At 38.6% G+C, this 121,896-nt stretch overlaps 3 protein-coding genes and 16 pseudogenes across 24 annotated transcripts in view; all 19 read left to right on the forward strand.

The window, feature by feature from the left end:
- Nucleotides 1-11,163, forward strand: part of LOC310728999 (protocadherin alpha-C2-like) — a 60,206-nt gene extending 49,043 nt beyond the window's left edge. For all 6 annotated transcript variants that reach the window (XM_083546915.1, XM_083546913.1, XM_083546918.1 and 3 more), the window contains 2 exons: nucleotides 900-985; nucleotides 8,195-11,163. In XM_083546915.1, coding sequence (XP_083403041.1) covers nucleotides 900-985; nucleotides 8,195-8,499 — 391 coding nt within the window. In that variant the 3' untranslated portion in view covers nucleotides 8,500-11,163. The remainder of the gene's footprint in view (nucleotides 1-899; nucleotides 986-8,194) is intronic.
- A 27,834-nt stretch (nucleotides 11,164-38,997) lies between these two features.
- Nucleotides 38,998-41,306, forward strand: LOC310729364 (protocadherin gamma-A7 pseudogene; annotated as a pseudogene). Its single transcript has 3 exons — nucleotides 38,998-39,068; nucleotides 40,105-40,697; nucleotides 41,296-41,306. The product of its transcript is annotated as a protocadherin gamma-A7 pseudogene (transcript).
- A 759-nt stretch (nucleotides 41,307-42,065) lies between these two features.
- On the forward strand, nucleotides 42,066-49,668 carry LOC310729365 (uncharacterized protein; the record flags this gene model as incomplete). Its single annotated transcript, XM_083547463.1, has 3 exons — nucleotides 42,066-44,645; nucleotides 47,185-49,614; nucleotides 49,663-49,668. The coding sequence occupies exons 1-3, from the start codon at nucleotides 42,264-42,266 to the stop codon at nucleotides 49,666-49,668; spliced, it is 4,818 nt and encodes a 1,605-aa protein (XP_083403589.1). The 5' UTR covers nucleotides 42,066-42,263.
- Nucleotides 49,669-51,543: 1,875 nt separating this feature from the next.
- LOC310729038 (protocadherin gamma-A3 pseudogene) lies at nucleotides 51,544-54,122 on the forward strand (annotated as a pseudogene). The gene has a single exon. The product of its transcript is annotated as a protocadherin gamma-A3 pseudogene (transcript).
- Nucleotides 54,123-54,776: 654 nt separating this feature from the next.
- Nucleotides 54,777-57,179, forward strand: LOC310729366 (protocadherin gamma-A10 pseudogene; annotated as a pseudogene). The gene has a single exon. The product of its transcript is annotated as a protocadherin gamma-A10 pseudogene (transcript).
- A 680-nt stretch (nucleotides 57,180-57,859) lies between these two features.
- On the forward strand, nucleotides 57,860-61,152 carry LOC310729042 (protocadherin gamma-A11 pseudogene; annotated as a pseudogene). Its single transcript has one exon. The product of its transcript is annotated as a protocadherin gamma-A11 pseudogene (transcript).
- A 1,101-nt stretch (nucleotides 61,153-62,253) lies between these two features.
- On the forward strand, nucleotides 62,254-64,772 carry LOC310729051 (protocadherin gamma-A11 pseudogene; annotated as a pseudogene). The gene has a single exon. The product of its transcript is annotated as a protocadherin gamma-A11 pseudogene (transcript).
- Nucleotides 64,773-66,428: 1,656 nt separating this feature from the next.
- Nucleotides 66,429-69,217, forward strand: LOC310729052 (protocadherin gamma-A11 pseudogene; annotated as a pseudogene). Its single transcript has one exon. The product of its transcript is annotated as a protocadherin gamma-A11 pseudogene (transcript).
- Nucleotides 69,218-70,188: 971 nt separating this feature from the next.
- On the forward strand, nucleotides 70,189-72,913 carry LOC310729043 (protocadherin gamma-A11 pseudogene; annotated as a pseudogene). The gene has a single exon. The product of its transcript is annotated as a protocadherin gamma-A11 pseudogene (transcript).
- A 538-nt stretch (nucleotides 72,914-73,451) lies between these two features.
- On the forward strand, nucleotides 73,452-76,087 carry LOC310729050 (protocadherin gamma-A11 pseudogene; annotated as a pseudogene). Its single transcript has one exon. The product of its transcript is annotated as a protocadherin gamma-A11 pseudogene (transcript).
- Nucleotides 76,088-78,416: 2,329 nt separating this feature from the next.
- Nucleotides 78,417-81,187, forward strand: LOC310729046 (protocadherin gamma-A11 pseudogene; annotated as a pseudogene). The gene has a single exon. The product of its transcript is annotated as a protocadherin gamma-A11 pseudogene (transcript).
- Nucleotides 81,188-81,594: 407 nt separating this feature from the next.
- LOC310729039 (protocadherin gamma-A11 pseudogene) lies at nucleotides 81,595-84,137 on the forward strand (annotated as a pseudogene). The gene has a single exon. The product of its transcript is annotated as a protocadherin gamma-A11 pseudogene (transcript).
- Nucleotides 84,138-85,866: 1,729 nt separating this feature from the next.
- Nucleotides 85,867-88,389, forward strand: LOC310729040 (protocadherin gamma-A11-like). Its single transcript, XM_083547009.1, is given in 2 exon segments — nucleotides 85,867-88,225; nucleotides 88,228-88,389. Coding segments are annotated over 2 exon segments (2,295 nt in total). The 5' UTR covers nucleotides 85,867-85,962; the 3' UTR covers nucleotides 88,260-88,389.
- A 1,595-nt stretch (nucleotides 88,390-89,984) lies between these two features.
- Nucleotides 89,985-92,467, forward strand: LOC310729367 (protocadherin gamma-A11 pseudogene; annotated as a pseudogene). The gene has a single exon. The product of its transcript is annotated as a protocadherin gamma-A11 pseudogene (transcript).
- A 3,579-nt stretch (nucleotides 92,468-96,046) lies between these two features.
- LOC310729049 (protocadherin gamma-A11 pseudogene) lies at nucleotides 96,047-98,642 on the forward strand (annotated as a pseudogene). Its single transcript has one exon. The product of its transcript is annotated as a protocadherin gamma-A11 pseudogene (transcript).
- A 534-nt stretch (nucleotides 98,643-99,176) lies between these two features.
- LOC310729045 (protocadherin gamma-A11 pseudogene) lies at nucleotides 99,177-101,686 on the forward strand (annotated as a pseudogene). Its single transcript has one exon. The product of its transcript is annotated as a protocadherin gamma-A11 pseudogene (transcript).
- A 2,220-nt stretch (nucleotides 101,687-103,906) lies between these two features.
- LOC310729048 (protocadherin gamma-A11 pseudogene) lies at nucleotides 103,907-106,564 on the forward strand (annotated as a pseudogene). Its single transcript has one exon. The product of its transcript is annotated as a protocadherin gamma-A11 pseudogene (transcript).
- A 7,224-nt stretch (nucleotides 106,565-113,788) lies between these two features.
- Nucleotides 113,789-116,504, forward strand: LOC310729047 (protocadherin gamma-A11 pseudogene; annotated as a pseudogene). The gene has a single exon. The product of its transcript is annotated as a protocadherin gamma-A11 pseudogene (transcript).
- A 373-nt stretch (nucleotides 116,505-116,877) lies between these two features.
- Nucleotides 116,878-119,715, forward strand: LOC310729044 (protocadherin gamma-A11 pseudogene; annotated as a pseudogene). The gene has a single exon. The product of its transcript is annotated as a protocadherin gamma-A11 pseudogene (transcript).
- The last annotated feature ends 2,181 nt before the right edge of the window (nucleotides 119,716-121,896 follow it).

Consider the following 121,896-nt stretch of genomic DNA (forward strand, 5'->3'; position numbering starts at 1 on the left):
TTGATATTCACAAATCTTATTATTAATAATAATAATAATAATAATAATAATAATAATAATAATAATAATAATAAAAACACAAGCAATTTTGTTTTGCACTTCTTCCTCCTAAAAGTACCGAAATTCAACCGAATCAAATCGGATCACGGGGTGTGGATGGAAAATAAATAAAAAATATAAACATTTTTCAAATTCAAATTAAAATTACGGATGACAAAAAAGGCCTAAATTCTTAGTAGCCCAAAGATAAAGGTGTGTATGCAGCTCCATCACTCATTTTGTTATGAGGATAGGATAATGCATTTAATGAAATAGGCTTATAACTGTATATCACTTAGGATATGCTGTGTTGCCTGCCATGCTTTTACACATATACCTGTGGCCTTATTTGTGCAATTATTTTAAAGTCGTTGAAAAGAAGGTTTTGAGCTCATGCTAATTTATATGATCTAGCATTTGACCAGGACCAGCATTAGACCAGCATTGGATCTAGCATTGGACCAGCTATCTAGCATTGGACCAGCATTAAATACTAGCACTAGGCAAGCACTATGTTTAAAAATATGATATTTTTTTATGGAAGTTTAAAGACAATTTGTCTTGCTTGGCTGGTGTACAGAAATAATGTGCTTAAAAATGTTGAGATTATGTTTTACAAGGGTTTCTCTACACCTGTATTCACAATTTAATTTATTCATTGGGTTCATTGTCTTATTCATCTTTAATACAATTATTCTAGTCTAATTATCCAGCTTAATTAATTTGATGCAACATTTCACATTCCTCTGTGTGTGTGTGTGTGTGTGTGTGTGTGTGTGTGTGTGTGTGTGTGTGTGTGTGTGTGTGTGTGTGTGTGTGTGTGTGTGTGTGTGTGTGTGTGTTTCTGTTTCTGTTTGCAGCTCAGTCCATATGGAGGAGTCATCTGTGATGCAGGGTGCTCAAGGTGTTCTGGTTCAGAATTGGCCTACTGTCTCCAGTGCTCCTGGTAAGACACCACACTGTCTAAATCCTGTTTTCCATAACTTTACCAGAAGGTGAACTCAGTGTGTGAAGTCATGCCGAATTTATATTTAATGATAATTTTTTCTTCTGTGACTCCAAATGCAGTGAATAAAAGAAAACAGCTTAATTGTCTGCTATGCCACTTACCTGTATCTTTATGTTCTACCTTCTTCAGAATTTTTACTTTATTACATCTGTATATCTGTTACTGTCTATCCCACAATCAATTTAGGAGCTCACATACATCATCTCTTGCCTTAAAAATGTCTAAAATTGCTTTCTCAAAATTTTCCCTGCAGTTGTCTTTTGAATTTGTGAAATAGCTCTAAATAACAGATGAAAATAATTCTAAGGCCAAGAGCCTGTAAGGTAATGTGTTTTTAATGATAGTTATTTAGAAAACTGAAATGAATACCCTGAAGTATAATGAGGCTGTATTTCGAATACAGAATGCAGAATAAATAACTGATTTATAGCAATTATAATGACATATACGATATTAGAATCTAAGCTATTACTGGCATCAGCAAACAAATGACAAACCTTCCAAATGGCACTAAACACATTTGGTATTGTTTTATTTGGAAGGTTTATCATTTGTTTGCTGATACCAGTAATAGCTTAGATTCTAATATTGTGATATGTATGTGTGTATATGTGTGTGTGTGTGTGTGTGTGTGTGTGTGTGTGTGTGTGTGTGTGTGTGTGTGTGTGTATGTGTGTGTGTGTGTGTATGTGTGTGTGTATGTGTGTGTGTGTGTGTGTATGTGTGTGTGTGTGTGTGTGTGTGTGTGTGTGTGTGTGTATATGTGTGTGTGTGTGTGTGTGTGTGTGTGTGTGTGTGTGTGTGTGTGTGTGTGTGTGTGTGTGTGTGTGTCTTATATACTATTTAATTACATCACAACAAAATGCCTTTAATACTTTTTTGATAGACATTAGTAACACAATTAAGTTATTGTATTACTCTACTACACTTTCAATAGAATTTAGCTTATAAGTTGATGTAGTGGGCCTGGCACATTACAATCATTAGTTCTTATCTGCCAAATATATAAAGACTCACACTGGCTGCTCCATTTCGAAACAAATAAAAGAGGATGCCTGTTTATCACCTAAGACAAGTTATGTCATGACCTGATGATGGTGATCGATATCTCTACAAAATGAAAAGCAATGCAGAGAATAAACAAGACAACAGACTGACAAGGACTTACAGTGTAGAGGTAATTAAGATCGACATGTTTACAGTGCTCAATATAATCTTGTTTCCCACACGCACACGCACACACACACACACACACGCACACTCAAACAGAAACAAACCTTGACTTATTCACAATCACAAATTTGTTCATTTTTGAAATAAAAACAAATGAACAAATAAACTAACAACAAATAAAATACAGGCACCAATCATGAGAACAGAAATTGACATGTATGAATGTAAATTTTGCCATTTTCTGTGGTGTTAAAGCAATGGAAAATGTCTTGTTTATAATTATTGCATTGCAATTATGAAACAATAATAATTTAATTTAACATGTTTTTTAAAAAGGGTTACAAATGTAGGTTTAGGTTGAAGTTTATCTGCATTATTTGTATATATTTAATTACATATTGTCAAAACAAGACAACTTTTAATTTGCTGCCATGTCACTCTCGGCAGGTTAAAGTGATGTGATTTGTAGATCAGTTCACAGAAATAGAGAAGAAGAGAGAGCAAGACAGGAAACAAAATTTCATCATTGAATCAGTGGAATAAAGGCTATTTAAAATTAAACATATACAATTAAATATAATACAGTTAAATAACTGTTCAAATAGAACGTAATGGAGAGGGAGGACATAATTACATAAGAGAGGCACAAGAGAGGCAAGTTAAGTGGGAAAGGGGGAGGGGAGGACAGTGCAATTATTTGGGTTATGAAAGATCAATTTATTCTATATAGAAAATGTGAATTAAGTACTGTAGGGTGAGTGATGTCAAGTTTGAGATGCAGCTGATTTATAACCCACAGAAAGTAAATGAGTCAGCATGTTTGAACATTATTCTGCACATATTGTTGGTTTACAGAAATTGGTCTAACATAACTGCATATGTAATTTGAGATTTAATAATATTAAAAAAGTATTATTACTTTAATTATCATATGTGTATATATTTCATATGTGTATATATATGTGCATCTATGTGCATTTTCCTGTTGGACCAGTTGGAGAGATCAGTCTTGGCACAGAGTAAGAGAATCACATTAAAATGTGATTCTTCTGTTTTTTTCTCCAAGTATCTCAATCATCTCCTTTCATGAATATCATGCTTTTGACTGCTTATGTATTCCATTTAGATTATTTATTGAACATAGAGAGTTCAAGATGTAACAAGAAGGTGTCTGCAATGGCTTTTGCTAATAGGGAAAAAAAGAGAATGAGAGAGAGAGAGAGAGAGAGAGAGAGAGAGAGAGAGAGAGAGAGAGAGAGAGAAAGAGAGAGAGAGAGAGCAAGAACACATAAAGAGGGCTTAAAACATTATTCTTCATCAGTGTCTTTGCCTTAGCCACTTGAAGAGACAGTTTCCACAGCAACCATTCATTCCCTCAGTCAGAGCACTATGTGTGTGTGTGTGTGTGTGTGTGTGTGTGTGTGTGTGTGTGTGTGTGTGTGTGTGTGTGTGTGTGTGTGAGAGAGAGAGAGAGAGAGAGAGAGAGAGAGAGAAGTGAGAGAGGGAGAGGGAGAGGTGTGGTGCTGAATCACCTCACAGAGGGCAGGCAGGAGGACATGATAAGGTTCATCATTTCCATCCATTAAATTTCGAACCATTAATTTCACTATACAATATGTGCATATACGCATATACGCATATCCCATATACCCCACCTTACCCAACCCCTATCATAACAGTCTCCTCTAATCTGGGAAAGCTTTACACTAGTTTACCACTGAGGTCAGGCACCGATGCTGTGCAAGAAGTCTTGGCATGCTGTCAGCATTACAGTTTGTAAAATGGCATTGGAGTCAAATCTCTGTGCAGGAGATTTGAGTTCTTCCACTGCATCCTTGGAAAGCCATGTATTAATGGATATTGCTTTACTGAAACAGGTCTCTTTAAATGCAAAGGAAAATATTATATAATGTAATATTACATGTGTCCATAGACATTTTTTCTATACCGTCTACAAGTCTACAGACTTTGAAAGGTTTATGAATAAAATTATTAGAGAAAGTCAGATGTAAAACAAAAATGTATGCAACATATAATATTAAAGAAAGAGGGCAGAGAGATAGAGAGAGAAAATGGTGAGGAAGAAGAGAGGTGAATGGCCATGACCTTTTTAGTTCTGGCAATTCAAAGTTCACTAGGTTTGCCAACCTGTGCTGTTCTATATTTCAGAACTTTTGCAATATTCTCTCACATGGCAAAGACACACAATTATCTTGTGCTTCAGAACTGCAAGAGGCTTCTCTGAGATTCACTAGATTTATATGGGAATAAGTTAAGGAACAGTGTGCAAAGCATTTTTTATTAAGTGCAAAGATCCAGAAAACAAAAGCATTTTTTACAACCATCAAATACAGTTTCTCAATATTTTGTATTTTTAACACCCCATCAGAAACTCCTTTTAAAGGTATCCAATTTACACTGAATAAAAATTACATACAAGGTTTAAAATAGAATTAATAAATGTACATATTAATTTATATTTACTCCATATACATGTATATTAACTGTTGAATCAATTAAGGTTAAGAATCAAATTGAAAAAAATATACTGCTCTAAATAAAAAATAATAAGCATTTGATGTCATTTATTTCATCCATAGTAAGACCAAACACACACACACACACACACACACACACACACACACACACACACACACACACACACACACACAATTGGTTTCTTGGCTGCATGTACACAAAACCTGGTGATTGCCATCTGCTGTTTTTCATCGGGATTCTGAGACTAGATAGACCTAGGTGTATCTTTTCATATATACATATATACAAAATCAAATCAAGCAGCATGCAGTGCAAAAGGCATTAAACCTTTAGCTTTCATGTTTAATGTTGAATCATTATATTTATTATGGAAAATAACACAAAAATATTTACATTTCGCCTATCCTGCCATTCTCATCCTTGTGCCCATACACTGTAAAGAAAACAAGAAAGAAAAAAAAATCCAGAAATACCGGAACCCAAAGTATTATATGGAAAAGTGACACACAGAGCATAAAGATCTTAGGTTTAAGTAAATAACTCTGCTGTGTGTTCGTTTCACCTTTTACCTTCAGTAATGCCTATTTTTTGCATTTTTACACTGCATTTCGCATTTTTTTTTCTAAGATGGGGAAGAAGAGCAATGGAATGTCAGAGGTCTAATGGAATGTGAGAGGTGTTCTGTACTACTGTTATATATTCTGATGTACTAAGCACATTTTGGAGAAATACATTATATCCACCAGATAAAGAACAGCTCCTGTTTGCAGACAAGGTTATTCTTACACCATTGCACACATTCTAGCAAACTAGTAGTGCATGATCAGCCTTAAATAAGAATCTTGACAAAAAAAAGAAGCACCCATGCTGTGTAAAAAAAAAGAAGTGAAAGGGAATCTAGAGGATTACAACAAAATCAGCTTTATGTTAAAATGAAATCAGGATCAGATTAATAAGAAATCTATATATCTGCAGTTTTACAGCCCAAGACATTGGAAAGATCAAATAACAGTCATCTGTCAGTGTTTTTGATTGGCTGTATTTTCCCTTGTCCATGCTACAGATTTAACACACACACACACACACACACACACACACACACACACACACACACACACACACACACACACACACAAACACACATCTATTCTATTTTAAGAATTCCAATGGCACATTTTACCTTAAAAAGTGGTTAAGTTAAGTAAACTTAGCTGTGTCCGTGTGTGTGTGTGTCCGTGTGTGTGTGTGTGTGTGTGTGTGTGTGTGTGTGTGTGTGTGTGTGTGTGTGTGTGTGTGTGTGTGTGTGTGTGTCTTTATGTGTGTGTGTGTTTATGTGTCTGTTAGTTTGCCTTTGTGTCAGTGTGTGTTTGCCTCTACTAAAATGTCAACCTTTCTTCTCTGACCTTTCTGTTTAACTGCTCTAATGGGTTGTGGGTTGAACCTGACATCTAATCCTTAGCTGCTGGATCCTGACCCATTCTGTGCCATGGCTGCCTAATATTGCATTCTTATCAGTGCCTGTGTAATACAAGACATTATTTGAATGTATATTGGTAGTAATATTATTTATATATGTACACCGTGGGGAAAATAAGTATTTGAACACCCTGCTATTTTGCAAGTTCTCCCACTTAGAAATCATGGAGGGGTCTAAAATTGTCATCGTAGGTGCATTTCCACTGTGAGAGACATAATCTAAAAAAATAAATTCCAGAAATCACAATATATGATATTTAAACTATTTATTTGTATGATACAGCTGCAAATAAGTATTTGAACACCTGTCTATCAGCTAGAATTCTGACCCTCAAAGACCTGTTAGTCTGCCTTTAAAATGTCCACCTCCACTACATTTATTATCCTAAATTAGATGCACCTGTTTGAGGTCGTTGAGGTTGTTTGAGGCTGCATAAAGACACCTGTCCACCCCATACAATCAGTAAAAATCCAACTACTAACATGGCCAAGACCAAAGAGCTGTCCAAAGACACTAGAGACAAAATTGTACACCTCCACAAGGCTGGAAAGGGCTACGGGGAAATTGCCAAACAGCTTGGTGAAAAAAGGTCCACTGTTGGAGCAATCATTAAAAAATGGAAGAAGCTAAACATGACTGTCAATCTCCCTCGGACTGGGGCTCCATGCAAGATCTCACCTCGTGGGGTCTCAATGATCCTAAGGAAGGTGAGAAATCAGCCCAGAACTACATGGGAGGAGCTGGTCAATGACCTGAAAAGAGCTGGAACCACCGTTTCCAAGGTTACTGTTGGTAATACACTAAGACGTCATGGTTTGAAATCATGCATGGCACGGAAGGTTCCCCTGCTTAAACCAGCACATGTCCAGGATGGCAACACCATCCATACTGTGAAGCATGGGGGTGGTAGCGTCATGCTTTGAGGGTGTTTTTCAGCACATGGGACAGGGCGACTCCACTGTATTAAGGGGAGGATGACCGGGGCCATGTATTGCGAGATTTTGGGGAACAACCTCCTTCCCTCAGTTAGAGCATTGGAGATGGGTCGAGGCTGGGTCTTCCAACATGACAATGACCCGAAGCACACAGCCAGGATAACCAAAGAGTGGCTCTGTAAGAAGCATATCAAGGTTCTGGCATGGCCTAGCCAGTCCAGACCTAACCCAATAGAGAATCTTTGGAGGAAACTCAAACTCAGGCTGAGGCCAGAAACCTGACTGATCTAGAGAAGATCTGTGTGGAGGAGTGGGACAAAATCCCTCCTGCAGTGTGTGCAAACCTGGTGAAAAACTACAGGAAACGTTTGACCTCTGTAATTGCAAACAAAGGCTACTGTACCAAATATTAACATTGACTTTCTCAGGTGCTCAAATACTTATTTGCAGCTGTATCATACAAATAAATAGTTTAAAAATCATACATTGTAATTTCTAGTTTTTTTTTTTTTAGATTGTCTCTCACAGTGGACATGTCTCTCACAGTGGACATGCACCTACGATGACAATTTCAGACCCCTCCATGATTTCTAAGTGGGAGAACTTGCAAAATAGCAGGGTGTTCAAATTCTTATTTTCCTCACTGTATATATATATATATATATATATATATATATATATATATATATATATATATATATATATATATATATATATATATACATATATATATACATATATATATATATATATATATATATATATATATATATATATATATATATATATATATATATATATATATATATATATATATATATATATATATATATATATATATATATATATATATATATATATATATATATTATATATATATATATATATATATATATTAATATTATATATATATATATATATATATATTGATAGTAGATAGTATTATAGAACAAAATGCAACACGTATTACATTATGTTTACATTTATTAAAAATCTATTTGTGGGTTTTTTAAACTGGAGACATTAACAATATTTTTTTCTGTCCATTTCTCTGTCTGATAGATAATGAAGGTGGCGAGGTGTCCCCTCCTGTAGGCGCTGGTGTTGACAGCAATAGTTGGCAATTTCGGTATGGTCCTGCCCCTGGAATGCCCCCTCAGCATCTGAAGCCCGGTGAGGTCCCACCTGAAGCCTTTATTATCCCTGGCTCTCCGGCTATCATCTCTATCAGACAAGGGCAGGATGGTGATGATAAGAGCGACTTCATCACTTTTGGCAAAAAAGAAGAAGCTAAGAAGAAGAAAAAGAAGAAGAAGGAAAAGGAAAAAAAAGACAAAAAGGAGAAAGGGAAAGATGATGATGATTAGAAATGCTAAGATTTTATATATAAGACAGAGATCTCAACAGGTCATGATAGAACTAATTAATATGATTATGGACTAGAAATATTGGATCTTTATTTTCATTCTAAAATAAAACAAATGTTTCATGACTTCCAACTCAACATGAAGGCTCTAATTAAGATTTGTTTTAAATTGACCATACCAAACTCCGTTCACTTTGATGACATTATTGATCAGTTGTCCTCCATAATCATAGTGCCTGACCACTACGTTTTCTCAAAAACAGTTAGAAACATTAAGATACTGTTGACACCTCTGCCTTATTATCAGTGTTGTTTCAAAATTAGACAAAAGACAAAATTTGATGTAAGAAGGTTGAAAGCAGTACACCACTTCTGATTAACAAAAGACTCTTAAAAAATGTAAAAAAAAAAAATCATAATAATAATAATTGTACACATTGTGAGGAGAAAAGGATAAGCTATGAGATCAGAAGTGGGGTGTGTGCTGGTGTAAATAAGGTGCCAACAGGCAGGTTGTGTGCCATGTTGTAAAGTAAAAATGGTTTACTCTAAATAGACAATGGTAAACTAATGCTTCTGCTTGCTCTGCTCTATGTATGGGTCTACACTATGGAGATATATCACAGATCAATTAAGAACAAACAGAAACAGTCACCTGATACCCAGCAGCAAAATGAAAAAACATTGGTGAATGGTAAAAAGCAAATTATGTTTACCAGCACTGTTTTCAACTTATTATAAGCGCATTATGTAAAAATATCAAATTTAACAATCACACACATGCTTGTCCAGGGTCACTGGTTAACACTCCTCTAATGATATCTCTCCTTTCATTGTGCCTTTTTTTTCTTTCAAAAATGTATTTTGCCTCAGAAGAGTTAAGTATGTTATTAGAACAGGGCAAAAATTGAAGCAACTGATTTCTGGCAAAAGCTGAAAACTGAAAACAGAGACTGGGTGTCTGTAGTGGTGACTGAGCTACATTAAAAACAACAAATTATTATTGAATAAAGGAAGAATGTGGGTAGTGTTGCTTAAGATAGTCATGCATTACATGTGAAAGAAAGAAAGAAAGAAAGAAAGAAAGAAAGAAAGAAAGAAAGAAAGAAAGAAAGAAAGAAAGAAAGAAAGAAAGAAAGAAAGAAAGAAGTTAGTGGTAATGTACAAAACATGCATCCATGCAGCCCTTGAGCTTGTTTTCTTCAACACTGAACTTTAACCCTGTTTTTGTGCCTGCTTTCTCATCTAATATGAGGATGTGGTGTATAGATTTTGTCCTGTACAAAATACCCATGCCTTTTTGCTGGGGAGTCAAAGACATGTTCAACTTAAGCTGATTCATGAGTGTTGTTTTACCATTTTTCTTTTTAAGATCTGTATTTATAAGCTTTAACCGATCTATATTGCATTTGTACAGCATATATTTTGCTCTCTCTGACTCTCTCTACCTTGACTTTATCCTATGTTCTGTTTTGAATGTTGAAAAGGCCAGCACTTTTCATTGTCCTGTGCCCAGTACACTGAACATCATCTCTCTCTGTGTGTAAGTGTGCTGCCAATGAACTTTATGATAACTGCTTGTCCTTGTATTTCACTGCTTATATTTGTTGAGGATAAAATGAGAAAAACAAAAGAGTGTTGAGAGTCAAGGCATGGCAAGGGGGTGGAGTTTAATCTGAACATGACCTGATTTTGGCCAAAGTACTGAATTGCCAGTTTTACCTATTTGAAATTCAGTTTTCCCTGTTGTGTTACATTGGAAATTGGACTGAGAGGGTTACTAAATAATTGCAGTACAAAGTCTCGGAATAGGCAGAGTCCACCCCAGATTCCAATCTTTGTATTGAATGCTTAATGCCTCTGTTTCGTTGGATGCCTTTCCCTGTTTGTTTACACTGTACAACCTCATGACTTAAACCAATGTCACAATAGCTCAGCTGTGACTGCTGCATGACCTAACCAGAAGGAAAGTTTTACTATATAGATATTTATGAATATAGATATAGATTGGTATAATTTTGCTATTTTTTTTGTTTATTTGTATTCATTACATGTACAAGAGATTTGCATATTTACCGTCTCTGCCAAGCCTTTGCATAATGATATTTTCCCTCATCTACTCCTTGTACATCTACTGTTACTGAGCCTTCTACTTATTTGTAACTGCTTTATAGTGTGATGCCCTAAAGCTCCTGCTCAATCCTTATTGTTTATTTTTTTTTGTTGTTTTTTGAAAAACTAAAACCAAGAAAAATAAAACACATTTGTGTATGGCTTTGACATACTGATCTAACATTTTATTATTGTAACTAAATTACTATGTATGCCACACCATCTCTTTTCCTTCGCCTTTCCATTGAAGAATGAAAAGCTTAATGAAAATGTAAAAAAACAACTTATGTAAAATACAATGTATGTAGTGTATGCTTGTACCTAGTGAGCGTTCATACCGTCATTATTTCTCAGTGTCTGCTAGTGGTCAGTAGGTTGTAAAGCACTGTCCAAATGGGCAAGGCTCATCTCTTGTATCTTTTGTACACCTGCTCATCAGACCGTGACAGTGAAGTAGTTCAATCCATTTCTCTCTTTATCTTTTTTTATTTCATTTTGATGAACTTGAAGGTGGTACTGTGTTTTGTTTAATAAATCACGGAAAAAAAAAAAAGTTTCCTTTCTTAATTGAAAACCTAGCAGCACCTCATTTTGTTCTGTGAAAAGACACCATCTAGTTTTTAATTAAGATTCTTACACATCATTGTGCACAATTTTTAACACAATCTAAATGACAAAATCTTAAAATGAACCATAAAGCTATATTAACTGTATTCAAGCTGTGATTATCTTTAACTACAATGAGGTAGTTGTGTAATTATTTTGATTTATGATTTATTCACGCATTCTATAATGTAAACTACAACTCCAATTTCCAAAATGTTGGGATGCTGTGTAACATGTAAATAAAAGCAGAATACAATTTGTAAATCTAATAAACCCATGTTTAATTCACATAACATACAAAACATAACAAATGTTGAAATGTACCATTTTATTGAAAAAATAAGGTAATTTTGACTTTGATGGCTGCAACACTTTTCAGAAAAGTTGGGATGACTGGAAAAGTTAGCAATACTGTCATATGTGAAAAAAAATTAACCAGAAATGCCATCGCCTACTCTGGGCCAAAGCTACATTTAAATGGAATGAGGCAAAGTGGATAACGGTTGTGGTCAGTGAAATCTAAATGTAAATTTTTTTGGGGGGGGAATATGGAAACCATATCTGCCAGAATAAAGTGGAGTGAGATTAATCAGGTTGTAATCAAAGCTCAGTTCAAAAGCCTGCATTTCTGATTAGTGCCTATGCAGTGGACAGCTTGCACATTTAGAAAGGCATCACCTTTTTTGCTTTTTTTAGCAAGACAGTGCTCAACTGCATATTAAGGTGTTTAGTAGCCTAGAGTACTAGAGTTTACATGCTGCCTGCCTGCTATCCAGACCTTTGGCCAACTGAAAACATTTGAGCTATTAGAATCCTGTATTAGACACAAATGTGACAATATTTCTCAGACATATAGATGTTTTTTTTTTTTTTTTTTTTAAGTGGATACTACACAGTGGTAAACATGGCACTGTCCCAACTTTTTTGAGACGTTGCAGCTTTCGAATTGTATTCACCTTATCTTTTCCTTAAAACTGTTCATTTCCTCTATTTAAACATTTGATATGTTGTCTATGTACTTTTGTCAGTAAAATACGAGTGTTTAAGATTTGCATCACTGCATTCTATTTTGTTTTTGTATTTTACACAGCATCTCAACTTTTTGGAATTGGGGTTGTATTATCAATGGTTACCCTAAAAGACTTAAATTATATACATTTTTTATATTTTTAAATAAAAAATAATATAATTCCCATGTACATATATGGGTTAATTCTGTCTTCTTCTGTTTTTCTTAACTATTTCAAAACATTTCAAAAGGTGCTTTATTCAAAAATAAATTGTCTCTTTATTTCTATGAATGTAAGAATGTGTATGCATGGCTTCCCTCAGTGGTTTGGCATCCTATCCAATGTGTATTCCCATCCTAATGGGCAGTTAATATCTGAAAGGCTCAGGCTCCAACATGATCGTGACAAGCATAAAGTAAATACTGATAATTGCCTCAGCATAAAATCTAGACTGTAAACCCTCAAGCTCTTATTACTTAATCAAGTAATCTTGGATGAACACTACTTGGAATTTTGTATTTTTTATTTAATATTTTTTACTTTTTTTTTTTTTTTTACATTACTTAATATGATAGTTTAGTTAGTTAGTTAGGAGTTCTGCCTGGCAACAAGAGAACTAATGCACTGATTATAATTACAAGTTCATTCAAGTACAAGTTCATTCAAGCTTTTCGTTGTTCGCCGTTTTAAGGTCAGTAAATAAAATTATTATGTAGGTATAAACTTAAAAAATATGATTTTAGTTGTGAAATATGTTCGTTTAAATCCTAATGGTACATTTCTATAATGAAGGACAAGCCAGCCATCATTAAATATTTTTAAAAACACATTACATTCGTGATTTTTTTTTTCCCAACATTTCCTAACATCCTAACCAAAGATCTGAGAGTGAACATGTAGATGAGTTTGATTTTTCAGTGGGAATAGATTTGGAGAAATCACTAGAATCAGAGTCCATGGTGCTGATAACTTTACAATAATCCACAAGTAATTCACACCACTCCAGTCTATCAGTTAACATCTTGTGAAGAGGAAAAATGTGTGTTTGTGAGAAACAACTCCATTACTTGTGGATTATTGTACTGTTTTTATCAGCTGTTTGGACTCTCATTCTGATCGCATCCATTCACTGCAGAAGATCCATGGATGAGCAACTGATGTAATGCTACATTTCTGGAAATTTTATCTGTTAAAAAAATTTAATTATCTGCATCTTGGATGGAATGAGGGCAAGTAAATTTGGGTTTTGGATGAACTTTAATAAATAAACATGGCTGTTTAATTCAAGACTTCAAATTAATAAACTTAATTTATATTGCTTCCTTTTTAAAAGTGTCTATGAAGTGCTTTACAGGGAGCATGTATATTTATGTAAATACACATGTATCTTCTTCTTTTTTCAGCTTCTTCCATTAGGGGTCGTCACAACGGATCATCCGTCTCCATATCCCACTGTCCTCTACATCAGTCTCTTTCAAACCAACTACCTGCATGTCTTCCCTTACCAAAACCATAAACCTCCTCCTTGGCCTTTCTCTTTTCCTCCTTCCTGGCGGCTCCATCCTCAGCATTATCCTACCGATATAACCCATGTCCCTCTTCTGCACATGTCCAAACCATCTCAAACTCGCCTCCCTCACCTTGTCTCGAAAACGTCCTACATGCGGTGTTCGTCTAACAAAACTGATTTCTAATCCTGTCCATCTTTATCACTCCCAATAAAAAACCTCAACGACTTTAGCTCTGCTACCTCCAGCGCCACCTCCTGCCTTTTAGTCAATGGTACTGTCTCTAAACCATACAACATAGCAGGTCTAACCACAGTCCTTTAAACTTTCCCTTTCACTCTTGCAGATACCCTTCTATCACAAATCACTCCTACCACTGTTCTCCACCCACTCCACCCTGCCTGCACTCTTTTCTTCACTTCTCTAACACACTCTCCATTACTATGCACTGTTGACCCAAGCTACCTGAACTCGTCCACCTTCTCCACCTCTTCTCCCTGCAAACACACCACTCCACCACCCTCCCTCTCATTCACACACATGTACTCTGTCTTACTTTAACTGATTTTTATTCCCCTTCTCTCCAGCGCATCCCTCCACCTCTACAGGCTCTTCTTAACCTGCTCCCTACTCTCACAATATCATCCACAAACATCATAGTCCATGGAGACTCCTTTCTGACCTCGTCCATCACCACTGCAAACAGGAAAGGGCTCAGAGTCGATCCTTGATGCAGCACAACCTTTACCTTAAACCAGTCTGTTGTTCCTACAAAACATTTCACTGCAGTCACACTGTCGTCATACATGTCCTGCACCACTTTACATACTTCTGACACAACTGACTTTCTCATACAGTACCACAAGCCCCTGTCTGACCTCTTTCGTGAATCTCACACCACAATCATTTCCACAATCTTATTCCTCTTTCAGTCCTCACTTTTCTCCTCTTCTTCTTCACCTCCAAAACCATCCTACAGACCAGCAGCTACACTGTCCCCTGCCAACACCTTACAGTCTCCAATCTTCTTCAGGTGCATCAGTGTGCACCTTCCTCCACTCTTATACATCACCCTATGATCCTCCTTCTTAAAATAAGTGTTCACCACTGCCATTTCCATCCTTTCAGCAAAATCACCATCTGCCCTTCCACATTCCTCTCCCTAAAGCCATACCTACCCATCACCTCCTCATCACCTCTGTTCCCTTCACCTAGAGTCAAGAAGCTTTTATTCTCATTTCAACCATATATAGCTAACACAGTACACAGTGAAATGAAACAACGTTCCTTCAGAAACCTGGTGCTACATAAAACAAAATAAAGCTACATAATAGAAAACACAGGTCGAAGGACTAGTAAGTGTCCTTGCCACATAAAGTGCACCTTATCTTAATATTATTTAAAAGCACTTCATCTAACTCACTCCAGAATCTTTCCTTCTTCCCCATCTTACAACCCACTTGTGGAGCATAAGCACTGATGACATTTATCATCACCCCTTTAACTTCCAGCTTCACGTTCATCCCCCTATCAGAAACTCTCTTCACCTCCACTACACTCTCACTTCAGAATCACCCCTACATTTCTCTTTCCATCCACACCGTGATAGAACAGTTTAAAGCCACCTCCAATGTTCCTGGCCTTACTCCTTTTTCACTTGGTCTCCTGAAAACACAACATATATACCTTTCTCCTCTACATCATATCAGCCAATTCTCTCCATTTACCAGTCAGAGTACCAACATTTAAAGTACCAACCCGAACCTCCACTCTCCTACACTTTTCCTTTTCCTGCTGTCTCTGTATGTCTTCATCCACTCCTTCTCCTCCTCTGGCCAACAGTAGCCCAATTTCCACCGGTCTTCTGTTGGCTAACAATACCTGTTAGGTAATATATAGGTAATAGAAAGTGTGATTGGTTAAGTGCACAAAATTCGAGCAGTGATGTGCACCAGTTAATGTGGGACATTGTTACTGTTGTTACCACCTGTACAGTGTTGTAGAGTGTGGCTGTGACCAAGGTCTTTTCCTTTACAGTATGTACTGTAATTTAATATTGTTTGTGCAATAAATACATTCAGTAGGCTGTTCAGTATGTTTTATTTATGATTGCATAAATCATTAAAAGTCAAAAGTTTTAAGAGCTTAGTAAATTTAATTTACAATAAATTTTCAATTTCAGTCAAATTGAATAGTTAACTGAAATATGTAAGTACCTGAACTTAATAGTTTAAGTGCTATTTATAAAACATTAGGTTAGATGAACTTAACAATGTAGGTACAGTCTACATGAGCACCAAGTTAGGTGAACTTAAATATACAAATATATAAAGTTTTGAAAAATACATTACTCAATTCAATTGAGAGAACGAGTTTACTTAATATGTTGAGTTCATTGAACTTATTTGGGTTTATACCACCAAGTTTATACCACCATAAAATACAAATATTATCTTTAATATAATAATAGTCACTCAGCAAATTGTTCAACATTTTTGCAGTCAGAGCAGCTCATTGCTGCCGCATGATGAGAGTATCTCTGAAGCTGCACACAACAATTCCGTCCTAATAAAGGTACCTGTGCTACTTTGCCCTGTAGTCTGGTCTCCTACATTCAACATCCATGGGTGCATGAACATGCGTAAGACAGAGAAGGAGGTTCAAGGACTCATATGCTAATTTTGTATGTGGAGAAAATGTAACACCCTAATGTGTGTGTGTCTGTGTGTGTGTGTGTGTGTGTGTGTGTGTGTGTGTGTGTGTGTGTGTGTGTGTGTGTGTGTGTGTGTGTGTGTGTGTGTGTGTGTGTGCATGTGTTTTTCTGGATACAGTTTCTATGGTTACTACAGGGATAGAGCAGATCTCTATAGCAACAATCTATTTGAACTGCTCAATAGGAGTGGAAGAAAAAGTGGGAGGAATGGGAGGGAAGCTGTCCAATAATATCTGACAAATACATAGATTTGAATTTTTGTCTCTTTTCTGCCCCGCCCTGCTCTCTCTCTCTTATACACACACATTGAGGTTAACATTTTACTCAAAGTGAGCAAAATGTAATCATAGACATTTGGGTTATATTAAATGCTAAATAGATACATTAAATGCTAGATAGACACATGCTTCCCGTGGGCTCACCACCTGCAGGAGGGACCGTAAGGGACGGTGCTGTGAGGATTGGGCAGCAGTCGAAGGCGGGGGCCTGCTTAGACTGCTGCCCCCGTGACCCGAATTACGGATAAGCGGGAGAAAATGAATGAATGAATGAATAGACACATGATTACTGAGATTGCAGCAAAATTACTTTTTCTTGACCCATCATGTATAATAAAAAAAAACATAACAAATCTTGGAAATAACACCTCTGTCCCCCAGACGGATAGCAAAAGAAAAAACATTCCAAAATTCGAAAATTGGCAACATGCTGCACATTGTATCCAGTTAAGTTTTAATATACTGTATAGTAAATTTTCCCTATAGAGGGCATCACATCTGATAATGCATATCAGAGCAAATACAAAGCAATGAGGTCAAATATACTGCCTCCAAAGCTCAGAGACATGATTGTTGCAAGGCACAGATCTTGGGAAGGCTACAAAAAGAATTTCTGCTGCAATAAAGATTCGCAAGAGCACAATGGCCTCCATAATTCTTAAATGGAAGAAGTGCGGCACAAGGACACTTACAAAAGATGGTTGCATGGATAAACTGAGCGATCAGGGGAGAAGATCCTTAGTGAGGGGGTGACAAAAAACCCTATGGTCACTCTCACTGAGCTTATGTGAGATGGGACAAAGATCCAGATGGACAACCATCACTGAAGCCCTCCACCAATCTGACCTTTATGGCAGAGTGGCTAGACGGAAACCTCTCCTCAGTACAAAACCCATAGGCCACATAAGTTTGCCAACAGGCACCTAAAGGACTCTCAGACTGTGTAGAGCAAGATTCTCATCTCTGATAAAGCCAAGATTAAACTGTTTATCCTTAATTATGTCTAAAGAAAATCAGGCACTGCATTCACAAAAAGTTTAGTTATTAACAAGTATACTGCATTAACAAATGAATGCAGTATTGCTGATAGGTTTGAATCAGAGGTGGCAAAAGTACACACATCCCTTACTTAAGTAGAAGTACAAATACTCATGATTTAAAATACTCGGGTAAAAGTTAAAGTACTGATTATACATTTTTACTTAAGTGAAAGTAAAGAAGTCTTGGCTCTGACATGTACTTAAGTAAAAAGTAGTTATTACTTCTACCTGTTTTAGCTGTTAACTGGACCTCACATCATATTAATATTTGATAGATAGATAGATAGATAGATAGATAGATAGATAGATAGATAGATAGATAGATAGATAGATAGATAGATAGATAGATAGACAGACAGACAGACAGACAGACAGACAGACAGACAGACAGACAGACAGACAGACAGACAGACAGACAGACAGATAGATAGATAGATAGATAGATAGATAGATAGATAGATAGATAGATAGATAGATAGATAGATAGATAGATCGATCATTGCATTGTACAGGTACACAGCAACGAAATGCATTTTGGCATCTACCAGAAGTGCAAAAAGTAGCAATCGTGCAAATAGTGCAGATAAATATGTAGCATATGTAACCCAGCCATTAGGGGGGCACAAGCCAGTGTACTCTTAGTGCCGGTCCCAAGCCCGGGTAAATGGGGAGGGTTGCGTTAGGAAGGGCATCCAGCGTAAAACATGTGCCAAATCAAATATGCGGATCACAAATGAGAATTTCATACCGGATCGGTCGAGGCCCGGGTTAACAACGACCGCCACAGGTATCGTTAGCCGACAGGGTACCGGTGGAAATTGGGCTACTGTTGGCCGAAGGAGGAGAAGGAGAGGAGGAAGGCGTCTACAGAGACGGCAGGAAAAGGAGCAGTGTAGGAGAGTAGAGGTTCGGGTTGGTACTTTAAATGTTGGTACTATGACGGGTAAAGGGAGAGAGATAGCTGATATGATGGAGAGGAGAAAGGTAGATGTGTTGTGTGTTCAGGAGACCAAGTGGAAAGGGAGTAAGGCCAGGAACATTGGAGGTGGGTTTAAACTGTTTTATCATGGTGTGGATGGGAAGAGAAATGGTGTAGGGGTGATTCTGAAGGAAGAGTACAGTAAGAGTGTAGTGGAGGTGAAGAGAGTTTCTGATAGGGTGATGATCGTGAAGGTGGAAGTTGAAGGGATGATGATAAATGTCATCAGTGCCTATGCTCCACAAGTTGGCTGTGAGATGGAGGAGAAGGAAAGATTCTGGAGTGAATTAGATGAAGTGGTAGATGGTGTACCTAGGAAAGAACGATTGGTGATTGGGGCAGACTTTAATGGGCATGTAGGTGAAGGGAACAGAGGTGATGAGGAGGTGATGGGTAGGTATGGTTTTAAGGAGAGGAATGTGGAAGGGCAGATGGTGGTAGATTTTGCTAAAAGGATGGAAATGGCAGTGGTGAACACGTATTTTAAGAAGAAGGAGGATCATAGGGTGACATATAAGAGTGGAGGAAGGTGCACACAGGTGGATTATCTTCTGTGTAGGAGATGCAACCTGAAGGAGATTGGAGACTGTAAGGTGTTGGCGGGGGACAGTGTAGCTAGACAGCATCGAATGGTGGTCTGTAGGATGGTTTTGGAGGCGAAGAAGAAGAGGAGGAAAGTAAGGTTTGAAAGAAGAATAAGATGGTGGAAACTGAAGGAGGAAGAGTGTAGTGTGAGGTTCAGGGAAGAGGTCAGACAGGGGCTTGGTGGTGGTGAAGAGGTGCCGGATGATTGGGCAACTACCGCAGGAGTGATGAGGGAGGCAGCTAGAAAAGTACTTGGTGTGACATCTGGAAATAGAAAGCAAGACAAGGAGACGTGGTGGTGGAATGAGGAAGTGCAGGAGAGCATTAGGGGAAAGAGATTGGCAAAACAGAAGTGGGATCGACAGAGTGATGAGAAAAGTAGGCAGGAGTACAAGGAGATGCGGCAGCAGGTTAAAAGGGATGTGGCGAAAGCCAAGAAAAAGGCATATGAGGAACTGTATAAGAGGTTGGACACTAAGGAAGGAGAAAAGGATTTATACCGATTGGCCAAGCAGAGGGACCGAGCTGGGAAGGATGTACTGCAAGTTAGAGCAATAAAGGATGGAGAGGAAAATGTGTTGACTAGTGAGGAGAGTGTGTTGAGAAGATGGAGGGAGTATTTTGAGCAGCTGATGAATGAGGAAAATCAGAGAGAGAGAAGGTTGGAGGATGTGGAGTTGGTGAAGCAGGATGTAGATAGGATTAGTAAGGAGGAAGTGAGAGCAGCGATTAAGAGGATGAAGAATGGAAAGTCGGTTGGACCAGATGACATACCGGTAGAAGCGTGGAGATGTTTAGGAGAGATGGCAGTGGAGTTTTTAACCAGATTGTTTAACAGGATTCTGGAAGGGGAGAGGATGCCTGAGGAATGGAGAAGGAGTGTGCTGGTACCGATCTTTAAGCATAAGGGAGATGTGCAAACCTGCAGTAACTACAGGGGAATTAAGTTGATCAGTCACACCATGAAGTTATGGGAAAGAGTAGTGGAAGCCAGGCTGAGAGAAGAGGTGACCATCTGTGAGCAACAGTATGGTTTCATGCCTAGGAAGAGCACCACAGATGCCTTATTTGCTTTGAGGATGTTGATGGAGAAGTATAGAGAAGGACAGAAGGAGCTGCATTGTGTATTTGTGGATTTAGAGAAAGCGTACGACAGGGTGCCGAGAGAGGAGTTGTGGTATTGTATGAGGAAGTCAGGTGTGTCAGAGAAGTATTTGAGGGTGGTGCAGGACATGTATGAGGACAGTGTGACGGCAGTAAAGTGTGCAGTAGGTACGACAGACTGGTTCAGGGTGAAGGTTGGACTACATCAAGGATCGGCCCTGAGCCCTTTCCTGTTTGCAGTGGTGATGGACAGGTTGACGGACAAGGTCAGACAGGAGTCTCCCTGGACTATGATGTTTGCAGATGATATTGTGATTTGTGGTGAGAGTAGAGAGCAGGTTGAGAAGAGCCTGGAGAGGTGGAGATATGCGCTGGAGAGAAGGGGAATGAAAGTCAGTAGGAGTAAGACAGAGTACATGTGTGTGAATGAGAGGGAGGGCAGTGGAGTGATGCGGTTGCAGGGTGAAGAGGTGAAGAAGGTGGAGGAGTTCAGGTACCTGGGGTCAACAGTGCAAAGTAATGGAGAGTGTGTTAGGGAAGTAAAGAAAAGAGTGCAGGCAGGGTGGAGTGGGTGGAGAAGAGTGACAGGAGTGATTTGTGATAGAAGAGTATCTGCAAGAATGAAAGGGAAAGTTTATAGGACTGTGGTGAGACCTGCGATGTTGTATGGATTAGAGACAGTGGCATTGAGTAAAAGACAGGAGGTGGAGCTGGAGGTAGCAGAGCTGAAGATGTTGAGGTTTTCGTTGGGAGTGACGAGGATGGACAAGATTAGAAATGAGTTTATTAGAGGGACAGCACATGTAGGATGTTGTGGTGACAAGGTGAGGGAGGCGAGATTGAGATGGTTTGGACATGTGCAGAGAAGGGACATGAATTATATTGGTAGAAAAATGCTGAAGATGGAGCCACCAGGTAGGAGGAAAAGAGGAAGGCCAAGGAGGAGGTTCATGGATGTGGTGAGGGAAGACATGCAGGTAGTTGGTGTAAAAGAGGCAGATATAGAGGACAGGGTGGTATGGAGACGGATGATCCGCTGTGGCGACCCCTAATGGGAGCAGAAAAAGAAGAAGAAGAAGAAATATGTAGCATATGTACAGCATGTGATATATATGTAAGCATATGTACAGTGATTAAATATAAAGGCTATACCAGTGCAGAGACGTGTGGACATCATTAAAAACCTTTGCTATGTTTCCACACGGACAGTTAATGAGGTGATACCGGAGAAAGGGCACCTCGTCAAGTCAAGAAGCTTTTATATATATATAATCATAGACATTTTACAGATTTGAATGGTGTTTTGTTTTTATCTGTACAATCAATAAAGACAGTCATTTATGTTTGTGTCGCCATTATGAGGGAAAAACCCACAAAACGCAACCCAGAGGATTAATTGTGTAAAACATGGCGGATTTGGTGTTTGATTTGAGACTTGGCGCAGAAATAAAACAAAAGTTTACTGATTCAAATAATTTTTCGGTGGAGTTTATTTATTTATTTTATATCTAAGTAAAGAAAGGACGTTGTGAATAAGTGTATGCTATGCTTGTGGTTTTAATTTCGCCTCTTTTATATTTAGTTATTTATTTATGTATTTACATTTTTTATTTTTTTTTAATAAAAATGGTAAAAACAGAAATGCGCGCTGAATTGATGGCGCGTTAATAACATTTAGTGCCGTTTAAAATAATTAGAATTTTGACAGCCAAATATATATATATATATATATATATATATATATATATATATATATATATATATATATATTGTAGCGTCTGGCACAGGTCATTTAGACTTCATGTCCCAGGCATTCCTTTTAACCTATGACATCTACATCTCAATCAAAAGGTGAAACATTTATTGGGGGTGGTATATCCTTTAAGGGTCACACTCCCCCTCCGAAGACACTAAACACGGCCCAAATCCTAAACTCTTGTTTAGTTTACCGGGACCCATTAAACAATAAAGTCATAAAACTCATGAAACAATCCAAACTCGAAACTTGATCCAGCATGGCTGCTTGTGACAAACACACACAACCGGCTCCAGAACGTTTGGATTTTACCACAAGACAGATAACCCCCCTTTTGCAGATATTCTGTTTGACCCTCACACACACACACACACACACACACACACACACACACACACACACACACACACACACACACACAATCACACAGTCACACACACACACACACACACACACACACACACACACACACACACACACACACACACACACACACACACACACACACACACACACCATCCCGAAAGCCAGATAACCCCCTGGTCTCTCTGGTTGAATTCACAGCGACCCTCAGACCATAAAACAATTCACTCTCGGAACTCGGCCCCAGTACGTCTGTTTGTGACACACACATATGCAGACACACACACACACACCAAAAGGGAGCATTCTTTTATTAATTAAATAATAAATAGAATGTCCCACTTCACATGATACAAACATACATCTTGTTTGTATTTTCTACTATATATAAAGCAAGTGGGGGTGGTATATCCTTTAAGGGTCACACTCCCCCTCCGAAGACACTAAACACGGCCCAAATCCTAAACTCTTGTTTAGTTTACCGGGACCCATTAAACAATAAAGTCATAAAACTCATGAAACAATCCAAACTCGAAACTTGATCCAGCATGGCTGCTTGTGACAAACACACACAACCGGCTCCAGAACGTTTGGATTTTACCACAAGACAGATAACCCCCCTTTTGCAGATATTCTGTTTGACCCTCACACACACACACACACACACACACACACACACACACACACACACACACACACACACACACACACACACACAATCACACAGTCACACACACACACACACACACACACACACACACACACACACACACACACACACACACACACACACACAACATCCCGAAAGCCAGATAACCCCCTGGTCTCTCTGGTTAAATTCACAGCGACCCTCAGACCATAAAACAATTCACTCTCGGAACTCGGCCCCAGTACGTCTGTTTGTGACACACACATATGCAGACACACACACACACCAAAAGGGAGCATTCTTTTATTAATTAAATAATAAATAGAATGTCCCACTTCACATGATACAAACATACATCTTGTTTGTATTTTCTACTATAAATAAAGCAAGTGGGGGTGGTATATCCTTTAAGGGTCACACTCCCCCTCCGAAGACACTAAACACGGCCCAAATCCTAAACTCTTGTTTAGTTTACCGGGACCCATTAAACAATAAAGTCATAAAACTCATGAAACAATCCAAACTCGAAACTTGATCCAGCATGGCTGCTTGTGACAAACACACACAACCGGCTCCAGAACGTTTGGATTTTACCACAAGACAGATAACCCCCCTTTTGCAGATATTCTGTTTGACCCTCACACACACACACACACACACACACACACACACACACACACACACACACACACACACACACACACACACAATCACACAGTCACACACACACAGTCTCACACACACACACACACACACACACACCATCCCGAAAGCCAGATAACCCCCTGGTCTCTCTGGTTGAATTCACAGCGACCCTCAGACCATAAAACAATTCACTCTCGGAACTCGGCCCCAGTACGTCTGTTTGTGACACACACATATGCAGACACACACACACCAAAAGGGAACATTCTTTTATTCATTAAATAATAAATAGAATGTCCCACTTCACATGATACAAACATACATCTTGTTTGTATTTTCTACTATAAATAAAGCAAGTGTTTAACTCTACATCAATAATATTTAAACCTTAAAATGTTTAGCAATATAACTCTGTGTTGAATGTTGTCTCTTCTCTTCTTAAGGCTTGATTGACTTAGAAGTATCTGTTCTTTACTTTCCTGACAAGGGTGCCTTTTATTTTTCAGAATACAACATTGTATTAACATCAGTTAATTACTGATCTCTGTAAGTTAATGTACCTCTGCCTTACACTGTCATTCCTTTTCATGTTTAGTATCCAAATGACCGCAAAATTATCTGTTTCTTTATTTTTCAAACAATGGTGCATTTTATTTGATCATGAAATGTACAATACCGTCTTAATTCACTTAAAATAAAACTTTAAAGTCCTCCAAAAGCAAGTATAGCCCCGAAACCATGCCCACAGATGCATGAACAAAGGAAGTTTTTCCCTCCAAAATTTCAGGCCATAGCATTGGCCAATCCCCCAAGGATGGGTGGGATTCAGGACCTTTAAAACATCTTGAACCCAACTAATCATTGTCCAGTCAGAGTGCAGTCAGGTCCAGTCAGAGTTCAGTCAAGAGAACAACTCGCTCACTCGGCTCGACCGGAAAGGCTCGGACCCCCGGGGCCCGAAGGCCCGGGGGCCCGATGGCCCGGAGAGTCGGACGCTTCGAACAGCTCAGCAGCGACTCTTCGGAACTAGATCTCAAATCTCTTTTGAGATCTTCCAGCAAGCTTTATCTTCAAAACACCAACTGCTCTGATCTTCAGGAGAAGCTGGGAGAACATCTGACTCCATCCTAACCGACTCGTCCAAGATTATTTTGTCTACCGCATCCGGACTCTTGTGCAACAAGTCAATGCAAGTAACCGGTTAACCAACTAATTTAGATGCGTGTTAAGTTTGAACCCCTTAATATTAAGGCGAATTTAAATTTCCGTGACGTTTCTCAGTTAGGATGTGATTAATTTGAAGTAAGCGGCCTTTCCTTTCCCATTTTAATTTTAATTTTCTTTATTTCTTTTTGTTTGTTTGTTTGTGTAGTTAGTTTTATGTTGTGTTTGTCTCATTCATTAAACGCCGTATTTTTCATAAGTGATGGTCTCTGAGTGCGTTCCATAAATGAAGTTCCTGCAACATCAGGTCTGAACTACATGCTCTATTTAATTTTATTTACTTTACGGTATAAAGTAAAAGGGGGTTACGTTTTTCTTGGCTAGGGAGATACCTCTTTTATAGAATTAATATAAAATTATACTGTCTGTTTGCCGGACAAACAGACAAATAAGTGTAATGTTAATTCCATTACCGTCAATTCAACTTAATTTAAATATTTAGGAGTAACTATAACCCGTTATAATTACTTATAAATATTTACCTTTCTTTGCAAGCTAAATTCGCTACATATAATGGTGGAGAATGCGGGCAAACTGTGCTTCCAACTATATACTTAATTTATCTGTATTATAAGTTTGTCCCTCTTATCCCCCAGTCGCTACATATAATGGTGGAGAATGCGGGCAGACTGTGCTTCCAACTATATACTCAATTTATTTGTATTATAAGTTTGTCCCTCTTATCCCCCAGTCGCTACAATATATATATATATATATATATATATTAATACAAAATGAATTCAAAATGCTTCCCGTGGGCTCACCGCCTGCAGGAGGGACCGTAAGGGATGGTGCTGTGAGGATTGGGCAGCAGTCGAAGGCAGGGGCCTGCTTAGACTGCTGCCCCCGCGACCCGAATTACGGATAAGCGGGAGAAAATGAATGAATTCAAAATGTTGTTACCTAATGAATGTATCCAGGCTGAAGATCCACATATAGAACACAAGCAGAGAAAAGATGATGATGATCATGAATGTGTCTGTTCTCAGTCATGTTTACATCACTGTCTCATCCACATTAACCCCATTAACTTCTTACTGCCTTCTGCCTGATGATTCTTCTCTTCGTAAAGAGTGAGAGTCAGGACTTTATACACCAGCGGATTGAAAAAGAGGCGCAGTAACAGGAAATCGATTGTTCGGCTGAAATCAGCGCGCAGTGAAAATAATTATTTATATTTCACCAAATCAATGAATTAAAACTAAAGTAACGAGCCGGTTTTAAAAATGTAAAAAGTAAAAAGTACAGATATTTGTGTAAAAATGTAATGAGTAAAAGTAAAAAGTTGTCTGAAAAATAAATAGTGGAGTAAAGTACTGATACCAGAAAAATCTGCTTAAGTACAGTAACGAAGTATTTGTACTCCGTTACTTCCCACCTCTGGTTTGAATACTGTGGAAAAATTTATCCAGAAATTCCAGAAAGTATAGGCTTGTGGGAAGCTTGCTGAGACCTCCAGGCCATCCACAGAAGTTTACACCTAATGAAGAGTGTTTTGTGATGAGAGAAGTTAAAGAAAATCACCATGCAAATTTAGCACAGTTATCTAAATCATTAGAAAGTCAAATTGGGGTGATTGTTTCTAGTGACACCATACAACATAAGCTGAGAGAAGTGGTAGGCCACTGCTAATGCCCATGCAGAAAAAAGCCCATCTATAATTTGCCTCATGTTGACAAAGGCAAAGATTATTTGGAACATGGCAAAAGTAATTCACTGGCCAAGTTTGATCTTAACCCAATAGAACGCTTGTAGGAATGCTTGTAATTTAACCCCAGCCAAACAGAACTGCTGGTCATCCCAGCTGATTCATCTCCAGGTCAAGATCTCCAAATAACACTTCATGATTTTCTGCTCTCCCCTTCAGCCACTGCTCGTAATCTTGGGGTAACTATGGACAATGAACTGTCCTTCTTCCCACATGTCGCTAATGTGGCTCATTCTTGTCGATTTCTTCTCTACAACATCAGAAGGTTTCGACCATTTCTGTCCATACAGGCTGCCCAGGTGCTTGTTCAGTCTCTTGCCATTTCAATTCTCGATTACTGCAACTCTCTGCTGGCAGGTCTTCCCGTGAACGCTATTCGTCCACTACAAATGATCCAAAACGCAGCTGCACGACTTGTGCTAAATCTGCCCAAGTTCTTTCACACCACCGCACTGCTGCGCTCCCTTTACTGCCTTCCAGTAGCTGCACGTATCAGATTCAAAACACTGATCCTTGCCTACAAGGCCAAAAATGGACCAGCGCCATGTTACCTCAGTGACCTCATCACATCTCGCACTGCACCACGCTGTCTGAGATCCTTCAGCACTGCTCGACTGGTACCACCTTCTATCAGAATGAAAGGTAAGTACATTTCAAGGCTCTTCTCTGTTCTGGCACCGAGGTGGTAGAATGAACTTTCCCTAGAGGTCCGTACAGCAGAGTAACTGACTATTTTCAAGCGACGACTGAAGACCTACCTCTTCCTGAAATACTTAAATTAGCACTTTCCAAGTTTGTAGAATTTAAGGGTTATATTTATATTAAGTTTGTAATCTGACGTACCAGTGTAGATTTATTCATTACTAGAGATTCAAAGCACTTTTGTACGTCGCTCTGTATAAGGGCGTCTGCTAAATGCCGCAAATGTAAATGTAAATGAAAGTTCTGAAAAGACATGTTGAGCATCATTCACCATCTTGCATTCAGGATCTAAAAGATTTAGTTATTTAAAAATGAAGAAAGATAGATGTAGCTGTATGTCCCCAGCTTGTTTATTTAATATTTAGAAGAATTCATGCTGTTTTTTAATCAAGGAAGTCATTCAAAATATTAAATGTAATTTAATTTGTTGTAGGGTGTATTTATTTGCAACACTTCATTTGAAGTAAGTGTGTTATTATTTCTTATCTTAAAGATGTTTGGTGACCACACTCTTATGTTAATTAAAATATATGTACAATAAAATCATTTTGCAAAAATGCTTGTTTGTTTGTTTATTGAACAGAACAGAACTCTTACAATTCCTCAAGGTCTTGAATTCAGTGCAGAACATGGCATTTAAATCCTTGCATATATGAAAATATCATGTTTCATGTTCTTTGATAGTCCTTCCTGAGGGGCAAGCACAGCTCTCCTGCATTTCAGCCCCAATGATTCAGCACATACTTTCTACTGAGACAGCAGAGACAGTGACAGCAAAATTATTGGTTGCAATAAATCAGGATTAGTTTACCCATGCAGCAATATTCCAGGTGCCAAAACTGAACTATGAAACCCAGAGTTAATGACGTCATGCAGACACACTTCAACCAACATGGAGAACAAATAAAACACTGGAATTGTGTTTCTTTTTTTACTCCACCTGACCACCGGTGAAAATCACCTGTAAATTTTGCTTCTTCATGTGCATACAGTATGGCAAAAACTTACACTAAAGTGTATTTTTATACAAAGATAATGTCTCTCGGTTACGCATGTAACCCTAGTTTCCTGAGGGAACGAGGCAAAAAGGGAACTCAAAAAGCAACACATCATACCATGATTTAAAAACATTCATGAGCAGATGAGATGCAAAGTTGTTAACATGTATCAGACTGGAAACGATGACAAAACTATTTTCAAGGCTTGGGACTCCAGCAAACCATGGTTAGAGCCATTATCCACAAATAGAGAAACCTTGGAACAGTGGTGAACCTTCCCAAGAGTGGCCGGCCTACCAAAATATCTCCAAGAGTTCAATGACAACTCATCTAGGAGCTCATAAAAGAACTGCAGGCTTCATTTGCCTCACTTAAGGTCAGTCTTCTTGATTCAACAATAAAAAAATGAGACTGGGTAAAATGGCAGAGAGATGAGAAAAGTAGGCAGAGTACAAAGAGATGCAAAGAGGAAAAGAGGGATGGAAAGGATAAAAAAAAAGGAAAAGGATGATCAGGTAAAGAGGGATGTGGCATATGAGGAGTTGTATGAGAAGTTGGACACTAAGAAAGGAGAAAACAATTGGTACGGATTGGTCAGGCAAATGGACCGAGCTGGGAAGGATGTGCTACAAGTTAGAGCAATAAACGATGCAGATGGAAATATGTTGATTAGTAAGGAGAGTGTGTTGAAAAGGTGGAGGGAGTATTTTGAGCAGCTGATGAATGAGGAAAATGAGAGTGAGAGAAAGATGGATGATGTGGTGGTGGTGGTGAAGCAGGAAGTGGATAGAATTAGTAAAGAGGAAGTGAGAGCAGCAATTAAGAGGATGAAGAGTGGAACGTCGGTAGGGCCAGATGACAAAATTGTTTGGGAGACATGGCAGTGGAGTTTTTTTTTTTACCAGATAGTTTAACATGATTTTGGAAGGTTAGAGGATGCCTGAGGAATGGAGAAGGAGTGTGCTGGTACCAATCTTTAAAAATAAGGGAGGTGTGCAGACCTGCAGTAACTAGAGGGGAATAAAGTTGATCAGTCACACAATGAAGTTATGGGAAAAAGTTATGGAAGCCAGGCTCATAGAACAAGTAACCATCTGTGAGCAACAGTATTGTTTTATACAGAGGAAGAGCTCCACAGATGCATTATTTACTTTGAAAAATTTAATGGGGAAATAAAGAGAATGTCAGAAGGAGTTGCATTGGGTGTTTGTGGATTTAGAGAAAGCGTATGACAGGGAGCCGAGAGAGGAGTTGTGGTCTTGTATGAGGAAGTCAGGTGTGTCAGTGAAGTATGTGAGGGTGATGCTGGACATGTATGAGGACAGTGTGACATCAGTGAAGTGTGCAGTAGGAACGACAGATTGGTTCAAGGTGGAGGATGGATTGCATCAAGGATTGGCTCTAAGCCCTTTCCTGTTTGCAGTGGCGATGGATAGGTTGATGGACGAGGTCAGACAGGAGTCTCTACGGATGTTTGCGGATGATATTGTGATTTGTGGCAAGAGAAGGGAGCAGGTTGAGAAGATCCTGGAGAGCTAGAGGTACGCTCTGGAGAGAATAAGAATGACAGTCAGTAGAAGTAAGACAGAGTACATGTGTGTGAATGAGAGGGATGACAATGAAGTGTTGCGGTTGCAGGGAGAAGAAGTGGAGAAGGGGGATGAGTTCAAGTACCTGGGGTCAACAGTGCATAGTAATGGGGAGTGTGTTAGAGAAGTAAAGAAAAGAGTGCAGGCCGGGTGGAGTGGGTGGAGAACAGCGGCAGGAGTGAGTTGTGATAGAAGGATATCTGTGGGAGTGAAAGGAAAAGTTCATAGGACTGTGGTGAGACATGCTATGTTGTATGGTTTAGAGACAGTGGCATTAACTAAAAGACAGGAGGTGGAGCTGGAGCTAGCGGTGTAAAAGATGTTGAGATTTTCTTTGGGAGTGACAGTATGGACAGTATTAGAGGCAAGTTTATTAGAGGGGCAGCGCATGTAAGACGTTTAGGGGACAAAGTGAGAGAGGCCCAATTGAGATGGTTTGGACATGTGCAGAGGAGGGATGGGGTATATTGGTAGGAGAATGCTAAGGATGGATCCACCAGAAAGAAGGAAAAATGGAAGGAGGAGGTTTATGGATGTGGTGAGGGAGGACATGCAGGTAGTTGGTTTGAAAGAGGCAGATGTAGAGGACAGAGTAGTGTGGAGAAGGATGATCCAGCATCCCTCACTTTGTCTCCAAAATGTCCTACATACGCGGTCCCTCTAAAAAACGTATGTTTAATCCTGACCATCCTCGTTTCTCCTAATGAAAATCTCAGCACCTTCAGCTCCGCTAACTCCACTTCCTGTCATTTAGTCAATGCCACTGTCTCTAAACCATACAACATAGCAGGTCTCACCACAGTCCTACAAACTTTTCATTTGTGTGTTGTGTACTTGCAGAGTCCTTTCCATCACAAATCACTCCTGCCACTCTTCTCCACTCACTCCACCCTGCCTGCACTCTTTACTTCACATCTCCAACACACTCTCCATTACTTTTCACATTACTTTTAAACTTCTCCACTTTCACCACCTCTTCTCCCTGCAAATGCACCACTCCACTGCCCTTCCCCTCATTCACACACATGTTCTTTATTTCCCTTCTCTCCAGCACATAACTCCACCTCTCCAAGCTCTTCTCAATCTGCTCCCTTCTCTTGCCACAAATCACAATATCATCCGCAAACACCATAGTCCATATAGTCTCCTTTTTGACCTCATCTGTCAGCCAGTCCATCACCACTGCAAACAGGAAAGGGCGCAGAGATGATTTTTGATGCAATCCACCTCCACCTTCAACCAGTCTGTCATTCCTACTGCACACTTCACTGCTGTCACACTGTCATGATACATGTCCTGCAACCAACCTCACATATTTATCTGCCACACATGACATAATCATACAACTCCTCCCTCTGCACCCTGTTGTACCCTTTCTCTGAATCCACCAACACACAATGCAACTCCCTCTGACATTCTCTATTCTTCTCCATCAACATCCTCAAAGCAAATATTGCATCTGTAGTGCTCTTCCTCAGCATGAAACCATACTGTTGCTCATAGACAGTCATCTCTTCTCTCAACCTGGCTTCCACTACTCTTTCCCATAACTTCATGGTGTGGCTGATCAACTTTATTCCCCTCTAGTTACTGCAGGTCTGCATATCTTCCTTATTCTTAAAAAACAGTACCAGCACACTCCTTTCTCCATTCCTCAGGCATCCTCTCTCCTTCCAGAATTTTGTTAAACAATCTTGTCAAAAACTCTACAGCCATCTCTCCTAAACATCTCCATGCTTCTACTTGTATGTCATCTGGGCCAACCAACTTTCCACTCTTAATCGCTGCTCTCACTTCCTCCTTACTAATCCTATCCACTTCCTGCTTCACCATCTCCACATCATCCACCTTTCTCTCTCTCTCATTTTCCTCATTCATCAGCTGTACAAAATACTCCCTCTATCTTCTAACCACACTCTCCTTACTAGTTAACACATTTCCATCTGCATCTTTTATTGCCTTAACTTGCAGCACATCCTTCCCAGCTCGGTCTCTCTGCCTGGCCAATCGGTACAAATTCTTTTCCCTTTCTTTAGTGTCCAACTTCTCATACAGCTGCTCATATGCATTTCCTTAGCTTTTGCCTCATCACTCTTCACCTGCTGCGGCATCTCCTTGTACTCCTGCCTACTTTTTTCGTCTCTTTGTCTTTCTTCCTATTTCCAGATGTCACACCAAGTACCTTTCTTGCTGTCTCCTTTATCACTTTTGCAGTAGTGTCCCAATCATCCAGCACCTCTTCACTACCACCGAGCCCCTGTCTGACCGCTTCCCTGAATCTCACACTACTGATTACCTCTTTCAGTTTTCACCATCTTATTCTGTTTTCAATCTTCACTCTTCTCCTTTTCTTCTTCACCTCCAAAACCATCTTATAGACCACCATCCGATGCTGTCTAGCTACACTGTCCCCTGCCAACATCGTACAGTGTCCAATCTCCTTCAGGTTGCATCTCCTGCATAGAATGTAATTCACCTGTGTGCACCTTCCTCCACTCTTATACATCACCCTATGCTCCTCTTTCTTCTTAAAATAAGTATCTACCACTGCTGTTTCCATTCTTTTAACAAAATCTACCACTATCTGCACTTCCACTTTCCTCTCTTTAAAGCCATACCTACCCATCACCTCCTCATCACCTCTGTTCTCTTCACCTAAATGCCCATTGAAATCTGCACCAATCACTAATCTTTCATTCCTAAGTACACTCCCCACCACTTCATCTAACTCACTCCAGAATTAATTTTATCAATTATTTAGTTAACCATTGTTAATTTGATAATTTAATGCATACTTTTAAACGCCTAACCACTATATAAATAGGATTTCACTGTAGTAGAGTGAGATGTTCTCTCCTTCGAACAGCCATTGAGCTGAATTAATTGTATAGGTACTCCCTCTAGTGATGTGTGCATGTGTGTGTTTGTGTCTGTGTGTGTGAGAGAGAACGAGAGAGAGTGTTCGCACTGGTCTACCATAGCCCAGCACCAACGTGCTTTTATGTCTGTGAATCCTAATCTAGCTTCTATTAAATAATTAAGATACAGATATCCTCCCCTACACACACAGACTGAATAATGCTACTAAAAATAACAGCATTAGATAGCATGTGTTTGCCTTTGACTATGCACCCATTACAGGTAAATTTTATTTTATTTAATTTATCAGTTAATATATTTATTTTCCATTATAAACACACAAGCCTATATCACATTTTAGTTATGTTGTATTCGTTAGATAAAGACATCGCTGAGACAGCTCACTTAAACTATGTAATGCTTATATGTCATATGGATTCCACACAATTTGTTTACCTTTTGCATATTATATATTATTATTTTATATTAGTTTTTACAAGAAGCTTTTTTACTGTAAGCTCTGAATTAAACACTGGAGATCTAAATATGAATCTACATATTAATTTTTATAAAACTGATTTCTAAATAAATGTCTCTAGGTAACATATGTAACACTGATTCCCTGAGAGGACGAGACGCTGCGTCGCAATGCTTTGGGAACGCTTTTGCTTTTCACTTGTGTGGAAGGTGTGGCCTCACCGACGGGGTGACGTCACGACCAGGAAGCTATAACAAGCACATGGAGTGAAGCAATGCGGCAAGAGGACGCAGCGTCTCCTTTCCTCAGGAAATTAGTGTAACATACGTAACCTGGAGATGTTCCCTTTCATGAACTCGAGCTGTGTCGCAACGCTTTGGGAACGAGAGTACAATACCACCAGACTGACCAGCAGAGGTGGCAAAAGTACATACATCCTTTACTTAAGTAGAAGTACAGAGACTCATGTTATTAAATACTCGGGTAAAAGTTGAAGTACTGATTATATTTGTATTTGTGAAGTATTGATTTATATTTTACTCAAGTAAAAGTAAAGAAGTCTTGGCTCTGACATGTACTTAAGTAAAAAGTCGTTATTACTTTTACCTGTTTTAGTGTCACACTGGTAACTGGACCTTACATCAGATAGATAGATAGATAGATAGATAGATAGATAGATAGATGGATAGATGGATAGATGGATGGATGGATGGATGGATGGATGGATGGATGGAGTCACACTGGTAACTGGACCTTACATCAGATAGAAAGTAAGTGAGTACAGAGCAACGAAATGCAGTTTGGCATCTACCAGAATTTCAAAAAGTACAAATAGTGAAGATAAATATGTAGCATATGTACAGCATGTGAATAAATATAAAGGCTACAGCAGTGCAGAGATGTGTGGACATTATTAAGAAGTACAGATAGATGTTCTAAGGCTATGGCATTGACGAGGAAATATGCAGAAGTGGAAGGTTATAATAGGGCATTTAAGAAATGTGCAAGCTATATATATATATATATATATATATATATATATATATATTTGCACACATATATATGAATGTGAAATGTTGGGAAGAATGTACAGTAAGGATATAAGGATATAAAGATACATTTAGATAAAAATTGTGCAGATGTAATGGTAAAAAAATATATCCTATGTAATATGTACATTGTATGTATAATTGTACAGAGGTTGTCAATCAAATTAAATATTTAATCGCAAATTAATCGCACATTTCTGTCTGTTCTAAATGAACCATATATTAATACTTCCTGTTTTTAGTACTTTAAGCAACATAGACATGGGGAAAATTGATGCAGTGTAATGCATAAAGACAAAAAATCCTCGTAAACGTTTTAAAGTAATAATGGTGGTTTAAATTACGTAAATCATCAGGACACCAAACGGAGTGAAACTGGAGAAACTGCACCTCTTCAAGTCAAGTCAAGAAGCTTTTATCATAACCATAGACATTTTACAGATTTGAATGATGTATTGTTTTTATCTGTACGATCAATAAAGTTCGTTTCGCCATTATGAGGGAAAAAAACACAAAACGTCACCCAGAGGATTAATTGTGTGAATCATGGCAGGTTTGGTGTTTGATTTGAGACTTGGCGCAGAAATAAAACAAATGTTTACTGATTAAAAATATTTACGGTAAAGTTTATTTATTTATTTTATATCTAAGTAAAGAAAGGACGTCGTGAATAAGTGTATGTTTTGCTGGAGGTTTTAATTTCGCCTCTTTTATATTTAGTTATTTATTTATGTATTTATATTTTTTATAACAATGGTAAAAACAGAAATGAGCGGTGATGAGCATTTAAAAGAATTGTTATTTGAAAGCCTAAAATATATAAATAACGGATTAAAAAAGTTGTTACCTGATGAATGTGTCCAGGCTGAACTTCCACATATAAAACACAAGCAGAGTAAAGATGATGATGATGATGATGATGATGATCAGGTGATCAGGAATGTCTCTGTTCTCAGTCATGTTTACATCACTGACTCCCTCTGTCTCATCCACGTTAGCATTACTTCTTGTTGCTTTCTGCCCTGCTCATTCTTAGCTTCGTAAACTAGTGTACATCTGTGGTGAGTGAGAGACAGGACTTTATACACCAGTGGATTGAAAAAGACGCACAATGACAGGGAATCAGTTGATTGGCGCAGTGAAAAAAAAAAAATATTGACATTTAACCAAATCAATGGATTAAAATTAAACGAGCTGTCTTCGAAAATGTAAGAAGTAGAAAGAACAGATATTTGTGTAAAAATGTAATGAGTAAAAGTAAAAAGTTGTCTGAAAAATAAATAGCAGTAAAGTACTGATACCAAAAAAATCTACAGTAACGTACTAAATCTACGTAAAGTACAGTAACGAAGTTACTCTGCTGACCAGTCTCTGACTAGTGTGTATGGGCACAACTATGTCGAGGGACAGAGGAGCCAGGTCAGCACGGTGGAACAGCCCACAGTGTCACAGACGTCTTGGAGGGAGACTCCAGCAGACCAAGTCTTAAAGGGCTGCCACACTCTGGGTTGAGTGTATTTTGACCCCGAATGGAGGTGACCAAAGGGGGGACCAAAGGGACTCGTAGGTGTCGATAATCCACCTGCTGAGTATCTGCTTATTAGAAGGAAGGCCTCTCCTCAGAGGGCCTTTGCAGACCAGCAGTTCTTCCGACTTACTCCAGGGACTCGTCCTATGGACGTAAGTATCCAGTGCAAGTGTGCAGTGCAGGACACAGCCAGTTCAGTTATTCCTGGTCTGTGGCCTGAAACGGAGGAGGATAAAATGCCTGGAGCCTAACAGGTCAAGCAGACCGAGGGAACCCTGGGGATGTAACCCGCTCTAGAGTGCAGGAAGGCACTGGCCATGCCTGGAGTAAACGCCAAAAAAGAGGCGGCCACAGACAGGGCCTGTAGATCATCTACTCTCCTCAGAGAGCAGATAGCCAGCAGAAACACAGTCTTGACTTTGAGATACCTTCATAAAGCCTCGACCACCGGCTCAAAGGAGGGCTGAGATAGAGCCTCCAGCACAATGGCCAGGTCCCACCCAGGCACTCCAGGTTGCACCGGAGGCCTTAGCCTATATTAGAATAATTCTTATTTGTATAGCGCTTTTAACAATGAACATGGTCTCAACGCAGCTTTACACAGATAATGTGGTAAAAAAATGAATAAGATGTTCTTTATAAGGGTAAGTTTGTCCCTGATAAACAAGCCAGTGGCGACTGTGGCACGGAAAAAACTCCCCCGAGATGGCATAAGGAAGAAACCTTGAGAGGAACCATACTCAAGAGAGAAACCATCCTCATCAGGGTTGCACCAAATGTCCGTTTATTAAAGATAAAAAATGTTGCCAGGTACAGTTATGGTGATCAGAAGCAAACTGTAGTCCTGAGTCAATGTAGCAGACTGTTGACATTAACTAAAGTCCAAATCCATCCTCAAAGCTCCCGTTCTTACTCTGGAATTTCATGGAACCACCCAAGGTGTTTAAGAGAAGTCCCAAGCTGCACAGAGTGGCCTCCAATAGAAGAGAACTATATCCAGAGGCAGGCCTGGATGAAGTGGGAAGATCTGTGGAGGGAGGAGTGGTCATTTTTAACTCAACCAAGAGAAAAAGAAAGAGAAAGAGAAGAGAGAGAGAGAGAGAGAGAGAGAGAGAGAGAGAGAGAGAGAGAGAGAGAGAGAGAGAGAGAGAGAAAGAGAGAGAGAGAGAGAGATGGGTGACAGGAAGAGAAGGATATGAATTATTATGTGTCCTTATTGTTGTATGAAAGTTAAAGACAGTGTAGTTGGGGACTCTGTCAAGACTTGATATGGCAGCATAACTAAAAGGGAGAACCAGAAGGTAACACGGACATGAGGGAATTCTGAGATAAGAGACAACCCACCACACCACCTTCAACAAACCTGAGTAAACATGTGAGAGTAAGGGGACAAGAGCATACAAATATCCCAGTTCACCGAACACTCTATATCCATGATCCTTTCAGATCTGGAAGAAAAATCTACTGATAAAGAATTTAAGTAAATGTTTTCAGCCTTGACAGGAACACTAAGACTGTGTCTACATTTGTTCTTCAATTAATAAGACAAATACTTATTAGGTTTATTGCCATGTTCATAAAATCTTTGCTTTGAAAATACTATTTTAGTGTTAGCCTGCTGTGATAACAACGAGTCTAAGGAGGCACGTATTACAAATGAACAGAAGAAGGATCATTTACATTTTTTTTTATAGAATAGGACAATCCTCTGATGTAGGCTTTACAAGTCTCCCACAACAGGGGCAAATTATTAATTGACCTTGAATTAACTGAACAAAAAATCTTGCATTCAGAACTAAGATATGAAATAAATGTAATATCTTTAAGCAATAACATGTTGAATCTCCAGTGCTTAATAGATTTTAAAGGTCTTCCCACTAACATATCCAGTATTAACATAGGATGTTTAGAAACAACAGTATTATTTATAGTACAACTGGAGATATATTGCAAAATTGCACTAGGAACAAAAAGAAAATCATTCCTAGAATATGACTTATGGGAAGGGGAGTAAAATGTAAATTCTGTTTGCAGTGGGTTAAGAGTACACCAGACATCCGTGTAGCCCAACTCTTCATATAAACCAGATAAAGTTTTAGATTGCTTAGAGGGAGGGTGTTAGATTTTTATCATGCCCAAACGAAACTTAATTCTTGGAGAGGTTTTCCATACGATCTGCGATGCCCGTAGGCCTTTCTGATCAGGGAAGAATCACACCGCACACAGCAAATGCTTCCTCTTCAGTTTATTGCAGGCGGCAGAAAGTATATATACACATACAGAGAAAAGAAACCTGACCTAGTTGTTTCCTGTTTAGACAAGAGGATATACTAGCTGGAGATGTGTGAGTCCAGATAAGACTCCCTGTTTACCTTACAGACTAACATCGTAAATATTCTATAGACACTGAGCAGACAAAGGAATGTGTGTGAAACAGTGTGAAAACCATCTTAACACTAACAGAGGGCAATTCGTAGAAGGGAGTCTATCCAATAAAGGATTCAACAAACAATTAAAATCCCCCCTATAATCACTGTGCCAGACACAATGTCCAACAGATCTAAAAAAGACTAAGATAGAAGCTCAGGCGCAAAGCCCGGTGGGTAATACACATTCAAAAGGGTTATCTCCTCTCTATTCAATAACCCTCCTAAAAACAACATAACAGCCTGGTACAGCCCGCAGTATTTTCCGGGTTGTATTGTATTTGTATGCAATGTATAATTGTGTGCAGGTGCCATCCCAAGACTCCAGTCCAGGTCTTCACTGCATTCCTGTGAACCAAAGCCACACCCTCTTCCCTTCTGATGACATCACCATGAGGCGGCCTATAAAGTCCAGGGAAAGCTGGGATTCGCGAGCTGGCGGTGCTCTTTATTCTGTCCTGTGGTGCGAGTCCCTGTGACTGACCTATGCCTGGTCTGACTCCGAGTTTGCCTGGCTCCATTTATGTACCTCACTGTCTTATAACGGTAAATCTATGTACACATATATTTTTGTTCTGTTCACCGGTAGTATGGGTGTGGCTGCCATTTTTGTGTTGGGTGTGTTTGTTCCCTGTGTTTTGGTGAGGGAGTTAGGGAAGTGGTTTGTATTTCTTTTGGGTTGTATTTGGTAGGCAGTTAGTGTTTGTCCAAAGTGTTTTTGTTTATTATTTTGGCCTTGATCCACCCTGAAGTCTTTCCCGGTGCTTAGTGTTGTACATAATTCAATATACCTTCCGTTTACGATACCCCGGTGTTTGTTTCCATTCCCCATCACACTTTTACCAAATACACTTTAATCCACCTAATAAATATACTGTGTGTGTGTGTGTGTGTGTATATATATATAATTTTACACCCTGTGCCTTTAATCACGCTGTGCACCCCAACCCTAGACTGGGACGTAACAGCCTCACTTATCTTTAACACTATTCAAAAGCTTATAATGTATATTTCTATTCACAAGGATGGCTACCCCTACTGCTAGTTGTAAAATAGGAAAAATTAATTTGACCAATCCACTTACTGTATGTCTAAGATTAGAGTGCTCCCTGTCGGTCTCCTGCAACAGGGCCAAATTTAATTATCCAATTGAAGACCTTTCAGATTTTAGGTTTACCACGCAAGCCCCTTACATTCCAGGTAGAAACTCCTAAATTGCTATTAACCATCCATACACAGTACATTCTGTTGCAATGAGGACACAAAGAAGAGACTGAAGATAAACTGAAGCCTTCTATCCATACAACCCGGCCACCGTATGTGTGTATATAGCCAATGAACATAGACATCTGTAACAGTGCTACCCAAAGCCCCACTTCAACAGCACAGAATAGTTTTTTTACTACTCACCTCACACTGCTTTGACACGTTTACAAGCTTTAGTTCCATACCGCCTTTTATGGAAAGTTTGTCTATTTTTGTCAGTTTGTAATTATTGTGCACCAGCTTACGAACGCTCGTTTGACTGACATTAAATCTTATTGCACTGTTTCAGCCCCAGTTTAAGTGGTTAGAATTTTTTTATTTAAAGTCTCTTCATCCCAACCAATACAGTAAAATCTTATTGTACGAGTAACTAATAGTACGAGCAACCTTGCTCGCAAAATTTTACCCTATTTTACGAGCAAATATCGAAGGAGCGAGCAAACCCACGCTGCCGGTTCCCCACTTTCGGCGGAGGGAAGCATCAGTCTCTCGGTTGATGAAATAGTGCCTCGTTCAGCAGATGTGGGATATCTGGTCACTAAAGTGGTGGCTGTGGATGTGGACTCGGGACAGAATGCCTGGCTCTCATATAAACTACACAAAGCGACAGACAGGGCGCTGTTTGAAGTGGGCTTACAGAATGGAGAAATCAGAACTGTGCGCCAAGTCACTGATAAAGATGCTGTGAAACAGAAGCTCACTGTTGTAGTGGAGGACAACGGACAGCCTTCTCGTTCAGCTACAGTCAATGTTAACGTGGTGGTGGCGGACAATTTCCCTGAAGTGCTCTCTGAGTTCACTGACTTTACGCATGACAAGGAATACAACGAGAACCTGACATTTTATCTATTCCTGGCCTTAGCTGAAGTTTCATTTCTCTTTATTGCTTGTTTGGTTGTTATAATTTCGATCAAAATTTATCGATGGAGGCGATCTCGCATCTTCTATCAATCCCATCTGCCTTTTATTCCATGTTACTCTCCACATTACGTAGAGACCGCGGACACAGGAACTATGCAGCACTGTAATAATTATAAACTATACGAAACTACTGAATCCAGACAAAACGACTGTAAATTCGTTAGGCCCCGCAGTCAGAGAGTAGTGATTGTGGATTCCACCTCGATGGGAACAATCGGTAAAAAAAAAAAAATCCTCGACTTCTCAGACCTCAGTGCAGAATTAAATACAATGCATTTTAATGTTTAATATTTAATTATTACTTTGTGAAACGGTGTGTAAAATAATTAATGCATAAATTGGGACAGTGCCATCTGTCTGTTGCGTGATGGCATTTAGCACGTGAAATAGGGACCGCCCACAGCAGATATAAAGAGACTGTGCTGTGGGTAAGTCGCACGTTTTTAGCAGCTGGAGAATTAAATGTAAATTGATTAAAAACACAAAATGAACTGCTTTATTGCTGATTTATCCTGCAATTAACTGTTTGTGGAACTGTTTATGTGTTTGGCGTCGAATGTGGTGTTTTATATTAAGTTATTTTTAGTTTGTGTTACAAGGCCTAATCATAATTGGTTGTGCATTGTCTTTTTTTTTTTTATGTAGAAGTTTCTTTTAATTCTCCATGCGGGTTCCTTTGTTTCCTGTTCTCCATTATGCAGGTATGCTGTAAGATGTGTTGTATTAATGTGTTTAATGTATTAGCTAATTTTTCAAATCGAACTGTGTTCGCTGCTAGGTGGGGATGTTTTACCCTCCAATCCAATTTAATTGAATTGAATTGCTAAGTTTTTCACTCACCTGTGATCAATTCATTGAAAATGTTTTATACACTATACGATCACAACGCATAAAGATTTAAAAAAGAAAGAATTGTTTTAAATACTTTCTTTTCGGCTTCTCCCGTTAGGGGTCGCCACAGCGGATCCTCCGCACGTTTGATTTGGCACATGTTTTACGCTGGATGCCCTTCCTAACGCAACCCTCCCCAATTTATCCGGGCTTGGGACCGGCACTAAGAGTGGCTGGGGATGGTTCCCTGACCGGGAATCGAACCCGGGTCGCAGCGGTGGGAGCGCTGCATCTTAACCACTAGACCACCAGGGGACCTTAAAGAATTGTTTTAAATAAAGAGCAGATATAATAAGACTGTGCTGTGGAAGTTTCTTTTAATTCTCCATGCGGGTTTCTTTATTTCCTGTTCTCCATTATGCAGCTCAGCAGAAAGGACTGCCCGGGCAAGACCGTCATACTTGCTTATTTTCACAATTGAATATTGCTGTATGCTTCAAATTTATTTCAACAATCTTCATTAACTTAAATCTTTTGTTGGTTCATCGTTTGAACTCAGTGTGCCGCTGTTGGTCAAGGAACCTTTTTGAACACTATACAGTATAAGCTTTGGGTATGGCCGCTCCCCTTTGTTAGTGTGTGGACGCGAGGAAGGTGCTCCATCACAGTTCCCAGATATTTATCATTTATTTTTTTCTCTCTTGTTGATAAAAAATTGGAGATAATTGGCAATTATATAAATTTTTTTGTTCGTTTGTTTTTTGTTTTTGTCTACTCTACGTCGCATCTTGGATTACCAACTAGATCTGCTTGGAGAGGCTAAATTAGAGGCTGCGCAATGAGGTGGCGAGTAATCCTATTTATTATGACTTTTACCTGCAGCCCGATTCACTGTCAAATTCGTTACTCTATTCCAGAGGAGCTGAAAAAAGGTTCACTTATTGGCAACATAGCACAAGATCTGGGACTCGATTTAAAAAGACTGCAGTCGGGTCGAGCCCGTATCGTGACCGGAGAGAGCATGCAGTATGTGGATCTAAAACCAGACAAAGGAACTCTAGTCGTAAAGGATAGAATAGATAGAGAACAGCTTTGTGGAGGAATCACACCCTGCAGCTTCAGTTTCGAGATCCTTCTAGAGAATCCAATTGAATTACATCAAGTTACAATTGAAGTTATTGATATAAATGACAATTCTCCTGTATTTCGCAAAAGGGAAATGAGCTTCGAAATAAGCGAGACGGCCACGCTTGGGTCACGATTCGTTTTAGCAACTGCAGAAGACCTGGATGTTGGCATTAATACTCTACAAAATTATGTATTGAGTCAAAACGACAATTTTGCTGTAAAGCAGCATTCTAATCCTGATGGCAGTAAATATGCTGAAATGGTGCTGCAAAAAGCATTAGATCGAGAGATTCAGCCTAAACTCTCTTTAAATCTGATTGCCGTCGATGGCGGAAATCCACAGAGGTCTGGTACTGTTAATATAGATGTTACAGTATTAGATGTTAATGATAACGCTCCGATATTTAATCAGACACAATACACAGCTACTGTGACCGAAAACGCTGCACCTGGCACTTACATAACGACACTAAACGCAACTGATGCAGACAATGGTTCTAATGGTGAACTATCTTACGCATTTTCCGACCTAAAAGAACATATAACGGAGATATTTCATGTTGATGGACACTCAGGCGTCATATCTGTCGCAGGAAATATTGATTTTGAAAAGGATAAACGCTACGAGATTAGAGTCGAGGTAAAGGACCAGGGCGGCCTCACAGATGCAAGTAAGGTTATTATTGAAGTTTCTGACGTGAATGATAACATACCTGTCATTAATGTTATGTCATTTTTGAATCCTATATCGGAGGATTCGCCTATAGGCACGACTATAGCCGTAATGCACGTTAAAGACGCTGATTCGGGAAGAAATGGACAGATTACTTGTACCGTAAATGAAAGGCTCCCTTTCAAGATTAAATCAACTCTGTCAAATTACTATACTTTAGTGACTGATGCATTACTGGACCGCGAAACAGTAAACGAATTTAATATTACTGTATCTGTGACGGATATTGGCTCGCCGCCGCTTTCAACCACAAAAACGTTCCATCTTCGAGTTTCTGACATTAATGACAACCCTCCAGAATTTGTTCAAAACGTGTATTATGCTACAGTGCCAGAAAATATGTCTCCTGGTGCATCTATCATTACTGTTACTGCGCGCGATCGGGACTGGAATCAAAACGCCAGAGTGTCCTATGTTCTTCAGGAGACGCACAGCGGTGATGTTTCTGTGTCCTCTTATGCATCTATTAACGCTGAGACAGGCGTCATACACGCAATTCGTCCTTTCGACTATGAACAAATTAAAGTGATTAGATTTGCAGTTAAAGCGCAAGACGGTGGTTCTCCTCCTCTATGTAACAACGCTACAGTTATCGTTTCAGTCCAGGACCAGAATGACAACGCGCCTCAGATTCTGTATCCAATACAAACTGGTGGCTCTGTGGTGGCTGAAATGGTGCCTCGTTCAGCAGATGTGGGATATCTGGTCACTAAAGTGGTGGCTGTGGATGTGGACTCTGGACAGAATTCCTGGCTCTCATATAAACTACACAAAGCGACAGACAGGGCGCTGTTTGAAGTGGGCTTACAGAATGGAGAAATCAGAACTGTGCGCCAAGTCACTGATAAAGATGCTGTGAAACAGAAGCTCACTGTTGTAGTGGAGGACAACGGACAGCCTTCTCGTTCAGCTACAGTCAATGTTAACGTGGTGGTGGCGGACACTTTCCCTGAAGTGCTCTCTGAGTTCACTGACTTTACGCACGACAAGGAATATAACGAGAACCTGACTTTATATCTAGTCCTAGCCTTGGCTGTAGTTTCATTTCTCTTCATCGTGTGCATCATAGCTATAGTGTCAGTGAAATGCTACAGATGGAGACGTGAGCGGATGTTTTATAAATCCGGTGCCAATCTGCCAGTTATACCGTATTATCCACCTCTTTACGCAGATGTAGGAGGAACAGGAACTTTACAGCATGTGTACAATTATGACGCTTACAGAACCACTGACTCTAGAAAGAGTGATTTGAAATACGCCAGACCTCCTACTGAGAGCTTCATTAGTCTGGACAGCAGTGGAACACAGACACTGATCCATTCAAAGAGGGACAATCTCATTTGTGATTCTGAGCATCAGGTGAGTGTGTGAGTGAGTCGTATTCAAGTCGTATAATAAAATTGTGATGCCACAGAATGACGCACTTGGATTATTTTACAGAAAACATTCTGGTATTTTATTTTATTGGCCAAAATGCAGGACCTCCAATCTTAATTCATTCATGCAGTTTAAAATACTGGCCAGACAGTGCCGCTGTTGGTCAGTGGGAAAATGCAAGGGAACTGGTTTCTAATGTATTAAATAGACTTAGATCCCACTGACTAGTCGGCGGAAAAAGACACGAAATTGGATGTACACTTTTGGTGTTCATGTTTTGTTTTGTTTTTTTTGCTTTTTTTTGTGGGGGTTTTTTTTGTTGTTTTTGAATTTGTGCAAAAGTGAGTTCTGATGCACATGTGGAAATTTAGAAAAGCCCTCGTCTGAACTTTGGGCTCTCTTTACTGTATTTACCTTGCTCAGAAATATTAGATTAAACTTTTTGTCGTTGCACAAGTTACGGTACAAGTTACCGAAATGCAGTTAGCATTATATACAATGAAGGAAATATTGTATACATTGTTTATGAAGGTTGCATGTGCAAAATAATTGAGTGCCAAAATAATGCTTTGATATACAGTGTGTGAAACATTTGTGGTTATGGAGCAGTCTTCAGTATTACAGTGTGCATAAGGTGTATTATGAGCAGTGCAATCTACAGTAAGGTGACGCAGTGTATATAAATCGTGTGTGTGTGTGTGTGTGTGTGTGTGTGTGTGTGTGTGTGTGTGTGTGTGTGTGTGTGTGTGTGTGTGTGTGTGTGTGTGTGTGTGTGTGTGTGTGTGAGAGAGAGACGGGGACGTGTAAGTGAGGGGTGGAGGATCTCTTCTCTAACCGTGTTTGATGTGGACAATCCCCCAAAATTGTGCAAGACAAAGACAAAAGTGGTTGTTCTTGGTGCCAATGACAGCGCTTCAGTTTTTTGTGAATATGTTTAGCCGAATATCTTTAGCCGAAAACACTGCGAAAGTTTCATTCATTTTGGGAGAGAGTGTTTAATAAGAGAAATAATTTATTAGTTTTCTCAAAGCAGTGATAGCATATTAGACCTTTTTGATATTAATTGAGAGGGACAGGGGATATTTCAGTATTTCAGTAAGAGGTTTATCAGATTGCATTTACATTTAAATAATGATCTGGATATTAACTGTACATTACAACAATAGCTACAGATGTACAGTAGGTTTGTTCCCTATGTCTAGTAATAAAACCATAATGCTTAAAATAGAGGATTTGGATGACAACGCCCCTGTTTTCCAACATCACTCATACACTGGTTATGTGATAGAAAATAATTATTTCTGCCAACAGCGTTTCTGCTTTGTCTTATATTTCTGTTAATACAGAGAGCAGGGAGATTCTTGGTATTCAACAAAAGAGTTCGGAATTTGCTCAACTAAAAAAATAATTATTCAGATAATTATGATAGACATTATATTAAAGATCGTAACGTGCTCTATATGCTTTATCATATTTCTGTGGCATTTCCAAATGGTAAATTAATTGTATTCAATGCAAGTAAAAAAAAAAAAATCATTGTTTCTCCAGCGTTTAAATGTGTGGCATTAGTGAAATTTTTGCCGTGCTGCTGTCCGTGGTACTGAAATGCAGATTGCTCTGCCTATGCGTGGAAGCGAGAACCGATTGAAATTGCATAGCATTTACCATTTTCTTTCTCTTTTGCTTAGTTTTTTCTGTCTGTATTCAGTGCGCGGTTCGTTCCACGCTCTTTAGTCGAAATGTAGTGTAACATTGTTTGATGTATATTCAATGGCATTGGCGGAGCTTGTGGATGTAGTTGCATTGTTGTCAAAACCAATAATAGGCTAATTTACGTAAATGATCACAGGGAGCGCCCAGATCGTTACAGCTTCAAGATCTAGTGAAATAGCATACAAACAGACAATACATAATTCATAATTCCGAACAGTTATTAAAGATGAGAAATTATGTCGGCGAATTAGCATTTTCTCTTGATAAACTGACAATCGTTTCAAAGTAAGTGAATAAGGTGTCTTTTATATCTGTACTGACATTTAAATGCTACAAATAGTGACGTAAGCAGGTTATTTTTAAATCTTATTATTGATTATTGTTATTATAGAAAAAGGCTACATTGGAGCATTGTGTGCTCTGAGAAATGTCACACACAAAGATAATCGTTACTTTTGACGGAAGTGGAGGCCAAACATTCAAGTATGCGCAGAGAGATCATAGTGCCACTCATAAACAAGCATAGTAGTGTCCTTGTCAGGATCATCTTCATTGAATTTTCTGTGCAATATTAATTCCGGACTCTAAGTGCCGCTCTTGGTTTAAATGCCGGGTAAATAGATCCTCCCCTGCGTTCTGGCATTTTGCAGACTGTGTTTTTAATCATTTTCGAACCGCTATGCATAGAAAACCTCGGGTAGTGTTGTGTATCAATATTTTTAGATACTTCCTTTAAAAAAATTCAGTTCTTTTTTTACAAGTCGACCTTCCTTTTGCTTCGGATAGAGTAAATGAAAAGGTTTAAAATATGGGCCTTCTTTGTTCTATCAACACCGGCAAACGCTTCTTGGCTTTGTGTCGTCGAGTGAATCCTATTTTTCTCTGTTTCTTTTTTGTGAACTTTGCGCACGGGCAGGTCCGTTATTCTATTCCCGAGGAGATGAACAAGGGATCAGTGGTGGGAAATATCGTGCAGGATCTCGGTTTGGATGTAAAGAGATTGAAATCTGGGCGAGCTCGGATTTTTACGGAAGAAAGTCGTGAGTACATCGGTCTAAATGTGGACAAAGGCACTCTGATAGTGAGAGAGAGGATAGATAGAGAGGAGCTGTGCGCTCAAGTGTCTCCATGCTCTTTACATTTTCAGATCATTCTGGATAATCCAATGGAGTTGCATAGGATTGATGTAGAAATATTGGATATAAACGATCATGCTCCGGTTTTTGCAAAGAAAGAAATCAATATCGATATAAGTGAGCTAGCCCTGCCTGGTGCTCGATTTCCATTAGACAATGCCCATGACCCCGATGTAGATTCAAATGCACTGCAGACATACACACTTAGTCCAAATGAATATTTTTCATTAAAGGACGTAACTGGGAACGATGGGATAAAATATGTCGAGATGGTTCTAAAAAGGTCTCTTGACAGAGAACAAGAAGAGATACACCGGTTAATTTTAACAGCCTTCGATGGAGGCAGCCCTCCGAAGTCTGGGACGGTCAAAATCACTGTACATGTTATGGATGCGAACGACAATGCTCCAGTATTTAGTCAGACTTTGTACAGAGCATCTTTGCCCGAAAATTCACCAAAGGGCAAATTTGTGGCAAGAGTGCATGCATCCGACAAAGACAAAGGAACAAATGGTAATGTGTCCTATTCTTTTTCCTCTAGCTCGGGAAAAGCAATAGAGTTATTTAGTGTTGATGCCTACACTGGTGATATCACAGTCAACGACGAGTTAGATTACGAGAAGACAAAGCAATTTCAATTAACAGTTGAAGCAACAGATAAAGGTGGTTTAAAGGATTCCTGCAACGTGGCTATTGAATTAATCGATGTTAACGACAATGCTCCTATTATTAGTGTCATTTCTTTCTCTAATCCGGTCGCGGAAGACTCACCTCCGGGGACAGTGATAGCAATTCTGAATATAAAAGACGCAGATTCCGGAAAAAACGGACAAATAAAATGTTCTATTTCTCCAAATATGCCTTTTAAAATTAAACCATCTACCTTAAATTTTTACAGTTTAATAACTGATCAGGTTTTAGATAGAGAAATTATACACTTTTACAATATAACAATAATAGTTAGTGATGAAGGATCTCCATCATTCTCATCAAATAAAACACTAACTCTTAAAATATCGGATGTGAACGACAACGCCCCTGTTTTCCAGCGTCACTCATACACCGCTTATGTGATGGAAAATAATTCACCTGGAGTTTCTATATTTTCAGTAACAGCTACAGACAGAGACTCTGGTAATAATGCGCGCATTTCTTATTTTTTAGAAGATCTTTCTGTCAACGGAGTTTCTGCTTCGTCTTATATTTCTGTTAACGCAGAGAGGGGGGAGATTCTTGCTATTCGATCTTTTGATTTCGAGCAAACAAAAGAGTTTAACATTCGCGTAAAAGCGCAGGACGGAGGAAACCCGCCGCTCAGTAGCAACGTGAGTGTGAAAATGATTATTCAGGACCAGAATGACAACGCGCCTCAGATTCTGTATCCAGTACAAACTGGTGGCTCTGTGGTGGCTGAAATGGTGCCTCGTTCAGCAGATGTGGGATATCTGGTCACTAAAGTGGTGGCTGTGGATGTGGACTCTGGACAGAATGCCTGGCTCTCATATAAACTACACAAAGCGACAGACAGGGCGCTGTTTGAAGTGGGCTTACAGAATGGAGAAATCAGAACTGTGCGCCAAGTCACTGATAAAGATGCTGTGAAACAGAAGCTCACTGTTGTAGTGGAGGACAACGGACAGCCTTCTCGTTCAGCTACAGTCAATGTTAACGTGGTGGTGGCGGACACTTTCCCTGAAGTGCTCTCCGAGTTCACTGACTTTACGCACGACAAGGAATATAACGAGAACCTGACTTTATATCTAGTCCTAGCCTTGGCTGTAGTTTCATTTCTCTTCATCGTGTGCATCATAGCTATAGTGTCAGTGAAATGCTACAGATGGAGACGTGAGCGGATGTTTTACAAATCCGGTGCCAATCTGCCAGTTATTCCGTATTATCCACCTCTTTACGCAGATGTAGGAGGAACAGGAACTTTACAGCATATGTACAATTATGATGCTTACAGAACCACTGACTCTAGAAAGAGTGATCTAAAATATGCCAGACCTCCTGCTGAGAGCATCATTAATCAAGACAACACTGGAACACAAAAACTTCCGCATGCGGAGAAAAAACAAAGGGCAATTGACCCTGAAGATCAGGTAAGATGCATGATAGTCTCTATAGCATTCCTCGCTATTTTGTTGTAGATTTAATCAGTGACACATTTACCATGTTTTGGATTCTTAACACATCTGCTTCATGATAAAAAATATTTCAACACAGTCTCACTGGATTTCGTGATATAGTCACAAACTTGAATCTATTAATTCGTGTTCAGGGACACGAATTTCCATTTTTTTTGTGTGTGTGTCGCTCATCACGAGTGCGTCCATACATAGCAACGTAGGCAGAGGATAATGACTAATGCTGACAGAAATTCTAAACATAAACATTTTTCTCCATTTTTATCAGAGAATAAGGCAGAAAATATACGGTTAGGGTAAGGGTTAGGGTTATACTATAATAAATGTGTGTCTAATATATGCAGTCTTCTTAATTAACATAAATAATATTTACTGTATTTTGACTGAAAGGAACCACTGAAAATGGTTTATAATAGCGAGTAGCTTACCAAATATAAAGCATTAAATAAAGGATAACATCGGAGATTAAAGATTAAAAAATCTGTACAAACAAACGAACAGAAACAATACCGTGTCTGTGGTATCCAGTGGCAGAAACAAACATTTGGTGGCGGCACCAAAAATACTTCCAATTGAAATACATTACATAGAAAGTCGTCCTCAGTGACACGATAAAAGAGGGAAATTTGTGTCTATGATCACTAATCAATAGATTACATTTCTTGACTATATCACGAAATGCCGTAAAACTGGTCTGAATATATCTTCTGATTGCTTTGTATTTTATTTCCTATGACATCGTTTTAGTGACAACATAAAAAAAATAAATATATATAAGATTAATATAATACAGCTTTGAGCGCGCCGGTGTTTAACTCCTTCAGGGTCGTTTTTTCCCACCATTGTCATAGTCTCTTAAGAGACATCATATCCTCGTCGAAAAGTAACCATCGAGATCATCCAGACTGCACAAAAAAGACAATTTCCGCAGTTGTCTACCTAAACGCTACATTGTGCTTCTACTAAACTTTCCTAACTCCCTACTACAAACACAGAACAAAAATCCCCACCCCAAAGGAAATATTGGCCACGCCCCTACTGCCAGTGAACTAAATGTATATGTAGAATGGTGTGTGTGTGTGTGTGTGTGTGTGTGTGTGTGTGTGTGTGTGTATATATATATATATATATAATGTGTATATATATATATATATATATATATATATATATATATATATATATATATATATATATATATATATATATATATATATATATATATATATATGGCAAAACCAAGTTCAGGGTCAAAATACAAGCCAAAGTCGAAAATCAGAACAAACCTATACCACTAATCCAAACAACTCTACTACAACACCACACCACTAAGTCTACTACAACAACACAACAACACAACTACAAAAGCCTTTCCCGGTTGCGTCTCTTCTTTAAATAGAGGCATCATTCATGAGTTCATCAATTGGAGGCGAGACCAAGGCAGGCTAGGGCAGGCAAGAAACTCCGGTTGGGAATAGGACCTGCACAAACACAACATACACAACAGAAAACAAGTACGGCAACAGAAGGGTTGTAACACTATTTTATTCTGTAAATATTTTGGCATTATTCTCGTAACTTCGACGTTATTCTCGTAAAGCTACAATTTTTATTATCGTACTGATACAACTTTTGTCACGTAATCTAAGAATGTTTTTGTTTTTAATATGGCATTAACACGGCCTCGTACTTTTCAATATCAACTCATTCGTGTTTTAATAAATGAACAGGTGATCAAAGGTGAATTACTTATTACATTTAAATAATAATGCGTTGAAATATATGTGAAACGGTTCTTTAAGCGCAAACTGTATATTAATGCGTTCTGGGATATTGTCGTTGTAATGTCTTTGTAGTTCTCAGAGTGACGCTGTTGGTCAGGATGTGTGCGTTGTGGTAGCTCATATAGAGGTCCACCCTTCTTTTGGGTATTACAAAGACTGCAGTTTTTTCATGTGTAGTTGTGTTTCAAACGCGTGCATAGATATCACACGACTACAAAATTTTCTCGGTTAGGAGTATTTAGCCATGAAGATGGATTGCAGCATTAAGAATATGGGTTTCTTTTGTTCTTTCTACTCCTTGAAACGTGGCTACTTCACTAGTTTTATTTTGTGGTCGATCAGGTTTTTGATTATTTTTCCCATTGTTGTGGCTATCGCGCAAGGACAGGTCCGTTATTCTATTCCCGAGGAGATGAACAAGGGATCAGTGGTGGGAAATATCATTCAAGATCTCGGTTTGGATGTGAAGAGACTGAAATCTGGTCGAGCTCGGATTTTTACGGAGGGCAGTCGTGAGTACATCGATCTGAATGTAGACAAAGGCACTCTGATAGTGAGAGAGAGAATAGATAGAGAAGAGCTGTGCGCTCAAGTGTCTCCATGCTCTTTGCATTTTCAGATTATTCTAGACAATCCAATGGAGCTTCATCAAGTTGATATAGAAATTTTGGATATTAATGACCATGCTCCGGTTTTTGCGAGAAGAGAAATCAGTTTTCAAATTAGTGAAATGGCACTTTCTGGAGCTAAATTTGCTTTAGATAGCGCACATGACCCGGATGTAGGTGTCAATTCTCTCCAGAGATACACGCTTAATCCAGCAGATTATTTTACTTTGAAAGAACTGGCTGATAATGGTGTAAAGCATGTAGAAATGCTGTTGCAGAAATCTTTGGACAGAGAGAATCAAGAAGAGCATACGTTAACTTTAACAGCATTTGATGGCGGTAGCCCACAAAAATCGAGTACTATGAAAATAATTGTTACAGTTGTTGATGCCAACGATAATGCGCCTATCTTTACTATGCCGTTATATCGAAGTATCCTGTCAGAAAATTCACCGAAAGGCACGCATGTTGTAACAGTGTCTGCTAAAGATAAAGACCAAGGAGCAAACGGTAAAGTGACTTATTCACTGTCGCAAAGCACAGGAAAGAATTTGGATTTATTTAGTATTGATTCTGAATCCGGTGATATAACTGTTATTGGGGAACTCGACTTCGAAAAAGCAAAACATTTTCAAATAAATATCGAAGCAACAGACAATGGCGGCTTGTCTGATTCATCTAAAGTGACGATTGAAATTGCCGATGTTAATGATAACGCACCAATCATAAGCGTAATATCATTCTCCAATACAATTCCTGAAGACGCCATACCCGACACAGTCATTGCAATGCTGAACGTTAAAGATTTGGATTTTGGGAAAAATGGAAATATACAGTGTAACACAGCTCAAAACGTACCATTTAAAATTAAACCGACCTCAAACAATTTCTACAGATTAGTGACTGCGCAAAATTTAGATCGTGAGAAAATATCTGAATACAATATAACGATCACAGCTACAGATGAAGGATCTCCATCTTTATCTACAAATAAAACACTGAGGCTTAAAATATCGGATGTGAACGACAACGCCCCTGTTTTCCAGCGTCACTCATACACCGCTTATGTGATGGAAAATAATTCACCTGGAGTTTCTATATTTTCAGTAACAGCTACAGACAGAGACTCTGCTAATAATGCGCGCGTTTCTTATTTTTTAGAAGATCTTTCTGTCAATGGAGTTTCGGCTTCGTCTTATATTTCTGTTAACGCAGAGAGCGGGGAGATTCTTGCTATTCGATCTTTTGATTTCGAGCAAACAAAAGAGTTCAACATTCGCGTAAAAGCGCAGGACGGAGGAAACCCGCCGCTCAGTAGCAACGTGAGTGTGAAAATGATTATTCAGGACCAGAATGACAACGCGCCTCAGATTCTGTATCCAGTACAAACTGGTGGCTCTGTGGTGGCTGAAATGGTGCCTCGTTCAGCAGATGTGGGATATCTGGTCACTAAAGTGGTGGCTGTGGATGTGGACTCTGGACAGAATGCCTGGCTCTCATATAAACTACACAAAGCGACAGACAGGGCGCTGTTTGAAGTGGGCTTACAGAATGGAGAAATCAGAACTGTGCGCCAAGTCACTGATAAAGATGCTGTGAAACAAAAGCTCACTGTTGTAGTGGAGGACAACGGACAGCCTTCTCGTTCAGCTACAGTCAATGTTAACGTGGTGGTGGCGGACACTTTCCCTGAAGTGCTCTCCGAGTTCACTGACTTTACGCACGACAAGGAATATAACGAGAACCTGACTTTATATCTAGTCCTGGCTTTGGCTGTAGTTTCATTTCTCTTCATCGTGTGCATCATAGCTATAGTGTCAGTGAAATGCTACAGATGGAGACGTGAGCGGATGTTTTACAAATCCGGTGCCAATTTGCCAGTTATTCCGTATTATCCACCTCTTTACGCAGATGTAGGAGGAACAGGAACTTTACAGCATGTGTACAATTATGACGCTTACAGAACCACTGACTCTAGAAAAAGTGATCTGAAATACACAAGACCTTCTACTGAGAGCATCATTAGTCTGGACAGCAGTGGAAATAATTCACTTGCAAATTATCAGAAAGAACAAAGAGCAAATGACCCTGCGGATCAGGTAAGATTCATGATTGTCTCAATAGTGTTCGTCATTACTTTGCTGTTAGATTTAATCGTTACAAATTTTGTATGATTTGGATTATTATCATATGTGATAAAGATGCTGTGAAACAGAAGCTCACTATTGTAGTGGAGGACAACAAACAACCTTCTCGTTCCGCTACTAGTCAGTGTTAAAGTGGCGTTGGCGGACCGGATCCCTGACGTGCTCTCCAAGTTCACTGACTTTACTCGAACCATCCAGTGAACAAAGGAGATGATAACTTCACAGTTACACCCACCCACTATTCATGCTTTTGTTACTAGTGGTAGTTTTTGGTTGATACTCTGAGTGACGCTGTTGGACAGGTTTGCAGTTCTCAACAGCTTATTATTAGATCCTCCCCTGTATAAGCAGTAAATGCAGCGTTGATTCCTGGTTACTTGAAACTGATTTTGCGTTCAAGACTCATCATCAATTTGTTGTTAGTAATTACTTTATAGCGATTGTTTCGTATTTGTTTTTTAGTCAAACCAAGTTGAAGATTTTAGTCGTTTGCATGTTACTCTGTTAATAATATGGATTTTCTTTGTTCTCTCGATGCCCGAATAAGAGGCTCTACTGTCCGCATTTCTACAAGGCTGAAAATGCTTTTGGTTGGATTTGCTTCCGTTTTGGCCGTTGCGCACGGGCAGGTCCGTTACTCTATTCCCGAGGAGATGAACAAAGGATCAGTAGTGGGAAATATCGTGCAGGATCTCGGTTTGGATGTGACAAGACTGAAATCTGGAAGAGCTCGTATCTTTACTGAGGACAGTCGTGAGTACATCGGTCTGAATGTGGACAAAGGCACTCTGATAGTGAGAGAGAGGATAGATAGAGAGGAGCTGTGCGCTCAAGTGTCTCCATGCTCTTTACGGTTTCAGATCATTCTAGATAATCCAGTTCAGATGCATCGAGTTGATGTTGAAATATTAGATATCAATGATCATGCTCCTGCTTTTGATAAAAAACACGTGAACATTGAAATAACAGAGTCGTTTGCACCAGGCGCGCGGTTTTCTTTAAGAAGTGCGCATGATCCAGATGTTGGAGTAAATACACTGCAGAGATACACCCTAAATCCATCGGATCATTTCACTCTGAAAGAATTCACTCTTACCGACGGTACCAAATATGTTGAAATGATTTTGAAAACATCTTTAGACAGAGAGGTTCAGGAAGAACATAATCTAATTTTAACAGCATTTGATGGTGGAAATCCTCAGAAATCTGGAACAGTTAAGATAACTGTCACTGTTCTTGATGCAAATGATAATTCTCCTGTGTTCAGTCAGCCAATATACCGAGTGTCTTTGTCAGAAAATTCTCCAGTAGACACTGTGGTAGTGACAGTCAGTGCGACTGACAAGGACAAAGGATCAAATAGCGAGGTCACATATTCATTTTCACAAAGCACCGGAAAAGAACTCATGGAAATGTTTAATATTGATTCAGACAGTGGAGTAATAAGAATCAAAGGTGTGTTAGATTTTGAAAGAACCAAACAGTATGAAATGAACGTCGAGGCCATAGATAAAGGTGGACAAACTGACACCTGTAAATTGTTCGTGGAAATTACAGATATCAATGACAATTTCCCTGTTATCAGTGTAATCTCATTTTCCAGTACGTTACCTGAAGATTCTGCTCTGGAGACTGTTGTTGCGATTCTGAATATTAAAGACACAGACTCAGGCAAAAACGGACAAATTAAATGCTCACTGAATTCAGATTTGCCATTGCGCATCAAAGCCACTTCAAATAACTTTTATAATTTAGTCACAGAAGGTAGTTTGGATCGTGAAATGTTTTCTGAATACAATATAACGATCACAGCTACAGATGAAGGATCTCCATCTTTATCTACAAATAAAACACTGAGGCTTAAAATATCGGATGTGAACGACAACGCCCCTGTTTTCCAGCGTCACTCATACACCGCTTATGTGATGGAAAATAATTCACCTGGAGTTTCTATATTTTCAGTAACAGCTACAGACAGAGACTCTGCTAATAATGCGCGCGTTTCTTATTTTTTAGAAGATCTTTCTGTCAACGGAGTTTCTGCTTCGTCTTATATTTCTGTTAACGCAGAGAGCGGGGAGATTCTTGCTATTCGATCTTTTGATTTCGAGCAAACAAAGGAGTTCAACATTCGCGTAAAAGCGCAGGACGGAGGAAATCCGCCGCTCAGTAGCAACGTGAGTGTGAAAATGATTATTCAGGACCAGAATGACAACGCGCCTCAGATTCTGTATCCAGTACAAACTGGTGGCTCTGTGGTGGCTGAAATGGTGCCTCGTTCAGCAGATGTGGAATATCTGGTCACTAAAGTGGTGGCTGTGGATGTGGACTCTGGACAGAATGCCTGGCTCTCATATAAACTACACAAAGCGACAGACAGGGCGCTGTTTGAAGTGGGCTTACAGAATGGAGAAATCAGAACTGTGCGCCAAGTCACTGATAAAGATGCTGTGAAACAGAAGCTCACTGTTGTAGTGGAGGACAACGGACAGCCTTCTCGTTCAGCTACAGTCAATGTTAACGTGGTGGTGGCGGACACTTTCCCTGAAGTGCTCTCTGAGTTCACTGACTTTACGCACGACAAGGAATATAACGAGAACCTGACTTTATATCTAGTCCTGGCTTTGGCTGTAGTTTCATTTCTGTTCATCGTGTCCATCATAGCTATAGTGTCAGTGAAATGCTACAGATGGAGACGTGAGCGGATGTTTTATAAATCCGATGCCAATCTGCCAGTTATTCCGTATTATCCACCTCTTTACGCAGATGTAGGAGGAACAGGAACTTTACAGCATGTGTACAATTATGACGCTTACAGAACCACTGACTCTAGAAAGAGTGACCTGAAATTCGCCAGACCTCCTACTGAGAGCTTCATTACTTTTGACGGCAACGGAACGCAGAAAATGGCGCCTGCGCAAAGTGAGAAAACTTGCACCGAATACGTTGAGGTGAGAGCTACTAATAACATTACAATTGAATAGGCAATACTTCTTGATACTTGCACTTTAAAGAGAAACTATCCTTGATATATTTCATTTGATAGACAGAAAGTATAGTTTTAATTTTGTGATTAAATGTATGTATATTTTACGTTTAACTATGTGTGTATATGTGTGTATATATATATATATATATATATATATATATATATATATATATATATATATATATATATATATATATATACACACACACACACACACACACACACACACACACACACACACATATGCGATTATAAGACGCTAACTTCAGAGCTTCATGGCTTAATGCTATAAGGCAGCGTTTTAAAAAAAAAATCAACCAATCTGCTTTGTCTGTATATAGTATACTTTATTATTATTGTGTTCACTGAGTTTGGCAATTTAAAAATGTATAGCATTATGGCGCGTTAAGCATTTTTCTTAATATTCTATGGGGGGAAACGCTTAACGCGCAATTAAACGGGTTACGTTCGTATTCTGGACTCATCTGTTTGTCTGTACATAGAATGCTTTATTTTTTACCTGTTGTTGAGTTTGGTCTTTCAAAAACGCTGTCTTCTCGCATTAAGCCACGTTAAGCGTTATTCCTGCTTCTTTGTGGTAAAACTTTGACTCAACAACAGGGTGGATTAGGATTTTATTATGGGGTGGCACAGGGGGTACAAGAACCAGTCAGGGTGGCCCATGAGAAAAGTCATGTTTCCCAACACAAATGGGATGACATAAAAATGGCACTGCACAAGTGCCTGGACAACGCATCTTTCTTTAATTAAATAAAAACCACTGAACAGTCAATAAATGGTCCCAACTGCTCTGTACTGCATCTACCTGTCTCTTTCGTCTTAAAGAAACCTTGAATGTATTGCTGCTGTGCCTGACTTTGTCCACTTTCAGTTTTTTTCCCCACAAAATCCTATCTGAAAATAAACAAACCTGTAACTTAATAATAAATACTACACAAATACTGTATTTAGTAGCTATATTTTGATTTGTTTAAATACAACCCCCCCCCCCACCACCACCACCCCTTCAAGACATGCGGTTGCTCAACAATGAGCAAATTATAGGAGTAGAAATATCGTGACTGACGGAAGATTTGTAATTGATGACGTAAGTCTTTATAGATTTCATACTAATATATAAATTCATCATATTCATCATAAAATATCAACAAGAGTTGCCTTTTCTTTTTAATAAAAGAAAAAACACTGTATTATGATACATTAATTTTCACTTGAAGGACTTTATGAAATGTTATGAAATATTTAGCTGTGCGGTAAATGGTAAAAAACTAGATTGTGTTCTGTTTTGTCCTCTCTCTCGTTTTGTGGCTTTTGGTACCAGTTGCAATTTTTATTTGATGCTCTGTGTGACGCTGTTGGTCAGGGTTAAATATTTTGAATCGCAGTTTTCGATCCTCCTATTTATAATGATTGCATTTTGCTTGGCTCTCTCTTCTTGCGTTGCTTTGGAGTGAACAGACATCGGGGATTATTCCTCTTCAACTTCGATTTAGAATACAATGAACATTTTCAATTGTTTGTAGCCTGAAGTGTTTACAATATGGGTTTTCTTTGTCCTCTCAATATGCGAATAAGATTGTCTGCTGTCGGCAGTTCGACATGGCTCATAGTGATTTTGGTTGAATTTTCTTTTGTCATGGCCGTTGCGCACGGGCAGGTCCGTTATTCTATTCCCGAGAAGTTAAACAAAGGAGCAGTTGTGGGAAATATCGTTCAGGATCTCGGGTTGGATGTAAAAAGACTGAAATCTGGAAGAGCTCGGATCTTCACGGAGGACAGTCGTGAGTACATCAGTCTGAATGTGGACAAAGGCACTCTGATAGTGAGAGAGAGGATAGATAGAGAGGAGCTGTGCGCTCAAGTGTCTCCATGCTCTTTACATTTTCAAGTTATTCTAGATAATCCAGTAGAGATGCATCGAGTTGATGTTGAAATATTGGATATCAATGATCATGCACCTGCATTCGAAAGAAAAGAAATCAGTATTGAGATCCCGGAATCTGCAGCTCTTGGTTCACGGTTTTCTTTAGACAGTGCACATGATCCCGATGTTGGACTGAATACAGTGCAGAGATACACCCTTAATCCAGAGGATCATTTCACATTAAAAGAGCTATCTCGTAGCGACAGTACAAAATATTTTGAACTATTATTAAAGACACATTTAGACAGAGAGCAACAAGAGAAACATAACTTAATTTTAACAGCATTTGATGGTGGAAATCCTCAGAAATCTGGAACAGTAAAGATAACTGTCACTGTTCTTGATATAAATGATAATTCTCCTGTGTTCAGTCAGCCAATATACCGAGTGTCTTTGTCAGAACAATCCTATAAATATAGTTCTGTAGTGACAGTCAGTGCTACTGACAAAGACAAAGGCTCTAATGGAGAGGTTACATATTCATTTTCACAAAGCACCGGAAAAGAAAGCTTGAATTTGTTCATTATTGATTTAGGTACTGGGGAAATACAAGTCAAAGGTACGCTAGATTATGAAAAATCCAAACAATACGAATTGAATGTCGAAGCGACCGATAAAGGCGGATTAACTAATACAAGTAAAGTGCTGATCGAAATTACAGATGTGAATGATAATTCCCCTGTTATCAGTTTTATTTCACTTTCCAACCCGATCCCTGAAAATTCTGCTCTGGAGACTGTTATTGCAATCCTGAATATTAAAGACGCAGACTCCGGAAAAAATGGACACACAAAATGTACAGTAAATTCAGATCTGCCATTTCGCATCAAAGCCACATCCTCAAATTTCTATAGTTTAGTCACAGACCGTAGTTTAGATCGTGAAATGTTTTCTGAATACAATATAACGATCACAGCTACAGATGAAGGATCTCCATCTTTATCTACAAATAAAACACTGAGGCTTAAAATATCGGATGTGAACGACAACGCCCCTGTTTTCCAGCGTCACTCATACACCGCTTATGTGATGGAAAATAATTCACCTGGAGTTTCTATATTTTCAGTAACAGCTACAGACAGAGACTCTAGTAATAATGCGCGCATTTCATATTTTTTAGATGATATTAATGTCAGCGGAGTTTCTGCTTCGTCTTATATTTCTGTTAACGCAGAGAGCGGGGAGATTCTTGCTATTCGATCTTTTGATTTCGAGCAAACAAAAGAGTTCAACATTCGCGTAAAAGCGCAGGACGGAGGAAACCCGCCGCTCAGTAGCAACGTGAGTGTGAAAATGATTATTCAGGACCAGAATGACAACGCGCCTCAGATTCTGTATCCAGTACAAACTGGTGGCTCTGTGGTGGCTGAAATGGTGCCTCGTTCAGCAGATGTGGGATATCTGGTCACTAAAGTGGTGGCTGTGGATGTGGACTCTGGACAGAATGCCTGGCTCTCATATAAACTACACAAAGCGACAGACAGGGCGCTGTTTGAAGTGGGCTTACAGAATGGAGAAATCAGAACTGTGCGCCAAGTCACTGATAAAGATGCTGTGAAACAGAAGCTCACTGTTGTAGTGGAGGACAACGGACAGCCTTCTCGTTCAGCTACAGTCAATGTTAACGTGGTGGTGGCGGACACTTTCCCTGAAGTGCTCTCCGAGTTCACTGACTTTACGCACGACAAGGAATATAACGAGAACATGACTTTATATCTAGTCCTGGCCTTGGCTGTAGTTTCATTTCTCTTCATCGTGTCCATCATAGCTATAGTGTCAGTGAAATGTTACAGATGGAGACGTGAGCGGATGTTTTACAAATCCGGTGCCAATCTGCCAGTTATTCCGTATTATCCACCTCTTTACGCAGATGTAGGAGGAACAGGAACTTTACAGCATGTGTACAATTATGATGCTTACAGAACCACTGACTCTAGAAAGAGTGATCTGAAATACACCAGACCTCCTACTGAGAGCATCATTAGTCTGGACCGCAACGGAACTCACACTTTAACGAATGCAAAGAGGGTTAAATCTTGTGACGATTACGATCAGGTGAGCGTTTAACTGTGTCTGTCTTTCTATTACTGTTTGCGTGGTTGCGTGTTATTTCTTTGAATTGGGCAATCGCATCATTTCACAATTATCTAAAAATTCTAAACTTATAATAAAAAATTATTCGGTTCCAGGCTGTGTGCTTTGTCAGTTTATGGCACTTATTATGACACTAATTAATAGTTGTTGCATGGCAAGAAATGTCGGTTGCTGCTGTTCTTTTTTTTTCAGTATATATTTGCATCAGTATATATAATAGATTTGAATATGTGCAAATGTTTTAATTAATTTTGATTGGCCGTTTAATAGATATTTTTGTCATGATAGTTGAAAGTTTTAATAAAAAGTCTAGTTTAGTGTTGATTCATATGTAGTGTCTTTGAGCTATTGGTGCAGAGTTTGAAGTTTTCTCAAATGTTCAAACTGTGAACATGCAAAAGAAAAATATTTTTTTATTTTATTCATTGTATTTGAAGGATCTCTGTGTGCATAGTGTGCGCGCGCGCGCGCGCGCGTGTGTGTGTGTTTGTGTGTGTGTGTGTGTGTGTGTGTGTGTGTTTGCTCACTTTTGATATTTTGAAAAGATTATTCTTAGCAATGTTATAATCTTATAAAGAGACGTGCTACTTTAAGCGTTTTGTTGTCAACGTCCACACTGATGTAAACCACACATCCTTATAATAATAGCAAATCAATTAGGTCATGTTTTTTCTATCAGAAATGTGTGTGAGCAGTTAGGAGACAACGACTTTACTATCATTTATCAGTCCAAAATAATTCTGTTTAATGTAACTCTCCGAAATTAACTGATGCCCTAATATATCAAGATTCACATTATGTTTAGAAATTTAAAAGCAACTAGAAAGGACTACAAATTATTATTAGGTTTTGTTTCTATTATGAAAGTACAAAGATTTCACTGTGTTATGCAATTAATATGTAGAGACAAGTTTTTAGTTATGGTGAGGTGCAATAATTCTATAGTACTCTGAGTGACGCTGTTGGCCAGGATGTGCAAATGCTTCACTTTAGATCCTCCTCTGCATTTCTAATGCATGCAGATACAATCTTTTAGTCTGGGATTGAAATGTGCAAGTACAGATGCAGTTCTTTTATTGAGAATGCGTTTACATACATTACGTTTCTGATTTAGGGCAGTTTTTAGATGGCTGATCTTTGTTGTTTTGATGCCCAGATAAGAGACAATACTGTCCGCTTTTCGACGATGCACCTGCTTGGATTGGCCTTTGTCATTGCCATTGCGCATGGACAGGTCCGTTATTCTATTCCCGAGGAGATGAACAAGGGAGCAGTGGTGGGAAATATTGTTCAGGATCTTGGATTGGATGTAAAGAGACTGAAATCTGGCAGAGCTCGGATCTTTAAGGAGGACAGTCGTGAGTACATCAGTCTAAATGTGGACAAAGGCACTCTGATAGTGAGAGAGAGGATAGATAGAGAGGAGCTGTGCGCTCAAGTGTCTCCATGCTCTTTACATTTTCAGATCATTTTAGATAACCCTATGGAGTTACATAGGATTGACGTAGAAATTCTAGACATAAATGATAATGCACCTACTTTTGACAGAAAAGAAATAATTATTGAAATTCCGGAATCCGCTTCCATCGAGTCCCTTTTTTCTTTAGACAGTGCGCATGATCCCGATGTTGGACTAAATACACTGCAGAGATACACCCTTAATCCATCGGACCAATTCTTTTTGAAAGAATCATCTCGGAGTGATGGCACCAAATATGTGGAGATGGTTTTAAAAACAGCTTTAGACAGAGAGATTCAGGAAGATCATGAATTAATTTTAACAGCATTTGATGGTGGAAATCCTCAGAAATCTGGAACAGTTAAGATAAAAGTCATTGTTCTTGATATAAATGATAATTCTCCTGTGTTCAGTCAGCCAATATACCGAGTGTCTTTGTCGGAAAATTCTTCAATAGACACTGTGGTAGTAACAGTCAGTGCTACTGACAGGGACAAAGGATCGAATGGCGAGGTCACGTATAAATTTTCACAAAGCACCGGAAAAGAAGCCGTGGATTTGTTTTCAATTAATTCGGATACTGGAGAAATAAAAGTGAAATCTTCTTTTGATTTTGAAAAGTCTAAGCAACATGAGTTAGAGTTAAAGGCGATGGATAAGGGTGGACTAACAGGTACCAGTAAAATGCTTGTTGAAATTACAGATGTCAATGACAATTCTCCTGTTATCAGTGTCATTTCATTTTCCAACCAGATTCCTGAAGACTCTGTCAAAGACACAGTTATAGCGATGTTTAATATTAAAGACGCAGACTCCGGGGAGAACGGACAAATAAAATGTACAGTAAATTCAGATCTGCCATTTCGCATCAAAGCCACATCTTCTAATTTCTATAGTTTAGTCACAGACCGTATTTTAGATCGTGAAATGTTTTCTGAATACAATATAACGATCACAGCTACAGATGAAGGATCTCCATCTTTATCTACAAATAAAACACTGAGGCTTAAAATATCGGATGTGAACGACAACGCCCCTGTTTTCCAGCGTCACTCATACACCGCTTATGTGATGGAAAATAATTCACCTGGAGTTTCTATATTTTCAGTAACAGCTACAGACAGAGACTCTGCTAATAATGCGCGCATTTCATATTTTTTAGAAGATCTTTCTGTCAACGGAGTTTCTGCTTCGTCTTATATTTCTGTTAACGCAGAGAGCGGGGAGATTCTTGCTATTCGATCTTTTGATTTCGAGCAAACAAAAGAGTTCAACATTCGCGTAAAAGCGCAGGACGGAGGAAACCCGCCGCTCAGTAGCAACGTGAGTGTGAAAATGATTATTCAGGACCAGAATGACAACGCGCCTCAGATTCTGTATCCAGTACAAACTGGTGGCTCTGTGGTGGCTGAAATGGTGCCTCGTTCAGCAGATGTGGGATATCTGGTCACTAAAGTGGTGGCTGTGGATGTGGACTCTGGACAGAATGCCTGGCTCTCATATAAACTACACAAAGCGACAGACAGGGCGCTGTTTGAAGTGGGCTTACAGAATGGAGAAATCAGAACTGTGCGCCAAGTCACTGATAAAGATGCTGTGAAACAGAAGCTCACTGTTGTAGTGGAGGACAACGGACAGCCTTCTCGTTCAGCTACAGTCAATGTTAACGTGGTGGTGGCGGACACTTTCCCTGAAGTGCTCTCCGAGTTCACTGACTTTACGCACGACAAGGAATATAACGAGAACCTGACTTTATATCTAGTCCTGGCCTTGGCTGTAGTTTCATTTCTCTTCATCGTGTGCATCATAGCTATAGTGTCAGTGAAATGCTACAGATGGAGACGTGAGCGGATGTTTTACAAATCCGGTGCCAATCTGCCAGTTATTCCGTATTATCCACCTCTTTACGCAGATGTAGGAGGAACAGGAACTTTACAGCATGTGTACAATTATGACGCTTACAGAACCACTGACTCTAGAAAAAGTGATTTGAAATACACCAGACCTCCTACTGAGAGCATCATTAGTCTGGACCGCAACGGAACTCACACTTTAACGAATGCAAAGAGGGTTAAATCTTGTGACGATTACGATCAGGTGAGCGTTTAACTGTGTCTGTCTTTCTATTACTGTTTGCTTGGTTGCGCGTTATTTCTTTGAATTGCGCAATCGCATCATTTCACAATTATCTAAAAAATATAATCGTATAAAGCGAAATTATTTGGTTCCAGGCTGTGTGCTTTGTCAGTTTATGACACTTATTATGACACTAATTATTAGTTGTTGCATGGCAAGAAATGTCGGTTGCTGCTGTTCTTTTTTCAGTATATATTTGCATCACTATATATAATGGATTTAAATATGTGCATATGTTTTAATTAATTTTGATTTCCCGTTCAATAAATATTTTTGTCATGATAGTTGTGAGTTTGAATAAAAAGTCTAGTTTAGTAAGTGTTGATTCATATAAAGTGTTTGAACTAATGGTACAGAGTTTAAAGAGTTTTCTCAAATCTTTAAACTGTTTTCTGTCAACATGCAAAAGAAAAATACTTTTAGATTTTATTCATTGTATTTGATAGATGCACGAATTATCTTTTTTTTTCTTCAATTCTATAAGGAGTTGATGTTTAGTCACATTACTAATAGTTTAGAACAGTAATTGTTTAAGATATACAGTGCATAAAACAAGTATTTGACACTTCCTGATTTTTTTTATTTTTGTATTGATTCAGATCCACAAACAAATTTGAATATCACACAAAGACAACCTGAGTAAATAAAAAAAAAATACAATTTAAATGATGGTTTATTTATTAAGGAAGAAAGTTATAAGTCTATGTGAAAATGTAATTGCCCCTAAACCCAATAACTGGTTGTGCTACACAAAGTCTTTCACGTTGCTTTGGCTCATTTTTGCCCTCTATAATTTGCTGAATTGTTTTAATTCAGTTACATTGTAGATTTTTTCAACATTACCTACCAATTAAATTTATGCCACAGCATCTCAAATCAACTAAAGTCCAAACTCTGACTCAGCCACTTCAAAACTTTAATTTGGATTGTTTATGGATTCAGAGGTGAAAACAAGTCTTTGTAATTGTCCGTAAACAGAACACAGGTTAAAAATCTCTGCATTAATGGAAGACAAAAGTATTATTTTCGTTCTCTCAGTTGATCTTGTTCCTCTGCTCATTAATATGGTTAGAAAATAGTGTTTAATGTACATAATATCAATCAATTCCTCTTTAGAGAAAAATGTTGTGGAATGTTTCATACATGCATTGTATCATTTAACTCATCCATTCTCCACACATATTTTAAGGTTGCTCTCATTAAACTAAGATTGCTACCCGAGAATAATAAATTATTTTTATGGGTTATTAAATTTTAAAGATTTCTACATGATACAGAAGTACACTTCTCTGTGTGCATAATTGTGTGTGTGTGTGTGTGTGTGTGTGTGTGTGTGTGTGTGTGTGTGTGTGTGTGTGTGTGTGTGTGTGTGTGTTGCGCACTTTTAATATTTTGAAAAGATTATTCTTAGCAATGTTATAATCTTACAAAGAGACGTGCTACTTTAAGCTTTTTGTTGTCAACGACCATTCTGATGTAAACCACACATCCTTATAGTAATAGCACATCAATTAAGCCATGTTTTTTTTATCAGAAATGTGTGTAAGCAATTAAGAGACAACGACTTTACTGTCATTTATTAGTCCAAAGTAATTCTGTTTGGTTTAACTTTCCAAAATTAACTGATGCCCCAATATATTAAGATTCACATTATGTTTAGAAATTTGAAAGCAACTAGAAAGGACTACAAATTATTATTAGTTTTTGTCCTTATTATGAAAGTACAAATATTTCCCTGTGTTTTGCAATTAATATGTAGAGACAAGTTTTTAGTTCTGGTGAGGTGCAATAATTCTATAGTACTCTGAGTGACGCTGTTGGCCAGGATGTGCAAATGCTTCACTTTAGATCCTCCTCTGCATTTCGAATGCATGCAGATACAATCTTTTAGTCTGGGATTGAAATGTGCAAGTACAGATGTACTTCTTTTATTGAGAATGCGTTTACATACTTTACGTTTCTGATTTAGGGCAGTTTTTAGATGGCTGATCATTGTTGTTTTGATGCCCAGATAAGAGACAATACTGTCCGCTTTTCGACGATGCACCTGCTTGGATTGGCCTTTGTCATTGCCATTGCGCATGGACAGGTCCGTTATTCTATTCCCGAGGAGATGAACAAGGGAGCAGTGGTGGGAAATATTGTTCAGGATCTCGGATTGGATGTAAAGAGACTGAAATCTGGAAGAGCTCGTATCTTTACGGAGGACAGTCGTGAGTACATCAGTCTGAATGAGGACAAAGGCACTCTGATAGTGAGAGAGAGGATAGATAGAGAGGAGCTGTGCGCTCAAGTGTCTCCATGCTCTTTACATTTTCAGATCATTTTGGATAACCCTATAGAGTTACATAGGATTGACGTAGAAATTATAGACATAAATGATAATGCACCTACTTTTAACAGAAAAGAAATAATTATTGAAATTCCGGAATCCGCTTCCATCGAGTCCCTTTTTTCTTTAGACAGTGCGCATGATCCCGATGTTGGACTAAATACACTGCAGAGATACACCCTTAATCCATCGGACCAATTCTTTTTGAAAGAATTATCTCGGAGTGATGGCACCAAATATGTTGAGATGGTTTTAAAAACAGCTTTAGACAGAGAGGTTCAGGAAGATCATGAATTAATTTTAACAGCATTTGATGGTGGAAATCCTCAGAAATCTGGAACAGTTAAGATAAAAGTCATTGTTCTTGATGTAAACGATAATTCTCCTGTGTTCAGTCAGACAATATACCGAGTGTCTTTGTCGGAAAATTCTCCAATAGACACTGTGGTAGTAACAGTCAGTGCTACTGACAGGGACAAAGGATCGAATGGCGAGGTCACATATTCATTTTCACAAAGCACCGGAAACGAAGCCGTGGATTTGTTTGCAATTAATTCGGATACTGGAGAAATAAAAGTGAAATCTTCCCCTGACTTTGAAAAGTCTAAGCAACATGAGTTAGATTTAAAGGCGATGGATAAGGGTGGGCTAACAGGTACTAGTAAAATGCTTGTTGAAATTACGGATGTCAATGACAATTCTCCTGTTATCAATGTCATTTCATTTTCCAACCCGATTCCTGAAGACTCTGTCAAAGACACAGTTATAGCGATGCTGAATATTAAAGACGCAGACTCCGGGGAGAACGGACAAATAAAATGTACAGTAAATTCAGATCTGCCATTTCGCATCAAAGCCACATCTTCTAATTTCTATAGTTTAGTCACAGACCGTATTTTAGATCGTGAAATGTTTTCTGAATACAATATAACGATCACAGCTACAGATGAAGGATCTCCATCTTTATCTACAAATAAAACACTGAGGCTTAAAATATCGGATGTGAACGACAACGCCCCTGTTTTCCAGCGTCACTCATACACCGCTTATGTGATGGAAAATAATTCACCTGGAGTTTCTATATTTTCAGTAACAGCTACAGACAGAGACTCTGCTAATAATGCGCGCATTTCATATTTTTTAGAAGATCTTTCTGTCAACGGAGCTTCTGCTTCGTCTTATATTTCTGTTAACGCAGAGAGCGGGGAGATTCTTGCTATTCGATCTTTTGATTTCGAGCAAACAAAAGAGTTCAACATTCGCGTAAAAGCGCAGGACGGAGGAAACCCGCCGCTCAGTAGCAACGTGAGTGTGAAAATGATTATTCAGGACCAGAATGACAACGCGCCTCAGATTCTGTATCCAGTACAAACTGGTGGCTCTGTGGTGGCTGAAATCGTGCCTCGTTCAGCAGATGTGGGATATCTGGTCACTAAAGTGGTGGCTGTGGATGTGGACTCTGGACAGAATGCCTGGCTCTCATATAAACTACACAAAGCGACAGACAGGGCGCTGTTTGAAGTGGGCTTACAGAATGGAGAAATCAGAACTGTGCGCCAAGTCACTGATAAAGATGCTGTGAAACAGAAGCTCACTGTTGTAGTGAAGGACAACGGACAGCCTTCTCGTTCAGCTACAGTCAATGTTAACGTGGTGGTAGCGGACACTTTCCCTGAAGTGCTCTCCGAGTTCACTGACTTTACGCACGACAAGGAATATAACGAGAACCTGACTTTATATCTAGTCCTGGCCTTGGCTGTAGTTTCATTACTCTTCATTGTGTCCATCATAGCTATAGTGTCAGTGAAATGCTACAGATGGAGACGTGAGCGGATGTTTTACAAATCCGGTGCCAATCTGCCAGTTATTCCGTATTATCCACCTCTTTACGCAGATGTAGGAGGAACAGGAACTTTACAGCATGTGTACAATTATGATGCTTACAGAACCACTGACTTTAGAAAGAGTGATCTGAAATACGACAGACCTCCTACGGAGAGCATAGTTGGCCTAGATAGTACTGGAACACAGGCCACAACGCATGCGCAGGCAACGAAAACTCGTGCCCAATACTATGAGGTGAGAGCTACAAGTAACAATTTTTTTTTAAGTAATATGTAGTATGAATGGTATTTCCTCTTTAACTAAAATGTTTCTATTTAGTTTCTATTTAGCTGGTTTTTGAAATACAGCAGAACTGAAACTTTTGTGATTTGTTGAAAAGTGGTAACAATTTGACTTTCATGCTGCTAATAATTTCATTTAGCGTTCGAACATTTTAAACCCAGGGCCTGCTGTTCGTTAGCTGTTCATTAGTGCTGCAGCAGTGTATTCAAACACACCGACTTGTCAGAAAATAATCAAGTATAAATTTGTTTTGCCTATTTCATACATACATACATATATATATATATATATATATATATATATATATATATATATATATATATATATATATATATATATATATATATATATATATATATATATATATATATATATATATATAATAACTGATTTGATATATTCCATCATACCGAATGCCCTTAATAGCCGCGTTTCAAAAGATGTTTTTGCTTATTTTATAAAGAGTTATGCATTTTAATGAAGACAATGTTAGTTGTAGAATAAATTCTTTTTTTTTCCTTGATACAACAGCTTTTTTGCTCTGTTTTGTCAAACCCTGCTATACTCTGCTAAATCCCGTTAAAACCCTGAGTTAGCAATTTTAAAGATTTATTGAAGGTTCCCTAGTGGTTAGGATGCGGCGCTCTCACCGCTGCGGCCCGGGTTCGATCACCGTTCAGGGAACCAACCCCAGCCATTAGGGTTGCACAAGCCTTCGTGCCGGTCCCAAGCCCGGATAAATGGGGAGGTTTGCGTTAGGAAAGGGCATCCAGCGTAAAAACATGTGCCATATCAAACATGCGGATGGTCCGCTGTGGCGACCCCTGATGGGAGAAGCCGAAAGAAAGTTTACTGAAGTGCGCAAAAGGAGATCCAAACGGTATTTCTCTCTCCCTCTCTCTGTCTCTCTCTTTCTATCTACACACACACGCAGATGTATGTATATATTTTTGCCTGCCTTTCTTTATTAGTTGTAGTATTGGTTTGATACTCTGAGTGACGCTGTTGTGTTGATTTTGAAAGCACATTTTAAGGTTCTTCGTTGAATAAGGGTTGAATTACTTCTTGATCTCTATTCATTTGAGACTGCTTCTGGTTAAAGAACCAACACAGATGTATTGTCTTTCAGCAATTTGCAAGATTGTTTAATTTTTTTAGTTAAAACTATTTTAAAAATTCTATATCTTGTGTAACTGAGGGATGATAATATGGGTTTTCTTTGTGGTCTCGTTGCCCGAATGAGTGGGTCTACCGTCCGCGTTTCGACATGGCTTACAATGCTTCTCCTTGGGTTTACTTTCATCATGGCCGTTGCGCACGGGCAGGTCCGATATTCTATTCCTGAGGAGATGAACAAGGGATCACTGGTGGGAAATATCGTAAAGGATCTCGGGTTGGATGTAAAGAGACTGAAATCTGGCAGAGCTCGGATCTTTACGGAGGACAGTCGTGAGTACATCAGTCTGAATGTGGACAAAGGCACTCTGATAGTGAGAGAGAGGATAGATAGAGAGGAGTTGTGCGCTAAACTGTCTTCATGCTCTTTACATTTTCAGATCATTCTAGATAATCCAATAGAGATGCATCGAGTTGATGTTGAAATTTTGGACACCAATGATCATGCTCCTGCTTTTGACAGGAAAGTAATTAGTCTTGAAATAAGGGAAATGGTCCCCCCCGGTACACGCTTTTCTTTAGACAGTGCGCACGATCCCGATGTTGGACTGAATACACTGCAGAGATACACCCTTAATCCATCGGACTATTTTTTTTTGAAAGAATTATCTCGGAATGATGGGATCAAATATGTGGAGATGGTTTTAAAAACACCTTTAGACAGAGAGGTTCAGGAAGAACATAATCTATTTTTAACAGCATTTGATGGTGGAAATCCTCAGAAATCTGGAACAGTTAAGATAACTGTCACTGTTCTTGATGCAAACGATAATTCTCCTGTGTTCAGTCAGACAATATACCGAGTGTCTTTGTCGGAAAATTCTCCAATAGACACTGTGGTAGTAACAGTCAGTGCTACTGACAAGGACAAAGGATCTAATGGAGAGGTTACATATTCATTTTCACAAAGCTCCGAAAGAGAAACAATTGAATTGTTCAGTATTATGTCACATACAGGCAAGATTAAAGTAAAGGGTTTCTTAGATTTCGAAAGATGCAAGCAGTACGAATTGAATGTCGAGGCGATGGATGAAGGTGGTCTAACTGATACCAGTAAAGTGCTTATTGAAATTACTGATGTTAATGATAATTCTCCTGTTATCAGTGTTATCTCATTTTCTAGCCTAATCCCAGAAGATTCATCTTTGGAGACTGTTGTAGCCATGCTAAATATTAAAGATGTAGATTCCGGAAAAAACGGACAAGTTAAATGTACAGTAAATTCACATCTGCCATTTCGCATAAAAGTTACGTCCTCGAATTTCTATAGTTTAGTCACTGACCGTATTTTAGATCGTGAAATGTTTTCTGAATACAATATAACGATCACAGCTACAGATGAAGGATCTCCATCTTTATCTACAAATAAAACACTGAGGCTTAAAATATCGGATGTGAACGACAACGCCCCTGTTTTCCAGCGTCACTCATACACCGCTTATGTGATGGAAAATAATTCACCTGGAGTTTCTATATTTTCAGTAACAGCTACAGACAGAGACTCTGCTAAAAATGCGCGCATTTCATATTTTTTAGAAGATCTTTCTGTCAATGGAGTTTCTGCTTCGTCTTATATTTCTGTTAACGCAGAGAGCGGGGAGATTCTTGCTATTCGATCTTTTGATTTCGAGCAAACAAAAGAGTTCAACATTCGCGTAAAAGCGCAGGACGGAGGAAACCCGCCGCTCAGTAGCAACGTGAGTGTGAAAATGATTATTCAGGACCAGAATGACAACGCGCCTCAGATTCTGTATCCAGTACAAACTGGTGGCTCTGTGGTGGCTGAAATGGTGCCTCGTTCAGCAGATGTGGGATATCTGGTCACTAAAGTGGTGGCTGTGGATGTGGACTCTGGACAGAATGCCTGGCTCTCATATAAACTACACAAAGCGACAGACAGGGCGCTGTTTGAAGTGGGATTACAGAATGGAGAAATCAGAACTGTGCGCCAAGTCACTGATAAAGATGCTGTGAAACAGAAGCTCACTGTTGTAGTGGAGGACAACGGACAGCCTTCTCGTTCAGCTACAGTCAATGTTAACGTGGTGGTGGCGGACACTTTCCCTGAAGTGCTCTCCGAGTTCACTGACTTTACGCACGACAAGGAATATAACGAGAACCTGACTTTATATCTAGTCCTGGCCTTGGCTGTAGTTTCATTTCTCTTCATCGTGTCCATCATAGCTATAGTGTCAGTGAAATGCTACAGATGGAGACGTGAGAGGATGTTTTACAAATCCGGTGCCAATCTGCCAGTTATTCCGTATTATCCACCTCTTTACGCAGATGTAGGAGGAACAGGAACTTTACAGCATGTGTACAATTATGATGCTTACAGAACCACTGACTCTAGAAAGAGTGACGTGAAATACACCAGACCTCCTACTGAGAGCATCATTAGTCTGGACAGCAGTGGAGCACAGACGGTTATTCATGTGCAGAAGGATAAAACTTGTGCAGAATATGTTGAGGTGAGAGCTACTAATAATATTTTTATATAAAGAGAGATAAATGTGTACTTTCACTTTTAGAAATACTATTATTTTGTTTTTTATATGAATATTGGAAAAAAAAAATTTTTATTCTGTTATGGAATATTTATGTATTTGATATCTTAATGTTATGTTAATAGATTCTTATAGAATTTTAAAACAATCTCAGAACCTGACTTTTGTGCACAGTTAAATGTACACTCTTTCTTGTGTATTAATACATATCAACCACGATTTCTCTCTCCAAATCTGGTTTTGCCATTCAGAACATAAAATAAAGACTTTTTAAAATTATTTTTACCCCAGATTTGCAATATACGGGATTTTTATATATATAGATTAAGTAGTTGAGTATGTTCCGTTCAACTAGATTTTTTGCTCTGTTTTATCGGTGTATGTCATCAAGTGCCAAAAGTGCGACGAATGCACAACTCTAACTGTAGTACAGCATGAAAATTAAGTTTATCATAATGATCTTGCTTGGCTTTTGATACCAGTTGCAGTATTTACTTGATGCTCTAAGTGACGCTGTTGGTCAGGGCTACACATTTAAAATGCTCAATTTAGGTCCTCCTTTCTATAACGATTGCATTCTTGGTTTTCTCTCCACTTGGGTAGTTCTTCAGAGACAACGACATCACTTATAATTGTTCTTCACTGGTTAACTTAAAATTACTTTGGGAATTCTGATTTGTCTATAGTGTACTGTGTTTCAAATATGGATTTTAGTTATTCGCTCGATTCCAGAGGAGGCTTTGCTGGTCGATTTTCGACGTGGCTAACATTGGTTGGCTTTGCTTTTGTCATAACCGTTGCGCATTGCCAGATCCGTTATTCTATTCCCGAGGAGATGAACAAGGGATCACTGGTGGGAAATATTGCTCAGGATCTCGGATTGGATGTAAAGAGACTGAAATCTGGCAGAGCTCGGATCTTTACGGAGGACAGTCGTGAGTACATCAGTCTGAATGTGGACAAAGGCACTCTGATAGTGAGAGAGAGGATAGATAGAGAGGAGCTGTGCGCTCAAGTGTCTCCATGCTCTTTACATTTTCAGATCATTCTAGATAATCCAATGGCGATGCATCGAGTTGATGTCGAAATACTTGACGTCAATGATAATGCACCTGCATTCGGTAGAAAAGAAATGAGCATCGAAATAGCGGAATCTGTTGCACCAGGCGCACGTTTTTCTTTACAAAGGGCGCATGATCCGGATGTTGGTGTAAACACATTGCAGAAATACACCCTTAATCCATCGGATCATTTCAGTTTAAAAGAATTATTTCGTAGTGACGGTACAAAACATTTTGAGATGGTTTTAAACACATCTTTAGACAGAGAGATTCAGGAAGAGCATAATTTAATTTTGACGGCATTTGATGGTGGAAATCCTCAGAAATCTGGAACAGTTAAGGTAACTGTCACTGTTCTTGATGCAAATGATAATTCACCTGTGTTCAGTCAGCCAATATACCGAGTGTCCTTGTCAGAAAATACTGCAAAAGATAGTTTAGTAGCGACAGTCAGTGCAACTGACATAGACAAAGGATCTAATGGAGAAGTTGCATATACATTTTCAGAAAGCACCGGTATAGATGCCATTGAAATATTTTACATTGATTCAGACACTGGGGTAATAAAACTAAAGGGTGCTTTAGATTATGAAAAATCCAAACAGTATGAATTAGATGTCGATGCAATGGACAAGGGCGGATTAACTGATACCAGTAAAGTGCTAGTTGAAGTCACAGATGCGAATGACAATTCCCCTGTTATCAGTATAATCTCTTTTTCCAACGTGATTCCTGAACATTCTGCTTTTGATTCGGTTGTAGCGATGCTGAATATTAAAGACGCAGATTCCGGGAGAAACGGACAAATAAAATGTTCAGTGAATTCAGATCTGCCATTTCGCATCAAAGCCACATCATCTAATTTCTATAGTTTAGTCACAGACCGTATTTTAGATCGTGAAATGTTTTCTGAATACAATATAACGATCACAGCTACAGATGAAGGATCTCCATCTTTATCTACAAATAAAACACTGAGGCTTAAAATATCGGATGTGAACGACAACGCCCCTGTTTTCCAGCGTCACTCATACACCGCTTATGTGATGGAAAATAATTCACCTGGAGTTTCTATATTTTCAGTAACAGCTACAGACAGAGACTCTGGTAATAATGCGCGCATTTCTTATTTTTTAGAAGATCTTTCTGTCAACGGAGTTTCTGCTTCGTCTTATATTTCTGTTAACGCAGAGAGCGGGGAGATTCTTGCTATTCGATCTTTTGATTTCGAGCAAACAAAAGAGTTCAACATTCGCGTAAAAGCGCAGGACGGAGGAAACCCGCCGCTCAGTAGCAACGTGAGTGTGAAAATGATTATTCAGGACCAGAATGACAACGCGCCTCAGATTCTGTATCCAGTACAAACTGGTGGCTCTGTGGTGGCTGAAATGGTGCCTCGTTCAGCAGATGTGGGATATCTGGTCACTAAAGTGGTGGCTGTGGATGTGGACTCTGGACAGAATGCCTGGCTCTCATATAAACTACACAAAGCGACAGACAGGGCGCTGTTTGAAGTGGGCTTACAGAATGGAGAAATCAGAACTGTGCGCCAAGTCACTGATAAAGATGCTGTGAAACAGAAGCTCACTGTTGTAGTGGAGGACAACGGACAGCCTTCTCGTTCAGCTACAGTCAATGTTAACGTGGTGGTGGCGGACACTTTCCCTGAAGTGCTCTCCGAGTTCACTGACTTTACGCACGACAAGGAATATAACGAGAACCTGACTTTATATTTAGTCCTGGCCTTGGCTGTAGTTTCATTTCTCTTCATCGTGTCCATCATAGCTATAGTGTCAGTGAAATGCTACAGATGGAGACGTGAGAGGATGTTTTATAAATCCGGTGCCAATCTGCCAGTTATTCCGTATTATCCACCTCTTTACGCAGATGTAGGAGGAACAGGAACTTTACAGCATGTGTACAATTATGATGCTTACAGAACCACTGACTCTAGAAAGAGTGATCTGAAATACACCAGACCTCCTACTGAGAGCATCATTAGTCTGGACAGCAGTGGAACACAGACAGTTATGTGCGCGCAAAGGGAGAAAGTTGGTGATCAGTTCGAGCAGGTGAGAGCTTTATTATAGTTTTTCTCAGTGGCTTAGGACCATTTCTTGTATCATCCTTAATATATGCAAACCACTAAGTGCATTCACAAAACAATTTGTACAAACAACACAATACATTGAATTACTTGCGAACGCCTATCTCTCAAAAATATTAGTTGATCTCTCAAAAGTAAGTATTTGTGTCAACGAACATATCAATTCCATCAGAATGAAAAGTCGATTTGTCATTGTTCCAAACAAGATCGTCAAAATGTTTATTCGTGTTGTCAGTGTGACGGTGCACAGTTTCAGTATTTCTTAATATAAACTATGGTTTGGATTACAGTAATTAAAAACACACATTTTTATTTCTTTGCATCTATGGATTTCAGCAGCACAAATTAATTTATTTGATTGCATATTTGATTTATATTGAGTGCAAGAGACAAGACAGTGCAAGAGACTGTACTATACAACTGTTCCTTTGTTTCTTAGTTGTTCATCCATTTTTAGAATTTATAATTCTTTGTTTTTCTCTGTCTGAATACACTCTCCAATTGAAGGTTCATAAGATTCACTTTGGTCCTGTTTTAGAGAACGAGTTGATTATTGGTTGATCCGATGCCTTCATTGGTAAAATTCAAGATTCATCTGCACAATTCATCAATTCAAATCACATTTGCAAAATAAAAACGTTTAATAAAAGATCAAATAATTTTAGATGACAAATAATGATGACAACTACTTTAACCATTTTGCATTCAATGACTTATGCAATGAATTGAGATGTTTTAGGAGTTAAGACAATTTTGGTGAAACTAATATAATATATTTTGATCAACATAACATAAACAACTGATAATATAGGAAACAGCAGACAATTTTACACAATCATTTAAATGAATGAAAAAAAGCATTTACATTTTGATCCAAGCAACAAGGATTGTTCTTATGATAAGCACAATGACTAAATGATATGGAGGTTGAACAAGTAGATTTGAGAATTAAATTTCTGATCTGAGAAATGCTCCAAAGCAACTGAAAAAAAACTGTGAATCGAGTCTTTACGTAGAAATTTGCTGCCTTTTCATACCTGAAATTTTTATAATTTTTTTCAATGCAAGTAAAAACTAATTCTGTATAATTTTCTGTGTAATTTTAGCAAGATATACCTTCGTTTGTCATAAAAATCTTTGATGTAGGCAATTTTCTAATTGTCAGATTTCCTCATTTATAAAAGTAGTGACGTCATGTAAACTAACCCTTTTGTCATTCATTAAATGCACAAGATCTGTTTTATAATGCTACAGCAAATAATTATTACATAATTACATCAGTCTCCGATCAATTTATTAGCACTGCAACAGAACACTATTTAAATTTGAAAAAGTGAACGCCAAATATATTGTCTACATTTTTTTTATTAATTTATAAAAAGGTTTGAATAATTTTACATGTTCAATTTTATTTGAATCTGTTTTTCTTATGCATTTGAATAAAACTGTTTGAATCAGTTTCTTTTCAAAGGTTGACAGACAGACAGACAGACAGACAGACAGACAGACAGACAGACAGACAGACAGACAGACAGACAGACAGACAGACAGACAGACAACTTGACTGAAATACAAAGATAGTTATATATATTGAGAGGTGATGACAGAGCAGCAATCCAAAAATAGAGTATGCAAGTGTATTCACATATGCTTTTATGGAAGGTGCTATGCTGTGAAGATGGTCAAATAGATTTCACAGGATTCATAATAGCGTTGTTAATGTCCTCATTTTAACAAACATTTCAAAACTGTCCAGGGATCATTCCAGGACATAGTCAGCCATCTTTATTTTTCGTACTGTGCTTCATTGATTTGTTGCCTCCATTGCTGCAACACAGCATTTTTGGCTAAATGATAAAAGAAAATGCAACAAAAGACTGCTAAAGATCTCCAACATCTTTCTGCATCCAATAAAGAACAAAAATAAAATCTACTTATTCCCTTACTGTTTAACCTCAGTATTGGCTTTGCAATCCAGACTTTTGGCATGGTGAATCTAAATGCGAAACAACTTAGCATATTAGATGGATATGTTGACCAAAAGGGATATGTTATTTGCAAAATAAGTATTAGTTCTTTTTGCAACAAGAACTAATACTTTGCAACAAGAACTAATACTTATTTTGCAAAAAACATATCCCTTTTGGTTTTTATCTGAGGGACAAACTCAATATTATTACTTCTTTTTTGTGTGTGTTTGTTTGTTTGTTTGTTTGTATTTTAATTGCAAACAAGTAGACAATAACATATTATTGAACAATCTAATTGCATAATGTTTTCCTGCATTTTCTAAATATTAAATGCTGTTTTTAGTTTGATACATTATACGTAGAAACTTCAGATGTTTTTTCATCTTTAACACCTTTCTCCATATCTGCTTTTTATTATCATGTGCAATATATAACCAGTACTCTGAGTGACGCTGTTGGTTAGGGGTTGTCGTGTAAAATGCTTGTTTGTGGGTCCTCCCCTGAATTCTGATCTCATGTAGAGCAGTTTTCTATCAGTACGGTTCTGTCTTTGGTACAGCAACCATCGTTGAAAATATTCACTTTGATTAATGTTGCTTTATTAGACGCTTTTAACATTTTAGACTCGTGTGTAGATTCAAGAATATATCATATATAATATGATTTATCTTTCTTTTCGCGATACCCGGATTAGAGACTACACTGCCCGTGTATCGACATGGCTGACAATGCATCTGGTTGGAGTTTTTTTTGTTCTGGCTGTTGCGCATGGACAGGTCCGTTATTCTATTCCCGAGGAGATGAACAAGGGATCAGTGGTGGGAAATATTGTTCAGGATCTCGGATTGGGTGTAAAGAGACTGAAATCTGGAAGAGCTCGGATCTTTACGGAGGACAGTCGTGAGTACATCAGTCTGAATGTGGACAAAGGCACTCTGATAGTGAGAGAGAGGATAGATAGAGAGGAGCTGTGCGCTCAAGTGTCTCCATGCTCTTTACATTTCCAGATTATTCTAGATAATCCAGTGGAGATGCATCGAGTTGATGTTGAAATATTTGATATTAATGATCATGCTCCTGCTTTTGAAAGTAAAGAAATCAGTATTGAAATAACTGAAACTGCTGTCCCCGGCTCACGCTTTTCTTTAGACGGAGCGCATGATCCCGATGTTGGAGTGAATACACTGCAGAAATACACTCTTCATCCAATGGAACATTTCAGTTTAAAAGAGCTATCTCGTAGCGACGGTACTAAATACGTTGCGATGTTGTTAAAAACACCATTAGACAGAGAGCTTCAGGAGGCGCACGAATTGATTTTAACAGCATTTGATGGTGGAAATCCTCAGAAATCTGGAACAGTTAAGGTAACTGTTACTGTTCTTGATGTAAATGATAATTCTCCTGTGTTCAGTCAGCCAATATACCGAGTGTCAATGTCAGAAATGTCTCCAATAGACACTGTAGTAGTGACAGTCAGTGCTACTGACATGGACAAGGGATCGAATGGCGAGGTCACATATTCATTGTCCCAAAGCTCAGGAAAAGAGGCAAAACAATTATTTAATATTAATTTAAACACTGGAGAAATAAAAGTAAAAAATGTGTTCGATTTTGAAAAATCTAAAGAGTATGAGCTAGATGTCGAGGCAATAGACGAAGGCGGACTAACTGATGCCTGTAAAGTGCTAATTGAAGTTATTGATGTAAATGATAATTCCCCTGTTATCAGTATTATTTCATTTGCTAACCTGATATCAGAGGATTCTGCAACAGACACTGTTATTGCAATTCTAAATATTAAAGACGCAGACTCCGGGGACAATGGACAAATAAAATGTACAGTAAATTCAGATCTGCCATTTCGCATCAAAGCCACATCCTCTAATTTCTATAGTTTAGTTACAGATCGTTTATTAGATCGTGAAATATTTTCTGAATACAATATAACGATCACAGCTACAGATGAAGGATCTCCATCTTTATCTACAAATAAAACACTGAGGCTTAAAATATCGGATGTGAACGACAACGCCCCTGTTTTCCAGCGTCACTCATACACCGCTTATGTGATGGAAAATAATTCACCTGGAGTTTCTATATTTTCAGTAACAGCTACAGACAGAGACTCTGGTAATAATGCGCGCATTTCTTATTTTTTAGAAGATCTTTCTGTCAACGGAGCTTCTGCTTCGTCTTATATTTCTGTTAACGCAGAGAGCGGGGAGATTCTTGCTATTCGATCTTTTGATTTCGAGCAAACAAAAGAGTTCAACATTCGCGTAAAAGCGCAGGACGGAGGAAATCCGCCGCTCAGTAGCAACGTGAGTGTGAAAATGATTATTCAGGACCAGAATGACAACGCGCCTCAGATTCTGTATCCAGTACAAACTGGTGGCTCTGTGGTAGCTGAAATGGTGCCTCGTTCAGCAGATGTGGGATATCTGGTCACTAAAGTGGTGGCTGTGGATGTGGACTCTGGACAGAATGCCTGGCTCTCATATAAACTACACAAAGCGACAGACAGGGCGCTGTTTGAAGTGGGCTTACAGAATGGAGAAATCAGAACTGTGCGTCAAGTCACTGATAAAGATGCTGTGAAACAGAAGCTCACTGTTGTAGTGGAGGACAACGGACAGCCTTCTCGTTCAGCTACAGTCAATGTTAACGTGGTGGTGGCGGACACTTTCCCTGAAGTGCTCTCCGAGTTTACTGACTTTACGCACGACAAGGAATATAACGAGAACCTGACTTTATATCTAGTCCTGGCCTTGGCTGTAGTTTCATTTCTCTTCATCGTGTCCATCATAGCTATAGTGTCAGTGAAATGCTACAGATGGAGACGTGAGCGGATGTTTTATAAATCCGGTGCCAATCTGCCAGTTATTCCGTATTATCCACCTCTTTACGCAGATGTAGGAGGAACAGGAACTTTACAGCAGGTGTACAATTATGACGCTTACAGAACCAATGACTCTAGAAAGAGTGACCTGAAATACGCCAGACCTCCTACTGAGAGCATCATTAGTTTGAACACCAATGGAACACAGACAATTACGCATGCGCATGGAGTAAAAAATAACGACTCTGATCAGGTGAGACATATAGTGGCTTTTTTTAATTTGATTTTTCTGTAGTTTAATAGCATTAATCTCAATTTATAATTAATTTATTTTGCCTGAAGAATTGACAGAATTTTTGTCCCCTGGGTGTATGTTTGTATGTGTGTGTGTGTGTGTGTGTGTGTGTGTGTGTGTGTGTGTGTGTGTGTGTGTGTGTGTATGTGTGTGTAAATTATTATTATTATTATTATTATTATTATTATTATTATTATTATTATTATTATTATTATTATTAAGTAGTCCTCTCAATAAAAATATTTTCGGTGTAATTTGATGCACTAACTGTGTGGTACTCTAAGTGACGCTGTTGGTCAGGGTGTTTAGTTTAAACTGCTCGTTTTTTGGATCCACCCATGTTTTCTGATTTATTTTAGACAGGATTTCACTCCACTTAGAACTGTGTCTCGGTTAAGCGAACATCATTGCAGTACCTTTGTTTATTGATTATAAAAAATATTCATTTAAGACTTGAGTCTGGTTTTTAGTATTTGTAAAATGCGGTTTCTGTCGTCGCTCGATGTTCGGATAAGAGGCGCTACAGACGGAGAATCGAGATGGCTGAGAATACTTTTGGTTGGATTGGCCTTTGTCATAACCGTTGCGCACGGGCAGGTCCGTTATTCTATTCCCGAGGAGATGAACAAAGGATCGGTGGTGGGAAATATTGTTCAGGATCTCGGAATGGATGTAAAGAGACTGAAATCTGGAAGAGCTCGGATCTTTACGGAGGACAGTCGTGAGTACATCAGTCTGAATGTGGACAAAGGCACTCTGATAGTGAGAGAGAGGATAGATAGAGAGGAGCTGTGCGCTCAAGTGTCTCCATGCTCCTTGCATTTTCAGATTATTCTGGATAATCCAGTAGAGCTGCATCAAGCTGATGTTGAAATACTGGATATCAATGATCATGTTCCTACTTTTGAAAGAAAAGAAATCAGTATTGAAATACGGGAATCAATTGCCTCAGGTTCACGGTTTTCTTTGGACAGTGCGCATGATCCCGATGTTGGAGTAAATACACTGCAGAGATACACCCTTAATCCATCAGATCATTTTTCTCTGAAAGAATTATCACGTAACGATGGCAGCAAATATGTTGAGATGATTTTAAAAACACCTTTAGACAGAGAGGTTCAGGAAGAGCATAATTTAATTTTGACAGCATTTGATGGTGGAAATCCTCAGAAATCTGGAACAGTTAAGATAAAAGTCACTGTTCTTGATGTAAATGATAATTCTCCTGTGTTCAGTCAGCCAATATACCGAGTGTCTTTATCAGAAAATATTCTAAAAGACAGTTTAGTAGTGACAGTCAGTGCTACCGACAAAGACAAAGGATCTAATGGAGAGGTTACATATTCATTTTCACAAAGCACCGGAAAAGAAACTGTGGAAACATTTAATATTGATTCAGACACCGGGGATATAAAATTAAAAAGGGTTCTGGATTTTGAAAGATACAAACAATATGAACTAAACGTTGAGGCGGTAGATGAAGGCGGACAAACTGATACCAGTAAAGTGCTAGTTGATATCATTGATGTTAATGATAATTCACCAGTCATTAATTTAATCTCGTTTTCTAACACAATCCCAGAAGATTCAATTCCTGACACTCTTGTAGCGATGCTGAATATTAAAGACATAGACAGTGGAAAGAATGGACAAATAAAATGTACAGTGAATTCAGATCTGCCATTTCGCATTAAAGCATCGTCTTCTTATTTATATAATTTAGTCACAGACCGTAGTTTAGATCGTGAAATATTTTCTGAATACAATATAACGATCACAGCTACAGATGAAGGATCTCCATCTTTATTTACAAATAAAACACTGAGGCTTAAAATATCGGATGTGAACGACAACGCCCCTGTTTTCCAGCGTCACTCATACACCGCTTATGTGATGGAAAATAATTCACCTGGAGTTTCTATATTTTCAGTAACAGCTACAGACAGAGACTCTGGTAATAATGCGCGCATTTCTTATTTTTTAGAAGATCTTTCTGTCAACGGAGTTTCTGCTTCGTCTTATATTTCTGTTAACGCAGAGAGCGGGGAGATTCTTGCTATTCGATCTTTTGATTTCGAGCAAACAAAAGAGTTCAACATTCGCGTAAAAGCGCAGGACGGAGGAAACCCGCCGCTCAGTAGCAACGTGAGTGTGAAAATGATTATTCAGGACCAGAATGACAACGCGCCTCAGATTCTGTATCCAGTACAAACTGGTGGCTCTGTGGTGGCTGAAATGGTGCCTCGTTCAGCAGATGTGGGATATCTGGTCACTAAAGTGGTGGCTGTGGATGTGGACTCTGGACAGAATGCCTGGCTCTCATATAAACTACACAAAGCGACAGACAGGGCGCTGTTTGAAGTGGGCTTACAGAATGGAGAAATCAGAACTGTGCGCCAAGTCACTGATAAAGATGCTGTGAAACAGAAGCTCACTGTTGTAGTGGAGGACAACGGACAGCCTTCTCGTTCAGCTACAGTCAATGTTAACGTGGTGGTGGCGGACACTTTCCCTGAAGTGCTCTCCGAGTTCACTGACTTTACGCACGACAAGGAATATAACGAGAACCTGACTTTATATCTAGTCCTGGCTTTGGCTGTAGTTTCATTTCTCTTCATCGTGTCCATCATAGCTATAGTGTCAGTGAAATGCTACAGATGGAGACGTGAGCGGATGTTTTATAAATCCGGTGCCAATCTGCCAGTTATTCCGTATTATCCACCTCTTTACGCAGATGTAGGAGGAACAGGAACTTTACAGCATGTGTACAATTATGACGCTTACAGAACCACTGACTCTAGAAAGAGTGACCTGAAATACGCCAGACCTCCTACTGAGAGCTTCATTAGTCTGGACAGCTCTGGAACACAAACACTTACGCATGCGCACAGGGAAAAAACTTGTGGCGAATTTGATGAGGTGAGAGCTACTGATGACTTATTTATCCAAAGGGTTATAAATATTGACTATATTTTGAAATAATAACTATTATTGTCTTTCATATATATATATATATATATATATATATATATATATATATATATATATATATATATATATATATATATATATATATATATATATATATATATATATATATATATATACACACACACACACACACACACACACACACACACATACACACACACACTCTGAGCACTGCGCAAAGGCAGCGCCACGCAAACTGCGCAGTCAGGGCGCAGTCGCGGTTTGCCCGCTGTTACTGGTGATTGTTATTGACCGCCGCAGAACTCCGGAAAAAATTCTGGGAGTTGGAGGCATTACATAGAATTTCGCCATTTCTTGCGCAAGAATAACACTACACACCGGGTCATACGCATGAGGTAGTTTCTAGAAATAAAAATAAAAGAAACAATCGCTTATTATACAATAACACCATAACATGACATGTCTAACATGAACATTGGCCAACTGGTACAATATGATTTCAATTAACTAACCAGGCTAAATAACAGGTTCAGCAACCACAGTTTAAATGCATATTAAATATCGTTAACATCATGTAGCCAAAGTTAAGATTACACAGTGGTCTCCTTAAACACTCTGTACTATTATTTAGGAACAGTGGAGTACACTTACAGTTTACAAACTTTATTCTGCGCAGAGTGCGACTGCGCCCTGACTGCGCAGTTTCCGTGGCGCTGCCTTTGCGCAGTGCTCAGTATGTATGTATATATATATATATATATATATATATATATATATATATATATATATATATATATATATATATATATATATATATATATATATATATATATATATATATATATATATATATATATTACCTGGAATGCTTATGTATTTGTTTAAGATGTTCTATGAGGAATAAATGTCGATATTTTCTTATTTGACAGCTTTATTTAGCTGCTTTGTAGCATTTCTCAAACCATTCTTAATATTTGCAAATCAGTAAGTGCATTTCTCAAAACAATTTGTACAAACAGCGCAACACATTGGATTTCTTGCAAAAGCCTATACTTTTATCTAAATCCTTAGTTAATCTCTTAACAGTAAATATTTGTCTTAATGAACATAATATTGGCATCAAAATAACAAGTCCTTTTGTCACTGTTCAGAAATAAGATGGTCAAAATGTTATCATGTCAGTGTTACTGCACAGTTTCAGTATTTCCCGATATAAACGACTTTTTTTATTACAGTGATTCAAAATACACACGAATAAATGTATTCTGTTTGGCATCTATGAATTTCAGCAGAACACATTTATTTATTTGATTGCATATATGATTTACATTGATTGCAAAAGACCGAAAAGAATCTACACTTTAACTGTACTGTACAAGATAGACAACTTGACTGAAATACAAAGATCTACAAACGTATATTGAGATTTATTATTATTATTATTATTATTATTATTATTATTATTATTATTTTATTATTATTATTATTATTATTATTATTATTATTATTATTATGTAGTCCTCTCAAAAAAAGAAAGATTTTCGGTGTAATTTGATGCACTAACTGTGTGGTACTCTAAGTGACGCTGTTGGTCAGGGTGTTTAGTTTAAACTGCTCGTTTTTTGGATCCACCCATGTTTTCTGATTTCTTTCAGACAGAATTTCACTCCACTTAGAACTGTGTCTCGGTTAAGGGAACATCATTGCAGTACCTTTGTTTATTTTTTATAAAAATATTCAATTAAGCCTTGAGTCTGGTTTTTAGTATTTGTAAAATGCGGTTTCTGTCGTCGCTCGATGTTCGGATAAGAGGCGCTACAGACGGAGAATCGAGATGGCTGAGAATACTTTTGGTTGGATTTGCCTTTGTCATAACCGTTGCGCACGGGCAGGTCCGTTATTCTATTCCCGAGGAGATGAACAAGGGATCACTGGTGGGAAATATTGCTCAGGATCTTGGATTGGATGTAAAGAGACTGAAATCTGGAAGAGCTCGGATCTTTACGGAGGACAGTCGTGAGTACATCAGTCTGAATGTGGACAAAGGCACTCTGATAGTGAGAGAGAGGATAGATAGAGAGGAGCTGTGCGCTCAAGTGTCTCCATGCTCTTTACATTTTCAGATTATTCTGGATAATCCAGTAGAGCTGCATCAAGTTGATATTGAAATAGTGGATATAAACGACAATGCTCCTGCTTTCAACAGAAAAGAAATCAAAGTTGAAATACCAGAAACTGCTGCCTCTGGGTCGCGATTTTCGTTAGACAGTGCGCATGATCCGGATGTTGGATTGAATACTCTGCAGAGATACACCCTTAATCCAACAGAACATTTCACATTGAAGGAATTATATCGTAGCGATGGTACCAAATATGTGGAGATGGTTTTAAAAAGATCTTTAGACAGAGAGGTTCAGGAAGAACATAATTTACTTTTGACGGCATTTGATGGTGGAAATCCTCAAAAATCTGGAACAGTTAAGGTAACTGTCACTGTTCTTGATGCAAATGATAATTCACCTGTGTTCAGTCAGCCAATATACCGAGTGTCTTTGTCAGAAAATACTGCAAAAGATAGTTTAGTAGTGACAGTCAGTGCTACTGACAAGGACAAAGGATCCAATGGTGAGGTTACATATTCTTTTTCCCAAAGCACCAGAAATGAAGCAATGGATTTGTTCAGTATTGATTCAGACACTGGCAAAATTCAGTTAAAAGGATTCTTAGATTTTGAAAAATCAAAACAGTACGAAATATATGTTGAAGCAATTGATAGTGGTGGGTTAATTAATACTAGTAAAGTGCTGGTTGAAATTGTTGATGTTAATGATAATGCTCCTGTTATCAGTGTAATCTCGTTTTCTAACCCAATGCCGGAAGATTCCCCTTCTGACACTCTTGTAGCGATGCTGAATATTAAAGACATAGACAGTGGAAAGAATGGACAAATAAAATGTACAGTAAATTCAGATCTGCCATTTCGCATTAAAGCCACATCCTCTAATTTCTATAGTTTAGTCACAGACCGTATTTTAGATCGTGAAATATTTTCTGAATACAATATAACGATCACAGCTACAGATGAAGGATCTCCATCTTTATCTACAAATAAAACACTGAGGCTTAAAATATCGGATGTGAACGACAACGCCCCTGTTTTCCAGCGTCACTCATACACCGCTTATGTGATGGAAAATAATTCACCTGGAGTTTCTATATTTTCAGTAACAGCTACAGACAGAGACTCTGCTAATAATGCGCGCATTTCATATTTTTTAGAAGATCTTTCTGTCAACGGAGCTTCTGCTTCGTCTTATATTTCTGTTAACGCAGAGAGCGGGGAGATTCTTGCTATTCGATCTTTTGATTTCGAGCAAACAAAAGAGTTCAACATTCGCGTAAAAGCGCAGGACGGAGGAAACCCGCCGCTCAGTAGCAACGTGAGTGTGAAAATGATTATTCAGGACCAGAATGACAACGCGCCTCAGATTCTGTATCCAGTACAAACTGGTGGCTCTGTGGTGGCTGAAATGGTGCCTCGTTCAGCAGATGTGGGATATCTGGTCACTAAAGTGGTGGCTGTGGATGTGGACTCTGGACAGAATGCCTGGCTCTCATATAAACTACACAAAGCGACAGACAGGGCGCTGTTTGAAGTGGGCTTACAGAATGGAGAAATCAGAACTGTGCGCCAAGTCACTGATAAAGATGCTGTGAAACAGAAGCTCACTGTTGTAGTGGAGGACAACGGACAGCCTTCTCGTTCAGCTACAGTCAATGTTAACGTGGTGGTGGCGGACACTTTCCCTGAAGTGCTCTCCGAGTTCACTGACTTTACGCACGACAAGGAATATAACGAGAACCTGACTTTATATCTAGTCCTGGCCTTGGCTGTAGTTTCATTTCTCTTCATCGTGTCCATCATAGCTATAGTGTCAGTGAAATGCTACAGATGGAGACGTGAGAGGATGTTTTACAAATCCGGTGCCAATCTGCCAGTTATTCCTTATTATCCACCTCTTTACGCAGATGTAGGAGGAACAGGAACTTTACAGCATGTGTACAATTATGACGCTTACAGAACCACTGACTCTAGAAAAAGTGATCTGAAATACACCAGACCTCCTACTGAGAGCTTCATTAGTCTGGACAGCAGTGCAACACTTCCGCATGCGCACAGGGACAAAACTTTTGGCGAATTTGATGAGGTGAGAGCTACTGATGACTTATTTATCCATTGGGTTATAAATATTGACTTAATTTTGAAATAATAACTATTATTGTGTTCCATTTATATGTTGCCGATTGCCCGCTGTTACTGGTGATAGAATTTAGCCATTTCTTCCACAAGAATAACACTACACACCGGGCCATGTGCATGAGGTAGTTTCTAGAAATAATAATAAAAGATACAATCACTTATTATACAATAACACCGTAATATGACATGTCTAACATGAACATTATGCAAATGGTACAATATGACTTCAAATAACTAACCATCTTAGATAGCAGGTTCAGCAACCACAGTTAAAATCATATTAAATATCGTTAACATCATGTAGCCAAAATTAAGATCACACAGTGGTCTCCTTTAACAATCTTTACTATTATTTAGGAACAGTGGAGTACACATACAGCTTTGCAAACTTTATTCTGCGCTCTGACACGGCATGACCTGTCACCTGTGCGACTGCGCCCTGACTGCGCAGTTTGCGTGGCGCTGCCTATGCGCAGTGTTCAGTTCACCCGTGTCGTGGAAGCCGCACCAGAAATGCTGCACCCGCGCCCCTCGCTCCAAAACGAAAATCATTCACAATATAATATACAGTACAGACCAAAAGTTTGGACACACCTTCTCATTCAAAGAGTTTTCTTTATTTTCATGACTATGAAAATTGTAGAGTCACACTGAAGGCATCAAAACTATGAATTAACACATGTGGAATTATATACATAACAAAAAAGTGTTAAACAACTGAAAATATGTCATATTGTAGGTTCTTCAAAGTAGCCACCTTTTGCTTAGATTACTGCTTTGCACACTCTTGGCATTCTCTTGATGCCTACTTTGAAGAACCCACAATATGACATATTTTCAGTTCACTTTTTTGTTATGTATATAATTCCATATATAATTCCACATGTGTTAATTCATAGTTTTGATGCCTTCAGTGTGAATCTACAATTTTCATAGTCATGAAAATAAAGAAAAATCTTTAAATGAGAAGGTGTGTCCAAACTTTTGGTTTGTACTGTAAATATATTATATATAAACTTTTGGTCTGTACTGTATATATGTTTCGATCAACATGACATTAACAACTGCTATTGTAGAAAACAGCAGACAATTGTACACAATCAATTAAATTAATGTTCCAAAGCACTCGCAATTTAACAAAGAAACGAGAAATTGTTAATGATGTGCAGAAGTAACTAAATGACGTGAAGGTTGAACAAGAAGTTATGAGAATTTCATTTCTGATCTGAAAAACGCTCCAAAACAACTTAGAAAATCTTTAACAATGTTGGCTTTGCCTTTCAGAAAATAAAATAATGCCTTTTTTAAATTAATTTCCTAAATCCGGAACAACAAGGTAACACTTTTAAATAGATTTTGAATTTAAGTAAATTCTGAAAAAATGGATTTTTGTTTTGTCAGTCCTATCATTAAGGGAAAAAAATGCAAGTGCACAATTCTAATTGTAGTACGTCAAGCACATTACGTTTGTCTGTCTGTATGGTGTTGTTTGGTTTATTTAAACCTGTTGTAATATTTATTTAATGCTCTGAGTGACGCTGTTGGTCAGGGCTACGGATTTAAAATTCTCATATTAGGTCCTCCTCTCTATAATGATGCATTCTGCTTGGTTGTCTCTTCACTTTGGACGTTCTTTGGAGTAAACCACATCACATAAAATTGTCATTCAACTCGTTTACTTATTATTTTGAAACTTCTTTATTGTTTATACCGTGCAGTGTTTTTAATATGGATTTTCGTTTCTCGCTCGAAGCCCAGATAAGAGGCTCTGCTGTTCAGTTTTCGACGTGGATGATATTGGTTAGATTTGCCTTTGTAATGGCCATAGCGCACGGGCAGGTCCGTTATTCTATTCCCGAGGAGATGAACAAGGGATCAGTGGTGGGAAATATTGTTCAGGATCTCGGAATGGATGTAAAGAGACTGAAATCTGGAAGAGCTCGGATCTTTACGGAGGACAGTCGTGAGTACATCAGTCTGAATGTGGACAAAGGCACTCTGATAGTGAGAGAGAGGATAGATAGAGAGGAGCTGTGCGCTCAAGTGTCTCCATGCTCTTTACATTTCCAGATTATTCTAGATAATCCAATGGAGATGCATCGAGTTGATGTTGAAATACATGACGTCAATGATAATGCACCTGCATTCGACAGAAAAGAAATGAGCATCGAAATAGCAGAATTTGTTGCACCAGGCGCACGATTTTCTTTACAAAGGGCGCATGATCCGGATGTTGGTGTGAATACAGTACATAAATACACCATTAATCCATCAGATCGTTTCAGTTTGAAAGAATTATCTCGTAGTGACGGTACCAAATATTTTGAAATGGTTTTAAAAACACATTTAGACAGAGAGATTCAGGAAGAGCATAATCTAATTTTAACAGCATTTGATGGTGGAAATCCTCAGAAATCTGGAACAGTTAAAATAAAAGTCACTGTTCTTGATGCAAATGATAATTCACCTGTGTTTAGTCAGCCAATATACCGAGTGTCTTTGTCAGAAAATATTTTAAAAGATAGTTTAGTACTGACAGTCAGTGCTACTGACATAGACAAAGGATCTAATGGAGAGGTTACATATTCATTTTCTCAAAGCACCGGAAAGGAAGCCACGGAAATATTTAACATTGAGTCAGACACTGGTGTAATAAAACTAAAGGGTATTTTAGATTTTGAAAAATCCAAACAGTATGAGTTAGATGTTGATGCGATGGACAATGGCGGACAAACTGATACCAGTAAAGTGCTAGTTGAAATTACAGATGTTAATGATAATTCCCCTGTTATTAGTATAATCTCATTTTCTAACCCGATACCTGAAGATTCCGCTTCTGAATCTGCTGTAGCCATGCTGAATATTAAAGACGCAGATTCCGGGAAAAACGGACAAATAAAATGTACAGTAAATTCAGATCTGCCATTTCGCATCAAAGCCACATCCTCTAATTTCTATAGTTTAGTCACAGACCGTATTTTAGATCGTGAAATGTTTTCTGAATACAATATAACGATCACAGCTACAGATGAAGGATCTCCATCTTTATCTACAAATAAAACACTGAGGCTTAAAATATCGGATGTGAACGACAACGCCCCTGTTTTCCAGCGTCACTCATACACCGCTTATGTGATGGAAAATAATTCACCTGGAGTTTCTATATTTTCAGTAACAGCTACAGACAGAGACTCTGGTAATAATGCGCGCATTTCTTATTTTTTAGAAGATCTTTCTGTCAACGGAGTTTCTGCTTCGTCTTATATTTCTGTTAACGCAGAGAGCGGGGAGATTCTTGCTATTCGATCTTTTGATTTCGAGCAAACAAAAGAGTTCAACATTCGCGTAAAAGCGCAGGACGGAGGAAACCCGCCGCTCAGTAGCAACGTGAGTGTGAAAATGATTATTCAGGACCAGAATGACAACGCGCCTCAGATTCTGTATCCAGTACAAACTGGTGGCTCTGTGGTGGCTGAAATGGTGCCTCGTTCAGCAGATGTGGGATATCTGGTCACTAAAGTGGTGGCTGTGGATGTGGACTCTGGACAGAATGCCTGGCTCTCATATAAACTACACAAAGCGACAGACAGGGCGCTGTTTGAAGTGGGCTTACAGAATGGAGAAATCAGAACTGTGCGCCAAGTCACTGATAAAGATGCTGTGAAACAGAAGCTCACTGTTGTAGTGGAGGACAACGGACAGCCTTCTCGTTCAGCTACAGTCAATGTTAACGTGGTGGTGGCGGACACTTTCCCTGAAGTGCTCTCCGAGTTCACTGACTTTACGCACGACAAGGAATATAACGAGAACCTGACTTTATATCTAGTCCTGGCCTTGGCTGTAGTTTCATTTCTCTTCATTGTGTCCATCATAGCTATAGTGTCAGTGAAATGCTACAGATGGAGACGTGAGCGGATGTTTTATAAATCCGGTGCCAATCTGCCAGTTATTCCTTATTATCCACCTCTTTACGCAGATGTAGGAGGAACAGGAACTTTACAACATGTGTACAATTATGACGCTTACAGAACCACTGACTCTAGAAAGAGTGATCTGAAATACACCAGACCTCCTACTGAGAGCTTCATTAGTCTGGACAGCGGTGCAACACTTCCACATGCGCACAGGGACAAAACTTGTGCCGAATTTGATGAGGTGAGAGCTACTGATGACTTATTTATCCAAAGGGTTATAAATATTGACTTTATTTTGAAATAACTACTATTATTGTCTTTCATATATAAATTCTCTGTGAGTTGGAGCCATCAGCACGAACAATAGCCAACTGGTACAATATGATTTCAAACATGAAGCATTGGTCTCATATCTCAATGAGTAGCCAAGACAACAAACTTTATAGTGCACTGAATTATTAAGAAATGTATGCTTAATACGATCACTAATAAAGGTTCACTATAGAAACGGCATCACCTGTTATGCAACGAGAGTGCGACTGCACCCTGACTGCGCAGTTTGCGTGGCGCTGCCTTTGCGCAGTGCTCAGATCGCCCGTGTCGGGGAAGCCGCACCAGAGATGCTGCACACGCGCCCCTCGCTCCAAAACGAATAGAATTCACAATATTATATATATATATATAATATATATATAATATATATATATATATATATATATTCTTTTTCTTTCGGCTGCTCCCATTAGGGGTCGCCACAGCGGATCATCCGTCTCCATACCACCCTGTCCTCTACATCTGCCTCTTTTACACCAACTACCTGCATGTCTTCCCTCACCACCTCCATTAACCTCCTCCTTGGTCTTCCTCTTTTCCTCCTTCCTGGTGGAAATCACAAATCACAATATCATCCGCAAACATCATAGTCCAGGGAGACTCCTGTCTGACCTCGTTCGTCAACCTGTCCATCACCACTGCAAACAAGAAAGGGCACAGGGCCGATCCTTGATGCCGTCCAACCTTCACCTTGAACCAGTCTGTCGTTCCTACTGCACACTTCACTGCTGTCACACTGTCCTCATACATGTATCAGCTATCTCTCTCCCTTTACCAGTCATAGTGCCAACATTTAAAGTACCAACCCGAACCTCCACTCTCCTACACTTTTCCTTTCCCTGTCGCCTCTGTAGGCGTCTTCCTCCTCTCCTCCTCCTCCTTCGGCCAACAGTAGCCCAATTTCCACCGGTACCCTGTTGGCTAACGATACCTGTGGCGGTCGTTGTTAACCCGGGCCTCGACCGATCCGGTATGAAATTCTTATTCGTGACCCGCATATTTGATTTGGCACATGTTTTACGCTGGATGCCCTTCCTAACGCAACCCTCCCCATTTATCCGGGCTTGGGACCGGCAATAAGAGTGCACTGGCTTGTGCCTCCCTAATGGCTGGGTTATATATATATATATATATATATATATATATATATATATATATATATATATATATATATATATATATATATATATATATATACACACAGTGAGGAAAATTAGTATTTGAACACCCTGCTATTTTGCAAGTTCTCCCACTTAGAAATCATGAAGGGGTCTGAAATTGTCATCGTAGGTGCATGTCCACTATGAGAGACATAATCTAAAAAAAAAAAATCTAGAAATCAAAATGTATGATTTTTAAACTATTTATTTGTATGATACAGCTGCAAATAAATATTTGAACACCTGTCTATCAGCTAGAATTCTGACCCTCAAAGACCTGTTAGTCTGCCTTTAAAATGTCCACCTCCACTACATTTATTATCCTAAATTAGATGCACCTGTTTGAGGTCCTTAGCTGCATAAAGACACCTGTCCACCCCATACAATCAGTAAGAATCCAACTACTAACATGGCCAAGACCAAAGAGCTGTCCAAAGACATTAGAGACAAAATTGTACACCTCCACAAGGCTGGAAAGCGCTGCGGGGAAATTGCCAAGCAGCTTGGTGAAAAAAAGGTCCACTGTTGGAGCAATCATTAGAAAATGGAAGAAGCTAAACATGACTGTCAATCTCCCTCGGACTGGGGCTCCATGCAAGATCTCACCTCGTGGGGTCTCAATGATCCTAAGGAAGGTGAGAAATCAGCCCAGAACTACACAGGAGGAGCTGGTCAATGACCTGAAAAGAGCTGGGACCACCGTTTCCAAGGTTAATGTTGGTAATACACTAAGACGTCATGGTTTGAAATCATGCATTGCACGTAAGGTTCCCCTGCTTAAACCAGCACATGTCCAGGCACGTCTTAAGTTTGCCAATGACCATTTGGATGATCCAGAGGAGTCATGGGAGAAAGTCATGTGGTCAGATGAGACCAAAATAGAACTTTTGGGTCATAATTCCACTAAACGTGTTTGGAGGAAGAAGAATGATGAGTACCAACCCAAGAACACCATTCCTACTGTGAAGCATGGGGGTGATAGCATCATGCTTTGGGGTGTTTTTTTCTGCACATGGGACAGGGCGACTGCACTGTATTGAGGAGAGGATGACCGGGGCCATGTATTGCGAGATTTTGGGGAACAACCTCCTTCCCTCAGTTAGAGCATTGAAGATGGGTCGAGGCTGGGTCTTCCAACATGACAATGACCCGAAGCACACAGCCAGGATAACCAAGGAGTGGCTCTGTAAGAAGCATATCAAGGTTCTGGCGTGGCCTAGCCAGTCTCCAGACCTAAACCTAATAGAGAATCTTTGGAGGGAGCTCAAACTCCGTGTTTCTCAGTGACAGGCCAGAAACCTGACTGATCTAGAGAAGATCTGTGTGGAGGAGTGGGCCAAAATCTCTCCTGCAGTGTGTGCAAACCTGGTGAAAAACTACAGGAAACGTTTGATCTCTGTAATTACACACAAAGGCTACTGTACCAAATATTAATATTGACTTCCTCAGGTGTTCAAATACTTATTTGCAGCTTTATCATACAAATAAATAGTTAAAATAAATCATTCATTGTGATTTCTGGATTTTTTTCTTTTTAGATTATATCTCTAACAGTGGACATGCCCCTACGATGACAATTTCAGACCCCTCCATGATTTTCTAAGTGTTAGAACTTGCAAAATAGCAGTGTGTTCAAATACTTATTTTACTCACTGTATATATATATATATATATATATATATATATATATATATATATATATATATATATATATATATATATATATATATGTTTTGATCAACGTGACATAGGAAACAGCAGTCAATTGTACACAATCAATTAAATGAATGTTCCAAAGCACTCGCAATTTGACCAAAGCAACGAGAAATTGTTTTTAATGATGTGCAGAAGTAACTAAATGACATGGAGTTTGAACAAGTAGTTATGAGAATTTCATTTCTGATCTGAGAAACGCTCCAAAACAACTAAGAAAACCTTTAACAACTTTGGATTTGCCTTTAGATAAAATAAAGCGTTTTAAAATTAATTTCCCCCATCCAGAACTACAAATTAACACTTTTTTAATAGATTTTGAATTTAAGTAAGATCTCAAAAACTAAATTTTTTTCCTCTGTTTTCTCAGTCCTATCATTAAGGAAAAAAAGTTCATCAAGTGCATAATTCTAATTGTAGTACGTCAAGCACATTACGTCTGTCTGTCTGTATGGTGGTGGAGGTGTTTTTTTTTTTTTATACCTGTTGTAATATTTATTTGATGCTCTGAGTGACGCTGTTGGTCAGGGGTACAGATTCTAAATTCTCGTATTAGGTCCTCCTCTCTGTAATGATTGCATTCTGCTTGGTTGTCTCTTCACTTTGGACGTTCTTTGGAGTAAACGACATCATATAAAATTGTCATTCAACTCGTTTACTTAACATTATTTTTAAACCTCTTTATTGTTTATACCGTGCAGTGTTTTTAATATGGATTTTTATTTTTCGCTCGATGCCCAGATAAGAGGCTCTGCTGTTCAGTTTTCGACGTGGATGATATTGGTTAGATTTGCCTTTGTAATGGCCATAGCGCACGGGCAGGTCCGTTATTCTATTCCCGAGGAGATGAACAAGGGATCAGTGGTGGGAAATATTGTTCAGGATCTCGGAATGGATGTAAAGAGACTGAAATCTGGAAGAGCTCGGATCTTTACGGAGGACAGTCGTGAGTACATCAGTCTGAATGTGGACAAAGGCACTCTGATAGTGAGAGAGAGAATAGATAGAGAGGAGCTGTGCGCTCAAGTGTCTCCATGCTCTTTACATTTTCAGATCATTCTAGATAATCCAATGGAGCTGCATCGAGTTGATGTTGAAATACTTGACGTCAATGATAATGCACCTGCATTCGACGGAAAAGAAATAAGCATCGAAATAGCGGAATCTGTTGCACCAGGCGCACGTTTTTCTTTACAAAGGGCGCATGATCCGGATGTTGGTGTGAATACAGTACAGAAATACACCATTAATCCATCAGATCATTTCAGTGTAAAAGAATTATCTCGTAGTGACGGTACCAAATATTTTGAAATGGTTTTAAAAACACATTTAGACAGAGAGATTCAGGAAGAACATAATTTAATTTTGACGGCATTTGATGGTGGAAATCCTCAGAAATCTGGAACAGTTAAAATAAAAGTCACTGTTCTTGATGTAAATGATAATTCACCTGTGTTTAGTCAGCCAATATACCGAGTGTCTTTGTCAGAAAATATTCGAAAAGATAGTTTAGTAGTGACAGTCAGTGCAACTGACATAGACAAAGGGTTGTATGGAGAGGTTTCATATACATTTTCACAAAGCACCGGAAAAGAAGCCACGGAAATATTTAGCATTGATTCAGACACTGGTGTAATAAAACTAAAGGGTCTTTTAGATTTTGAAAAATCCAAACAGTATGAGTTAGATGTTGATGCGATTGACAAGGACGGATTAACTGATACCAGCAAAGTGCAGGTTGAAGTTACAGATGTTAATGATAATTCCCCTGTTATTAGTATAATCTCATTTTCCAACCCAATACCTGAAGATTCCGTTTCTGATTCTGCTGTAGCCATGCTGAATATTAAAGACGCAGACTCCGGGAAAAACGGACAAATAAAATGTACAGTAAATTCAGATCTGCCATTCCGCATTAAAGCCACATCATCTAATATATATAATTTAGTAACAGACCGTATTTTAGATCGTGAAATATTTTTTGAATACAATATAACGATCACAGCTACAGATGAAGGATCTCCATCTTTATCTACAAATAAAACACTGAGGCTTAAAATATCAGATGTGAACGACAACGCCCCTGTTTTCCAGCGTCACTCATACACCGCTTATGTGATGGAAAATAATTCACCTGGAGTTTCTATATTTTCAGTAACAGCTACAGACAGAGACTCTGGTAATAATGCGCGCATTTCTTATTTTTTAGAAGATCTTTCTGTCAACGGAGCTTCTGCTTCGTCTTATATTTCTGTTAACGCAGAGAGCGGGGAGATTCTTGCTATTCGGTCTTTTGATTTCGAGCAAACAAAAGAGTTCAACATTCGCGTAAAAGCGCAGGACGGAGGAAACCCGCCGCTCAGTAGCAACGTGAGTGTGAAAATGATTATTCAGGACCAGAATGACAACGCGCCTCAGATTCTGTATCCAGTACAAACTGGTGGCTCTGTGGTGGCTGAAATGGTGCCTCGTTCAGCAGATGTGGGATATCTGGTCACTAAAGTGGTGGCTGTGGATGTGGACTCTGGACAGAATGCCTGGCTCTCATATAAACTACACAAAGCGACAGACAGGGCGCTGTTTGAAGTGGGCTTACAGAATGGAGAAATCAGAACTGTGCGCCAAGTCACTGATAAAGATGCTGTGAAACAGAAGCTCACTGTTGTAGTGAAGGACAACGGACAGCCTTCTCGTTCAGCTACAGTCAATGTTAACGTGGTGGTGGCGGACACTTTCCCTGAAGTGCTCTCCGAGTTTACTGACTTTACGCACGACAAGGAATATAACGAGAACCTGACTTTATATCTAGTCCTGGCCTTGGCTGTAGTTTCATTTCTCTTCATCGTGTCCATCATAGCTATAGTGTCAGTGAAATGCTACAGATGGAGACGTGAGAGGATGTTTTATACATCCGGTGCCAATCTGCCAGTTATTCCATATTATCCACCTCTTTACGCAGATGTAGGAGGAACAGGAACTTTACAGCATGTGTACAATTATGACGCTTACAGAACCACTGACTCTAGAAAGAGTGATCTGAAATACACCAGACCTCCTACTGAGAGCTTCATTAGTCTGGACAGCTCTGGAACACAAACAATTACGCATGCGCCTGGAGTAAAAAATACCGACTCTGATCAGGTGAGACATATAGTGGATTTTTTTCATTTAGATTTTTATGTAGTTTGATAGCATTAATCTTAGTTCATAATGAATTTATTTTGCCTGAAAAATTGACAGAAGTTTTGTCCCCTGTGTGCGTGTGTGAGTGTGTGTGTGTGTATTTGTGTGTGTGTGTGTGTGTGTGTGTGTGTGTGTGTGTGTGTGTGTGTGTGTGTGTGTGTGTGTGTGTGTGTGCAAATTATTGTTATTATTATTATTGTTACTATTATTATTATTATTATTATTAATTTTATTATTATTATGTAGTCCTCTCAAAAAAAAAAAAAAAACATTTTCGGTGTAATTTGATGCACTAACTGTGTGGTACTCTAAGTGACGCTGTTGGTCAGGGTGTTTAGTTTCAACTGCTCGTTTTTGGATCCACACATGTTTTCTGATTTCTTTCAGACAGGATTTCACTCCACTTAGAACTGTGTCTCGGTTAAGGGAACATCATTGCAGTACCTTTGTTTATTGATTATAAAAAATATTCAATTAAGCCTTGAGTCTGGTTTTTAGTATTTGTAAAATGCGGTTTCTGTCGTCGCTCGATGTTCGGATAAGAGGCGCTACAGACGGAGAATCGAGATGGCTGAGAATACTTTTGGTTGGATTGGCCTTTGTCATAACCGTTGCGCACGGGCAGGTCCGTTATTCTATTCCCGAGGAGATGAACAAGGGATCACTGGTGGGAAATTTTGCTCAGGATCTTGGATTGGATGTAAAGAGACTGAAATCTGGAAGAGCTCGGATCTTTACGGAGGACAGTCGTGAGTACATCAGTCTGAATGTGGACAAAGGCACTCTGATAGTGAGAGAGAGGATAGATAGAGAGGAGCTGTGCGCTCAAGTGTCTCCATGCTCTTTACATTTTCAGATCATTCTGGATAATCCAGTGGAGATGCATCGAGTTGATGTTGAAATACTGGATATCAATGATCATGCTCCTGCTTTTGAAAGAAAAGAAATCAGTTTTGAAATACGGGAATCAATTGCCTCAGGTTCACGGTTTTCTTTAGACAGTGCGCATGATCCCGATGTTGGAGTAAATACACTGCAGAGATACACCCTTAATCCATCAGATCATTTTTCTCTGAAAGAATTATCACGTAACGATGGCCGCAAATATGTTGAGATGATTTTAAAAACAGCTTTAGACAGAGAGGTTCAGGAAGAGCATAATTTAATTTTAACAGCATTTGATGGTGGAAATCCTCAGAAATCTGGAACAGTTAAGATAAAAGTCACTGTTCTTGATGTAAATGATAATTCTCCCGTGTTCAGTCAGCCAATATACCGAGTGTCTTTATCAGAAAATATTCTAAAAGACAGTTTAGTAGTGACAGTCAGTGCTACTGACAAAGACGAGGGATCTAATGGAGAGGTTACATATTCATTTTCTCAAAGCAACGAAAAAGAAACTGTGGAAACATTTAATATTGATTCAGACACAGGAGATATAAAACTAAAAAGGGTTCTGGATTTTGAAAGATACAAACAATATGAAGTAAACGTTGAGGCGGTAGATGAAGGCGGACAAACTGATACCAGTAAAGTGCTAGTTGATATAATTGATGTTAATGATAATTCACCAGTCATTAATTTAATCTCGTTTTCTAACACAATCCCAGAAGATTCAATTCCTGACACTCTTGTAGCGATGCTGAATATTAAAGACGCAGACTCCGGAAATAACGGACAAATAAAATGTACAGTAAATTCAGATCTGCCATTCCGCATCAAATCCACATCCTCTAATTTCTATAGTTTAGTCACAGACCGTATTTTAGATCGTGAAATTTTTTCTGAATACAATATAACGATCACAGCTACAGATGAAGGATCTCCATCTTTATCTACAAATAAAACACTGAGGCTTAAAATATCGGATGTGAACGACAACGCCCCTGTTTTCCAGCGTCACTCATACACCGCTTATGTGATGGAAAATAATTCACCTGGAGTTTCTATATTTTCAGTAACAGCTACAGACAGAGACTCTGGTAATAATGCGCGCATTTCATATTTTTTAGAAGATCTTTCTGTCAACGGAGTTTCTGCTTCGTCTTATATTTCTGTTAACGCAGAGAGCGGGGAGATTCTTGCTATTCGATCTTTTGATTTCGAGCAAACAAAAGAGTTCAACATTCGCGTAAAAGCGCAGGACGGAGGAAACCCGCCGCTCAGTAGCAACGTGAGTGTGAAAATGATTATTCAGGACCAGAATGACAACGCGCCTCAGATTCTGTATCCAGTACAAACTGGTGGCTCTGTGGTGGCTGAAATGGTGCCTCGTTCAGCAGATGTGGGATATCTGGTCACTAAAGTGGTGGCTGTGGATGTGGACTCTGGACAGAATGCCTGGCTCTCATATAAACTACACAAAGCGACTGACAGGGCGCTGTTTGAAGTGGGATTACAGAATGGAGAAATCAGAACTATGCGCCAAGTCACTGATAAAGATGCTGTGAAACAGAAGCTCACTGTTGTAGTGGAGGACAACGGACAGCCTTCTCGTTCAGCTACAGTCAATGTTAACGTGGTGGTGGCGGACACTTTCCCTGAAGTGCTCTCCGAGTTCACTGACTTTACGCACGACAAGGAATATAACGAGAACCTGACTTTATATCTAGTCCTGGCCTTGGCTGTAGTTTCATTTCTCTTTATTGTGTCCATCATAGCTATAGTGTCAGTGAAATGCTACAGATGGAGACGTGAGAGGATGTTTTACAAATCCGGTGCCAATTTGCCAGTTATTCCATATTATCCACCTCTTTACGCAGATGTAGGAGGAACAGGAACTTTACAGCATGTGTACAATTATGACGCTTACAGAACCACTGACTCTAGAAAGAGTGATCTGAAATACACCAGACCTCCTACTGAGAGCATCATTAGTCTGGACAGCAGTGCAACACTTCCGCATGCGCACAGGGACAAAACCTGTGGCGAATTTGATGAGGTGAGAGCTACTGATGACTTATTTATCCAAAGGGTTATAAATATTGACTTAATTTTGAAATAATAACTATTATTGTGTTTCATATATATGTTGCCGATTGCCCGCTGTTACTGGTGATATAATTTAGCCATTTCTTGCACAAGAATAACACTACACACCGGTTCATGTGCATGAGGTAGTTTCTAGTAATAAAAATAAAAGAAACAATTACTTATTATACAATAACATCGTAATGTGACATGTTTAACACGAACATTATGCAAATGGTACAATTTGACTTCAAATAACTAACCATCTTAGATAACAGTTTCAGCAACCACAGTTAAAATCATATTAAATATCCTTAACATCATGTAGCCAAAATTAAGATCACACAGTGGTGTCTTTTTTCAGTTTTTCTCAGTTGGTTTGTGGCATTTCTCAAATCATCCTTTAGATTTTCAAATCAGTAAGTGCATTCTCAAAACAATGTGTACAAACAGCACAATACATTGGATTTCTTGCAAAAGCCTGTTTTTTGCTCAAAATCCTTAGTACTTCTTTCAAAATTAAGTCTTTGTGTCAATTAACATTTCATTGCCATCAAAATAACAAGTCCTTTTATCATTGTTTACGAACAAGATAGTCAAAATGTTTAGCCTTTTTTTTAATATGACACTGCTTTATTTTAGTATTTCACGAGGATGAATTTCTTCTAAGTGTGCAACTATGATTTACAACAGCACATATTTACACATTACTGTATGTTGGATATTGATTGTAAGAGACTGGACAGGATTCATTTGTTCAATTTTTCTTTACTGATGGACTGACAATTTACAATATACAGTAATGTCATTGTGATAGAAAATAAAAAGACACAAATTAAAATACCAAAAGGTAAACATAGGAAACACTTCTTAGGCAGAACTGCACATGCCGCAATATACAGTGCAATCAGTCTCTACCCCCTGACGGGCCACAGATTTTCATTCACATCACAACAGATATCATCCCTTGCAATACCATTGTGAGGCCATGATTGACAACAAGGTCCACAATAGTGGCTCTAATTTATTTTGAAATGTGTCTATGTCTCTGGCCTCTTCTTCCTCTTCCTCTATTCTGCCTCCTTACCCTTCCAGCATGCATTATTTTTGGGTCTCGACCATGTTTATTTCCTAGTTGTTTATCCGTTTTTAACTATTGAGAATCTGGTTTGCTGTTTTTATATACACTCGCCAATTACAGTAAAGGTTCGCGAGATTCAGCCTTGACCTATTTTATAGAACTAGTTGATAGGTTGATCTAAAAGTGAACACACCCTTAATTAGTGACATTCAAGGTTCATCTGCACAATTCATCAAGACACATTTACCAAAAAAGTTTAATAGAACTGTGAAGAAGAAGAGCTTGACAAATGTTGACAACTGGTTTAACCATTCTGCATTCATTGACTTATGCAATGAACTGATGCCTAAATGTTTTGAGGGTTAAAACCATTTAAGCGAAACTAGTATAATACATTTTGATCAACATGACATAAACAACTGATAATGTAGAAAACAGCAGACAATTGTACACAATCGATTAAATGATGTACAAAAGCATTCGCAATGTAATCAAAGCAACGAGAAATGTTCTTATGAAGAGCAGAAATGACTAAATGATGTGGAGTTTGAACAAGTAGTTTTGAGAATTTCATTTCTGATCTGGGAAATGCTCCAAAGCGACCCCCGTTATTTCGCCGGTGTCGGGGAAGGCGCACCAGAGACCCTGAACACGCGCCCCTCGCTCCGAAACGAATATCATTCATAATATAATATAATATAATAAATATATATGACATAAACAACTGCTAATGTAAAAAACAGCGGACACATGCACACAATCCATTAAATGAATGTTCCAAAGCATTCGCAATTTGACCAAAGCAACGAGAAATTGTTTTTATGGTGTGCAGAAGTAACTAAATGACATGGAGGTTGAACAAGTAGGCATGAGAAGTTCATTTCTGATCTGAGAAACGCTGAAAAACAACTGAGAAAATCTTCAACATCTTTGGCTTTGCCTTTAGATAAAATAAAGCATTTTAAATTAATTTCCCCCATCCAGAACTCCAGAACTACAAGTTAACACTTTTTAAATAGATTTTAATTTTAAAAAGTGCTGAACAACTAGATTTTTTTTCAGTTTTGTCAATCCTATCATTAAGGAAAAAAATTTCATCAAGTGCACAATTCTAATTGTAGTACATCAAGCAAAATACAATTGTCTGTCTGTATGGTGTTGCTTGGGATTTTATACCTGTTGTAATATTTATTTGATGCTCTGAGTGACGCTGTTGGTCCGGGCTACAGATTTAAAATTCTCATATTAGGTCCTCCTCTCTGTAATGATTGCATTCTGCTTGGTTGTCTCTTCACTTTGGACGTTCTTTGAAGTAAACCACATCACAAAAAATCGTCATTCAACTCGATTACTTAACATTATTTTGAAACTTCTGTATTGTTTATACCGTGCAGTGTTTTTAATATGGATTTTCATTTTTCGCTCGATGCCCAGATAAGAGGCTCTGCTGTTCAGTTTTCGACGTGGATGATATTGGTTAGATTTGCCTTTGTAATGGCCATAGCGCACGGGCAGGTCCGTTATTCTATTCCCGAGGAGATGAACAAGGGATCACTGGTGGGAAATATTGTTCAGGATCTCGGATTGGATGTAAAGAGACTGAAATCTGGAAGAGCTCGTATCTTTACGGAGGACAGTCGTGAGTACATCAGTCTGAATGTGGACAAAGGCACTCTGATAGTGAGAGAGAGGATAGATAGAGAGGAGCTGTGCGCTCAAGTGTCTCCATGCTCTTTACATTTCCAGATTATTCTAGATAATCCAATGGAGCTGCATCGAGTTGATGTTGAAATACTTGACGTCAATGATAATGCACCTGCATTCGACAGAAAAGAAATAAGCATCGAAATAGCGGAATCTGTTGCACCAGGCGCACGTTTTTCTTTACAAAGGGCGCATGATCCGGATGTTGGTGTGAATACAGTACAGAAATACACCATTCATCCATCGGATCACTTCAGTGTAAAAGAATTATCTCGTAGTGACGGTACCAAATATTTTGAAATGGTTTTAAAAACACATTTAGACAGAGAGATTCAGGAAGAACATAATTTAATTTTGACGGCATTTGATGGTGGAAATCCTCAGAAATCTGGAACAGTTAAAATAAAAGTCACTGTTCTTGATGCAAATGATAATTCACCTGTGTTTAGTCAGCCAATATACCGAGTGTCTTTGTCAGAAAATACTGCAAAAGATAGTTTAGTAGTGACAGTCAGTGCTACTGACATGGACAAAGGATCTAATGGAGAGGTTTCATATTCATTTTCACAAAGCACCGGAAAGGAAGCCACAGAAATATTTAGCATTGATTCAGACACTGGTGTAATAAAACTAAAGGGTATTTTAGATTTTGAAAAATCCAAACAGTATGAGTTAGATGTTGATGCGATGGACAATGGCGGACAAACTGATACCAGTAAAGTGCAGGTTGAAGTTACAGATGTTAATGATAATTCCCCTGTTATTAGTGTAATCTCATTTTCCAACTCGATACCTGAAGATTCCGCTTCTGAATCGGTTGTAGCCATGCTGAATATTAAAGACGCAGATTCCGGGAAAAACGGACAAATAAAATGTACAGTAAATTCAGATCTGCCATTTCGCATCAAAACCACATCATCTAATATCTATAGTTTAGTCACAGACCGTATTTTAGATCGTGAAATGTTTTCTGAATACAATATAACAATCACAGCTACAGATGAAGGATCTCCATCTTTATCTACAAATAAAACACTGAGGCTTAAAATATCGGATGTGAACGACAACGCCCCTGTTTTCCAGCGTCACTCATACACCGCTTATGTGATGGAAAATAATTCACCTGGAGTTTCTATATTTTCAGTAACAGCTACAGACAGAGACTCTGGTAATAATGCGCGCATTTCTTATTTTTTAGAAGATCTTTCTGTCAACGGAGTTTCTGCTTCGTCTTATATTTCTGTTAACGCAGAGAGCGGGGAGATTCTTGCTATTCGATCTTTTGATTTCGAGCAAACAAAAGAGTTCAACATTCGCGTAAAAGCGCAGGACGGAGGAAACCCGCCGCTCAGTAGCAACGTGAGTGTGAAAATGATTATTCAGGACCAGAATGACAACGCGCCTCAGATTCTGTATCCAGTACAAACTGGTGGCTCTGTGGTGGCTGAAATGGTGCCTCGTTCAGCAGATGTGGGATATCTGGTCACTAAAGTGGTGGCTGTGGATGTGGACTCTGGACAGAATGCCTGGCTCTCATATAAACTACACAAAGCGACAGACAGGGCGCTGTTTGAAGTGGGCTTACAGAATGGAGAAATCAGAACTGTGCGCCAAGTCACTGATAAAGATGCTGTGAAACAGAAGCTCACTGTTGTAGTGGAGGACAACGGACAGCCTTCTCGTTCAGCTACAGTCAATGTTAACGTGGTGGTGGCGGACACTTTCCCTGAAGTGCTCTCCGAGTTCACTGACTTTACGCACGACAAGGAATATAACGAGAACCTGACTTTATATCTAGTCCTGGCCTTGGCTGTAGTTTCATTTCTCTTTATTGTGTCCATCATAGCTATAGTGTCAGTGAAATGCTACAGATGGAGACGTGAGAGGATGTTTTACAAATCCGGTGCCAATTTGCCAGTTATTCCATATTATCCACCTCTTTACGCAGATGTAGGAGGAACAGGAACGTTACAGCATGTGTACAATTATGACGCTTACAGAACCACTGACTCTAGAAAGAGTGATCTGAAATACACCAGACCTCCTACTGAGAGCTTCATTAGTCTGGACAGCAGTGCAACACTTCCGCATGCGCACAGGGACAAAACCTGTGGCGAATTTGATGAGGTGAGAGCTACTGATGACTTATTTATCCAAAGGGTTATAAATATTGACTTAATTTTGAAATAATAACTATTATTGTGTTTCATATATATGTTGCCGATTGCCCGCTGTTACTGGTGATAGAATTTAGCCATTTCTTGCACAAGAATAACACTACACACCGGTTCATGTGCATGAGGTAGTTTCTAGTAATAAAAATAAAAGAAACAATTACTTATTATACAATAACATCGTAATGTGACATGTTTAACACGAACTTTATGCAAATGGTACAATTTGACTTCAAATAACTAACCATCTTAGATAACAGTTTCAGCAACCACAGTTAAAATCATATTAAATATCCTTAACATCATGTAGCCAAAATTAAGATCACACAGTGGTGTCTTTTTTAGTTTTTCTCAGTTGGTTTGTGGCATTTCTCAAATCATCCTTTAGATTTTCAAATCAGTAAGTGCATTCTCAAAACAATGTGTACAAACAGCACAATACATTGGATTTCTTGCAAAAGCCTGTTTTTTGCTCAAAATCCTTAGTACTTCTTTCAAAATTAAGTCTTTGTGTCAATTAACATTTCATTGCCATCAAAATAACAAGTCCTTTTATCATTGTTTACGAACAAGATAGTCAAAATGTTTAGCCTTTTTTTTAATATGACACTGCTTTATTTTAGTATTTCACGAGGATGAATTTCTTCTAAGTGTGCAACTATGATTTACAACAGCACATATTTACACATTACTGTATGTTGGATATTGATTGTAAGAGACTGGACAGGATTCATTTGTTCAATTTTTCTTTACTGATGGACTGACAATTTACAATATACAGTAATGTCATTGTGATAGAAAATAAAAAGACACAAATTAAAATACCAAAAGGTAAACATAGGAAACACTTCTTAGGCAGAACTGCACATGCCGCAATATACAGTCCAATCAGTCTCTACCCCCTGACGGGCCACAGATTTTCATCCACATCACAACAGATATCATCCCTTGCAATACCATTGTGAGGCCATGATTGACAACAAGGTCCACAATAGTGGCTCTAATTTATTTTGAAATGTGTCTATGTCTCTGGCCTCTTCTTCCTCTTCCTCTATTCTGCCTCCTTACCCTTCCAGCATGCATTATTTTTGGGTCTCGACCATGTTTATTTCCTAGTTGTTTATCCGTTTTTAACTATTGAGAATCTGGTTTGCTGTTTTTATATACACTCGCCAATTACAGTAAAGGTTCCCGAGATTCAGCCTTGACCTATTTTATAGAACTAGTTGATAGGTTGATCTAAAAGTAAACACGCCCCTTAATTAGTGACATTCAAGGTTCATCTGCACAATTCATCAAGACACATTTACCAAAAAAGTTTAATAGAACTGTGAAGAAGAAGAGCTTGACAAATGTTGACAACTGGTTTAACCATTCTGCATTCATTGACTTATGCAATGAACTGATGCCTAAATGTTTTGAGGGTTAAAACCATTTAAGCGAAACTAGTATAATACATTTTGATCAACATGACATAAACAACTGATAATGTAGAAAACAGCAGACAATTGTACACAATCGATTAAATGATGTACAAAAGCATTCGCAATGTAATCAAAGCAACGAGAAATGTTCTTATGAAGAGCAGAAATGACTAAATGATGTGGAGTTTGAACAAGTAGTTTTGAGAATTTCATTTCTGATCTGGGAAATGCTCCAAAGCGACCCCCGTTATTTCGCCGGTGTCGGGGAAGGCGCACCAGAGACCCTGAACACGCGCCCCTCGCTCCGAAACGAATATCATTCATAATATAATATAATATAATAAATATATATGACATAAACAACTGCTAATGTAAAAAACAGCGGACACATGCACACAATCCATTAAATGAATGTTCCAAAGCATTCGCAATTTGACCAAAGCAACGAGAAATTGTTTTTATGGTGTGCAGAAGTAACTAAATGACATGGAGGTTGAACAAGTAGGCATGAGAAGTTCATTTCTGATCTGAGAAACGCTGAAAAACAACTGAGAAAATCTTCAACATCTTTGGCTTTGCCTTTAGATAAAATAAAGCATTTTAAATTAATTTCCCCCATCCAGAACTCCAGAACTACAAGTTAACACTTTTTAAATAGATTTTAATTTTAAAAAGTGCTGAACAACTAGATTTTTTTTCAGTTTTGTCAATCCTATCATTAAGGAAAAAAATTTCATCAAGTGCACAATTCTAATTGTAGTACATCAAGCAAAATACAATTGTCTGTCTGTATGGTGTTGCTTGGGATTTTATACCTGTTGTAATATTTATTTGATGCTCTGAGTGACGCTGTTGGTCCGGGCTACAGATTTAAAATTCTCATATTAGGTCCTCCTCTCTGTAATGATTGCATTCTGCTTGGTTGTCTCTTCACTTTGGACGTTCTTTGAAGTAAACCACATCACAAAAAATCGTCATTCAACTCGATTACTTAACATTATTTTGAAACTTCTGTATTGTTTATACCGTGCAGTGTTTTTAATATGGATTTTCATTTTTCGCTCGATGCCCAGATAAGAGGCTCTGCTGTTCAGTTTTCGACGTGGATGATATTGGTTAGATTTGCCTTTGTAATGGCCATAGCGCACGGGCAGGTCCGTTATTCTATTCCCGAGGAGATGAACAAGGGATCACTGGTGGGAAATATTGTTCAGGATCTCGGATTGGATGTAAAGAGACTGAAATCTGGAAGAGCTCGTATCTTTACGGAGGACAGTCGTGAGTACATCAGTCTGAATGTGGACAAAGGCACTCTGATAGTGAGAGAGAGGATAGATAGAGAGGAGCTGTGCGCTCAAGTGTCTCCATGCTCTTTACATTTCCAGATTATTCTAGATAATCCAATGGAGCTGCATCGAGTTGATGTTGAAATACTTGACGTCAATGATAATGCACCTGCATTCGACAGAAAAGAAATAAGCATCGAAATAGCGGAATCTGTTGCACCAGGCGCACGTTTTTCTTTACAAAGGGCGCATGATCCGGATGTTGGTGTGAATACAGTACAGAAATACACCATTCATCCATCGGATCACTTCAGTGTAAAAGAATTATCTCGTAGTGACGGTACCAAATATTTTGAAATGGTTTTAAAAACACATTTAGACAGAGAGATTCAGGAAGAACATAATTTAATTTTGACGGCATTTGATGGTGGAAATCCTCAGAAATCTGGAACAGTTAAAATAAAAGTCACTGTTCTTGATGCAAATGATAATTCACCTGTGTTTAGTCAGCCAATATACCGAGTGTCTTTGTCAGAAAATACTGCAAAAGATAGTTTAGTAGTGACAGTCAGTGCTACTGACATGGACAAAGGATCTAATGGAGAGGTTTCATATTCATTTTCACAAAGCACCGGAAAGGAAGCCACAGAAATATTTAGCATTGATTCAGACACTGGTGTAATAAAACTAAAGGGTATTTTAGATTTTGAAAAATCCAAACAGTATGAGTTAGATGTTGATGCGATGGACAATGGCGGACAAACTGATACCAGTAAAGTGCAGGTTGAAGTTACAGATGTTAATGATAATTCCCCTGTTATTAGTGTAATCTCATTTTCCAACTCGATACCTGAAGATTCCGCTTCTGAATCGGTTGTAGCCATGCTGAATATTAAAGACGCAGATTCCGGGAAAAACGGACAAATAAAATGTACAGTAAATTCACATCTGCCATTTCGCATCAAAACCACATCATCTAATATCTATAGTTTAGTCACAGACCGTATTTTAGATCGTGAAATGTTTTCTGAATACAATATAACAATCACAGCTACAGATGAAGGATCTCCATCTTTATCTACAAATAAAACACTGAGGCTTAAAATATCGGATGTGAACGACAACGCCCCTGTTTTCCAGCGTCACTCATACACCGCTTATGTGATGGAAAATAATTCACCTGGAGTTTCTATATTTTCAGTAACAGCTACAGACAGAGACTCTGGTAATAATGCGCGCATTTCTTATTTTTTAGAAGATCTTTCTGTCAACGGAGTTTCTGCTTCGTCTTATATTTCTGTTAACGCAGAGAGCGGGGAGATTCTTGCTATTCGATCTTTTGATTTCGAGCAAACAAAAGAGTTCAACATTCGCGTAAAAGCGCAGGACGGAGGAAACCCGCCGCTCAGTAGCAACGTGAGTGTGAAAATGATTATTCAGGACCAGAATGACAACGCGCCTCAGATTCTGTATCCAGTACAAACTGGTGGCTCTGTGGTGGCTGAAATGGTGCCTCGTTCAGCAGATGTGGGATATCTGGTCACTAAAGTGGTGGCTGTGGATGTGGACTCTGGACAGAATGCCTGGCTCTCATATAAACTACACAAAGCGACAGACAGGGCGCTGTTTGAAGTGGGCTTACAGAATGGAGAAATCAGAACTGTGCGCCAAGTCACTGATAAAGATGCTGTGAAACAGAAGCTCACTGTTGTAGTGGAGGACAACGGACAGCCTTCTCGTTCAGCTACAGTCAATGTTAACGTGGTGGTGGCGGACACTTTCCCTGAAGTGCTCTCCGAGTTCACTGACTTTACGCACGACAAGGAATATAACGAGAACCTGACTTTATATCTAGTCCTGGCCTTGGCTGTAGTTTCATTTCTCTTTATTGTGTCCATCATAGCTATAGTGTCAGTGAAATGCTACAGATGGAGACGTGAGAGGATGTTTTACAAATCCGGTGCCAATTTGCCAGTTATTCCATATTATCCACCTCTTTACGCAGATGTAGGAGGAACAGGAACGTTACAGCATGTGTACAATTATGACGCTTACAGAACCACTGACTCTAGAAAGAGTGATCTGAAATACACCAGACCTCCTACTGAGAGCTTCATTAGTCTGGACAGCAGTGCAACACTTCCGCATGCGCACCGGGACAAAACCTGTTGCGAATTTGATGAGGTGAGAGCTACTGATGACTTATTTATCCAAAGGGTTATAAATATTGACTTAATTTTGAAATAATAACTATTATTGTGTTTCATATATATGTTGCCGATTGCCCGCTGTTACTGGTGATAGAATTTAGCCATTTCTTGCACAAGAATAACACTACACACCGGTTCATGTGCATGAGGTAGTTTCTAGTAATAAAAATAAAAGAAACAATTACTTATTATACAATAACATCGTAATGTGACATGTTTAACACGAACTTTATGCAAATGGTACAATTTAACTTCAAATAACTAACCATCTTAGATAACAGTTTCAGCAACCACAGTTAAAATCATATTAAATATCCTTAACATCATGTAGCCAAAATTAAGATCACACAGTGGTGTCTTTTTTAGTTTTTCTCAGTTGGTTTGTGGCATTTCTCAAATCATCCTTTAGATTTTCAAATCAGTAAGTGCATTCTCAAAACAATGTGTACAAACAGCACAATACATTGGATTTCTTGCAAAAGCCTGTTTTTTGCTCAAAATCCTTAGTACTTCTTTCAAAATTAAGTCTTTGTGTCAATTAACATTTCATTGCCATCAAAATAACAAGTCCTTTTATCATTGTTTACGAACAAGATAGTCAAAATGTTTAGCCTTTTTTTTAATATGACACTGCTTTATTTTAGTATTTCACGAGGATGAATTTCTTCTAAGTGTGCAACTATGATTTACAACAGCACATATTTACACATTACTGTATGTTGGATATTGATTGTAAGAGACTGGACAGGATTCATTTGTTCAATTTTTCTTTACTGATGGACTGACAATTTACAATATACAGTAATGTCATTGTGATAGAAAATAAAAAGACACAAATTAAAATACCAAAAGGTAAACATAGGAAACACTTCTTAGGCAGAACTGCACATGCCGCAATATACAGTGCAATCAGTCTCTACCCCCTGACGGGCCACAGATTTTCATCCACATCACAACAGATATCATCCCTTGCAATACCATTGTGAGGCCATGATTGACAACAAGGTCCACAATAGTGGCTCTAATTTATTTTGAAATGTGTCTATGTCTCTGGCCTCTTCTTCCTCTTCCTCTATTCTGCCTCCTTACCCTTCCAGCATGCATTATTTTTGGGTCTCGACCATGTTTATTTCCTAGTTGTTTATCCGTTTTTAACTATTGAGAATCTGGTTTGCTGTTTTTATATACACTCGCCAATTACAGTAAAGGTTCGCGAGATTCAGCCTTGACCTATTTTATAGAACTAGTTGATAGGTTGATCTAAAAGTAAACACGCCCCTTAATTAGTGACATTCAAGGTTCATCTGCACAATTCATCAAGACACATTTACCAAAAAAGTTTAATAGAACTGTGAAGAAGAAGAGCTTGACAAATGTTGACAACTGGTTTAACCATTCTGCATTCATTGACTTATGCAATGAACTGATGCCTAAATGTTTTGAGGGTTAAAACCATTTAAGCGAAACTAGTATAATACATTTTGATCAACATGACATAAACAACTGATAATGTAGAAAACAGCAGACAATTGTACACAATCGATTAAATGATGTACAAAAGCATTCGCAATGTAATCAAAGCAACGAGAAATGTTCTTATGAAGAGCAGAAATGACTAAATGATGTGGAGTTTGAACAAGTAGTTTTGAGAATTTCATTTCTGATCTGGGAAATGCTCCAAAGCGACCCCCATGATTTCGCCCGTGTCGGGGAAGCCGCACCAGAGACCCTGAACACGCGCCCCTCGCTCCGAAACGAATATCATTCATAATATAATATAATATAATAAATATATATGACATAAACAACTGCTAATGTAAAAAACAGCGGACACATGCACACAATCAATTAAATGAATGTTCCAAAGCATTCGCAATTTGACCAAAGCAACGAGAAATTGTTTTTATGGTGTGCAGAAGTAACTAAATGACATGGAGGTTAAACAAGTAGGCATGAGAAGTTCATTTCTGATTTGAGAAACGCTGAAAAACAACTGAAAAAATCTTCAACATCTTTGGCTTTGCTTTTAGATTAAATAAAGCGTTTTAAATTAATTTCCCCCATCCGGAACTACAAGTTAACACTTTTTAAATAGATTTAAATTTAAGAAAGTGCTGAACAACTAGATTTTTTTTAAGTTTGGTCAGTCCTATCATTAAGGAAAATAAGTTCATCAAGTGCACAATTCTAATTGTAGTATATTAAGCACAGTACGTTTGTCTGTCTGTATGGTGTTGCTTGGGATTTTATACCTGTTGTAATATTTATTTGATGCTCTGAGTGACGCTGTTGGTCAGGGCTACAGATTTAAAATTCTCATATTAGGTCCTCCTCTCTGTAATGATTGCATTCTGCTTGGTTGTCTCTTCACTTTGGACGTTCTTTGAAGTAAACCACATCACAAAAAATTGTCATTCAACTCGATTACTTAACATTATTTTGAAACTTCTTTATTGTTTATACCGTGCAGTGTTTTTAATATGGATTTTCATTTTTCGCTCGATGCCCAGATAAGAGGCTCTGCTGTTCAGTTTTCGACGTGGATGATATTGGTTAGATTTGCCTTTGTAATGGCCATAGCGCACGGGCAGGTCCGTTATTCTATTCCCGAGGAGATGAACACGGGATCAGTGGTGGGAAATATTGTTCAGGATCTCGGAATGGATGTAAAGAGACTGAAATCTGGAAGAGCTCGGATCTTTACGGAGGACAGTCGTGAGTACATCAGTCTGAATGTGGACAAAGGCACTCTGATAGTGAGAGAGAGAATAGATAGAGAGGAGCTGTGCGCTCAAGTGTCTCCATGCTCTTTACATTTCCAGATCATTCTAGATAATCCAGTGGTGTTGCATCAAGTTGATGTTGAAATAGTGGATATCAACGACCATGCTCCTGCTTTTAACAGAAAAGAAATCAACGTTGAAATATCAGAAACTGCTGCCTCTGGGTCGCGGTTTTCGTTAGACAATGCGTATGATCCGGATGTTGGATTGAATACACTGCAGAGATACACCCTTAATCCAATAAATCATTTCACATTGAAAGAATTATATCGTAGCGATGGTACCAAATATGTTGCGATGGTATTAAAAACATCCTTAGACAGAGAGATTCAGGAAGAGCATAATTTAATTTTGACGGCATTTGATGGTGGAAATCCTCAGAAATCTGGAACAGTTAAGGTAACTGTCACTGTTCTTGATGCAAATGATAATTCACCTGTGTTCAGTCAGCCAATATACCGAGTGTCTTTGTCAGAAAATATTCCAAAAGATAGTTTAGTAGTGACAGTCAGTGCTACTGACAAGGACAAAGGATCCAATGGTGAGGTTACATATTCATTTTCACAAAGCACCAGAAATGAAGCAATGGATTTGTTCAGTATTGATTCAGATAATGGCAAAATTCAGTTAAAAGGATTCTTAGATTTTGAAAAATCTAAACAGTACGAAATAGATGTTGAAGCAATTGATAGTGGTGGGTTAATTAATACTAGTAAAGTGCTGGTTGAAATTGTCGATGTTAATGATAATGCTCCTGTTATCAGTGTAATCTCGTTTTCTAACCCAATGCCGGAAGATTCCCCTTCTGACACTCTTGTAGCGATGCTGAATATTAAAGACATAGACAGTGGAAAGAATGGACAAATAAAATGTACAGTAAATTCAGATCTGCCATTTCGCATTAAAGCCACGTCTTCAAATTTATATAGTTTAGTTACAGACCGTAGTTTAGATCGTGAAATATTTTCTGAATACAATATAACGATCACAACTACAGATGAAGGATCTCCATCTTTATCTACAAATAAAACACTGAGGCTTAAAATATCGGATGTGAACGACAACGCCCCTGTTTTCCAGCGTCACTCATACACCGCTTATGTGATGGAAAATAATTCACCTGGAGTTTCTATATTTTCAGTAACAGCTACAGACAGAGACTCTGCTAATAATGCGCGCATTTCTTATTTTTTAGAAGATCTTTCTGTCAACGGAGTTTCTGCTTCGTCTTATATTTCTGTTAACGCAGAGAGCGGGGAGATTCTTGCTATTCGATCTTTTGATTTCGAGCAAACAAAAGAGTTCAACATTCGCGTAAAAGCGCAGGACGGAGGAAACCCGCCGCTCAGTAGCAACGTGAGTGTGAAAATGATTATTCAGGACCAGAATGACAACGCGCCTCAGATTCTGTATCCAGTACAAACTGGTGGCTCTGTGGTGGCTGAAATGGTGCCTCGTTCAGCAGATGTGGGATATCTGGTCACTAAAGTGGTGGCTGTGGATGTGGACTCTGGACAGAATGCCTGGCTCTCATATAAACTACACAAAGCGACAGACAGGGCGCTGTTTGAAGTGGGCTTACAGAATGGAGAAATCAGAACTGTGCGCCAAGTCACTGATAAAGATGCTGTGAAACAAAAGCTCACTGTTGTAGTGGAGGACAACGGACAGCCTTCTCGTTCAGCTACAGTCAATGTTAACGTGGTGGTGGCGGACACTTTCCCTGAAGTGCTCTCCGAGTATACTGACTTTACGCACGACAAGGAATATAACGAGAACCTGACTTTATATCTAGTCCTGGCCTTGGCTGTAGTTTCATTTCTCTTCATCGTGTCCATCATAGCTATAGTGTCAGTGAAATGCTACAGATGGAGACGTGAGCGGATGTTTTTCAAATCCGGTGCCAATCTGCCAGTTATTCCATATTATCCACCTCTTTACGCAGATGTAGGAGGAACAGGAACTTTACAGCATGTGTACAATTATGACGCTTACAGAACCACTGACTCTAGAAAGAGTGACCTGAAATACGCCAGACCTCCTACTGAGAGCTTCATTAGTCTGGACAGCTCTGGAACACAAACACTTACGCATGCGCAGAAGATGAAACCTGACGATTATGATCAGGTGAGAGATACTTCTAAAGTCCACAGTACGACGACTTCCTTTTTTTTGTCCTTTTGTAGTATCAACTAAATAATTGTATATTTTTATATAAATGTCCTATTCCCAGTCGCATTATTATTGATTGCCTTTTCTCTTGATACCTTTGTATAGTTTCAAATATAATAAAATGATACAAATAAATATCATGATTTGGAAACATTTCGAAATATTTCGAAAAAGTAATTGTTAGTTCTATAATAAATATAAGACAGGATTTTATAAAGTAGTTATTTATTATCACTAGAAATTATATATTCGGTTTTCATTTTATTTAGGTAAAACGTGTTTTGGAAGATAATACGTATTTTAACATACAGTGTGCCCATATCGTGATTATTGTCACGAAACTTAATCTGTTGATTGATGTTAATTAACACGAATTTCCTTCTTTTTTCGTGTCTATATTATTTGCGAGATAAAATTTCTTGGCTATATCACGAATTGCTACCGTGAGACTGTGTTGCACCAGTTGCTCATGTACGTCCGAGGGCAGATGTGTTGTAATGATTTCCTAGAGCTCTGAGTGACGCTGTTGGTCAGCGTGTGCAGCTATAAACGTTGCTTTATAAATCCTCCTCTGTATTACGACTGTACAGGATTTCTGTTCACTTTTGACTGTCTGTCGGTTGAACAAGTATAGTGGAAGATCTCCTTTTAGCTAAAATATATTTTTGTTTTATTCTGATTTCAGTTGTCTAAATATATTTTGGCTTTGAAGTATATATATTTGTATAAGATGACTGGTCGTTGGTTTTTCCATGATCGGATAAAAGGCTCTAGTATCAGCGTTTTGACATGGCTGACAATGCATATGGTTGGAGTAGCTTTTTTCATATCCGTTGCGCGCGGACAGGTCCGTTATTCTATTCCCGAGGAGATGAACACGGGATCAGTGGTGGGAAATATCGTTCACGATCTTGGAATGGATGTAAAGAGACTAAAATCTGGCAGAGCTCGGATCTTTACGGAGGACAGTCGTGAGTACATCAGTCTGAATGTGGACAAAGGCACTCTGATAGTGAGAGAGAGGATAGATAGAGAGGAGCTGTGCGCTCAAGTGTCTCCATGCTCTTTACATTTTCAGATTATTCTGGATAATCCAGTGGAGATGCATCAAGTTGATGTTGAAATAGTGGATATCAACGACAATGCTCCTGCTTTTAACAGAAAAGAAATCAATGTTGAAATATCAGAAACTGCTGCCTCTGGGTCGCGGTTTTTGTTAGACAATGCGTATGATCCGGATGTTGGACTGAATACACTGCAGAGATACACCCTTAATCCAATATATCATTTCACATTGAAGGAATTATATCGTAGCGATGGCACCAAATATGTTGAGATGATTTTAAAAACAGCTTTAGACAGAGAGGTTCAGGAAGAGCATAATTTAATTTTGACTGCATTTGATGGTGGAAATCCTCAGAAATCTGGAACAGTTAAGGTAACTGTCACTGTTCTTGATGCAAATGATAATTCACCTGTGTTCAGTCAGCCAATATACCGAGTGTCTTTGTCAGAAAATATTCCAAAAGATAGTTTAGTAGTGACAGTCAGTGCTACTGACAAGGACAAAGGACCTTACGGCGAGGTTACATATTCATTTTCACAAAGCACCGGAAAAGAAAACATACATTTGTTCAGTATTGATTCAGACACTGGTGAAATTCAGTTGAAAGGATTCTTAGATTTTGAAAAATCTAAACAGTACGAAATAGATGTTGAAGCAATTGATAGTGGTGGGTTAATTAATACTAGTAAAGTGCTGGTTGAAATTGTTGATGTTAATGATAATGCTCCTGTTATCAGTGTAATCTCGTTTTCTAACCCAATGCCGGAAGATTCCCCTTCTGACACTCTTGTAGCGATGCTGAATATTAAAGACATAGACAGTGGAAAGAATGGACAAATAAAATGTACAGTAAATTCAGATCTGCCATTTCGCATTAAAGCCACGTCTTCCAATTTCTATAGTTTAGTCACAGACCGTATTTTAGATCGTGAAATGTTTTCTGAATACAATATAACGATCACAGCTACAGATGAAGGATCTCCATCTTTATCTACAAATAAAACACTGAGGCTTAAAATATCGGATGTGAACGACAACGCCCCTGTTTTCCAGCGTCACTCATACACCGCTTATGTGATGGAAAATAATTCACCTGGAGTTTCTATATTTTCAGTAACAGCTACAGACAGAGACTCTGCTAATAATGCGCGCATTTCTTATTTTTTAGAAGATCTTTCTGTCAACGGAGTTTCTGCTTCGTCTTATATTTCTGTTAACGCAGAGAGCGGGGAGATTCTTGCTATTCGATCTTTTGATTTCGAGCAAACAAAAGAGTTCAACATTCGCGTAAAAGCGCAGGACGGAGGAAACCCGCCGCTCAGTAGCAACGTGAGTGTGAAAATGATCATTCAGGACCAGAATGACAACGCGCCTCAGATTCTGTATCCAGTACAAACTGGTGGCTCTGTGGTGGCTGAAATGGTGCCTCGTTCAGCAGATGTGGGATATCTGGTCACTAAAGTGGTGGCTGTGGATGTGGACTCTGGACAGAATGCCTGGCTTTCATATAAACTACACAAAGCGACAGACAGGGCGCTGTTTGAAGTGGGCTTACAGAATGGAGAAATCAGAACTATGCGCCAAGTCACTGATAAAGATGCTGTGAAACAGAAGCTCACTGTTGTAGTGGAGGACAACGGACAGCCTTCTCGTTCAGCTACAGTCAATGTTAACGTGGTGGTGGCGGACACTTTCCCTGAAGTGCTCTCCGAGTATACTGACTTTACGCACGACAAGGAATATAACGAGAACCTGACTTTATATCTAGTCCTGGCTTTGGCTGTAGTTTCATTTTTCTTCATCGTGTCCATCATAGCTATAGTGTCAGTGAAATGCTACAGATGGAGACGTGAGAGGATGTTTTACAAATCCGGTGCCAATCTGCCAGTTATTCCGTATTATCCACCTCTTTACGCAGATGTAGGAGGAACAGGAACTTTACAGCATGTGTACAATTATGACGCTTACAGAACCACTGACTCTAGAAAAAGTGATCTGAAATACATTGGACCTCCTACTGAGTGCTTCATTAGTCTGGGCAGCTCTGGGACACAAACACTTACGCATGCGCAGAAGATGAAACCTGCTGATTATGATCAGGTGAGATGTTCTGCTGAAAAAAGATACAATGATGGCATTTTGGCAGACGCCCTTATCCAGAGCGACTAACATTTATCTCACTCATACAACTGAGCAGCTATGTGTTTATGGACTTTGCTCAGGTGCCCAGAAGTGGCAGCTTAGTGTTGCTGCGATCACAACCTTTAGATCTAAAGTCCAATGTTCTAACAGCTACTCTTCCACAAAGGTAAAGAAAGTAGTCAATATTTCCAAAACCATTTTTTAATGCATACAATTTATTAATTATTGACGTGTTTTGAACATTGCTCATTGGATTGATTTTTTCTTTTCACAAATTAGTAAAAATATAAATAATGATTTAATGTAGACAGCAATTTAACTTGAAATGCATGACCGATAGGTTTGTTGCTGGAGGAAATAAATTATTTAATTATATCTGTAACACTCGAAGTGATCATTCAGTTTCAGTTTTATTTAGGTACAGAATGTCCTGTACAACAGTAATTATATTACAGTTTTTCTCAGTTGCTTTGGAGCATTTCTTAGTTCAGAAATTAAATTCTCAAAAATATTTGATTAACCTTCTCATCATTTTGTCACTTGGGCACATCATAAAAGCTTTACTATGATCAAATTGCAAATGCTTTAGTACATTAATTTAATTGATTGTGTACAATTGTCTTCTGTTTTCTACATTATGAGTTGTTTATTTCATGTTTATCAAAATATATTTTACTAGTTTCACCTAAATAGTATTAACCCCCCAAACATTTAGGCATCAGCTCACTGCATAAGTCATTGAATGCAAAAATGTTAAACCATTTGTCATCATCTGTCATCTAAATTTTCTATTCAACTATTTTTTGTAAATCTGATCTGAATTGATAAATTGTGCAGATGAATCTTGAATGTCACTAATGAAGGTGAGTGAGCGGCATCAGATCAACCAATGTTTAACTAGTTCTCAAAAGTAGGTCTAATGTGAATCTCTTTAACCTTCATGAGCGTATACAGACAGAGCGAAATCACAGAATTACAATTTCTGAAAACTGACTTACAACCAAGAAATGAACGAAGACTAGTACAATTCAGTAAAAGTGTGAATCCTGTCCTGTCTCATGCAATCAATATAAATCTAATATGCAGTCAAATAAAAAAAATTGTGTTGCTTAAATTCATAAATCCCATACAGAAGAAATTCAGCCTTGTGCATTTTCAATCATTGTAATTCAAAACTTTGTTTATATCAGGAAATACTCATACTGACAATATCACTAAACATTTTTACTATCTTGTTTGTGAACAATGACAAAAGGACTTGTTATTCTGATGGCAATAATATGCACATTGACACAAATACAATTGAGAGATAAACTAATGCTTTTGCAAAAAAATGTAATGTATTGTGCTGCTTGTACAAATAGTTTTCAGAATGTACTTACTGGCTTGCAAATATTAAGTATAATTTGAGAAATGCCCAACTGTAAAATAAGTAAGTAATTTTTTTTTTTATTGATATAATTATTTTTGTAAAGATTGGCCAGGCAGAGGGACCCAGCTGAGTAGGATGTGCTGCAAGTTAGAGCAATAAAAGATGCAGATGGAAATGTGTTGACTAGTAAGGAAAGGGTGTTGAGAAGATGTAGGGAGTATTTTTAGCATGCTGATGATTGAGGAAAATGAGAGAGAGAGAAAGTTGGATAATGTGGAGATGGTAAAACAGGAAGTGGATAGAATTAGTAAGGAAGAAGTGAGAGCAGCGATTAAGAGGATGAAGAGTGGAAAGTCGGTTGGACCAGATGCCATCCCAGTAGAAACATGGAGATGTTTAGGAGAGATGTAGTGGAGTTTTTAAAAAGATTGTTTAGCAAGAATTTGGAAGGTAAGAGGATGCCTGAGGAATGGAGAAGGAGTGTGCTGGTACCGATTTTATGAATAAGGGAGATGTGCAGACCTGCAGTAAGTACAGGGAAATCAATTTGATCAGTCGCATCATGAAGTTATGGGAAAGAGTAGTGGAAGCCAGGCTGAGAGAAGAGGTGACCATCTGTGAGCAACAGTATGGTTTTATGGCTAGGAAGAGCACCGCAGATGGATTATTTGCTTTGAGAATGTTGATGGAAGTATAGGAATGGTCAGAAGGAGTTGCATTGTGTGTTTGTGGATTTAGAGAAAGCGTACGACAGGTTGTTA

Source organism: Silurus aristotelis (assembly GCF_946808225.1).
Source record: "Silurus aristotelis genome assembly, chromosome: 7".
Classification (NCBI taxonomy): domain Eukaryota; kingdom Metazoa; phylum Chordata; class Actinopteri; order Siluriformes; family Siluridae; genus Silurus; species Silurus aristotelis.